The following is a 144,179-nucleotide window of genomic DNA, read 5'->3' on the forward strand; positions in this document are numbered from 1 at the left end:
GACTCACTACTCATGGAGATCTGAGGTTTACCATTTGGTTTCAGGGCGGATAGTAGGTCACCTAGTATTGATGGTAGCATGAGTAATTTATCAACTATTGGAGCACAGGTGCATTCTTGTGACGTTTGGGTTTTGAAGGCCGCTTCTTGACCACGCTTTATTAGACCATTCAGTTCTGCTTGCTTCTTATCTATCCCTGAGGTGAAATCTGGAAGGGTTTGAAGAACTGTAAGCTGAAGGTTCAGTTTGTGTGATTGATATTGAAGCACTGTTGCTGACTGTTGCATAGTACTTGGTATTGTTGCCCAGATTAAGTCTTCGTTTGTATGTCCTGCATTTCTTCTCCCAGACAATGCAGTGTTTAGCTGGGTTTTGGGATTATGGTTGTATGAGGCGACAAGTTCCTCCCGTTCTTGGTTGGCTAAAAAAGACATGTCGCCGTTTCGTGTATGGGAATCTTCATAGGGAAACGGTAGACAACGTCCCGGTGATGAATTCTCGGAGAATACGCTTAGGGCCGTCGAAGCCACTAAGTCTTCTAATTGTGTGATTGGCAGCTGTAGAGGGGTGCTATTTTTCGATTGTGATGTTTGGTCCCTTGCATTTTGATGATCTGCCCACAGCGCTTCTTCCGGGGAGGGGGCATGGTGGAACTTTGGGTCTAGCCCAATATCTGGTCCCTATTGCTGCTGCGACTTTAAGATGTCTGCAACAAGAGGACTCTCCACTTCCAGGGAGGAAACTTGATGGAGCTTGGAGTCTAGTCCAATATTTGATCCCCCTCGTAGGAGCGAATTTAAGATGCCTAGGACAAGGTGGCTCTCAGTTGCAGCCTTGGAAAGTTGCTGAGTCTGTGAAGAATTTTGAGCATTTTGTGAACTGACCAATGGATAATCTTGCAGCCCCTTGGCTCGCTTGCTGCCGTCATGCCATTTATGGGTGGCGTGATTGCCACTACCAAGTTCTACGCCTTTCCCTGACCCGTTGATATCTTCAACCTTTAGCATTACTTCAAGGTTTTGTTGAGTAGTAGTCGAATCTGCGCTGGTATTACCGCTCATATTGCTGCAGAGTTTTTCCTTTGAATGGATTAGAGGGTCAGTTAGTTTTGTTATGGGCTGCAAAGTTAGATTGGATCTCTCTGGCTGGAGTGGGGTTTGAAGCCCTTTTATAGTTCCGCTTTTGAAAATGTTGTTCCGGGGTCTTTCAGGATGGAAAATGTTGTGTATATTTTGGGCTGGAGGGTGCTCAGATTTCTGTTTTGAGATGACCCGGCAAGATTTATTAGCTCTTGGTTTTTCAAGCCCGGCTTTGAGAGAGCTACATTTCCAGTTGCTGTTACTATTAATGTATTTTTATCCACCAGATTTTGTGTTTCACTGTAATTTATGCCTTTTTAGGGGACTCTGTCCATGCTATTTGTGCCTTTGAGGGGAGCTCTCGGGGAAACAAGGGTTCTTGATGGCCAACGCTATGTCGCCCATGTTTTGTTAGGCGACTATCCGGGTCAGAGTCAGAAGACCCGTTGTCACTGCTCTCGCTATAATTTTTCCTTTTTATTGTTTTTGGATGCGGTCTCGATCTTACTGCGGTCTTTCTCACTCTGCCCGACCTCATGTTCCTTCCTGTTATCCTTTTTTGAGTTGAGTTTGTCTATGTTGCCTTGGAATTGGTTTATTTTTTGCCAACTGCAGGCTTACTTTTTGGGCTTGTTGTACTCTTGTCCTTTCTGTGGGAGTATAATCCTAGAGTACAGTCCTACGAGTCCTCCTTAAGTCCCACACTTTTCAATATATACATGAGCCCCCTCGCTGAGATCGTCCGTCCCTTTGGGATAAAGATAGTCACCTATGCGGACGATACTCAGCTAGTGGTGGCTCTCAGCCACTCTCACAACATCCCCAATAATCTGAGAGACTGCTTGGAGGCAGTGACCTCCTGGATGACATCCTCCTGTCTCAAGCTAAACAGAGACAAAACCGAGATAATGCTACTAGGCCACCGCCCCACTCTCAACATCGATCACCTCAGGCCCACTTGCATTGGACCCCCCCTGTGCCCAAAGACACCATCAAGAGCCTTGGCATCTGGTTGGACAAGTCCCTCAATTTAAACTACCAAGCAGCAAAGAGTGAGGAAAGACAAGCTTTGGCATAACAGTGGGCTCCAGGAAAACTGACGACTACTGCCCGTGTTGAAGAAAGCAGTTGCTGGTAAATGCTAGCAGAAGCTAGCAGAATCTGGCATATACTGATGAACGCAGTCAAGCTGAAAAGTAAAAAAATGCAAACTGCAAGTTGCAAATTGGAAAACTGAGAGCAGTGAGCAGTGGCAGTGGCTCTTTGAGCGGGGGTGTCAGGCAAACTGCAAGCTGCCCTTGGACCAAGCCGGGCTGCCTCCGTGGGGTCACCGAGCACACCTAATGAAGGACTAATTAGGCTGACTTGAGCAGTAGAGAGGGGGGGCCAAGGCTTGAACACGCTCGGTTGCCCTCGGTTTCACTTGGCCACCTGATGCTGGGTGCGGCTGGATGCGGCCCGGCTGGACGGCGTTTATTTAAAGCCCCTGTGAGGAAATCTGAAGCTAAAGTCGGTGGGGGAGCCGGGAGCCATGAGCTCGATCGCAGGAGTTTGACATCCTCCCTCTCACTTGCTGCAGCCGGCAGTCGAAACAAAAACGTGGTAACTGGACTCTCTCAACGCAGACTACAATATCATGTTGCAAGGGACATATGGGAAACATGTGTAGGTGCACATTGCACATATGTGAGCCTTTGCTAAAGGCACACAAGTTTAACATAAAACATGTATTCGATTGGACACAACCTATGAATGAAGTAGAAAGTTGCAATTCAGTTTGTGAAAAATTAATGTATAACAAAGTTGTCTAACACAGGTCTAGGCAGGCAGAATCCATACCAGATTTTTAGTATAGTCGCATAAAACAAATTTGCATGGAATTAATCTAAATGCAGCACAGTTAGAGTCAACGGTTAACCTGAACAATTGGAATAGAGCAGACCTTCCTGGCCCGAAGTTGGATAATCCAAACATATATATATATATAGCGAAATATCTGGCATCACAGGACTTGAACAATGCAGTGAGGCGTGAGGGGGCCAAGGAGAAGAGAGAAGAGGTTGTTCAACAATGAAACCGGGAAATTTTAAACTGCACCTATTTTGTTGTTTCAAGATCACCAGCACTCACTTGGGGCTTTAACAGTTGCCGCAAAAACACTAAGTATGGGCGTAAAATCCGTTTCGCGGGCGAATTTGCGGATTTTTGATGATTTCGCGATCCGCGAATCGCGCAAATTTACCCAAAAATCCGCAAATTCGCAAGCTACACATTATTTTGCTTGGTCGGTCTTGAAAAATACAATATCGCGCGCGCTGCGTTGACTTACCGTGATTCTTAGTCCGCCGAGTTCTTTTTCTCCCGGTTTTGCGTGTGCTGCGCCATTTTCGATCTTGCTGCGTGATCGCGCGAGAGTTTTCCGAACGCAATTACTTTATCGCGGCTTGCCATCTTGCACAGCAAGAGTTTGACAACGCGAGTACGTCATAAAGGCCCGTGATCACGCATTGCTGGAGTAAACAATGCCGAACACGTAGATTTGGCTGCACATTTTGGTGCAGGAGTACATTTTTTGGGGTGGGGTGGGAGGGAGGAAGTGCCCCAGAGTCTCCAACTTCCTGTTCCTGTCCAGCAGGCTCCTCCCAGTGCTTTGTCCATGTCCTGGTCACTTTTCATTTGGCTGTGGAGCTGGAAGGATTACTTTTTGTGACTGCTGCTAAATATTTGTATTTGAAGACTTTCTGGACTTTGGAGTTTGGATCACTTTTGGACTTGAGATTTTACAAGTAAGTTGGTGTTGTTTGTTTGGGGCATTGCAGTTGAGGCAACTACAGTTCTAAAACCTTTTTCACAACTTTAACAAAATATATATTGTGGTGGGTAGCCACAGTATCCAGTAGGCCCAGGGTTAGTCATGGTTGCATGATACAACTGTTTCTGTGATTTTTTTAACTTAATTCTCATTTATGTCATGGAATTTTAGCTAACTGTTATATGTTGTTTTTTTTTATTTTGGGGTGCCTGTAAAGCCTCACTAGTCAGTAGGCCCAGGTGTAGTGAGTGGTGCATGGGCCTAGTCTTTCTGTGGGCTGTCTTGAATTTAAACATCATTGAGGGCATGGATGGCATGGGATTGTGGTGATTTTTGAGTGTTTCTTTTACTTTTTGGGGTGTTGTTGGGGCCTGGCCATGTGGGTGGGGGCCATTCTGAGGTCTGGTACAGATAGGGCCTGGCCATGTGGTGGGGGTCAAGGGGCCATTTTGAAGCCAGGCAGTGTGCTCAGACCTGCACCCAGTTTGCCTTGCTTTCAACCATTATGCCCAGGGGTACTTAGGGGTGCATGGGCCTAGTCTTTCTGTGGGGTGCCTTGAATTTAAACATCATTGAGGGCCTGAATGGCATGGGATTGTGGTGATTTTTGAGTGTTTTTTGACTTTTTGGGGTCTTGTTGGGGCTTGGCCATGTGGGTGGGGGCCATTTTGAGGCCTGGTACAGGCAGGGCCTGGCCATGTGGAGGGGGTCAAGGGGCCATTTTGAAGCCAGGCAGTGTGTTCAGGCCTGCACCCAGTTTGCCTTGCTTTCAACCATTATGCCCAGGGGTACTCAGTGGTGCATGGGCCTTGTCTTTTTGTGGGGTGTCTTGAATTTAAACATCATTAAGGGCATGGATGGCATGGGATTGTGGTGATTTTTAAGTGTTTTTTGACTTTGTGGGGTGTTGGTGGGGCCTGGCCATGTGGGTGGGGGGCATTTTGAGGCCTCATACAGACAGGGCCTTGCCATGTGGTGGGGGTCAAGGGGCCATTTTAAAGCCAGGCAGTGTGCTCAGGCCTGCACCCAGTTTACCTTGCTTTCAACCATTATTCCCAGGAGTACTCAGTGGTGCATGGACCTAGTCTTTCTGTGGGGTGTCGTGAATTTAAACATCATTGAGGGCATGGATGGCATGGGATTGTGGTGATTTTTGAGTGTTTTTCGGCTTTATGGGGTGTATAACTGATGTTCCTCTGGCTTCCATTGCTTTTAGGTGCACAAGAGAACCACCAGTGCCAGGAAGAAGTCCTGCAGCGGTGTATGCAGCACAACGTCACGTGACGTCATGTGTGGCCACAGACAAGACAACTCTGCAACTCATGCAACTGCGGCCTGCTGTTCTGACATCTCAAGGAGATGGCCCCAAAGAAAGTTGGCCGTAGCGCCTCAGCGAAAAAAGTTGCCAGTGCAACTGCCAGTAAGAAGGAGCAGAAGAAGCAAGTGGCACCACCGACCAAGGAGACTGGTGTGCCCACCGACACCTTTTTTGGGAAAAAAAACTACGCCTGTAGCAACAGCGGTGTCTGCCGGGGACTAAGCTGGAAGCAGCATCTCCACTTCATGGGGCTCAGTACCACCACGCCAACTTAGGTCCAAGAACATGAGTGCTGCTGCGGCAGCCACTTTGGTTGTTCAATCACCATCGACCAGTGATTTTGGCTCATCACAAGAAAGTACCATCCAATCAACGCCGGGTGTAACTCAGCTGACGAGTGTTCAAGAACCACAGCCACAAACACAGGTGCAACTAGTACAAGCGCAAATACATGGGCAAGGGGTGGCGCACGTAGAGCCGCAAGGAGAGGCGCAAGTAGAGCTGCATGGAGAGGCGTAAGTAGAGCCGCAAGAAGGCGCAAGTAGAGCTGCAAGGAGAGGCGCAAGTAGAGCCGCAAGGAGAGGCGCAAGTAGAGCCACAAGGAGAGGCGCATGGACAGGTGCATGGAGATGTGTGACTAGAGGTTCATGGAGTGGCACAACTGCCTACAACGCTTGTTCCTCCAGAAGTAGGGGCACATCAGGAAATTGATATTCAAGAGGAGGTATCATCCGAGGAAGCCACTCCTACTGATGATGATTATCCATTGTCTTCCAGATCCCCAGCAAGAAAAAGGTCAAGGAGGTATACTACTACTACTACTATAAGTTCTTCTTCAAGCCCCCTTCCTTCTGATGACCTTGATCATGATTGGAACCCAGCCATGCAGTCTGAGAGTGAGTCACGCCATAAGCCGACAAAGGTAGCTAAGCCTAAAAGGAAGCCTCCCGCAAAGCTTCGACTTATGGGTGATGACGACGAACAAGAAGTGGTGTCTTCTGCTGCTGATGAACAGTCTGATGATGACCCAGTCATCACAGTCGTCACTCCAGCCCCAGCAGGCATGCAGCAGACAGACATTTTCACCCTATCCCGAATGGCTGCTGAGCGGGATATGGGCGGCGTGGCTCTGGTACCACCACCGTTAACTACAACACCAACACAACCTACAGCTTCCATCTTTTTTAGTCAGAAGGGCCGGTATGGACCTCCATCCAGCTCGACCTCAAGTAGTGGTGCTGTAAGTGAACATCAGAAACAAATTCAGCCACGCCCATCCTCCACTTCATCTGGCATTGAAAGTCAAAGTAGCAACTCCACCTTCAGCAGACATCACTAGTCCCCAGTTTGGGACTTCTTTACTGTTAGCGCAAAGGTGGAAAACATGGTCGTTTGTTCGATTTGTAAAGCATGCGTTAGTCGGAGTAAGCTTGGTTCCAACTATGGTACCGGAGGCCAGAGAGGGCATCTCAAAAAACACCACACTATCGAGTGGGAAGCACACATGAGAAAGATCGAGGAAGGCAAAAGAAAAACAAATCCAAATGTATCCATTGATATTGCATCTGATGATGACAAGAGGCTGATCGTGCAGGGGGGAAGTGAAAAAGCGACAGACATTTTTTCTGGTACACCAAGTACCCTTGGCAGCAGCACTGCAGTGGTATCGCCCACACCCCCTGCAACATTTATGAGGCACACTAAGAGTGTTGGAGAGACACCAATGCGAAAAACTACATCGCTGGGCCTAACTGGTTTGAAGACGTCATCATCATCACGTAAAATGATCCAGCCCACCATTCGCGGAATGTTGTGGTCGGAGGCGCCATTTGAACGCAACCACCCAACGGTACGTCTGTATAACGTAAAGCTGGCTAAAATGCTAGCGCTGGACCTTCTCCCTTTTTCTTTCGTGGAAGGGGTGGGGTTTCTAGAATTAGTGGCAACAGTCTGCCCTAAATGGAAGGTTTCTAGCCGGTCCTATTTTGCCAGAGTTGCGGTTCCAGCACTACATCAAGATGTGCTGGAGGTGATTGGGGCAGCTTTGCAGAAGAGTGCTGTTCACACTATCCACTTGACAGCAGACATGTAGACCAGTTGCCAAGCTCTTGATTACATGTGCATCACTGCACACTGGGTCTCTTTTGCAGGGTCTTTTGCAGGGGTTAGAGACCAGTCAAGTGCAGTTGTTGACCTGGACACAGTTTTTCAAGCTACTCGGAAACATGCAACATTAGCCATGTTTGCCATGGAGAAAACTCATACTGCAAAAAACATTTTGGAGGAGTTTAACAGTAAGGTCTCTGAATGGCTGCAACCAAGAAATCGCATAGTTGGTTATGTTTCCATGGATAATGGCAGTAATATAGTTAAGGCCATACAGGACGGTGAATATTTCAGAGTGCCGTGTTTGGTGCACTGTATAAACCTAGTTGTTCAAGATTTCTTGAAAAATGAAAACCCAGTCAAGAAGTTACTGACCACCTGCCGAAGAATCTGCACACATTTCAGCCATTCTTTCAAGGCCCGGAAGGAGCTGAGGAGCATTCAACATAAAAGTAAAGTGCCAGTCAAAGGACTCATCCAGGAGGTGGCAACACGTTGGAACTCAACCTTTTACATGCTTGAGCGTCTGAGCAATGCATGGTAATGAATGACTATATCTTTTCACTAGGTTCTGCTATGAAAGACATGAGGCTAAAGTTGGAGGAATGGCAGCCAGTTAAAAGCCTGACAGACATGCTTCGTCCTTTTGAGGTCTTCACGCGTGAAGTCAGCAGGGACGACTGTTCTTTGAGCAAAGCTATCTGGAGTTCTGGACTTTTTGGTTCCGTCCAGAGGTGTCAGGGTACAACACCCAAAGACCCCGGAGTTCCACCTGCCTTGGTGCACAAATGAACAGAAACACGGGTTTCTCCTTGGTGACGTCTTCAGTGACTCAGTTAAGTATTTAGTGATAGCTAGCTGGTTACTTTGTGAGGATTGTTAAAAATCCTTGATCGGTTCTTGGTTTGGTTTGGTTTTGTTAGATTATCATTGGTTGTTCTAGTTACGATAATCTATTTGGTTTAGTTTTGGGTATCGATACATCAGTTCGTTTTGGTAGGCCTAAGTTCTTGGTTCGAGTGCACATATTTGTTCCGTGTTTTGTTTGTTTTGTGTTTCGGACTGAAAATGGTAAGTCGGAAAATGTTGTCTTGTTTTAGTTGCAACAGTGACTCGCGATTGGAGGACTCTTGTCTGGTTCCTCCGATTGGGACTCCCCTATATGATTTATATTGTAAGTATGGCGTGGGTCCTATAACTTATAATGAGATATGGGTCCGCTATTGTAAGAAGGATGGTGTCCTTAGTTGGCCACTGCATGGTAGTTTTGAGCAAGAGATTCTCGACAATTTAGAAGCGAAATTGTTCAAGAAGAAAGCCCGGCCGGCAATGTTTGATTCCTTCCGTTATTGGCGGAAAGAATCCAAACAGAGAGAAATGAAAAGGTTGAAGAAAGAACAGAAAGAACAAGAAGGGTTAACTCTAGAGCAAGCGACTAAACAGTTGCAAGCTAACGAGTGTGAGAAGGTCATAGATGTAGCCATTAGAGAGCATAACCTAGCGATTGACAAGTGCTATCCTGCCTTGCCATCGAAAATGGCTAAGATATTGGAGGACTCCGAAAACGATCCCCTGCTGTCTTATCTGTTACGGTCACCTCCACCGTATGCACAAGGTGCTACGGCTCCGCTCGTCCCGAATGTTCAATTGCCGGTTGCTGGACAACCTGGTGCTCCTGCTCCTGTCCCTCAGAACCAAGTTCCTGTACTTCCTGTGGTGAATGTGAATGTTCCTACCGCTCCTCCTCTTCCTATACTGCCAACTCTTATACCTACCTCTGTACCTACTGCTCCGGAAGCTATTTTCCTCGATACTCCTACTGCTTCCTCATCTATTCCTACCTCCACTGCATTCTCTATGTCTGCGAGTGTACTAACTCCACTTTCTGTTCGTCGAAGAATCACTGATTCAGTTACTAATATGCTGTCTCCTATATATAAAACTCTGATTAAGACTCCTACTTCTGACTCTGTACAGAGACGGAGTCAGCTTCCTAGTACTGAGGAACGGGGAGTTTTAGACTCCACGGCTCTCAGATGGATTTCGAAGGGTAAAAGATATAGTACGAGAGATGTGTTAGACACATTTATGCAGTGGGGAGAACCAACGCAACGATACGTCTTTGATGAGATGTGCTCGTTGTTACGTGAAGAGATAGAAGAAGACGATGTCGAATCAGATTTGGAAGATTTAATTAGGATTCAAAAGGAGTTTGCTGCTGGAATGATAGTGGGTGAGAAAATAAAGCAAGCGATGGAACTCATTTTAAGTTTTAGGAATGATCCATCTCTTCGTTCTCCAAGAGATTTAGAGAAAGGTAAAATGAAGCTAAGTCGCCAATATCCTATGAGGGAAGTTCCTCCAATCTGGCGCGAAGCAGTGCCACGTGATGATAATGCTGGTATTGCAGGTGCTCCAGCGCAGTTCCAACGAGTGTGGATACACATTCCATGGAAGCGAGCAGAAGTGTTAGCAGTGAAGCAGGCCTTGCCAGATCCGCGTAAGAATCCAGCCGGATATTACAAGGAATTAACACAGACAGTTGAGGCTTGTATAATGAACTTAGCCGACATTGATATGTTATTTGGTAACGTAGTTCCGCAACCAGTGTGGGCTAAAATTCGTAGAGAGGATCATCAGGCTGCTTTAGGTGGTGATTGGGCAGCTATCACTGCAGCAGATGGTCAACAAATAGGTGGTGCGAAACCCGAACCTTTGATCGCTAATCTGCCAGGTAGAATAATTGATCTAATGAAGACTCTGATGCCGGCATTGCGTGTTAATTGGGACAAGTTGTCAGCATGTAGGCAAAAGAAAGACGAAAGTGTCTCGGACTTCTTCACGAGGTTCGAAGAGACTTTTGTGGATCATAGTGGCCAGGACATGAGTACAGAAGGAGGGCAAAGATTGTTTGTCGATAAATTTGTGCATAATTTGTTACCTGAATTATGCAATAAATTAAAAGACTCAGAAAGTGCGTGGGCTGTATCTACGACAGCGCAAATACTTGCGACTGCACAGTACTACGAAAATAGAGATAAAGAGGAAAAGGAAAAATCAGAAAAGAAAACGAAAGATTTAAAAACTAAAGTTCTTTTGCAGCAGGCGTATCCGCCTCGCGCGAACCAGACTAATACGCAGCAGAACTCATACCAAAGGGCAGATTATAGTACATCAAGACCTCAATATCAATGGAATCAATGCGCGTACTGCAAGAAAGAGGGTCACTATAAAAATGAATGTCCAATCTTAGCGCAAAATAATGCAGCAGCAGCTCAGAGAGGTCGTGGTGGTTTTGTGCAGAATTCTAGAGGACGAGGACGAGGTGCTATGCCTCCACAAACTAATGATCGTCCATCCAATCACTTTGATCAACGAAATGGACAATCTGTTCAGCAAAATAGATCTCAGCAATATCTTGTTGAAGATTATTGTGAAGTAGAAGAGGGTTTTCAACAAAATGGGTACTAGGACAGCCATGGACAGAGAGAGGGAGTAGTATCAGTTCCAGTGGATCAGAGTGGGCCTTATGTCGCAGTAGCAACATCAGGTGTAGTCGAACCGTTTCTGTTGGATACTGGTGCCGCAAAAAGTTCTATCATGCATGCGAAACTCCCTGGCGCACCTTTGTCTGGCTCAACAAATGTTTCCGTAGGTTTTTCAGGCGCCCCTGTGTACAATCCGATATCTGGTCCTTTGTCTATTTCTGTTGGACCATGCCAATTGAAAGCACCTCTGATTTTGACGACAGGTTGTAATGAAAATCTGCTTGGTTTAGATTTGTTAAAACGACTATATGCGACATTATACTGTTCTCCAGAAGGAGTACAGCTTACACTGGGTAAAAACATCACCTCTCCGATGTACTTGTCAATGGACGCACTCCCGTCGGAGCTCCGTTCACTCCCTGATTCTCTTTGGGCGACTGGTCCTAATGATGTAGGTCTCCTAGAAATTCCACCGTATGTAGTGACTTTGAAAGCAAATGTGAAATTTCCAAGAATTCCCCAGTATAAAATATCGAGTGAAGGTGAGCGTGCACTTTTATTGATTGTGCAAGACTTGATTAAGAAGGGTGTAGTTGAAGAAACTAGAGGAAATGTCTGTAACAGTCCTGTATTACCGATTCTGAAGCGAACTGACCCTACAAAACCTCCAGTTTATAGGTTTGTCATAGACCTTAGAGAAGTTAATAAGATTGTAATTCCGCAGTTTCCTGTAGTGCCAGACATTACTGCCTTGTTAACATTGATACCTGCTACAGCTACATGGTTCTCAGTTATAGACCTAAAGAATGCTTTCTTTAGCATTCCGATAGCCGAAGAAAGTAGGGATATTTTTGGCTTCTGTTTAGGAGGTCGCAGTTTCAGATTTAAACGCGCTCCACAAGGCTATTGTGAAAGTCCATCCATTTATAGCCAAGCTTTAAAAAGTCAGTTAGATTCTTTTGTCCTTCCTCCAGGTTCGGCTCTAGTGCAGTACGTAGACGATCTTCTAGTGGCTGCCGATGACAAGGAAACTTGCAAAGCAGCTACGATTTCGTTATTGCATCATTTGTCCAATTTGAATCATAAGGTGTCTCCTTCCAAGATGCAATACTGCTGCCAAGAAGTAACCTACCTAGGTCACCTCTTATCAAAGGAGGGAAGGAAGTTGACCCCAGAAAGAATAAAAGCAATTACGCAGATGAGTGTTCCACGCACACAGAGAGAAGTACGTGCCTTCCTAGGTATTACCTCTTACTGTAGGCAATGGATCCCAAATTTTTCTCTTTTAGCAAAACCGTTGGTAGCTTTGACTGGGAAAAATGTTCCAAGTCCGGTGCCATGGTCTGATGAATGCCAAGAGAGTTTTACTGAATTACGAAAAGCATTGTGTTCAGCTCCTGTATTAGGTACACCTGATTACAGCAAGCCATTCACGCTCTACGTTCACGAAAGAGAAGGTTGCGCGTTGAGTGTTCTGACACAGAAATTTGGTGATAAACAACGCCCTTGTGCATATTTTTCATCAACATTAGATCCGGTAGCCAGAGCGTTACCTAGTTGTTTGAGGGCTACAGCGGCAGCTGCAGCTTCCATTCGACAATCTGCTGGTTTGGTGATGAACAATATGCTAGTGGTCATGGTTCCTCATGCAGTGGATACACTCATGAACCGAACGAAGACTCAACACCTTACTAGTGCGAGATTATCCGGTTACGAGCTGACATTATTAGCGAGTCATATTCAGATCAAAAGATGCAATGTATTGAATCCAGCAACATTGTTGCCGACTGATCAAGAGTCGAGTGATTCTGAGCCACATGACTGTTATTTCAAAACGGAGGAAGAGACAAAAGGACGTATCGATTTAAAAGATACTCCCCTGTCCGACCCAGATGGTACGCTGTATGTGGACGGGTCATGTTTTAAATTGGAGAATGGTGATGTGACTGCTGCCTACGCGGTAACGACTTTGAAGACGATTGTGGAGACTGCAAGAGTGAGTCAGAATTCTGCCCAAGCTGCAGAATTAATAGCTCTAACGAGAGCGTGTGTTTTAGCTAAGGGAAAGAGAGTGAATGTGTTTACAGATAGTCAGTACGCATTTGGCGTGGCCCATAGTTTTGGCCGGTTGTGGAGAGAAAGAGGTTTCATTACGTCCCATGGGACTAAGATCCAACATGGTCAGCTAGTTAACGACTTGTTGGAATCTCTAACCTTGCCGACTGAAGTTGCGATTGTGAAGTGCAGTGCTCATAAAGCAATCATGGATGATGTTGGTCGTGGGAATGCCTTTGCTGATGAAACTGCTAAACAGACAGCTAGAGACACGATGAGTAGAATGTACGTTGCTACGTCTGCAAGATGGATTGCTGAGTCTGGAATGTGTGAGGACACTATGGAAAGTGTGAAAGAGATTCAGAAAGAAGCGACTGAGGAAGAGAAACGTGTATGGAGAGAAAGTACGGGCAAGTTGGACTCGAATGGATGTTGGATTGATTTGACAGAACAGCAGCGTTGGATGTTGCCTGATGCATATGTGCTTGCAGTAGTGACGATGGCGCATGGAGTGGCGCATATAAGTTCTAAAGGGATATGTAAGATGTTAGCTCCGGTTTGGAAGAATGAGGGAATCAGTAAGTGTGCAGAGAGAGTGGTGAAAAATTGTATGGTGTGCTTGATGCATAATCCTGGCAAGGGAACTCCAACTCCAGCTGGTCATTTCGCTCCTCCTTCCTGCCCCTTTGAAGTGATTCAGTTAGACTTCATTCACATGGAACGCTGCAACAATTTAAAATACGTCCTGGTGGTAGTTTGTGCTTTTTCCAGGTGGATAGAAGCATACCCACTAAAGGACAACACTGCCCTATCAACTGCCAAAATTCTTCTCAAGGAATTTTTTCCTAGGTTTGGAATGCCACGGATTGTATGGTCAGATAACGGAAGTGAGTTTATAGGGAAAGTTATGCAGAGTGTGTGTGCTGGTCTAGGAGTGAAACAAAAATTCCACAGTGCAAACCATCCCCAATCTGCTGGTTTAGTCGAGGGTTACAATGGCACTCTGAAGCTTAAGATAGCCAAAATACAAGCATCCACAGGTTTAGCCTGGCCAGACGCACTTCCTTTGGCCTTGTTATCAACGAGAGCAACAGTGCATTCTAGAATAGGGCTTTCTCCCTATGAGATTGTGTTTGGCCGCCCGGCAAATATCTGGGGTGTGCCAAGGCCTAAACAATTGTGCTCCATTGAATATCCTATGTTGATAGACTACCTTTACGACTTGACTGCTAAATTGAGTCTTATTCATCAACAGGTCTTCGATGCTTTGCCAAAACCTCCGGAGAGTCCAGGGCATCAGCTGAAACCCGGCGACCACGTGGTGGTCAGAAATTTTGCGAGGACAAAGAATCTTCAACCTCGCTACATCGGCCCCTTCCAGGTCCTACTGGCAACAAGGACAGCCGTACGTGTCGCTGGCCGTAAACATTGGATTCACGCCTCTCATGTAAAGCGTGTTCCTTTGCCGCTGCCTTACGACGACTGGGTGAAGAAGGGAATTGGTGCCTCCGAAGCTGAAACAACTCCGAAATTTGTCCCTTTCAGCGATGCCGATTTGATCACTGACACTTTGAAACCTGACTCTCCTCTTGAAAGGACTCCTTTGAACACTGAACATTTGTCTCCAGCATCACAAGAAACTTTGCTATCTGCGAACTTAAACTCTGCAACAGCTGCTAGTAATACACTATTTTCCGATCAGACAGTACCAGCGAAGAAGAGATACAACCTTAGAAGCCATAAAAAGGACTAATAAAGCAGGCAACTGCATATTGTGATTTTGATATATTTATATATATTGAACTTTTGCCTTCAGCCAGGAAGTTTGCTATTGTTTATTTTTTTAAAATTGCCTTGCCGTCTGGGTAGCCGTAGGGTCGTGGCTGTGTGCCTAGTTTGAATTTGCAGGGGTCTGACACAAGGTCGATCTTTCTGTTGGTTCCGGGAACTCCCAGGGCTGATAGAGGCATTTTCATCTACGTACACATCATCAGTGGTCGCGAGCGGATTGTAGAAGATGGAGCTTCCTGCGCTGCAACGAAAGAATGTGATTTACGTTCGCAGAAACAGACTTAATAGAATTCTTCACAGCAAATGTTTCTTGATGCAATGTGCCGTTACATTTTTGATTGTTTTAGCAACATTGGTGGGTGGAATCGTCTTTAGCATAAATTTGATTTTTGTGCCAGTTTCTACAGTACCTCCCCTTGACCCTGCTATTTCTACTGTTTCCTCTATACACTCTTTTCACTCGTTTCCGGAACATGAGCAAGCCAGACGCTCAGAATTCACCAACAACACTTTTGTACAGCTCTTGCACCAACACCAACTGGTAGTTAACACTACAGACTGCTGGGTATGTGGCTTGATACCTCACACTATGGATAAAGGTATTCCATATCTGGTTTTGCCTTACAGCTATAATGGATCATTTCAGGCCTTCCAAACCATCTTTGCTTATGCCCTAGAAACTTATCCTCCACGTCCCCCACGTTCCACTAAATACAACTCTGCTAACAAAGCTTTAGTCCAGGGAATTATTGACATGGTCAAGGACGTCAATAATACTCCATCATACCCTAGAGACGAATTGCGAGTATATTTAAGTTGGAACACTTCAGAGTATCGCCTTAGTTTAGGAGAAAGCAAGCGTAAAAGCTCAACTCCAATCTGGGTCGTACCTCACCGAGGTCAGGTCTGTTTGCAAGGTAATGGGAGAAATCCGAGAGCTCAGCTAGGGAGGAGTGAGTGCGTAGAGACTTATGTGTTTCCGGCTAACTCTTCCCCTGCCTTTCTTACTGCTAGGGGTACCTATTTCATTTGTCGAGACAGAGCTTATACATGGTTGCCTGCCGACTTCTCAGGATCATGTTATATTGCTCGATTATTGCCTCCGACATACACTGCTTCACCTGATTACCACAGAACAAGAGTAGCGAGAGGTGTCTTCAGCAAGGAAGATACCGCTGGTCAGGAAGCTGGAGACTTCTTCAAAGGCTTCCTTCCGTTCTGGGGACCTATGGCCAATAGTAGAAACATACGTCAGCTAACACGGGTAGTTGAATCTACTATTACTGAAACTGCTGGTGCCCTTAGCAATCTGACAGCTGAGCTTCAGGCGGATAGGCTCATGACGTTGCAGAACCGTATGGTTCTAGACGTTATACTTGCAGATCGAGGTGGGGTATGCAGAATGATCCAATCGAGCTGCTGTGTCTTTATTCCTAATAATGCTCCAACAGTCTACGAGGCGATCTCTAAGTTGCACAAGATTTCGGACTCCATACATGTAGACAAGGGAAACTGGTCCTTCATGGAGTGGTTTTGGACTCTGATCTCAGCGTGGGGATGGAAAGTTCTAATGGTCATTGGTGTCATCCTAGCATTCCTATTCTCATGTTGTCTGATTATCCAGTGTGGTCCTGCTCTGTGTAGTCTTTGTGCTACGACTTGTCTCAGAAAACCACCTGCGTTTGGAGAAAAGACACGAGAAAGGATGATGATACAACAACATGTCACTGATCTGATGAGCATAGAACTAGATTCTGACATAGACTGAGTAATTGCCTATGTAAGGGCAAAAGGAGGGTCTGAGGTTCCGTGAGGTTCCCACTTCTGAATCTATGGGTGAAGGGAGTCACTTTCCCTCACAGCTGTTAACGACACCAGCAGCAACCGTATCATCATCCTCACCTGCACCAGGCCCAGCCATAATATTGTCGGAAGCAGATTAGCTAACTCATCAAGAGTTTGCTTGTTCCAGTGCTGAAAAGGCCACAGATGGTACGTAAAGTGGAGCAACCGTGGGGAACCTTGAGTTGATGGTGAAGGCCTATCTGGATGAGCCAACAAAGGTCTTTGTTAATACAAACCCATTGCTGTATTGGTACAGGAAAATGGCTCTATGGCCACTGATCACCAACCTGGCTATAAATTATTTGTCTTTCCCACTCGCAAGCGTGTCTTCTGAACGTGTTTTCAGTGCTGCTGGTGCCATTGTAACTTCAAAAAGGACCCGCCACTCGGCCAAAAATATGGAGAGGTTAACACTGATCAAGATGAATCAGCACTTGATACCACCAGATTACAAAGTACGTGAATGCACGCAGGAAGAAGAGGACACCGACTTAGGTGACGGAAGTTCTTCTCTGTTACCTGACCTACTCCCGTCTCAATTCATGGAGTTTGAGGACGAGCTCTACTTCCCTGACACCGAGCCTTGAAAATGACTTCCTTTTTTTCGTCCTTATTCACTTTTATTCCTGTGTGTCTTTCTTTGTTTTGCAACTTTTACCACAACAAAAGTCTAATCACCTAATCACAACAAGTCCATCAGCAGCACTGTCTTCATCTTATATTCCTTATTGATTTGAAGGTGCCGCAGTCTGCATTCCTGAGGTTCAAAAGTTCACAACTCAATCATGCTCCTTTATACTCCTCCTCCAGACTCCCCTATCCATTTCCCTCAAGGCAGATGTATGGATTACGACGAGTCCCCTCAAGTGGAACTGAAATTACTGACTGACTACATGCTTGCTGATTGCTGACAGAGTTACTTCTGATATTGACAGGAGAGGCTGCCCTGTGGGCCCTCACTTTCCGAAGAAGATCGGGACAAAAAGTAGAACAGGTAATGAATAATTGAGAAGATGGCATGCAGTGGCCAGCAGTGGCTGTCTGGCTCTGATGAAACCAATTGTTTTTTGTGCATGAAATGATGATTCATATGTCTTGTCTTAGTTATTATTTAATCTTGCACACAGTAATTGTAACTCATGTCTTTTTTCTTTGCAGTCACTCACTGGGATGGATGGATCATCAGCGTCGGTTTACGGAAGAACTATGCATGGCACACATACAACACAGTAGTCATCACAGCACACTCACCTACAAGCCACGCACGTTCTTGACGCAGATTAGCCATCAGTTGTGGGACAATGCTGCTCCACAGGATGTGGGAGTCATGTGCGGACCCGGGAAATCTGGCACACACATGGGAGATGATGTTGTCAGCCAGGCACACCACTTGCACATTGATAGAATGGTAGTGCTTCCGATTGCGATAGACGAGTTCACGTGCCTGGGGTGGAACCAGACCAATATGTGTGCCATCAATGGAACCCACTACGTGTGGAATCTGGCCCAGGGCATAGAAGTCACCTTTCACTGCAGCCAGCTCCGCCGTACGAGGGAAATGGATGTAATCATCCTTGTAATGCATCATGGCTTGCAGCACATCCCACAGTACCATGCTGAACATGGATTTTGACATCCCCCGGCATGACCAACTGTGTACTGAAAAGTGCCAGTCACGAAGAAGTGAAGTGCCGCCATCACCTTTGCTGTGGGTGTAATTGCTCCTGGATATGGCCTGCATGGCTGCAGATGAGGTGCCAATTGGGCTACAAGGTCCTGCAATGTCGTTCGGGCAAGCTGGAATTTGCGGATGACCTCCTCTTCACCCATCTCCTCCAGCACAGTGTATGGTCGATGCACATTTGGAGCCCTCCTGTGTGGCAGCAGATGGGAGCAGATGTCAATAGACCAACACCGCACAGCTGTGACACACTATCACATCTTGACCAACACAATACAAATAATACATGTTGCAGACAATGATTGAATGTGTGACGTGACAGAAATATAAGGCGCTACACCCAACTAAACACACAATGTTCACCCACAAACAACATCCTGTGTGCAAACATGTCCAATGGTACGTGCACACATGTTGAAAGAACAGCCAACATCACATGACTGAGGGAACATGTGTGGACAATCATCCCCACAGACACACATGGACGTGCACACACAACACGAACATGGAACACACCCTCCTTGTCTTCATGCACCCATGACCCCACCTACAATGCTGTGCATCCTCACATGACAGGCATGGACATACAACAGGCGACACGCAGACGCATACACAGAATGCATGTATACTCCCATCATTGCTACTTGCACACACAAACCACACACTCACGGCTGCTTCAAAATGTGGGTACACAGCCTTAATGGACAGTGTAGATATGTACAATTAGAAACGTGTGCCCTCAAAACCAAGACGTCACCACATAGCCATGCACATATGACGCAACTTGGGCTCATATCAGTTCAGACATGGCTATATGCAAATCAGCCTGACCCTGTGCCTCATGGGAACAGTCCAGCCCGAACTGCCAAGCCATGTCTTCCCTGGACCGGAAACAAGCTTCCGAGGACCGGTTTCTGGCATTCCAGCCGTCTTCAGCCCGGCATATAGCCATGTCTGAACTGGGATGGCAGAGTGGGCTAAAGAACGGGGATGGATTAAACCCAGATCTTTTGACTGGTTGTGAGTGTTTGATTGATTCAGATGCTCCGTCCATCACCACCCCCTTTTGTACCGCTTTTGGCCGCCATAAGTGTGGCAGGGTATGCTCAGACGTGAGTCCCTTGCTCACTTTGCCACTGGATTCAAGCAAGCCATGCTGAAGACGGCTGGAATACCAGAAACCGGTCCTCGGAAGCTTGTTTTCGGTCCAGGGAAGACATGGCTTGGCAGTTCGGGCTGGACTGTTCCCCTGAGGCACAGGGTCAGACTGATTTGCATATAGCCATGTCTGAATTGGGGTGGCAGAGTGGGCTAAACAATGGTGATGGATTAAACCCAGATCTTTTGACTGGGTGTGAGTGTTTGATTGATTCAGATGCTCCGTCCATCACCACCCCCTTTTGTACCGCCAGTGTTTCTGGGTCTCTGGCTCATGTGTCAGTCACTAGAGCTGTGGCTGAGTCTCACACTCCTGTTTCTGGTGCTTGCAGTGTGTCTGGGTCTATGGCGCATGTGGCAGTCACTGGTACTGTGGCTGTATCTCCCAATCCTGTATCAGATCCTGCCACTGTTTCCGAAGCTACTAGGTCAATCCGTCCACCTGATTCTGTGTTGTGAGGTGCAGTTCCCATCACTCACATGTCATTGTACTAGGTGTCTGGAATGTCCATTGTGACCACCCTTGCATTACTTATGTCCATGGGACGGGGCGCATGACACATGTCCTTGTGCTGCCTCAGATGTACCTGTTCTGTACCATGGCCTGTTGCTGTTAGAATGTTGCATTGTGCCCTCTCATGTGCTGCCTCAGATGTACCTGTTCTTTGCCATGGCCTGTTGATGCTCTGTGCCCCTCTCATGTGCTGCACCAGATGGACCTGTTCTTTGCCATGGACTGTTGATGCACCTATCCCCTCTCATGTGCTGCCTCAGATGTACCTGCTCTGTTCTGTACCATGGCCTGTTGCTGTTAGGATGCTGCATTGTGCCCTCTCATGTGCTGCCTCAGATGCACCTGTTCTTTGCCATGGCCTGTTGATGCTCTGTGCCCCTCTCATGTGCTGCCTCAGAGGTACCTGTTCTTTGCCATGGACTGTTGATGCTCTGTGCCCCTCTCATGTGCTGCATCAGATGGACCTGTTCTTTGCCATGGACTGTTGATGCTCTGTGCTGCATCAGATGGACCTGTTCTTTGTCATGGTCTGTTGATGCACTAATCCCCTCTCATGTGCTGCCTCAGATGTACCTGTTCTTTTCCATGGCCTGTTGATGCTCTGTGCCCCTATCATGTGCTGCATCAGTTGGACCTGTTCTTTGCCATGGACTGTTGATGCACTTATCCCCTCTCATGTGCTGCCTCAGATGTACCTGCTCTGTTCTGTACCATGGCCTGTTGCTGTTAGGATGCTGCATTGTGCCTTCTCATGTGCTGCCTCAGATGTACCTGTTCTTTGCCATGGCCTGTTGATGCTGCATTGTGCCCTCTCATGTGCTGCATTAGATGTACCTGTTCTTTGCCATGGCCTGTTGATGCTCTGTGCCCCTCTCATGTGCTGCCTCCGATGTACCTGTTCTTTGCCATGGCCTGTTGATGCTCTGTGCCCCTCTCCTGTGCTGCATCAGATGGACCTGTTCTTTGCCATGGACTGTTGATGCACTTATCCCCTCATGTGCTGCCTCAGATGTACCTGTTCTTTGCCATGGACTGTTGATGCTCTGTGCCCCTCTCATGTGCTGCATTAGATGTACCTGTTCTTTGCCATGGACTGTTGATGCTCGTTGCCCCTCTCATGTGCTGCTTCAGATTTACCTGTTCTGTTCTATCCAGTGTCTATGCTCCTGGCTACTCTCGGAGTGAACCCCTATTATGTGCAATAAAGCTAGTTATTCCTGTGTACTGGTTTCACTGTGTCATTCCTGGTTGTCTCCTTGCATTGTTGATATATTGGTGCTATTGTAAATGCTGTGTCCCCAACATGCCCCTCCCCCTCCCCACGTCACAGCCCCGGCAGGTACTTTCCTTCCGACTGCGATTGGTGTGTTTGCGTGCCTGCGTCGTCGTCGGTCCATGACTTGCTGGTGGTGGAGCACGAAGAGGAGCGGAAATGCGTGCAGAGCTGGGTCCATGACGGCGATCTGCCTGTGGTGGGTATCTCTCTGCAATGATTTGCCTCTCCGCTGTGGTGAATCCGCCGTGTTCAGGCTGGTGGTTTTTCTGCTGCGATTTGCTGTGTCTTTTCCGCCATCGTGATTACGTGGACGGTCGGAAACGTCATTCCGTACGGCGGTGTCTCTGGATTGGTTACATCCGCCGCGGGGTTGGGTGTATTTACGCGGCGGTGCTTGTTCTTCTGCAGCGTACGGAAATTTGGCAGTGCTTTCCATCCTAATATGGCGGGCGGACTGGCCGCGGCTGGCGGACTGAAAAAAGGCATTTTCCGCCTACTCCATGCGGCGGTCGTCCTTACGTCCACCATCCTAATCGACCCCTTAGCTAGGAAGTATCCGCGCAATGTGCATTATTACATGGGGCGGTTGGAAGATGATCAACAAGATCATGTACATCAAGTGGGGATTACAAACATATATTTCACACTTTTTGGCACCGGGAGTTTAAGCGGTTTCCCCAAAATCACACAATGTTGGGCCAAACACTGAGACCAGGACCCGACCATTGGTCGACAGGTTTCAAAGTGAGCAGCTCTAGACACCAGGCCACATCTTGCAGTGGTACCCTTCGGCGCTTTGAGCCATATTTCCCACTGTCACAATTTAAACTGTATATTAAATAAATATTCAGGGAGGACGCAACACATTTATAGTCAAACTAAATATTGAGAACAAAATAATGTATTGTAATTTATATTTGTTTCTTCTTTTTTTTACTTGCAATCCTACTGTCATATCACAACAGTAAGAGTCCAATCCAAATCCAATTAATGACACCGACTTAATATTACATAGTAAAACCTTGAAGTTTTGACATTAGAAGTCAATTGAGATGTCTAGCAGTCAGTTGCCAAGTTTACCAGCCAACACTGTTTTCTGGGTCACCCCTTTCTTTAAGGCCCTTGGTCAGTGAGAGAGAGAGAGACTCATAAATCACTTGACAGAAGGTCATGTAGTAGCACCAAATATCTCACTTAATTAGAACTCGTGACAGTTTTTCACGGACATGGTTTCAACCTTGAATTCCTCTCTCATTCTCATATTTATCATAGTAGTGGAGCACTCAAATATTGATTAAATCTCTTCGGGAGGTTCAAGGTCATTCACAACCCCATCCAAAATACGATGGTAACAGCAGTAATAAAAGCAATTGGAAGCGGCCCTCAAAGTCAAATGGGCTTCCGATCCAAGATCTGTCGGACTAACGCGGTCCACACCCCTGTTCCATGTGCCATTTGTCAAGCTGTCAGTTCTAGAAAAAATAATTGATCGTTATCACTGAATCCTTGTCCATTACAATGTTGTTTCTTACGTTTCTTGCTATTTAGAACTGCCTTGCACGTGTGCAGGTCTGGCTTCTGTTGGGACTGATTGAATGTAAAACTGATTATGTGATGTGGGTGGTGGTGACTTTCCATTTTCTATAGCCAAGGCACGACTTTTTAATATAAAGACTTGGCTCACAAAATGTTTTCATTTGTGTAAGTTTTATTGGACATAATAACCTCAAGAATCAAGTTTTTTAGGCCCTTTTTGTGGTAAAAATGATTCTTTGTTCGTGGCTGTATCAGCTGGGTGTTTTTTATCTGTTAGTCATGGGGCTTGGTGAGAGGATACTCTGGGGAACTAGTCCTAGTTGTTGGCTCTCCTTAAAGCCTACTTTGGAAGGAGTGAGGAAGAGGGTTCCCATCAGGATGCTCAGGTTGGTCAGATTGTGCAAGGAATACATACTGTGATAATCTTTGACTATCCCCTAAAATTAAAGGTGTTAATCATCCAATGAAGAGACATAGCATTTTGGACTATAGCCATAAACAAAGTGGTGATATCATCTTGTTTCAAGGAACGAAAAGACCCAAAAGGAAGGCCCTCTCTATAGGCAAAGGTTGGATCGATGAAATCTTGGACTAGGAGACTATTGAAAGGAAAACACTGTAATTATTTCAACAGAAACCATGCCAGTCTGAAAGTAATAGAATCGTATTAGGACTCTAAAGGTAGATGGGTCATAGGGCATTTCAAAAGTGGAGGGGCGCACATATGAGTCATGGACGTTCATAGTCCACCAAAAATTTCCCCAGGTATTCACATGAACTAGAGGAACTGCTGCTATTGGTACCAGCAGATGCAAAGCTGGATGTGGGTGGTGATTTTAACCTAGTAAAGGGCTTAGTTGTGAATAATAGCTCAAAACTTAAATTGAGACCTCCCAAATCTTCAGATTCGCCTCAAAGTTAATATTATATTGGGCCATATCTTATACATAGAGATTCATGGATATAATCGAGGGAGATTATACCCTTTTCTCTTTCCCTCAACAAATGTACTTGAGAATTGTGATGCTTACAACACACTAGGTTGAACATTGTTAGAAATGGGATTTCTGGTTGGCTAGGGCTTGTGCCTAAGCCTGGCAGAAAGCACCACTCTAGTCAGGGCAAGAGAGATACACGCTGAAGATAACCCCTGCTCACCCCTTTGGTAGCTTGGCACGAGCAGTCAGGCTTATCCCAGAGGCAATGCGGAAAGCATTTGCACAACACACACACAGCAGCAACACACTAGGCACACCACAAAAGGAACTCCACACAAGGTTATATCAAAAATAGCCTTTGTATTATCACAAACACATTAGAAACATAATCACACATTTACACTGTGCCAACTGGCACTGGCAATATTCACAGGGGATTATATACAGGACCAGGCTAATCGGGCCACGGTCAGAACCATCAGAACAAGTGAGTAAATGTAAAACACAACCATTAACTACTGGTACCATAATGACCTAAGCATTATCACATTAGCATTGGACACCATCGTAAAATATCATAGCATGAGGCCTCACCAGCATAAACCCATTATGCATAAACATCCTAAACATAAACATAGTATGCCATAGGCATCACAAGCATAAATTACATTACGTCATCACATTAGGGCCATGCGCCCTACCACCATAGAAATGACCCCATGGCCAACTGGCCTATCGCTGGGGCTCAAATGCCCTCTGTCCCAAAATGTCAGGGCTGGCTGCAATGCAGCAGAATCCCAAAAGGGCGCAATTGTGCAGGCCTGAACATGGCAGCTGCCGCTAATTGCGGTGCAGCTGTGTGGGCAAAGATGTGGGTACTGGCACTCACTGTGCCCTCTGGGTCCCCACTGGGATTCTGTAAACAATTATGCACAATGTTGCAGATGTCCCCTCCGGTGCCATGCAGCTGGTATAAAGAAATCAGCCCTGACACCACTGTGCCCCTGGAGTCCATGCTGGGACTCTAAAATAATAGGGCCTAATTGTTGCAGCTGCCCGTGCTCTCGCAGGGCAGCTGTGGGAATGCACAAAGCAGGGCTGGCACTCACTGTGCCCTGTGAGCCCCCACTGGGGTTCTAAATTCCAACTCGCCCTAGGGTGCAGCTGCCTGCGTTCTTGCCGTGCTGCGGATGCAAAATTGAGCCCGGGCACCACTGTGCCTTTTTAAGTCCCACTCTGGGACTTCCAAACAAAAACTGCCCCCAAAGGATATCTGGCCGGCTCCAGGCACCGGAAATGTGCCTCGAAAAGGAGACAACCCTGCACAAACTAGAGCTCCACTCACCGGGCTCTGCAGGCTCCTCTGGTGCTGCTCGAGGAGACTCTACTCTTCACCCGGTCTGCTGCAAGGCTCTGCCTCATTCCTGTGGCCGGTCATGAAGAAGCCTGTGGGGCAGGGAGAGCCCACGAGACTACGGTCGGCTTCTTTCTGCACATCGCCACTGCAGAGTGGGCTCCCGTCTGGCTTCTGCTACACGCGGGGCTCCCACCAGCTCACGGGAGCCCCGCTTAGGCCTGCACCTATTTCCGGCCTTCGGCCATGCTGCAATTGGAGGCCTTGGCCGCCTCCTGCTATTGGCCCTGCCCAGAGTCAGGCAGCAGACGCCTGGCTTCCGGGTGGCTGCTCCTCTCAGCGATGGCTCCTTCACGGCAGCAGTTTGCGGGGCGGGCACCCGCTGTAATTAAAGAAAAACACTACATGCGGGTTGGGTGCCGGCCCTGATCGGCAAAATGCAGGGTGTACTCCCACTCACAAATCAGCCGGTTAGGGGGAACCCCACATGCCGGGATTCCCTTCAGCAGCGTGCTGCAGCACCCACATGCTCCTCTTCTCCTCGCAATTCAAATCCAGCACTCAGAATGTGCCATGGGCTCCCAGTCCTTGGAAGTCCTGAAGGTTTAAGGGGGCAAAGCTGAGCCCAGGGATGCCAGCACACATGGCCCTCCAGCAGGGGGCAAACCATTGTGGTGGTTCCTCCTGGGCTCCCAGTAGCAGCAAGCCCCCGCAAGTACAGGAACAACACAAACTTCATGGGGTCACAGCTCCTATATTTATACTACTATTCTCCTTTGTCTGCAGTCCAGGTCTTTGGGGGAACCAGATGCAACTGGTTCAGGGGGGAATTGGAGCACTTTGTTTACAAAGCTCCTCTTGCCCTTTGTTAGGTGGTGGCTCGTCATCAGACACACCATATGGGGGCAGAGCCAGCATTGTACAGGCTAGGCACAGACCTATTAAGGGACCAGGGACTACTCCTCCCACTACTCCAAATGCAGATGTCCCATTCAGCCTAGTGCTGACGCAACCTGCCCCTCCTGGAGTCACCCACACCTCACCAGCCCCTGTCACTCAACAGCCAGACATGCAATCCACATCAGGCAGGCAGGCACATAGCACACAGAAATGCCAACTTCTAAAAGGGGCATTTCTAAAATAGTCATAATAAATCTGTGCATACCATTGCTTGGCATGTATTATTACTGTGTCAAACATACCAAACTTGACCACGCTGCTCCTCTCATATAAGGAATTTCCACTGAAACACTTATCAGGGAATCCACAATGCATTACTGTGGGAGGGCAGCCCCACAGTAGTGAGAAACTAAAATGCTGTTTGTCACTACCAGGGCATGTCACACACTTAAGGTACATGTCCTATCTTTTACCTAAAATGCACCCTGCCAATAGGGCTAGCTAGGGCATACCCTAAGAGTGACTGACATGTAGTAAATTAGGGGTCACGGACATGGCACACACTTTAGGTGCCACATCACAGCGGCAGTAACACTGCGCGCACAGGCCCTGCAATGGCAGAGGCCGGGGATAGGTTTGAAAGGCTACTTTGGTGGGTGGCGCAATCAGTGCTGCAAGCCCACCAGTGGTGCAAAAGGGGGTGGTGATGGACGGAGAATCTGAATCAATCAAACACTCACACCCAGTCAAAAGATCTGGGTTTAATCCATCACCGTTCTTTAGCCCACTCTGCCACCCCAGTTCAGACATGGCTATATGCAAAACAGTCTGACCCTGGGCCTTATGGGAACAGTCCAGCCCGAACTGCCAAGCCATGTCTTCCCTGGACCGGAAACAAGCTTCCGAGGACCGGTTTCTGGCATTCCAGCCGTCCTCAGCCCGGCTTGCTTGAATCCAGTGGCAAAGTGAGCAAGGGACTCACGTCTGAGCATACCCTGCCACACTTATGGCGGCCAAAAGCGGTACAAAAGGGGGTGGTGATGGACGGAAAATCTGAATCAATCAAACATTCACACCCAGTCAAAAGATCTGGGTTTAATCCATCACCGTTCTTTAGCCCACTCTGCCACCCCAGTACAGACATGGCTATATGCAAATCAGTCTGACCCTGTGCCTTACGGGAACAGTCTAGCCGAACTGCCAAGCCATGTCTTCCCTGGACCGGAAACAAGCCAGCCCCCATCCACAATAAAGGCTGAGTCATGGAGATTATATACAAACTTTCTTCTGTGTCCATTACATGTGAAACAAATTGAATGGGACATTGTAAACTATTTTAAGGAGTCTAGAATATTAGAAATGCCCCAGGTCATGTTATATGAAGCTATAAAAGCCACTATATGAAGCACAACTATTTGCATTGCTACTGACTTCAAGCAGAAGAGGAAAACAGGTTGATTGAGATTAAACATTTAATCAAAAGGCTCGCAGAGGTGCACAGTACACAGGGGTGAACAGGAAAACAGTGGCACAATCACTTTTGTTTAAAAGGTAAACAATTGAAATTATTGAATTTTTTGAGAACAATGCGAGACGCAATAACATCAGAATGCTAAATGTTCCTGAAGGGTCAGAAGGGGGCGACATTAACTCCTTCCACGCTGATGACGAGCTGGGCTCGTCATGGCGTAGCCTCCTCGCACGCTGATGACGAGCCCAGCTCGTCACGTAACATGAGCTTTTAAAAATCTCAGCGTACGAGCGGAATTCCGCTAGTGCGCATGAGGTTGAAGCTTTTGTAATTACGCTTATTTTAGAGCAGAATAGTGATCTTGACCAAGCCTCAGTAGAGGAGGATATAAAGAGAGTCCATCGGGAGCCCTTTGTTGCTCGTACTGGCAGAAAGACAGCCAGAAGGATATTGGTAAATTTTAGATCATACACGTTGAAGAAAAGGATACTCTCAGGTGCATTGAAAGCGGGTTCATATTAAAAAAATGATTGATCATACCGGATAAGGTCGGATTTATCACGCACCACGCTTGATCGCCAATGGGAACTCAGTAAATATATTTCAGAACTAAGGGACCTAGGTGCAACAGCAACAATTTGATTTCCAGCATCTCTGAGAGTGATACTGAATAACAAAATCCATAATTTTCGAGACCCTAGTGAAGTAAGAGCTTTTATAGACAAATCTAAAGGATAGTCACATTAGAAAGAAAACTGTTTCAAGAAGCCCATCGAGATAGGGAAAAGCTCAAATAGAGGTGTAATATTATACCTCTAGAAGAATTGGAGGGTTCCCAGGGAGGGTGGGATGGGCCACAGATAGAAAGATAAAATGTGAAAAAAAATGCAGTATCATAATCACAAAGGGTGGGGGAGCATCTGGGAAAAAAAGTCCTGAATTGTTATAGCCTTAGTTTAGGTTTCTTAATCTACCAAGAAAGATGTAGTTTGTTTTACTCTACGGAATGGCAGCATAAACTAACTTAGTAGCCTGAAGATTATGACATGGAATGTCAATGGTTTGAGGGTCTTAGCTAGAAGACAAAAAGTTTTAGAATATCTGAAGCTTTGCGACTCAGATATTATTTTTATCCAGTAATCACATCTTGCGAAAGAGGAATGGCCAGAAATACTAAAATATTAGCCATGGTTAGATTATTGTATATACACTTCTCAATCGGCTACAAAAAAAGGGGTGGCAATACTGATTAAAAAATCCTGCCATCGTTTATTAGGGGAAACACAGGTGGACCCACTATGGAGGTGGGTAATAGTAAAGATAAAGGTGCAGGGTTTTTGGATAGCATTGTGGGCTATTATGGTCCTTATATAGACGACACAGCACCGTTAAAAACATTATTTGTGCACTTAGTAGAGGTGAATGTTCCCATTGTTTTTGGGGTGATTTTAATATTCCTTTGGACCCTACTCAAGATACCACATCTAAGAGGTCAGCAGAGGCAGTCCCAAAAATGAGGGCAGTAGTAAAGCAACTAATGCAAGACCTAGGCTTAATAGATATTTGGATTACAGAGGGTGTTAGAACTGGACAAGATGCAGGGAAATATACCTTTCATAACAAAAAACATGGCCATAGATCGAGAATAGATTGCTTTCTAGTCTCAGCCTCGATTAGTCAACAAATTAGCAAGGTATCGCATATACCTGAACACCTATCCGACCACCCCGTAGTTTCTCTATATCTTGAGATGAGAAATAACATAGAAGAAAGAAGATGGACTCTGAACATATCTTTACTGTTAGATTCTACAATAATAGGTAAATTGAAGCATTCAACAAGTGAATTCCTTTGTTTTAACCTTGGTTCTGCACCCCTAGATAAAGTTTGGGATGCGTTCAAAGCGTATCTTCGAGGCACAATAACAGGTATTAGTACATTCTATAAGAAAAAGGAAAGGATAGCACTTCAGGTATTAGAAGAGGCAATTAAACAGGCCCAAGGAAACCTAGAATACTCTCAAAACATAATCAACGAAGTAGAGCTAACAAAAACAAAGAGTAATTTAGCTGATTACCTGGAGATCAGAATAAGACAAAAATGGGAGGCTAGCAAATTTGTGAATCATGAGTATTGAGAAGGCTGCGGTAAATTGTTAGCGTTGAAAACAAGGGCATATCAAGCCAGGAATATAATAAAAGAAATGAAATGTCAAGAAACTGGATTAGGAGTAACCGAAGAGGGAGGGATTAAACAAGCATTCTCAACATATTTTCAAGACCTTTATACAGAGAATTTAAACCCGGATACAGAACAAATAGCAGCTTTTTTTCAGGACATAGATCTCCCTTGTCTTAGAGAAGAACTCAGGGAAGAGTTATCAGCACCTTTTACTATTGAGGAAATTCATAGAGATATTAAAAGCTTAAAGAAAGGGAAAGCTGCAGGTCCACGATGCCCTACCCAACAAATTATATTCTATTTTGAAAGAAGAACTAGCCTCCATTTTATTGGATTTGTTTAATTCCCTCTATATTTTAAAACAAGACCTGCCCCAGCATGGCAAGCAGCAACTATAATAGTGCTATTAAAACCCAATATGGATCCAAGGCTCAAATGCCCTCTGTCCCAAAATGTCAGGGCTGGCTGCAATGCAACAGAATCCCAAAAGGGCACAATTGTGCAGGCCTGAACATGGCAGCTGCCGCTAATTGCGGTGCAGCTGTGTGGGCAAAGATGTGGGTACTGGCCCTCACTGTGCCCTCTGGGTCCCCACTGGGATTCTCTAAACAATTATGCACAACGTTGCGGATGTCCCCTCCGGTGCCATGCAGCTGGTATAAAGAAATCAGCCCTGACACCACTGTGCCCCTGGAGTCCATGCTGGGACTCTAAAATAATAGGGCCTAATTGTTGCAGCTGCCCGTGCTCTCGCAGGGCAGCTGTGGGAATGCACAAAGCAGGGCTGGCACTCACTGTGCCCTGTGAGCCCCCACTGGGGTTCTAAATTCCAACTCGCCCTAGGGTGCAGCTGCCTGCGTTCTTGCCGTGCTGTGGATGCAAAATTGAGCCCGGGCACCACTGTGCCTTTTTAAGTCCCACTCTGGGACTTCCAAACAAAAACTGCCCCCAAAGGAAATCTGGCCGGCTCCAGGCACCGGAAATGTGCCTCGAAAAGGAGACAACCCTGCACAAACTAGAGCCCCACTCACCGGGCTCTGCAGGCTCCTCTGGTGCTGCTCGAGGAGACTCTACTCTTCACCCGGTCTGCTGCAAGGCTCTGCCTCGTTCCTGTGGCCGGTCATGAAGAAGCCTGTGGGGCAGGGAGAGCCCACGAGACTACGGTCGGCTTCTTTCTGCACATCGCCACTGCAGGGTGGGCTCCCGTCTGGCTTCTGCTACACGCGGGGCTCCCACCAGCTCACGGGAGCCCCGCTTAGGCCTGCACCTATTTCCGGCCTTCGGCCATGCTGCAATTGGAGGCCTTGGCCGCCTCCTGCTGTTGGCCCTGCCCCGAGTCAGGCAGCAGACGCCTGGCTTCCGGGTGGCTGCTCCTCTCAGCGATGGCTCTTTCACGGCAGCAGTTTGCGGGGCGGGCACCCGCTGTAATTAAAGAAAAACACTACATGCGGGTTGGGTGCCAGCCCTGATCGGCAAAATGCAGGGTGTACTCCCACTCACAAATCAGCCGGTTAGGGGGAACCCCACATGCTGAGATTCCCTTCAGCAGCGTGCTGCAGCACCCACATGCTCCTCTTCTCCTCGCAATTCAAATCCAGCACTCAGAATGTGCCATGGGCTCCCAGTCCTTAGAAGTCCTGAAGGTTTAAGGGGGCAAAGCTGAGCCCAGGGATGCCAGCACACAGGGCCCTCCAGCAGGGGGCAAACCATTGTGGTGGTTCCTCCTGGGATCCCAGTAGCAGCAAGCCCCCGCAAGTACAGGAACAACACAAACTTCATGGGGTCACAGCTCCTATATTTATACTACTATTCTCCTTTGTCTGCAGTCCAGGTCTTTGGGGGAACCAGATGCAACTGGTTCAGGGGGGAATTGGAGCACTTTGTTTACAAAGCTCCTCTTGCCCTTTGTTAGGTGGTGGCTCGTCATCAGACACACCACATGGGGGCAGAGCCAGCATTGTACAGGCTAGGCACAGACCTATTCAGGGACCAGGGACTACTCCTCCCACTACTCCAAATGCAGATGTCCCATTCAGCCTAGTGCTGACGCAACCCCCCCCTCCTGGAGTCACCCACACCTCACCAGCCCCTGTCACTCAACAGCCAGACATGCAATCCACATCAGGCAGGCAGGCACATAGCACACAGAAATGCCAACTTCTAAAAGGGGAATTTCTAAAATAGTCATAATAAATCTGTGCATACCATTGCTTACCATTTATTATTACTGTGTCAAACATACCAAACTTGATAAAGCTGCTCCTCTCATATCAGGAATTTCCACTGAAACACTTATCAGGGAATCCCCAATGCATTTCTGTGGGAGGGCAGCCCCACAGTAGTGAGAAACTAAAAGGCTGTTTGTCACTACCAGGGCATGTCACACACTTAAGGTACATGTCCTATCTTTTACCTAAAATGCACCCTGCCAATAGGGCTAGCTAGGGCATACCCTAAGAGTGACTGACATGTAGTAAAATGGGGGTCACAGACATGGCACACACTTTAGGTGCCACATCACAGCGGCAGTAACACTGCGCGCACAGGCCCTGCAATGGCAGAGGCCGGGGATAGGTTTGAAAGGCTACTTTGGTGGGTGGCACAATCAGTGCTGCAAGCCCACCAGTGGTGCAAAAGGGGGTGGTGATGGACGGAGAATCTGAATCAATCAAACACTCACACCCAGTCAAAAGATCTGGGTTTAATCCATCACCGTTCTTTAGCCCACTCTGCCACCCCAGTTCAGACATGGCTATATGCAAAACAGTCTGACCCTGGGCCTTATGGGAACAGTCCAGCCCGAACTGCCAAGCATGTCTTCCCTGGACCGGAAACAAGCTTCCGAGGACCGGTTTCTGGCATTCCAGCCGTCCTCAGCCTGGCTTGCTTGAATCCAGTGGCAAAGTGAGCAAGGGACTCACGTCTGAGCATACCCTGCCACACTTATGGCAGCCAAAAACGGTACAAAAGGGGGTGGTGATGGACGGAGAATCTGAATCAATCAAACACTCACACCCAGTCAAAAGATCTGGGTTTAATCCATCACCGTTCTTTAGCCCACTCTGCCACCCCAGTACAGACATGGCTATATGCAAATCAGTCTGACCCTGTGCCTTACGGGAACAGTCTAGCCGAACTGCCAAGCCATGTCTTCCCTGGACCGGAAACAAGCCAGCCCCCATCCACAATAAAGGCTGAGTCATGGAGATTATATACAAACTTTCTTCTGTGTCCATTACATGTGAAACAAATTGAATGGGACATTGTAAACTATTTTAAGGAGTGTAGAATATTAGAAATGCCCCAGGTCATGTTATATGAAGCTATAAAAGCCACTCTATGAAGCACAACTATTTGCATTGCTACTGACTTCAAGCAGAAGAGGAAAAACAGGTTGATTGAGATTAAACATTTAATCAAAAGGCTCGCAGAGGTGCACAGTACACAGGGGTGAACAGGAAAACAGTGGCACAATCACTTTTGTTTAAAAGGTAAACAATTGAAATTATTTAATTTTTTGAGAACAATGCGAGACGCAATAACATCAGAATGCTAAATGTTCCTGAAGGGTCAGAAGGGGGCGACATTAACTCCTTCCACGCTGATGACGAGCTGGGCTCATCATGGCGTAGCCTCCTCGCACGCTGATGACGAGCCCAGCTCGTCACGTATGTATGTATGTATGTATATGTATGTATGTATAAAATATTTTATTACGCGCTCTGCTACTACAGAGTATCCTGGCGCGATATGTGAACTTAAACAGGGCCAAACCAGAAGGAGAAAGAAAAAAGCAATTAGATACTGAGATTAAAAAGGTGGGTTTTTAACCCCTTCTTAAATTCTGTCAATGTGGCTGAAGCTCGCAAAGAGAGCGGCAGGGCATTCCACGACCGAGCTGCTTGGACAGAAATAGACTGACCACCCAATCTCACATATCTGACTTTAGGCGTAGTCATCAGAAGGAGATTAGCTGATCGGAGTGCACGGCTAGGAATATAGAAAGTAAACCTCTTGTGCAAGTATTGTGGTCCTTGTTGGTGCAAGGCACGAAAGGCCAGGACCAGTGATTTAAACACAATACGATGGGCCACAGGAAGCCAGTGGAGCTTTCGGAGATGGGCAGATGCGCTAGTTCTTCTCGGGAGGTGAAATAAAAGTCGAACCGCAGCATTCTGAATGATCTGCATTCGATTGATAAGGTATTTAGGGAGACCGCTGAAGAGGGCGTTGGCGTAATCTAGCCTTGATAAGATCAGAGCACGCAGAACCGTCTCTTTTGCTTCCCTATGAAGCAGTGGGAGGAACCTTTTTAGTGACTTAAGGGTCAGGAAACAGGTCGCCGTAAGTTTTTTTAGATGCACTTCAAACCTGAGATCCTGTCCAAACCAGACCCCCAAGTTTTTGGCCAGGCCTCTGAGAGAGCTGGGACAGGCAAAATCAGGCGGCCAAATAAGATCCTTAAAATTGGCCGGGAAGTTGCCATAAAACAACAGCTCTGTCTTGTCCTCGTTGTCCACGTAACATGCGCTTTTAAAAATCTCAGCGTACGAGCGGAATTCCGCTAGTGCGCATGAGGTTGAAGCTTTTGTAATTATGCTTATTTTAGACCAGAATAGTGATCTTGACCAAGCCTCAGTAGAGGAGGATATAAAGAGAGTCCATCGGGAGCCCTTTGTTGCTCGTACTGGCAGAAAGACAGCCAGAAGGATATTGGTAAATTTTAGATCATACACGTTGAAGAAAAGGATACTCTCAGGTGCATTGAAAGCGGGTTCATATTAAAAAAATGATTGATCATACCGGATAAGGTCGGATTTATCACGCACCGCGCTTGATCGCCAATGGGAACTCAGTAAATATATTTCAGAACTAAGGGACCTAGGTGCAACAGCAACAATGTGATTTCCAGCATCTCTGAGAGTGATACTGAATAACAAAATGCATAATTTTCGAGACCCTAGTGAAGTAAGAGCTTTTATAGATGAATCTAAAGGATAGTCACATTAGAAAGAAAACTGTTTCAAGAAGCCCATCGAGATAGGGAAAAGCTCAAATAGAGGTGTAATATTATACCTCTAGAAGAATTGGAGGGTTCCCAGGGAGGGTGGGATGGGCCACAGATAGAAAGATAAAATGTGAAAAAAAATGCAGTATCATAATCACAAAGGGTGGGGGAGCATCTGGGAAAAAAGTCCTGAATTGTTATAGCCTTAGTTTAGGTTTCTTAATCTACCAAGAAAGATGTAGTTTGTTTTACTCTACGGAATGGCAGCATAAACTAGACTTAGTAGCCTGAAGATTATGACATGGAATGTCAATGGTTTGAGGGTCTTAGCTAGAAGACAAAAAGTTCTAGAATATCTGAAGCTTTGCGACTCAGATATTATTTTTATCCAGTAATCACATCTTGCGAAAGAGAAATGGCCAGAAATACTAAAATATCAGCCATGGTTAGATTATTGTATATATACTTCTCAATCGGCTACAATAAAAGGGGTGGCAATACTGATTAAAAAATCCTGCCATCGTTTATTAGGGGAAACACAGGTGGACCCACTATGGAGGTGGGTAATAGTAAAGATAAAGGTGCAGGGTTTTTGGATAGCATTGTGGGCTATTATGGTCCTTATATAGACGACACAGCACCGTTAAAAACATTATTTTGCACTTAGTAGAGGTGAATGTTCCCATTGTTTTTGGGGTGATTTTAATATTCCTTTGGACCCTACTCAAGATACCACATCTAAGAGGTCAGCAGAGGCAGTCCCAAAAATGAGGGCAGCAGTAAAGCAACTAATGCAAGACCTAGGCTTAATAGATATTTGGATTACAAAGGGTGTTAGAACTGGACAAGATGCAGGGAAATATACCTTTCATAACAAAAAACATGGCCATAGATCGAGAATAGATTGCTTTCTAGTCTCAGCCTCGATTAGTCAACCAATTAGCAAGGTATCGCATATACCTGAACACCTATCCGACCACCCCGTAGTTTCTCTATATCTTGAGATGAGAAATAACATAGAAGAAAGAAGATGGACTCTGAACATATCTTTACTGTTAGATTCTACAATAATAGGTAAATTGAAGCATTCAACAAGTGAATTCCTTTGTTTTAACCTTGGTTCTGCACCCCTAGATAAAGTTTGGGATGCGTTCAAAGCGTATCTTAGAGGCACAATAACAGGTATTAGTACATTCTATAAGAAAAAGGAAAGGATAGAACTTCAGGTATTAGAAGAGGCAATTAAACAGGCCCAAGGAAACCTAGAATACTCTCAAAACATAATCAACGAAGTAGAGCTAACAAAAACAAAGAGTAATTTAGCTGATTACCTGGAGATCAGAATAAGACAAAAATGGGAGGCTAGCAAATTTGTGAATCATGAGTATTGAGAAGGCTGCGGTAAATTGTTAGCGTTGAAAACAAGGGCATATCAAGCCAGGAATATAATAAAAGAAATGAAATGTCAAGAAACTGGATTAGGAGTAACCGAAGAGGGAGGGATTAAACAAGCATTCTCAACATTTTTTCAAGACCTTTATACAGAGAATTTAAACCCGGATACAGAACAAATAGCAGCTTTTTTTCAGGACATAGATCTTCCTTGTCTTAGAGAAGAACTCAGGGAAGAGTTATCAGCACCTTTTACTATTGAGGAAATTCATAGAGATATTAAAAGCTTAAAGAAAGGGAAAGCTGCAGGTCCACGATGCCCTACCCAACAAATTATATTCTATTTTGAAAGAAGAACTAGCCTCCATTTTATTGGATTTGTTTAATTCCCTCTATATTTTAAAACAAGACCTGCCCCAGCATGGCAAGCAGCAACTATAATAGTGCTATTAAAACCCAATAAGGATCCAAGGCTCTGTGAGTCATATAGACCTATCTCCCTACTCAACTCAGACTATAAAATCTTTACACAATTAATTACAAGGAGATTGGAGAGGGTGGTCGGTCTCTTGAGTCACGGGGATCAGAAGGGTTTTATTAAGGGTAAGCACCTCCACAATTTAACTCGGGAATTAATCGGTACAATTGATTTGGCCACTGTAAATGTCAAACCCTTAACAATTATGACATGCGACGCAGCTAAAGCGTTTGATAGGGCTAATTGGGTGTTTTTACAGGAAATGATTCGGCATTTTAATCTAGGAAACAACTTTTTACAAGTTATGACATCTTTATACAATAATCCAGTTGCACGAGTTTTGGTAAATGGTACTCTGTAACCTCAGATTAAAATTGGTAGAGGCACCAGGCAAGGGTGCCCCCATCCCCATTACTTTTTGATATGTATATTGAGCCGCTAGCTATTAAGTTACGGGAATGCCAGGAAATTATTCCTTTTGCATGCAATGGCTGGGAGGAGAAAGGAGAATAAGTCTTTACGGGGCATCTTCAAGATTCTATAACAGCCATTTGGGACACTAAAAAGTTTTAGGGAGATATCGGGCTATACAGTGAATCAAGATAAAACAGAAACTATGCAATGGAACACACATTATAGTTGTGATCAGATCCGGCATAGCGTCAGATATTTGGGTATAGAGGTAGTACAGAAAATCGATCTAATAGCAAAAGTGAATTTTGACAAAGTAACATCAAAAGTTAGGACACAACTACAGAAATGGGATTCACTTCCTCTATCTTTCCTAGGAAAATCTAACCTGCTAAAGATGGCAATTCTCCGAAAGTATACTTTTTTATTTAATTCAATTCCTCTGGAGTTCAAGAAGGAATGGATAACTAAGGCTCAAGGTCTTTTTACTAGTTTTATATGGGCAAAAAAAAGACCTTGGATAGCTTGGCGAAAGCTCAGAGTAAGAAAGGAGAATGGAGGGATTGCGTCTCCAGACCTTTTACAGTACCAGAGGGCATTCCATTTAAAAATCTTCAGGCAACTACTGGGTGATACAACTGTTTTTTCACCACTATTTCAGGCTTTAACATCAGCCTTTAAGTCCCAAGCTACGTTTTTCTTGTTTAAATTCGGCGACTCAAAATACTACACGAAATTGAAATTAAAAGTTTTAGTGGCAGCTTGTAGGTGTTGGCACCAAATAAGAGTTCTACTATGTACTCCTCACTATAGCACATTGACTCCAATATGGAATTCATCGGGAACTCCAATATGCTTACAAGACTCTCTTGCAAATGTAATTCAAGAAAATGGAATAGAAAGGTGGGGAGAGCTGTTGGAAGATGCTAAACTCATCTCATGGCAAAAACATCAGGATATAACAACGGGAGATGTTTCTAAATTTAAATACTTCCAATTAGCAAGTTGAGCTAAATCTCTTAAAAAAGCTGGAAATGGAAGCAAATGCTTTGAACGGAAGGCAGCTACCCTCCCAGCGTGACTGAAGGAAATTGCTATATGGTATTGGCAGCTAATTCAATCTCATGAAGACTCTCAGCAGTGGCCCAAATCTATCTGGAGGGAAGAGCTGCCGAGGTACGATCGGAATACCTTATGGCAAATATCTCTATCTGTTTTATGGCAAAGTGTTAAACCTGCACCACTAAGAAAAAAACATTTATTTACTGTTCACAAAGCGTATTGGACCCCGAGAAGATTATCAAAAATTGGTTCCAAAAGAGTGAAGTGCCGAAAGTGTGGGGAAGTAGACGCGGATGAAGCACATATGTTCTGGCAATGCCCTGCTATACAATCGTTTTGGGATAAAGTAGGTGAGACGATCTCGAGTATTGTGGGGTCCGAAGTCAAGGTGAGTCTCCCACAGGTAATTTTCGGGGTAATTCCAGACGAAGATATAACAATTAATATTTTGAAAAATCATAACATTTTAATGTTTCTGTTAATTTTATTGGCACCTAGGGAACTGTGCATCAAGTGGATTTTGCCTTTCCCCCCGGTAGAGTGTGATTGGATTAACTCGATACATAGGGTTGCTAAATTAGACAGCTCAATACATGTAACAAAAAAACCAAGATTTTGGGATGACTATTGTAAATCTAGATAAGGGCAGAAGACTAATAACAACAACCAGAAGTATTGGTTTACTTAATGCGTTTCCGTTCTTCTTTTCTAGTTGGTAGCTATTTTGTCTTATGTTTGAATGCTTTGGAAGTAGGGCCTTCTGAGATAGGGTCCTCTCTTTTTTTTTTAATTGATATGATGGTTAATTTAGTCCTATGATTATGTACAGCCTCACAGGCCAGGAAAAGTCCAAAAGGTTTGGACTGATAATCCTGGTGCAGAGTATTCTTTGGGACCTGTTATAATGGAGAGGGAGAGTAGGAGGGGGAGAAGCAAATTATGAGGATTAAGGTTTGGGCCCGAAATGTCTTGAATATGCTCTCTGTAAAAGGAGTGATCGGTAGACCTCATTCTGGCGAATCTGAAGCTGATAGACTCTGGGCCTCTTCCTCTGTTTGCCTTTTCTCTGCTTCCTTATCTGAACTCTCAAATATACAGTGGCTGACTACAAATGAGGACAAAAAAAAACACACAAAAAAATTGAAATTAGAATATTGCAAAAGTTCTTGTAAAGATCTTTCTTTTCTTATAAACAAAGCTACCGTAACCGTTTGAGGTAGAGAAAATTGCCCAGGATTAGCAGAACTTAAGCATGAAGCTTGCTTTGTCCGTGGATCCTTTTTAGAACACACAGATCCCAGACACCAAAAACATTGCCTGGTACGTGTCTCAGTACCGCAGAACTTACGTGCCATTTTTAGTGACCCATGAAACATAAAAAGGTTCCAAGGCCATTGCAACACTCTGTAAGTTTTTGGGTGTTTTTGTAAATTTTGAACTCAATATGGCCTGGTGGTCAGGAAGTGCTCACTCAGTTCTAACGTAGGGCCTTTTCACAATTTTTCCAGAATGTAGGACCTGTGCAGTGTGTCCTGAAATGGGTGTAACAAGAGAAAAATGTCTCCTGTGGTCAGCCAATCAGATCACGATGGTCTGCGGTTTGTGAGAAAAGACTACCACATTGAATCAGATTAATAACTTACATTTTTGGTTCTGCAAAACCTCCATTATTAAACTTGCCAAGATATACATAAGAGTTAACCTTTAAATCCCACTCTGCCACCTTTAAAAAAAATGGTATTATAAAAAAAGTCTGTATAGATTTACACCATGCCACGTGTGGTCTAAATATGCCCATTGCTTTGGACTGTGGCGCAAACACAATTTCCTATGGGCTAAAATGGAAATAAACATATTTGTTATCCACCTCGGTAATGTTTTCCACCTGCACAGATCGGCATCAGTATATACAGCCTTAAACTCCACAACCACCAGACAATCTTCAGAACACTATCCAACGTTTCAAACACACAGTAACACATTACAGAACATATAACATCATTAATGACACCATATTCTAATACACCCCCCATGGTAGGCCCACAGAACCAACATCATATGCCAAGAAACTAATAATATGCCAATAAACCCACATTTCTATATTCCGCCACCCCGTCTTCATATGGCAAATCACCAACCGTCGTATAACCCACCATTTAACATCATCTAAGACTGCACACTTACCAATACATGTCCACTCAACCCCCATTATACACCCATTCACCAACAACCTCAGAACCTTCCAGGCATGTTCTTATGTCCTTCCTCACCATGTTATTTCTCCAACCATCACATTCTCTCACACTCACCATCATACACTCCCACTGCTACCATCATATGACAACACACCTATCATCATAGAATGAAACATACACCATCATACACACACACATCTACCATCATACAGCCACACATCCTGCATCATATGAAAATACATGGACCTTTGTATGTCCACTCTGCTCCCACATACCAATGCTCTATGGAGTCACTCCAAGAGCTTAGTCATGCCATAATACAAATGTCTACACAATTAGAAAGACAACCAGTGACTCTCAAGAACACATTCCATTTCATACTTCCTCAAGCAAAAACATCAGGGACATATCCGCCATCAAACACCCCAGAGACACAATTCTATTCAAATGTACCCATCTCCATACATTATAACACCCCAATCTCTCTCTCTCTCTCTCTCTCTCTCTCTCTCTCTCTCTCTCTCTCTCTCTCTCTCTCTCTCTCTCTCTCTCTCTCTTTCTCTCACACACACACACACATATATATATATTCACTGAAAAAACCATAGGTTATAGACCATATATAGTTAGGAATTCGCATTTACAAAACCTTATTTTCCTCACACAAAACCATTGAAATTCCATATATAGTTAGTTGCACTAACTATATATCGCGCACCCGCAATCCACTGCTGATGATGTCACATATTACATCATTCATGACATGGTCAGTGACATCACTGATGACATCACTGATGACATCTCAAATGACATCACTGATGACATCTCAAATGACATCACTGATGACATCACTGATGGCATCTCATTTGACATTACTGATCACATCACTGATGATATCATTCATGTGATAATATGATGAACCTCTTCAGACTCTAATATAACCTTAGATACAATCAGTGTAAACAGACACTCACAGACTGTCACTCATCCATGGAGTTACTCACACACCTAGTCAGTCATGCAAAGAATCAATCACACCTCCATTTCCTCAACTATACAGTTATACAAACTTTACTTATTCAAACATATACTAACACATATTTACTCTCTTATACAATCCCTGATACAAGTTCACAATGATCCATACAGCCACTCACACATTCACTGGCTCTTATGCACAATTATTTATATATGTCAACTCTCACATGTACTGTGTTTTACATATGTACTTACTTTGACATGTAGCACTGAGATATCCATTCACTCACCAATGCACTCATGCACACAGTCAACCGCCCATACAGCTGTTTCCACATGCACTTTTGAAACCATACATCTAGTGAATCAACTGCTCACACATCTATGCACAGAGTCATACACCTCCCAGCCACCCACACACACACTGAGTCTCCCATACAAATACTTGGGCAACCAATCAATAACCCATATAGTTACTCATATAGCTACTTATCAACACATGCAACAGTTTACAGAACAACAGACATAATGATGCACAAATTAAGACAGTTTAGTCACTAACCCATGCACTCAGTGAGACACATTTAATCACTCACTCATACAGTCAGTCATGCACCTACTAAATCCTTCATCCAGACACTTATACATCCACTCATTCTTCAATATGTAAGACATATTTTAACTTTACAGAAACATACAGTCACTGGATGTTGTCATCAGTGATGTCATCAGTGATGTCATTTGAGATGTCATCAGTGATGTCATCAGTGATGTCACTGACCATGTCATGAATGACGTAATATGTGACATCATCAGCAGTGGATTGCGGGTGCGCGATATATAGTTAGTGCAACTAACTATATATGGAATTTCAATGGTTTTGTGTGAGTAAAATAAGGTTTTGTAAATGCGAATTCCTAACTATATATGGTCTATAACCTATGGTTTTTTCAGTGAATTTTCAAGGTTTTGTAAATGCTAATTCCTAACTATATATGGTCTATAACCTATGGTTTTTTCAGTGAATTTTCAAGGTTTTGTAAATGCTAATTCCTAACTATATATGGTCTATAGCCTATGGTTTTTTCAGTGAATATATATATATACATACATATATAAACATATATCATCTGTATATCTATATAAATACAAACATAAATGCATGCATACATATACTTATATGCATACAGATGCATGTTATTTACATGAAAGTTGAAAAAACACTATTAAAAGCAAAGCTAAAAAGCCACCTCATTACAAACAGAATGGCTTTAACTTAAACGAGGGCGAGATCTATTGCATTTTCAATGCTTGTTTATTTTGGTTCCATCAAGAAGGCATTCAGATGTGTCACACATTTGCCATAAATTCTGAATGTTAGCACTCTAGTTGCACATTAGATAACTGTAGTAAAGCTACTGCTCACCAGGGACGTCTGCTGCTGGTATTCAAAGTGCATGTTTCAGTCTGGATGTCAGAATTTTTTTAATGAAATAGAAGAGGATTTGAGAAGTCACTCAAAATGATCCCTAATTTTTCTTTCTGAAGCACTAATCATACTTTCTATGGCAAAATTAACCCCCTCATGTTGTTCCTTTTTAAATTGAGTGTTTTCAGACTTACCACTTCATTCCAATCAAGATGGCTTCTGGTGTGCCATACTGTTGTCATAAGTAAGACTGTTAGCGCTCTAGTTGTTCTTTAGAACACTCTGGGACATTCTGTCATTGGGCTATACTTGGGGTACATCTGGATGATATTTGGGCTACATTTAGGCTCTTTTGTCTCTGGTGGCCATCTTGGGAGACTGTATGTCAGAATTTTTTAATGAAATTGAAGAGGGTTTGAGAAGTCACTCAAAATGTGCCCTAATTTTTCTTTCTGCAGCACTAATCATAATTCATATGGCAAAATATACCCCCTCATTTTGTTCCTTTTTAAATTAAATGTTTTAAGAGTTACCACTTTATTCCAAACAAGATGGCTTCAGGTGTGCCATACCTTTGTAATAAGTAGGACTGTTAGCGCTCTAGTTGTTCTTTAGAACACTCTGGGACATTCTGTCATTGGGCTATACTTGGGCTACATCTGGGTGATATTTGGGCTACATTTGGGCTCTTTTGTCTCTGGTGGCCATTTTGGGAGACTGCATGTCAGAATTTTTTAATGAAATAGAAGAGGATTTGAAAAGTCACTCAAAATGTGCCCTAATTTTTCTTTCTGCAGCACTAATAATACCTTCTATTGCATAATATACCCCCTCATTTTTTTCCTTTTTAAATTAAATGTTTTAAGAGTTACCACTTTATTCCCATCACGATGGCTCCAGATGTGCTATACCTTTGTAATAAGTAGGACTGTTAGCGCTCTAGTTGTTCTTTAGAACACTCTGGGACATTCTGTCATTGGGCTATACTTGGGCTACATCTGGGTGATATTTGGGCTACATTTGGGCTCTTTTGTCTCTGGTGGCCATTTTGGGAGACTGCATGTCAGAATGTTTTAATGAAATAGAAAAGGATTTGAGAAGTCACTCAAAATGTGCCCTAATTTTTCATTCTGCAGCACTAATCATACTTTCTATGGCGAAATATACCCCCTCATGTTGTTTCTTTTTAAATTAAATGTTTTAAGAGTTACCACTTTATTCCAATCAAGATGGCTTCAGGTGTGCCATACCTTTGTAATAAGTAGGACTGTTAGCGCTCTAGTTGTTCTTTAGAACACTCTGGGACATTCTGTCATTGGGCTATACTTGGGCTACATCTGGGTGATATTTGGGCTACATTTGGGCTCTTTTGTCTCTGGTGGCCATTTTGGGAGACTGCATGTCAGAATTTTTTAATGAAATAGAAGAGGATTTGAAAAGTCACTCAAAATGTGCCCTAATTTTTCTTTCTGCAGCACTAATAATACCTTCTATTGCATAATATACCCCCTCATTTTTTTCCTTTTTAAATTAAATGTTTTAAGAGTTACCACTTTATTCCCATCACGATGGCTCCAGATGTGCTATACCTTTGTAATAAGTAGGACTGTTAGCACTCTAGTTGTTCTTTAGAACACTCTGGGACATTCTGTCATTGGGCTATACTTGGGCTACATCTGGGTGATATTTGGGCTACATTTGGGCTCTTTTGTCTCTGGTGGCCATTTTGGGAGACTGCATGTCAGAATGTTTTAATGAAATAGAAAAGGATTTGAGAAGTCACTCAAAATGTGCCCTAATTTTTCATTCTGCAGCACTAATCATACTTTCTATGGCAAAATATACCCCCTCATGTTGTTTCTTTTTAAATTAAATGTTTTAAGAGTTACCACTTTATTCCAATCAAGATGGCTTCAGGTGTGCCATACCTTTGTAATAAGTAGGACTGTTAGCGCTCTAGTTGTTCTTTAGAACACTCTAGGAGGCTGCAGTAGAACACAAAGGAATCAACTGACAGTCTCTGTCCTTGTTGGATGTACATGTTTTACTGAGAATGTCAGACTTCATTTTCACATGACTGAGAAAGATAATGTGAATTTACAGAAAATATGCTTTCAGTTTAGCTTATAGATCCCATTCCAAACCACTGTGGGAAAATCATGAGATATTAGTTTTCTTTCAAACAATATTCATGATATCACAGCAGAAGGTTTTTTCACATGGTAAAATCACCTTAGAACCCACCACAATTCCTAAAACGAGTATGGTACCATCAACAAATGATTTATAATGTAACTAAAGTCCTAAAACCCTCTATTAACTACAATGCTTTTTAATGAGGTGCTATCATGTATATTGGTCCCAAGATGGCTGCCAACACTTCTTGGATGAAGTGCTGACAGCCAATCAGATCAGATGTGTGGTTAGGCTCCGCCCAGATATACATCTTTTTTTGAACCTAAATTACTCAAAATCCACTGGAGCACATATATTGAGACCTAGCAAAGGCACATCGGGCTAACAGTCCCTACAATTTTGCCAAGTTTTGTGCAAATCCATTCAGCCGTTCGAGCTAAAAGTGAGGCCAACCGCCCTATGGAAATTAACATGGGAAAAACGCGTTTTGGGACCCCCCTTTTTTCTCAGCCCCCCCTTGATGAAACCCCCCAAATTGTCAGGGGCTGCTCAGAAACAAAATGTTCCATTTTCCTGAAAATTTCAGCCAATTCCGTCCACAAACGCCAAAGTTATTAGACATAGAATTTTCAAAAATCCCATAGAGAAAAAATCCTAACTATATATACCTACTGGCGACCGCCAGTAGGTAATATATATATATATATATGTATATATATATATATATATATATATATATATATATTCCGCACATCTCTTCCAACCAGAAGAATTAAATACGCACCCACAAAGTTCCTTACGTTTTCCCACAATTTATTTTCTCATTGTTTCCAGTAATTCAGCACATAAAACCGACGCGTTTCGCTGTACACACACAGCTTGCTCACAGTTAATCCTCAGATATTTTTGAGCCCCTCCTATTTCTATGAGGGAACCGCCAAACTGTTTACTTCTTACCATGTCACTTCCTGTTTCAGAAAGCGGAAGTTACCTAGGAAATGTAGTTTTTTTACCAAATTTAAACCACTGTTTAAGTATCATCATTGAAAATGCATTTACGTTGATTCTTTCAACATTTTGGTTAGGGTCATTCATCTGATTGTTGTTCAAAACCAATTTATCATTATGGTCGTATGTCTCAAGTTATTATATCGTATGATAGCACATCCTATCAATACAACTGAATACATTGTTATTCAGAATACATTTATGCCCTCCAGTGGGCGTATATGTTTTATCTAACACAATGTGTGCCCTCTAGTGGGCTGAACGGTGGTAGACAATCCTATGGCTGAGACGTAGTGCATATTTGTGCCCATCTGTACTCCTTTTTCTTAATCTGAATGGCCTCAGTCCTCTTAATTATTATACATGCATAATCTGTAAATTCTCTTTTCCCGTTATTTAAATTGTATTCCTTATCATTACTGTATACTCTGTCTGATCTGATACCTCAAAAGAACAAACTGATACCAAAATTCACATCAAAGGTGTACATAAAGTTCCTCACTTTGATTAAGACCCATCGGGGTCAGTGTCCTGAAGTTTAATATTTGACGTGATTCTCTACATCTTAGAGTTTTTTCTCTGTCTCCCCCCCTATCATGTGGGAGGATTGTTTCTAAGGCATGAAACTTTAGCAGTGTCCAGTCTCCATTGTGTGAGGTCTCCATGTGCTTAGCCACAGCATTATTTCTGCCGTTATTCACAGTTGCTCTTACATGTTCCAGGATTCTTTTTTTTAATTCATTCTTGGTGCTTCCGATGTATTTCAATGCTCACGGACATTCTATCACGTATACTACATGGGTACTTAGGCAGGTTATCAATTCCTTTATTTTCCATGTCTTATTGTTCGGCATTGTTACTTCCTTTTTATTCACTGCTATTTGGCACACCTTACAGTGCTGACATTTTATGAACCCTTTTGTTTTCATCCACTGTATTCCTTTCTGTTTTTTGGTGTGATCTTTATGGTGACTTTGTACTAGTCTATCTTTGAGGTTTTTAGATCTTCTATAAGTTATCTGGGGATCTTTACCCATTATTTTGCTTGTTGTGGGATCTAGTTGTAATAGTTTCCAATTTTTTCTTATTATACTCACAATTTGTTTGGATTCCCTTGTATAGTCGAGGATTAATCTTACTTTTCAGTCATCTGATTTGTTTGCAGTTTCGGTGTTTCTCCGTTTGGATGTTAGGGCTTCTCTCCTTTCTTTTGCATTCGCCCTCTTCCAACCTCTTTCAATAACTTTCTTGTTGTACCCCTAAATAACGGGAAAAGAGAATTTACAGATTATGCATGTATAATAATTAAGAGGACTGAGATCATTCAGATTAAGAAAAAGGAGTACAGATGGGCACAAATATGCACTACGTCTCAGCCATAGGATGGTCTACCACCGTTTAGCCCACTAGAGGGCACACATTGTGTTAGATAAAACATATAAGCCCACTGGAGGGCATAAATGTATTCTGAATAACAATGTATTCAGTTGTATTGATAGGATGTGCTATCATACGATATAATAACTTGAGACATACGACATACGACCATAATGATAAATTGGTTTTGAACAACAATCAGATGAATGACCCTAACCAAAATGTTAAAAGAATCAATGTAAATGCATTTTCAATGATGATACTTAAACAGTGGTTTAAATTTGGTAAAAAAACTGCATTTCCCAGGTAACTTCCGCTTTCTGAAACAGGAAGTGACATGGTAAGAAGTAAACAGATTGGCGGTGCCCTCATAGAAATAGGAGGCGCTCAAAAATATCGGAGGATTAACCGTGAGCAAGCTGTGTGTGTACAGCGAAACGCGTCGGTTTTATGTGCTGAATTACTGGAAACAATGAGAAAATAAATCGTGGGAAAACGTAAGGAACTTTGTGAGTGCGTATTTAATTCTTCCGGTTGGAAGAGATGTGCGTAATAAATTAAGGCTGGGCTCGGCCGAGAAATATCGCACGGGAGAGAGAAGCGCCAGGGGTCTTGCTAAACTTGGAGCCAGATTGGATTATATATATATATATACATGTGACCAAGGCCTCTGTGTAGGCCGAAACGTTATGCTGCCGTGGTGTGCTGTTGAATAAAAGAAACTCACCTGCACTCTGGGTCTTCCTGTTCTTTCCTGTGTGGGGTCGGTAATTGGAGACTGTCGCAGTGAAAAGTACAGTGCGGATATATATATATATATATATATATTTTTTTTTTTTTCACTTAAGTAGTTCAGGTCTCCTTCCGAATTAGGCGCTACTAGCAAGTGCGTGGCTTCTTGCGGTGGAACAAAACCGCTCTATATTCAAACTGCGTTTCCCCCAGGGATCCCAGATCGCCCGGTGGTCACATATAGAAGATCAAAAACCTTAAAGACCAACTGATCCACAGTCATTTTATGAACCGGAAAAAAACATCATGGCTCAAAACAACTGGGTTCAATAAATGTTACAATTGCAAAGTTTGCGAGATAGCCAAACCCACCAAACAAATCAAGATGGCAAATGGTAAAATCTGGAGGATCAAAGAACTAATCACCTGCAAAAGCCAGTATACGGTTTATATGATTGAATGTCCTTGCCAATTACGTACATTGGAAGTACAATTTGTGAGCTGAAAAAGCGAATTCTAGAACACACAAGAGCTACCACAAATAAGGACAGAGCGAATGCGGTGGCCAAACACATGGAGACACATCATAACGGAAACTGGCGATTCCTAAAATTTCTGGGCTTGGAAACATTGGCCCCATCAGAAAGAGGTGGACATCGTGAAAAACTTCTACGTCAAAAAGAGTCACGCCACATTTTGAACTTTCGAACAATGACCCCTTACGGACTGAACCAGTCTGAAGAACTTTATGTGCATATCTGAAAAACAAAGAGAGCCTCTCCAAATGAACTTCATAATAACTCTTTCCTTCCGTAAATCCACGGCACAGTATGCAACTAAATGAGAATCTGGGATAATATAAAAACATATAGACTTATAAATACCTTTCCTAAAACTATTTGAACCCTCAGTAATGTCAGCCCACTAGAGGGCACCAAATATGTCTGATGAAATAAGACTTGAAAAATTACCCTGCTTTCTATAAAATGCTTTACGTTTTTCTAACAAACTTTGGAGGAAATACCTTATCTTAAGTTAAAAACTGTTAATAGTAGGGAGAGGGTACTGGAATGTAAGACACTAAGTTAGTGTGAAATGCATTTATGTTTCTATAAATCGGAATTGAAAACTACAACTCCCAGAATGCCATTGTGAAAATAAACAAATGGTTGAAATCATGTGACCGAGGTGGGAGGGACTCCCTTTTTAAAATACATCCAGCAAACGGTGTTTGTAACAACCGTGATCAAGTTAGTGGGGAGCTAACGAAACGCGTTGGTTTGCGCTGTGAATAATGCTGCAGAGGATCTGTAAATAAATCAACTTGCCTCATATGAATCGAGTGACTGGAGTGGCGGCTTCTGTTTGTTTTGAACCGGGCGATCTGGGATCCCTGGGGGAAACGCAGTTTGAATATATATATATATATATATATATATATATATATATATATATATATATATATATATATATATATATATATATATATATATATATATATATATGTATATATCCCACGTTAGATGCTGTCAGAGTCCCCTACAGAGGGTTAAGGGCAAGCAGGTGCTACTGGGCTAAGTCATGGAGGTTGTGGCCTGATGTTCCGGGTCTCACCCTAGTATGGGTCTAGAGAAACTGAGAAAAGTGCTACGCCTTAAGCACTTGACAATCAGTGGTAGAACAGGTTGAGCAGTCCAAGGATCCTCAGGAGAGGTAGGTGTAAGGGGTAAACAAGCACTCAAAAAACAGATAGTAAATGCAATAACTGATTGCCAAGCCAACAATGGCTTTTATGATAAAAGTAGTTTTTAATATAAAGACAAAAAGCATAAAAAACACACACAAAATAATATGCAGTCTCGTGAGGTCCGTGAGCTAGCATCGTCCTGGGATGCATCCCTGACTCCCTGATTTCCTTCTAGTGCTGTTGGTTATTCCCCATTAAAAATGGAGACCTCAAGGTTGCCTTATATTAATTTTGTTGTTTATTTGTTTAACTGCCCTGTCATCTAAATAAATAACTCCACTTCCTCCCCAATTTCCTGCCAAAGAGAGCATACTTATTGACAGTCAACATTCATTATTCTCCAGGAAAGCATCAGTTCCTAATATGTTTGTTTACTCACCCTTGTATTTACTGCCGCAATGGCCAGCTGGGGACAGATATCTAATTAACTGAATGGGGGCGCATAGTTGCACCCACCAAACTCACAACCGAAGTAGCCTAGTGCAGGCAGTAATCCAACTGTTCAGAATAAATCTGTATATTACATTGTAATCCAGTTTATGCACTCTGTTATCCAATATTTCAAACTTCTCCCACACGCGGAGTGGATTTGCCAATTTACAAGATTTCACATGTTAAGGATGGGCCATCCGAACCTCTTGCACAGAACACGAGTAGAGCAATTTCGTCAGACAGTGTAGTTTATTTAAAATACCCAATGCATTTCAGGCATCTGGTGCCCTTCATCAGGGGTTACTGGAATAACAAATGAAATAACTGCTGTTACCATTCAAAGTTTACAACATCATCAATCGAATACATTGATACTCAATAAAATTTCAAAACACCATGTCATTAGACAAACTTATCATGTTAGTTATGTAGCCAAAGTTAAGCGTAATAATAACGGGATTAACATTCAGTCCCCGTGTTTAGCTACCCCCACATCCTGCTATAACTTACTCCTTCTGAAATCACATTCCCACCCCACCTTGTTACTCTATGGCTTGCCCCGGCTTCATGAAGAATCAACACCTCTCAGACACCCGCGCCTATTGGTACTATTATTTCCTCCTTCTCTACCACATTTCCATACAGCACTATCAACATGTTTTTCTCACACATATACATATCTGCTTATGCGCCCATATCAATTGTATCACTCCCATCAAAACCGTCAACATTCGCACATATTACCCGACTCCCCTCCTCCCTCCAAAACTAGCTTGAGCCCAAAGTCAAGTCAAGTCAAGTCAAATAATTTGTATAGCGCACTACATACCCAGAGGGTTTCAAGGCGCTTAGGAAGGGGAGGAGGATTATTTGTCAAATATCCACGTTTTAAGCTGCTTTCTGAACGCTAGGTGGTTCTGGGTGAGGCGAAGGTAAGCGGGGAGTGAGTTCCATGTTTTAGCAGCCAGGTATGAAAAGGATCTGCCTCCCATGGTGGTCTTGTTGATGCGAGGTACAGTGGCGAGGGCTTGGCTGGAAGAACGTAGTTGGCGGGAGGGGGTGTAGAAGGACAGTCGAGAGTTGAGGCAATCTGGTCCGATGTCGTAGAGTGATTTGTGTGCGTGGGTAAGCAGTCGGAAAGTGATCCTCTTATTGACGGGAAGCCAGTGGAGGTCTTTAAGGTGACCAGAGATGTGTTCGTTACGTGGGATGTCTAATATGAGCCTGGCTGAGGCGTTTTGTATTCGTTGGAGTTTCTTCTGGAGTTTAGCGGTGGTACCTGCGTAGAGGGTGTTTCCGTAGTCCAGTCGGCTCGTGACCAGAGCGTGGGTGACTGTTTTCCTTGTTTCGGAGGGGATCCAGCGGAAAGTTTTTCTGAGCATGCGAAGAACGTTGAAGCAGGATGAGGATACGGCGCTGACTTGTCTGTTCATTGAGAGTGAAGAATCCAGGATGACGCCAAGGTTCCGTGCGTGGTCTGTCGGGATGGGTGCTTTTCCGAGGGCTTCCGGCCACCAGGAGTCGTCCCAGGCAGAAGGGGATGTACCTAGGATGAGGACTTCTGTTTTGTCAGAGTTCAATTTCAGACGGCTTTGTTTCATCCATTCGGCGACTTTTTTCATTCCTTCGTGTAGGTTAGTTTTGGCGGTGCAGGGGTCTTTGGTGAGAGAAAGGATCAGTTGAGTGTCATCCGCGTAAGAGATGATGTTGAGGTTGTGTTGGCGGGCGATGGCCGCGAGGGGGCTCATGTATACGTTGAAGAGGGTGGGACTGAGTGAGGATCCTTGAGGTACGCCGCAGATGACTTCAGAGGCCTCGGACTTGAATGGAGGAAGGCGGACTCTTTGGGTTCTTCCGGTGAGGAACGAGGTGATCCATTCAAGTGCTTTTCCTTGGATTCCGATGTTATTGAGGCGTTGTAGAAGGGTGCTGTGGCAGACTGTGTCGAATGCTGCGGAGAGGTCGAGGAGGATGAGGGCGACTGTGTCTCCATTGTCCAGTAGAGTTCGAATGTCGTCTGTTGCTGCGATGAGGGCGGTCTCGGTGCTGTGTTTTGCTCGGAAGCCAGATTGTGAGGGGTCGAGGGATTTGTTGGCTTTGAGGAAGGCGGCGAGTTGGTTGTTGACGGCTTTCTCGATGACTTTTGCCGGGAATGGAAGGAGAGAGATGGGGCGGTAGTTTTTGAGTTCGGTGGGGTCCGCTGTTGGTTTTTTCAGAAGGGCGGTGAGTTCAGCGTGTTTCCAGTCTTCTGGGAAGGTAGCGGAGTTGAAGGAGCAGTTGATGACGTCTCGGAGGTGCGGCGCTATGACGGAGTCTGCTTTGTTGAAGATGTGGTGAGGGCATGGGTCTGTGGGGGATCCAGAGTGGATGGAATTCATCAGGCGGATGGTGTCCTCAGTGGAGATTGAGTTCCAGGCGTTAACACACATAATCTCACTCGCAAATCATTCCATCCGACTCCTTAACACAATTACGTTGTATCTCTACAAACACATGTCTGCACTGCTATTAAATCACACTCATCACATCTTTAAACTGTCTCATGAAGAGAAAACGTCAATCCTTCTATTTTGTAGAAGACGGGTATCATACCTGCCACTGCCGTTACGGGACATCCAACTGGATTTCTTCACTAACCGATGTGTTTACCCTCCCCCTTCCTTCCCCTAATTTAAACACCTCTCCATCTCCCCCATTGGTCCAAGTAATTTGCATTTCCCGCCACTCAAGCTATAACCGGTGTATTCCTTGCATACAGACTACGTTTCCCATCATCCATGGCGATTGAAAAAAACTTTAAAACCGTCTCCTGGCATCTGATTTTTTACTTCAAACCCACATCATTTGTATAAACCTAATTCATTTGCAGTCCAACATATGTAAAAGTTCTTATACTCCACCTCTGTCTTTAGTGACGAACCACGATGTATCGCCCTCCGTGTGGGGTTGCTGTGTTCATTTTCTCTCTCTGTATTTCCTTTTATTTCTTTGTGGGTGCTATCCCATGTAGGGCATAAATTTCGACAAGAATTCACTAGAGTAGGGATGCACACCTTTTTTACTCACTTTTCAAGCTATTTGCATATGCGTTCTCTTTGAAGCGTGCTGTTTGGCTCGGCATCGTGCCCACACAGTGCCTGGGTAAATATACTTAACTGAATGGGGACGCATAGTTGCCCCCACCAAACTCACAACCGAAGTAGCCTAGTGCAGGCAGTAATCCAACTGTTCAGAATAAATCTGTATATTACATTGTAATCCAGTTTATGCACTCTGTTATCCAATTTTTCAAACTTCTTCTCCCACACGCGGAGTGGATTTGGCAATTTACAAGATTTCACATGTTAAGGCTGGGCCATCCGAACCTCTTGCACAGAACACGAGTAGAGCAATTTCGTCAGACAGTGTAGTTTATTTAAAATACCCAATGCATTTCGGGCATCTGGGGCCCTTCATCAGACATCTAATTGACAGGAAATGTTCAGTAATCAAGAGTACCTCGGACATATTTGTTTGGGTGGTGGTGGCCACTAACCTCTGTTTAAACTCAACTCCATCCCTTTGTGATAGCTTCCAACAGTCTTATACCTGGAACTTGGTCATTCAGCTGGTACTGCTGTTCCCCCATTGCCTTGAGTATGATCATCATTCTGTCACTGTCATTCAACAGTCCAGTGATTTCAATTAGATGGGCCTCAGGTTTGTGCACTAACTGGGTGCTTGTAGTTTTCTGTATTTTGGTATTTACTCCAAGAACACCCTAGCAATTCAAATTTGTATAAGAAAGCCTTGGATAAAAGATTAGAACTCGCTGTGTGAAGTAACACAATAGTAAGGACAGATAAAGATTTTGGAATCATCTGAGCAGAGGCTAAAGAATATCTGTGACTGGGGTGAATGTATTGCCATTGTGCAACATTCCGTTGATCACCTTGTGTGTTTTGCTGATCACCCTATGTAGGAAGGGTATGCCCAGACTTGGGTCCTGTGCTCACTACGCCACTGGAGTCAAGCTATCCTGGCTGAAGATTGCGGATAGCCAGAAACTGGTCCTAGGATGTTTGATTGGGTCCAGGAAAGACATGGCTTGGCAGTTCGGGCTGGACTGTTTCCATGAGGCACAGGGTCAAGGCTAATTTGCATATGGCTATGTCAGAACTGGGTTGGCTTGGTGAGCAAAATAACGATGGATTAAAGCCATATCTGTGACTGGGGGTGAATGTTTTGCCATTGTGCAACATTCCGTTCATCATCTTGTGTGTTTTGCTGATCACCCTATGTGGGAATGGTATGCCCAAATGTGGGTCCCGTGCTCACTACGCCACTGGAGTCAAGCTATCCTGGCTGAAGACGGCTGATAGCCAGAAACCGGTCCTAGGATGCTTGATTCCGGTCCAGGAAAGACATGGCTTGGCAGTTCGGGCTGGACTGTTCCCATGAGGCACAGGGTCAAGGCTGATTTGCATATGGCTATGTATGAACTGGGGTGGCTTGGTGAGCAAAATAATGATGGATTAAACGCAGATCTGTGACTGGGGGTGAATGTTTTGCCATTGTGCAACATTCTGTTCATCATCTTGTGTGTTTTTCTGATCACCCTATGTGGGAAGGGTTTGCCCAGACGTGGGTCCTGTGCTCACTACGCCACTGGAGTCAAGCTATCCTGGCTGGAGACAACTGATAGCCAGAAACCGGTCCTAGGATGCTTGATTCCGGTCCAGGAAAGACATGGCTTGGCAGTTCGGGCTGGACTGTTCCCATGAGGCACAGGGTCTAGGCTGATTTGCATATGGCTATGTATGAACTGGGGTGGCTTGTTGAGCAAAATAACGATGGATTAAAACCAGATCTGTGACTGGGGGTGAATGTTTTGCCATTGTGCAACATTCCGTTCATCATCTTGTGTGTTTTGCTAAAGACTATGAGCCCAGGATTCAGCATGAGGTCACTGCTCAAGGGCCCTTCATATGCACTTTAATTTCTGATAGTAATTCTTTTTTGATATGTTTCATTAAGGATTCACTCCTTAGACTGATTGTAAAGCAATCATGTATAGTTGGCTGAAGGGATTAAGTTCTTGTTGCAGAGTATCTCTCCTGACAGGTGCACCTTGCCATTAGAGCCTGCGGGGTCCTGCTCAGAAAGTTTAATACCCAGCGCCATTCTGTTCACTGGAGCTCTAATTACATCGGAGCCAATGCGCTGTCTTCCCAAACCCCCGTCTCTCCTTGGTTAGTCTCTGGAGTCAGCCATCTACCCTGATACTAAGGATTACCCTCAAAGGGAATCGGTGAAAGATCTTTGCTTCCTTTGTAGTCATGTAAATTCAAGTAAGTCGCTCCTGATGTGGCAGGTTCATATAAAACCCTCCCCCTTGGAAGATACTTTAAAGAATTTCTTGTAGACATTGAGAGACATTTCAAAAAAACAAATGGAACACAGAGATGGGTGGAGGGTTTCTTTAACATCCCTCAATCCCTGGGCAGTTTCCAATTCAGGGACTGTCACTGCAGCTATATTCAGAAGGTTATGGCAAATCAAAGGTTGGAAAATGTGCTCTTTAAGTAGGCTACAATTCTGCCACTACCTTGCTAAGTCCTATCAGTCATTGGTATCTCCAGATCTACAACTGCAATTTGTCCTTGGTAAAAAGATCTACTGGAGGTATGCAGGAGTTAGAGGGTGCCTGTTGTGTTTAACTGTAGTAACTTCTGATCATTGAAGATCCTTGAAGACAAGTGCGCTGACTACTGGAGACAAGCCTGGCTCCCCCTTCCCCTTCCTGTGCCTTCCTCCATCCTTCAAAGCCCTAGAGCCCTGTGTTGGCAGGCAGTAATTCAACCTCCCGCCCGAGCTCGTGAGATTGCGAGATTGTGTACTGTACTTTGGAGAGTGGAAACTCGGAGAGCGGTGCTCGGTGTTGCATAGGCAGCGCATTGGCATTGAAGCCATATCTCTCTGGCTGTGCTGGCCGTCCTGGCTGAGGAACTTGTAATATAAGAACAAAGATATGCAAAAAATTACGCTCTGGCAGATTGGTGTACACAAGAGCTTGCAAAAAATTTAGAGCTAATCATCTAAGGAACAACTCACTGCAAATAAACTTTTTGAAGAGTTTCAATACCATTCCTTCCTTCTTTCCTGAGAAATAATCAAGTCTAAAATCAGTAGGGATGCTGGAGTCTTTGCAAAAAGAACATGAAGATCATGTAGAGGCTACAGTAACTCTCGGAAAACCATTTCAGGTAGTACCCTGTGAACTGCAGTCTAAAATCGTTGGTTCACGGCCTACGGATCACCAACATTCGGTTTCTAGGGTGACTGACTCTTTGCTGGCAAATGTAACCATTCATTCCCTTGTAAGTGGAGTCTTCAAACCCGAAGAAGATTCTCAACTAGCCCCAAAAGCGGGAAAAGACATAATGGAAGATTTCACGCTACCTGACATTAATTTATATCAGTATCATAAGTTGCCTCTCGCTCATAATCTAAAATTGCCCAGGATTCTTATTCCTACGACTTCATTTTCTTCCAAGGATAAGGATCATCCAGTGAAACTGGAACTGTTTAGTCGTATTCCCAGCAGAACAAACTTATTAGAGTCACGGGGCTCATTAACTCCTGAACTATCCCCGAACTTTCTTCCTTTAATTAATAATCCAGAGTCAAAAATGTTGATGTCTGAATCGTTACTTTGCCAAGAAAGAGTGCTGGCTTCCATCCTAGCCCTAATGGAGAAATCAGTAAATACCTCTGACTCTATTTTGGAATCTGTTTTGGCCCTGACAAAGTTTATAGTCTCTGAACAAAAAATATTCCCAGGCAAAGCTTGCGTACTTCCGCTTAGTATATCTAATCCAGGGAAGGGATCTTTCACTCCCCTTTTTTTGAAGAAAGACTCCGACAAGCCATATTCTGCTCAAACAGACACTTCTCTACATGTTAAAGGACGGGACTCTGGCATCCGGGCTGGTAAGCCTTTCTTTAGTAGAAATAGTAAAACCAAAATGAAAGAGAATGGAGATATACTTGATAAGTTACACCACTCTACTCTAAAGCAGCTCTTCGACTCTGAGTCTTCAGCTACAGTGGTTGTACCTACATTCTGCCCGCAAACTAAGACGGAAAATACAAATTCAAATATAATTCAAAAGGTTTCCTTATCTTCCTAAAAACTGGTGTAAATTCCTCAAAGCAGCTTATAGAGGAAGGTCTCAAAGTCGGATGCTCTCCTATTAAGGAAAATGCATTCAAAAGCAAAACTAACAACGCCTGTAAGAAAAAGAAGGAAAAAAGGGAAAAATGCCGAAGGATAAATAAAAAGAGGAAAAAACGGTTACGCTTCAACCCTAATGTCATCCATAATATATCACCAAAGCTGGATTCAAATGTTCTGAAGAAAGAAGATGGACAAACAGCGTAGAATCGATCTGGTCCTTGTTCCTCCTCTCTGCACTCAAGTGTACCTATTAAATCTATCAAAATGCAGTGTCATTAGATATAAGTCTTCTTCTTCTTGTTCAGAGTATTCTGAACCCTAATGCTTCTCTATTTGCTTCCTCTCTAGGAAATAATGTCATGTATAATTCCAATGATAATATTTCTGAGGTATTTACCCTAAATAATAACTCCCCCCTGCACCCTTATAGCCTGGATTTTATGTTAATTTTTGACCATGAACTACATATGAATAGGACCTTTTTGTTGGGTTGCTTGGCTGAAAATTAGAGCCTGCAGCTGATCAAAAGTAATGACATCGCTCTGGTTGAGATTCAATATTGTAACAATCTTAGGGGTGCAAAGCTATCTCCCATCTGATAATGGCACACAACGATAAACTACGTTGTTGTGACATTTATGTTTTAATACCAGAAGTGGAGCTATCATTAAAAAGTGGCCCAAATAAGCTGCCTAACATTGATCTAGAAACCTCCGCAAGAGGCATACCTTTCTCGGTGAAAGAGAGTATTTTGCAGGTTTTCGTCAGTAAAGAAGGTATGAGGGTTTCGCGCCATACAGAAAAAAATTCTCAGCATGTTTCTTCCTGCAGAGGAGGAAGATAAGAAATGGAGTTGGGTTGCAGGCATTCTTAATGCAAATAGACCTTTAGGCCTAAAATGTGCAAACTCTTCCTAGCAAGGATATTAATGTGATATCTTGAAACCAGCCGGCTTAAGCACTAATAAAAACAAACTGTTATCCTTGAAAGAGCAGAATGCCGATATAATTTATCTACAAGAGACTTGGATCACAAAGAACTGGTCCATCGAAGATTATATTGTGCTAAGTCAAGCCTGCACTCCCTGTGAATAGAGGTCACACTAAAGGAGGTTTTGTTATTTTGTTAAGTACAAGCCTTAGTTGGTCATATAAAGAAATTTTCCATGCTTCTAACCTAGTTCAGGCGATTAAGTTGGATCATAAGGATGGTCAGGTTCACTTAGACTCCTTGTTGATCATAAATGCATACTTACCTCCTGACGCATCTTATTCCTATCTATTAAAAGATCTATTCCTTTTTATCCCCTCTACCCTGGAAATGGAAGATTGCAGGTCCTTATTATTAGTTGGACATTTGAACTCTAAAGTCTCATCTCATAAGATAAGGGTATTTTCTGACACCGAAAAAAAATGAAGCCCTAAATATTCCCATTGCCCAATTCCAGAATAATAGCAGGACAGAGAAAAGAGGAGTCTTATTACTCGAAGGTTTGAGAAGTTTAGATCTCAGAATTGCTAATTGGGGGCTGGAAAAAGATATTCCAGCAAACTACACTCATAAGGCTCCAACTGGGAGATCTATTATAGATTATTTAATTGTTTCTGCAGATTTGTTTTGTAAACTTACAAATATGGAAGTCCTGGAAAATGTTTTCAGTGACATATGCTGATTTGCTTTAAATTTGATTTTATTTGTACTAAGGTATGCCCTTAGAACTTTAAAGGTGACACAGTAGGTTTCAATGTAACAAATGGCAGAATTAATTGGAACACACAAGCGACCGCTAAATTAAAAGTGCACTTATTGACACTAATAAGAGAACAGCAGCGTTCAATAACGGTCAAGTGTAACTCTATCCAATCAGATTTACTTGAAGCCTTTTTCCATAATATAGGTCTTCTGGCTAAATCCTTTAAATTAACACATGCTCTTGTTAAACGGAGATCATATGTTAACCCATTGCTGACTATAAATAGGGAAATAAAGAAATTAGTGAGGGCCCAGTTCCTAAATTTTTCGTGCAAGCGTAGTAATTTCATAAACCTACTAAAGAGGAAAAGACAGAGGGAAAAATGCTCCCTAAGACAAAAAAAGGAACATGGTGCATGGATACAGCTAAAAGAGGCAGCCTCTGAAAATAATTCCAAAAGGTACTGGGAAATAATCGGCGACTGCTGAGGCACTAGAGTGAAATCTCACCTATACCCATAAAAGAAGAGGAATGGAAACTTCACTTTCTAGAACTGTATTCTGCGAATCTTAATTCCTTCACATTAGCTATTACAGCACCTGAACAGTCTAAAATCTGTGTATCCAATTATGTACATTCAGTCAATGAAGTGGCTGAAGCTTTTAAAGAAATGAGATCCTCAGGAGCAATGGGTCCCGATGAAATACCCATGACGGTAATTAAAAAGGAGCCACTTTTGTGGGCTACTTATCTAGCTCCACTATTTAATCTTTGTTACTCCCGCGGGAAGACACCACCATCTTGGTCTGGAAGTATTTTAATCCCCATGTACAAAAAGGGCTCTAGAACACACCCAGGTAATTATTGCCAAATAGCTTTACTGGATGCAGCAAGGAAAATATTTGCACGTAGTCTCCTCAATCTCTTAAGAAATGGGTGATGGAAAAGAAAGTCCTCCCCATAGAACAGGCACGTTTAGAATAAAATCTTTCTACTCTAAATAATATCTCTATGTTGAAATTAATTGAGGAGAAATACACAATTTCTCGTAACTCAAATGTATACATGACTTTCGTAGAGTTTTCAACAGCCTTTGATAAGGTACATTGACCTCTATTATGGAGAAAATTGCAAAAAATGGGTTTGCCCTCACCCCTGCTATCCCTAATTATTGCACTACATTTGCAAATCTGGTGCCAGATACTAATGGGCTGTAATCAGGGTTTGTCAGATGTAATTCCTACAGAAAATGGTTTGAAACAAGGCTGCTTGTTAGCACCGCTGCTATTTTCTCTATATATAGCAGACTTACCCAGCTGCTTGGCAACACGGATGGAAATGCACCAAAGATAAGTAGCCGGCCTTTTGCATATCTTCTATATGCAGATGACATATTAGTAATGGATGAATAGAAAGCTGGTATCACTACAAAAATATATAGTGGGCAACTTTTTGAAAATAAATGTCTCTAAAAGTAAAATCTTAATTATGAAAAGTAATAAAAGTAGAAAATCATGTAACTTTAAGTGGCAAATTAATCCTGAAAATCTGGAGGAGGTAGACTCATACCTGTATAGGGAAACTTTTAACAGGTAGTACGAAGAACAAACCTCATATTGAACATAGCAGTTGTAAAGCTACATCCCACCCCAATGGTTTGCATATTTTTTACAGAGCTATGGGCAGAAGAAATTTTTTAAGGCAAAAATTCCTCTAACCCTGCTTTACGCGATTGATGCAATTCTCGTTAAGGACTGGAGTTTTTTAGATTCGATTGAAGGTCAGTTTCTACGTAAAATATGTAATTTTAACACATTTGTTCCAACAGCAGCAATTAGACTGGAATTTGGCTTGATAAACTCCTATATCCAAAGTTTATCCATGTTTTTACGCTGGGGATATCAGCTAAAAAAAGCGGGCCAGATTCATTAAGCAGTCTTATGTGTCATAAAATCTTCAATGTTAAGGCAGGTAAATACTCCTTTCAACATGATTTTTCATTGGCATTAAGAACCTTTGGGATACAAGAAGAATCAGTGTTCACACTTCCACATTAGGATTTAAATCTCTCCTAAAATCCTTAAGTGGCAAAACCATCTTTGATAGAGATACTAAGTTGTGCAATTCTAAAGAAAGATTAAAACTAATAGTCAGGAGGACAGACTCTCTGAGAACAGCACAAAAATACTTTTTGGGGAATTTAGAACACAGAACTCGACGTTTGCTCATTTTATGTTGTGTGAATCTCTTACCTTTAAACGACTTAACAGTAAACTGGTCCCAGAATTTGAAAAATGGAAACATTTGTAATTTGTGTAAGCTGAGCATTCAAACACTGGACCACGTCTTGTTTGTCTGTCCAGTACTGGCTTCGAGTCGTCATCGTTGGCTTCGGGCGATGTTTTTACAAAATTGTGTTAAAAATGTAGCATCAGCCAGAGACTGATGCTACATCCAAAAAACGAAGCATTGTGTGTAAAACTTTTCAATTATTTTAAGGTGTTTATGTATATATTTTAAATCTTTTACATATTCTTTTAATTGGGTGGCTAGCCCCCTAGTTTGTCATCGTCTTATGAAGAATTAGTATTTTGTCCTTTCTCAAATTGTATTTTGCACATTGATTGGCTGCTTTCTACTGCTATTTTGCACAATAGGGATATGTTGCGTTTGTTTCCCACTATGTTCTTAACTTGAAAACTTAACTGAAGTGGGATTTGGATGTATTTCGCACAAGAACTGGCTGCTACTCAATTGCTGTTTGCACAGGTTTGGATATGCTTAGTTATTTCTTTTTCTTGCTGCTAATTCCAAATTGAACTTGTCAGCCGAAATTGAACTTCGGACTTCGTTTTGCATATGTACTGGTTGATACTTACTGCCCTTTGCACATTTTAGGAGATGCTCTGTTATTCCTTTGTTCTTGCTGCTAATTCTAAATTGATCTTTTAGCCAAAACTGAAATTTGGGCTTTTTTTTGTATACGAACTGGCAGCTACTTAACGTCCTTTGAACATTCTAGGATATGCTCTGTTATTTCAATCTTTATGCTGCTAATTCTAAATGCTATTTTCTGTCGAATTGGCTATGTGCTGCTGCCCATATTATACTATTGAAAAATCTTCTCTAAGCACTGAGGTTTTGCATATTATTGTTATTTAAAAGTACCTGTTATTGTCTAATACAGTCCTAAAAAAACATTAACCTCTACAGTAGAGGTCTCGGCCCCTGTTTCTGCCGGGAGCTAAATGGCTTTAGTGTTGAAAATCTTAAGTATTTTGCGGACCGGGATAACTGACAATATTGACTGTTCTTACTTAAAGGAATTTTAGCCTTGATCGCGCAGGTCCCTGATAATTTTATGATGGTTCGTGGAATGAGTTATGTTGTGTCTTATTATTTGTAATAATATGTATGTACTTTTATGTGGACCTCCTAGGAGTTCCAAATCTTTAAAAAAATATTGAATTGAATTGAATTGAATCTTTAAAGCTCCTTCACTTGCACTGAAATATGGTGTACCACAATGGTCCATTCTACCACCTCACTCATGCAACTCACATGTGGAACCCTAATTAACAATACCTCAAGGAAATTACAGTTCTATTCACTAATATGCTGATGACAACCAGATATACCTATGTGCTATCAAACATATTAACTCTGAAGTCTTTCCTCTGTAATGTAACAAACTTGAAGCAATTAGGTTCACTGAAACTGAATCCTCGAAAACCAAATTCCTTCGTTTATTCTTGACTGACATCACTCCTACTGTTCAGAACTGCTCTTCATACCTTATGGATCTACCCAACGTTGCATCCACATGCAAAGTTGGCATGCTACATGTTCAGCAACCTAAAACTATTCATCCTCCTATACATCTGCAGTACAAGCGCTAGTTCTTATTGTCAGAAATAAGAATCTAGCAGGCCTTTAAAAATCATTCAGCACAGCTTGAAATTCATACTGCCCACAGCAGCTTGGCTAGTTGCAGGAGAAAAGAAATCTGATCACAACTCATCCACCTTAAATATCTTCACTGGCAACATCTTGAAGAAAAAGTTGATTGCAATGTTCTATGCATCACTCATAAAGCAAGTCACACAGCTCTTCTTCCCTATCTGGACAATAAACACAAGTTAATGGGTGGTCCAAAGAAATTAGAGCAACAAATAGTTTATTTCTTGAAATTCCCAAAATCAAGAGAGCCAATACTACAAAACAGGCATTCTTATGTTCAGCTTCTAGACTGTAGAAATCTGTTCCGAACGAGATAAGGCTAAGGGCCTTATTAGTGCATGACAGACATGATACTCCGTAACAAACATTGAGGATGTCCCGTCCACCGTATTGCAAATCCAGTGAATAAGGTATCCATCATATTTTGACGGTATCCTATCTCCAACTCCAAAAAAGGCCCTAAAATCTAACCTTTCTTTCAGCAAAGGCTTAAAACCCATTTGTTCAGACTAAACATTGATATACTTTTCTGTGGCAACTCCCTTATTTTTTAGATCCCCTAATAGTTCACTGTGATGTGTAAAAGCTCTATGCTCCATGCTTTGTAATCTATACACTATGCTGTAATATCTATGTTAACATCTGCCAGTTTCCTCTGTAAATGCTCATAATTCATAGTTACTCATAAAGTACTCCACCTCCCTCTGGCTAGATCCGCACCATGATAAATATATAAATAAAATAAAATAATGGCCTGGTCAAAGTCATTACACTGCCTAGGCCATCCATCTTTTCAACTAACTAATATTGAGATGAGATTATGCTATCCTTAATGTCATTGATGGTGTCATATGTGTAATCCTTAGCATCATGTGTGATCTGATTGGTAGTGAATTCAACAGGAAGTTATGGTTGCATTACTGACCATAAGTAGGGACTTTCAATGGTTCTTCAACTAAAAATCACTTTTATACCTCACTGTGCTCACTCCATGGAATTAGGAGTTTTTAAACATACATTGTTGGCCTAAGAGCTAAGAAAAATGCATTATTCCTTTAATAGTTTGTTGAGTGATTTCTTTGTTGATTAAATATATCAAATTCCTACGACCCAACCCGATGTGCACAGCTGAAGGCCTGTGCAGCTATGGATCGTCTTCCATCCGTAATTAGCAAGAAATCTGCAGACAAACCCACTGCAACTAGCTGTCATATATGGTTGATGCAGTATTTCACCCTAATAACTGATACACTTACTGAAAAATCATTTTTAAGGACAAGTTAGAGATACCATGTTTAAAAAAGATCTCTGACATTTGCTTGAAAAAAATTGTTAAAGTGGAGAAATAGGTACAAAATGAGGAAGGATAACTCATCAAATTGGCCAACAAAGTTGTTCACAGAGGGGGTCAGGTGTCTGTGGTGGGTTGGGAGCAGAGCCTCTCAAAGGCCAGGCAGTGTGCCCAATCTTGACATCCACAGTCAAAGGCCATGCTCAACTGGGAAGCCTACAGAGAGGTGGAATCAAAGTCTGTCTCGCAGTGGTCGTGGTAAATTCCCTCCCATTCCAATCTCCTCTGTGCATGGCCACAGCAGTTACAATGATTTATAAAGGAGGTAATGCATTAAGCAATTAGAACTAAGAACAAACATGTTCAAGCTAATATTTTTTATGTTTCAAGTATGCTACCTTTGATAGAGGCTCATGGGACCAAATGGGGTCTCGGGGAGGTTGGATGCAGAACTTAGTTCAAGCCCTTCAGTCATGCACAGCAGTGGTGCCTAACCCCGGACTACATTGCTTAGACTGCCTGTGGAGGTTTGAAAGCAGAGCCTAATCCATGATAGGTTGTGTTGGATCGGGCTCACTCTAAGGGTCACCCCCAAATCTTTTACATTCACCCCTCTTGTTTTCTGAACCCGAATTTGTTGGATTTCGGACTCTGTGCATGTTACCACTGCTAATCAGTGCTAAAGAGCTTGAACTCTCTCCTTTAAACATGGCACAATTGGCTTACACCAAGTGGTATTACATGTACCCAGGGCCTATAACGTAAATGGTACTGGCACAAATTGTGTCATTCACTTAAGCAGGCATTTAAAACATGTCTCAGGCTTGCCATTGCAGCCTGCCCGTGCAGTTTGTTTTAAATTGCCATTTAAACCTGGCAAAATAAAGCTTTTGCCCGGCCTAATCCTCCCTATTGGTATATATAAGTCACCCTTATGGTAGGTGGCCCTAAGCAGCCTAAAATGCAAGGTGCATTGTATTTAAAATGTGGACATGTATTTTTAAATGTTACATGTCCTGGTAGTGAAAAACTCACAAATTAATTTTTCACAAATGTAAGGCCAATCTCTCCCATAAGTAAAATTGTGTTACTTTTTTACATTTAATATGAGATAACCTGTGCTTGAGAGCAGGTACAAATATTAAGTTTTGTGTCTGGAGAATTGTAATGTAAACCCCCTTTAATGGTAAGGTTGGATTTTAAGTCACAATCGTCAAAATGTCACTTTTAGAAAGTTGACAATTTCTTGCCCTAACCATTTGGTGCCTGCAACCTGCTCCCTGGGTCACATGACTAGGTTTAGTTGGCCGTTGACCAATAGAGGGACTGGGTGTTTTCAGGATGAGCCATCCAAGACAGGATGGGGGTGGAACTGTCACCTGTTACACTTGCTCTTCAAAGACACTGCCTCAGCTCACGCACAAAAAACATCACACTAGTCTGTTGTGACTGCAGACAGACTGGGACCAGGATAGGTAGGCAGGAAAGTCCAGATACCGCGCATGTGTGTGGGTGGGGGAAGACTTGAGAAGCTTACCCATTTCAAAGCCTGCACCAGATATAAAGATTGGACTCTCAGGGTCACTCTTCAGTATACTCCTGTACCTGTGGATACTACAGGAGGACTGCCCTGCTATCAGAGGACTGTCCTGCTGCTTGAAGCCTGCTGTCTGGGAAGGAAGACTGGACTTTCACCCTTCATCGCTGAATGAAGTGACTCCAAGGGTCAGCTGGCTGATCTCCAGTTCTGAGCTACAGGTACACAACAAGCTTCAGAGGCCCCACTGTACCTACCTAGCTCACCTGCTGTGCTGGACCTTCGGCCTGCAACTAGACCTGCCTAAGGCCTGCTGGCCTCTGCTGAAATGAATTTCTGATCCCCAAGAGGTGCCTCTGAAGTCCTGGACCCTTAGTTTAGCATCAGTGGAGCTCCTCCTAGAAGAAAATGAGATATCATAGAGTTTTGGGATCTTTGTGACCACGAAAGGACCTGTACGCATGCCAAGATCTTGTCACCCATGCTGACTGCCAAATGCAAAGCTCCAGTGAACCCTATTCTTTGCCTTACAGCGACCAGTGACGACCGGCAATGCAAGATCTGCATGTCACATTTCAGTATCGATAGCCTGCAGTGACTGCAAAGCGAAGCTCCAGCAACAAGCATCCGCTACATCCATCAGAATCATCGTGCTACAGACACAACCACTCACAAAGCTCTCCCTGCTCCTCGCTGACTCCATGTCTAGGAACTGGACTCTTCGTGCTGTATTTTAGAAGGTAACTTTTTCAGCAGGGCTAACAAGGTCACAGTATCTAGCCCGCATTCCATAGCAGAACTTGTGACTTTCAGGTAGATGCATCAAGCATTTTTGCGAGCGCAAACGGTGCGAATCGCAAAATGTGGCCGTTTGTGCCCGCAAAAATGGCATTTGAGAAGCATCAAGGGTTCATGCACTTGCAATTTAAGAATTTGCAAATAATTGCGAGTTCTCAAATTGCGATTGCATTTAAGGAATCGTAATGCAATGCATGAACCATTCCAAGATTGCAAATTTGCAATCTGGGGTCGCTATTTACTGCAAATCCAAACTACGTGGCAAATAGCAAAAACTTAGAAATATGCACTTTAGTGCATTTTTCTAAGTTGTATATTGTATATTACACACACACATGTCCTTGGGACATGTGTGTGCGCAACACCAGTGAACATTACCATTTATGGGGTGCAACAGGGTGTCCTTTGGACACCCTGGCACCCTTGAAATTGCGGCACATTTGCGATTCGCTAATTGCTAATCGCAAATAAGGAATGGCTTTCCCATTCATTCCTATAGGAATGAATGGGAAAGCCATTCCTTATTTGCGATTAGCAATTAGCGAATCGCAAATAAGGAATCAGTAGCAATTGCAATAACATTGCGATTCCTACATGCATCCCGTTTTGCGAGTGTTTAATAGCGAGTCCTTACAATTCGCTATTAAGGACTCGCAAAACATAACTTTGATGCATTTGGGGGTTTGTCCCTGTCCGGCATGACAAGATAACCACAGTTAGTACTGTGCACTTTTTGGCACCATACTTTCTTAAAATCCTTGAGTTTGCATAACTCTGGTTCTACTTTTTGGATTTTTGTTGTTTTGATGTCAAATAATTTCTTCTAAATTGGTGTTGAATTGTTTTTGTGTTGTGTTTTCACTGTATTAGTGTTTCAGTGCTGCATACATACCTTACCTTACTCATTGCCTTTATGTTAGGCCTGACTGCTTTTGTGCTAAGCAACTAGAGGATTAAACACTGGTTAATTTAGTTTCTTTTTTTGGTTCACCTTAACAGGGATTGTAGCTATTATTGAGGAGGGTTTCACCCAATTTGATCACCAAATCCTGATCCTCTTGATTCCAAAGTCATGCTGGATTCTGAAGAAATTCGTATGTTTAAGTCTAGGTGTATTCATCATCCAAATTCCACCAAATGGTTGCCAGCAGGGAAACATTGGGAAAAATATTTCAAGCAGATTGCGCCTGCCTTTAGATAAACAGACCAGAGCAAAACTTAAATCTAAATGCCCTAGACTATTGTTACCCCACAACATTACCACTACCCTAGTCATAGACCAGAACATGCTAAAAAGTTTCTCTAAATTTGGTAAAGATCACAGGAAAGGGGTTAAAAAGGCTTGGTCCATGTGCCAAGATAAATTACTGGATGTGGTTGGTCCACTTGCTCAAATCCTTCAGCTGCAGAAACAGCCAGACTGGATAACTCTCCAGCTGATGCCGAAGAGTTTTCCAAGTGGGTCCAAAGAGCTTTCTGCCAGATAGGAAATGCCAAACCTTCCATCATCCATGAATGATGCAAGGGCCTCCTCTTGAAGTTGGACCATAAACTGGCCAATCTTTCAGCGTCTGATCCTGGGGTCAAAGCTTATTCGGTGATTCCTTTATAAAGGAGTTGAGCAAATACATGACTATGTTATCTTCTATAGATAAGGCACTGCAATCCCCAAAGAAAGTATTTGAGCATCAGATTTTTGCCAAAGCCGGTTGAGGAAGGTGCTGTTTTGCCGGCTATTGCTACAGAAGTCAATATTCCATAGCCTTCAACTCCTTCAACTCTCAAGAGTTCAGATACCAGTTCTATCCCCAAAGGAACAGAGACACAAAATACTACAGGTAGGTCCTCCTTCAAAGCCTCTTTCAGTATGGGTCGACTAAGATTCTTTCTCCTCAAATGGCAGCCTATCACCGCAGCCCCCTGGGTTTTAGATGCCATTCAATGTCATACAATTGAACTTTCTTCCACTCCTTTTCAATTTCAGTTCCCAGCTCTTACACATTTTTATCTAGAAATGTCCATGCTCATAACATAGGCGATATCCTCACTGCTCCAGATAAGGACTATTCAAGAGACCATTGTGACAACTTGGAATTCTGTGGAGATAGTCAGATAAACTGGGCAGTTGGCTGTGGATGGCAGCTGTTAAGGGGTTTCTGCATTGTATGCCAAATAAATCTCTTTTTAATCTTTATATTAGTCCAACCTTTCTTAAAACTCTCTTCATACAAGGGGATTCTTGAGTTCTCTCTTATTGGTTCAGAAGGAGAACATTAGGATGAGACTAGTCATCAATCTCAAACAGTTAAATCAATGTGTAATCTATCGAAGATGGAAACTATTGTCCATCTAAGAGATTCTTTACTTCAAACCGACTGGATGGTCTGTCTAGATTTCAAGGATGCATATGTGACCATCCCTATTCATCCTTCTTCCAGAAAATATCTTCAATTCCAATGAGAGGCAATAATGAACCACTTCACCTCCCTCCCTTTCATGCTTTCTTCTGCACTTTGGTGTTTTACAAAGATTATGAAGCCTGTGGTAACTTTCCTCCAGTCTCAGGGGTTCGTGTGATAATACACCAAGATGATATTCTTCTAATGAGCCAGAGTCTCTCTCTACTCTTCTCACCCAGCTCCAAACCACTCACTCTCTGTTACAAGACCTGGGTTTTGTAATAAACTCTGAGAAATCAATTCTTACCCCTTCCTGTCAGGTGGAGTGCTTGGGATTGCTAGCCAATTTTGAGTCAGTAACACTGCATTAGCCTCCATTCAAGGTCAAAGCTATCAAGGCCGAATTTTGATGAATGAATATTTATTAGTCTTATAAAGCGCAAACTTTGCTCAAAGGAGTTAAGGCGCTGAGGATAGAGCCAGAGGTCGCAGGGCTCCTAACAGTTAGGTGGCAAAGAGCCAGGACCTCAGGCCTTGCGTAAAAGAGAGTGTGGTTATTGTCTGGAGATTGACAGCGGAAGAGTATTCCAGAGCTTAGAGGCAGCCACAGAAAAAGCTCTTCCCCCCACCTGGCTCTCCTGAACCTGGGAAGTACAAGCCAGTTTTTACTGGCAGATCGTAAATGTTTGGTAGGAACATATCATTGAAATACCCTTTTAATGCCTTCGGACCCTAAATTATAAAAGGCTTTGTGAACGAGGCAAAGGGCCTTGAATAAAATTCTCCGGACCTAGAGGAAGCCAGTGCAACTTGCGAATAGATGCCGAAGTTGCATGGAATTTTGGAAGATCCATCACTAGCCTGGCAGCTGAATCCTGTCAAGCTGCAGTTTGGGTCCCTTATTAATGTCCAGATATAGAGCATTAAAATAATCCAATCTGGAAAGGAGCAGGGCGACAACTGTCTGCTTTGAGAGGAAAAGGAAAGGCATGGAAAGAACTTCCTAAAGACCATAATGATGCCAAAACAAGTGGAAATCATTTTGTTGATCTGGGGGTCAAAAGAAATACAGCGGTCAACTATGAAACTAGTTTTTTTACTGTTAGAGCTGGACAGGGGCATGAACCGAGCATTTCAGACCACCAGGCATGGTACAATATAGACTGTTGGCTACCAAAGACCAAGACCTCTGTTTTGTCACTATTGAGTCTAAGGTAGTTATCTACCATGCAGGAGGCCACTGCATGCATGCAATTTCTAAAATTAGCTGTGGACGCCTCTTTGCTATTGGTGATTGACACAACAATGTGTTTGTCGTCCGCATAGGACAGAGTCTCCAGCCCAAAATATCTAATGACCTTGGCCAGAGGGGCATATATATGTTCAACAGAGTTGGGTTCAATGAGGAGCTCTGTGGGACTCTGCAAAAAGACCCCCTGTCCATCGCAAATCCCACTCCACTCACATCACATACAACGCCTCTACCCTCTCAGCCCTGAACCCCGGCCGACGACCAAACTGCTACAAAGCCGCACCTGACCTCACCCATGGACCTTTCACCTGCAACTCCTGCAAGTTTGCCTGCATTAGGACCCTCACCAAACCCACCAAAACCAAACAGATTCCTGACACCAACCAGCTGAAATGTATCCTTCTCAACACCCGCTCAGTCCACAGTCACGCCGTCCAACTTTGGGATCTACTCGACACTACAACACCGGACGTCGCCTTCCTCACAGAAACCTGGATGAACGCCTCTTCAACACCCGACATCGCCATAGCCATCCCTGACGGCTACAAGATTACCCGTAAGGACCGCACCAACCAGATAGGAGGAGGCATTGCCATCGTCCATAAGAACACCATTCGCATCTCGACCAGTTCAGATGACAACCTCGCAACCGCCGAACATCTCCACTTCCAGATCCACATCGACCCCAAAACCACACTCAGAGGAACCCTCATCTACAGCCACGTGGACCCCGCTCACAATTTTGCGAAGACATCACTGACTTCATCAGCCCACACGCCCTCCTCTCTGAGGACTACATTCTTCTTGGCGACCTCAATTTCTACCTGGAAAAGAACAACGACAACAACAGTAACACCCTTTTGGACACCCTCGCAAATCTTGGACTCAAACAACTTGTGAACACCCCCACCCATTGTGCCGGACACACGCTCGACCCAATCTTCACATCCAGCAAATACATCTCCTTCAACCACACCACAGCTCTCCACTGGACAGACCACAGCTGCGTGCACTTCAACTACAAAAGGACTTCGACCCACAACCACCCACAACAAATTCCCCGCAGAAACTGGAACAAAATCACCACTGACCAGCTCTTCACATCGCTTCACCAATACCCTCCTACCTATTCATCAGACCCAAACCAAGCAGCCACCAACCTTGCACAATGGATCACCCGCAGCGCCAACGAATTAGCACCACTGAAAAACAACCCTACCAAGTTAAACCTCAAGAAAGCCCCCTGGTTCAACGATGAACTTAAAAAATCCAAGAAGACTTGCCGCACCCTCGAGAAAGCCTGGAAAAGAAACCCATCCACCGAAAACTTTGCCACTTTTAAGGACGCCACCCGTAAACACCATCAACTAATACGCTCCACTAAGAAAACAGCATTCAAAGATCGACTCGACAACAACGCCCACAGCAGTAAGGAACTGATCAACATAGTCAAAGAATTCACCAACCCCTCTGCCGGCACCAATGACATCACTCCCTCCCAGTACCTCTGCGACTCCCTAGCCTCATTCTTCCACAACAAAATCGCCGACATACACAACAGCTTCACAAAACAGCCGAATGAACAGTCCACCTCACCCACCTCAAAACCTAATCCCCCTCCGAACAACCTGTGTACCTGGAAACCAGTCACCACTGAAGACACCATCCACCTGATGAACTCCATCCACTCAGGATCGCCAACCGACCCATGTCCCCACCACATCTTCAACAAAGCAGACTCCATCATCGCTCCCCACCTTCGCGACATCATCAACAGTTCCTTCAACTCCGCTACCTTCCCGGAAAGCTGGAAACACGCCGAACTCAGGGCCCTCTTGAAGAAACCCACAGCAGGCCCCACTGAACTTACAAACTACCTACCTATCTCGCTCCTCCCATTCCCTGCCAAAGTCATTGAAAAAGCTGTCAACAGTCAACTCGCCGCCTTTCTTGAATCCAACAAATCCCTTGACATATCACAATCAGGATTCCGAGCCAAACACAGCACCGAGACCGCCCTCATCGCAGCAACAGACGACATTCGTAAACTATTAGAGTATGGAGAAACAGTAGCCCTCATCCTACTTGACCTCTCCGCAGCTTTCGACACAGTCTGTCATAGCACCCTTATACACCGCCTCAGAAACATCGGAATTCAAGGTAAAGCAATGGATTGGATCATCTCATTCCTAGCCGGAAGAACCCAGAGAGTCCGCCCCCCCCCTTTTAGATCAGAAGCCACCGAAGTCATCTGCGGCGTACCACAAGGATCTTCACTCAGTCCCACACTCTTCAACATATACATGAGCCCCCTCGCATGCATCGTTCGCAAACACAACCTCAACATCATCTCTTACGCAGACGACACCCAGCTGATCCTCTCCCTCACCAAAAACCCAAACACCGCCAAAACCAATCTTCACGAAGGGATGAAAGAAGTGGCCGAATGGATGAGAAACAGTCGCCTCAAACTGAATTCGAACAAAACAGAAGTCCTCATATTAGGATCATCCCCCTCCGCTTGGGATGACTCATGGTGGCCACCGGCTCTAGGGAATGCCCCAAAACCTACTGACCATGCACGTAATCTGGGATTCATCCTAGACTCATCCCTATCGATGTCCAGACAAGTCAACGCAGTCTCCTCCTCTTGCTTCAACATCCTACATATGCTTAGAAAAACCTTCCGATGGATCCCCACCGAAACAAGAAAAACAGTCAACCACGCACTGGTCACGAGCAGACTAGATTATGGAAACACCCTCTATGCCGGAACTACCACCAAGTTACAGAAAAAGCTCCAACGTATCCAAAATGCCTCAGCCAGACTCATTCTAGACGTCCCCCACAGAGCTCACATCTCCAGTCATCTGAAAGACCTCCACTGGCTCTCCGTAAGCAAAAGAATAACGTTCCGTCTCCTCACCCACGCACACAAAGCACTCTACGATCTTGGACCCGAATGCCTCAACACACGCCTTTCCTTTTACACCCCCACCCGCAAACTCCGATCGTCCAACCAAGCTTTCGCCACAATACCACGCATCCACAGGTCCACCATGGGTGGATGATCCTTCTCCTACCTTGCGGACAAAATCTGGAACTCCCTCCCCACCCATCTCCGCCTTACTCAAAACCACCTCTCCTTCAGAAAACAACTCAAAACTTGGATATTTGATAAGTAACTCCCCACCTCCCCCAAGCACCTTGAGACCCTATGGGTGAGTAGTACGCTATATAAATGCCAAACTTGAACTTGAACTTGAAAGTAGAATTGACCCAGTTTTACTATTTGTGTCCTGTTAGTAAGAAGAGAGGAAAAAAGCTTCAGAGCGGAGCCTGTGACCCCAATTTCTTTAAGATGGGTAACTAATCTCAGGGGTGAGATGGTATCAAAGGCTGCAGTTAAGTCTAGAGAATTAGTAAAGAAGTGTGCCCAGCATCAACTTGAGTGCACATGTTGTTAATTGCAGAAGATAACGCAGTCTCAGTGCTGTGTCCACTCCAAAACCATGCTGTAAGCCATCAAGTAAATGGTGTTGATCCAGGTAGGAGCTGAGATTGAGGTGTTTCTCCAAGATTTTTGCAGGGACTTGCAACAGAGAGATAGGCCAATAATTGTTTTATTCAGAGGGATCTAAAGTTGCCTTTTTTAATAGTGGTTTAACCACCGCCGTTTTCCAAGGGAGGGGATACTGTCATGATGAAATGGCTACATTAAGTATGGAGGTAAGGTGAGGGACAATCATCTCCCTATATAACTTCATGATCTTCAGAGGGTAGGACTCCAGAGGGGATCCGGAGGTGATTTCCCATAGAAGGCAATCTGTGTGGGGGGGATACAGGTAAATTAGCTACATCCTGGTGGATTGTAGGGGAATTAAGAAGAGAGTGGCTAGTCATGAGGACTGTATTGGACATCTCAGAATTGAGGTTGTCCGAGGAGGAGTATATTTACTAGATCTTTGAATGAAAGAATTTGCCCATTCTGTCACAAAGATCCTGAGAGCTATCTGTATAGACCAAAGCCAGAGGCGAGGGAACTAAATTACACTGAAAAGTTCCCTAGAGTATATGAGAGATTTTGTCATTAAAGAATAGAAAGATGATTTTGCCTTTGATAGAAGTTTTATATTCCACTAATGTCTGTTTGTGAAGGTCTCTTCCAGTAGGGTTGAGATCTCGGTGATGAGTACAGGCCTCAGCAAGGCCTGCGAATGCGAAAGGGTTCGCCCTTCTGTACACAGAGTCCTCAGACTTACACAAGAAATTGGCACGGAAACTGGAAATACAAAAACATAGTTTAATAAACCTTTAAAGGTGGTACTACAGCCTACACAACACTCTACAGTATTGTACAAGGTAGCACAAAGAACTCGGACATGCGGTCCCCTTTTATACACAAAGAAAGGGCTCATAAGTGGGCGGTTACAGCTCAAAGCATGATTTACAACCATATATGGACATTTCTTGAACATGAGCGATACGTGGGTGGAGTTAACGTTTCTTGAGACCCGCCGAATGCACATTCCAATGTACGCTAATCAGAAACAGATGTGACTCCTACTGGGCATGCGCTAGAAACGCAAAGAACTATTTATAGCCTGTTGCTGGGCAAACTTCAGGGGTGACAGTCAGTGAGGTAGGACTTGCCTCGTGGCGAGCACATGGGAATGTGTAGCATACAAGATGGACGCCAGAAAACAAAATGGACGGGCGGGAAAACTAGAATGAAGACATGATAGCATGTCTTCAGCGAATGCTTAATACTATCGCTGTATTATTTACAGCAGACGACTCTTTCAGCATTTGCTGAAGACATTCGGTTTCCTTGACAATCTAAATACTCATTGTTTATATCGATGCTCATCATATCAGCTATCTCTCTAGTTATAGTTTTCTTATGGGTAGCTTCTGCGACAGATTGTTTATTAGGCATACAAAATGAAACGCATAGAGAACATATTATTGGACTACATTGGACACATACACAACACGTGAATAATATGACAACAATTATGCATAGTCCAGTGAGAACCTTCCAACCCCATGTAGAAATCAAGGTCCAAAACCACCCTGAAAAGGTCCAAGATCCATTTTCAACATGTATATCAGCTGCAATCTTATGTAATTTGTTAATGGCTTTATACACAGAAGGAGTATGATCGGGGATAAAGACACAGCAGCTACTTCCAATAAATCTACAAGCTCCACCTCTATCTGCTAACATCACATCAAGGACCATTTGGTTCTGTAATGCAACAATCCTAGTAATTTGTAGCTCTTCAGTAAGATTCCCAAGGGCTGCAGCAGTTTGATTGGTAACAGCTTCCACTACTCTCGTTAATCGTTGTATCTTTCTGCTGTTCAGAGCAGCTCCCACAAAGAAAAACAATCCTAAATTGAAATCTATATACTGTTGCAGACTAGTGTCTTTTGGATCAATATCATCTACAGATAAGGTTCATTTGAATCTATTTACAGTCACATTATTCAATAATTTCAAGTCTTTGTGATATGATGCAGGTGCCAGGAATACAGGTGGTAATAAAAACAATACATAACATACTCCAGACCATCTGGCTGGTAATCGATAATAGCCTTTGTTCCCGCATACAAAATAGGTGTTATGAGAGGCGAGGAAAGTACTGTTATTAAGGCCATCAATATTCAATACAACAATACAATCACTAACACCTACAGGAATATGGCCTACACTCTGTACACATAAATCTGCTTGGGCCACTGAGATCACAAACTTCTCTTTTCTTTTGGTGCGCTGGCATCATCCCACATATCCAACAGTCTGTAGCATTTATAGCAACGTGGGTATGATGCAACATATGGATGAAAGTGTTATTCAAATACGACTGTCGATGTTTCAACTCTTGATATAGAAGGGTATAGAAAAAGTGCTCATTTGGGACTGGAGTGGAAACAACATTTAGCTCACGGGCAGGAGCTTTATCCTCCACAAACCACATGACTGTAGCGATAACTGCTATGATGATAATGAATCCTACAGAACCAAAAATCTTCTTCTTATCCATTTAAGCAAATGTACACAGCATCTTCCTGAAACTAAAGTGTTGTCAGAACTCTTACCCCATAGGTAGCCGTTGTTTTCTTCACCAGCGGGCCAAGACGGGTGTCACTACACTAATGCATGGATGATCCCCCCCTTGCCTCATTGGCTCTCCGTTTCACTGACCTAGGGACCATTCTGACAACTTCTCACACAATTGCAGATTATTTTCTTGATCGTAGATTGTATCTTCTTGATGCAGGGATCGTCTGGTCCGGGAAAAACTCCTCAGATTCGTCAGGTACCACAGCACGGCCTCTTTCCATAGTCAGGATATCTCGATGGTCGGTCAATACCGCAGGCTCCACTAGGTCAGGTTGTACTTTTCGGCAATGAATGGAATGAATCCAGTTTTTCCGATTGGTCACCCGCACTGCCGTTCTTGTCGCGAGAAGGTCCTGTTCAGGACCGCACCATCTCGGCTCCAGACTACTCGACCTCTCGAAAGATTTCACCAGAACGAAATCGTCAGGTCGGAGGTGATGGCCTTCTCCTGTGGACCGGTCAGGGAGTGCTTCTCGAACCTGTTGATGAATGGAAACCAAGCTATCCGTTAATTGTGCCAAATAGTCATTCATTAAAACACAAGGTACATCATATACTGAGCTTGGTTTGGGCACCCCCCATATGTTCATGGGGCGCCCGAAGACAATCTCATAGGGTGTTAGGCCCGTCCGAGAATGCGGTACTGACCTGATAGACAATAATGCCAAAAGGCAAAGCATCTGGCCAAGTCAGAGAGGTAGAAGCCTGTATTTTCGCTATTTTTAACTTAAGCGTACTTTTCCACCAATCCTGCTGATTGAGGGTGGAACACTGCATGAAATTTTTGTACAATGCCTAGTCCCTTCAGGACATACTTAATAATGTCTGCCACAAAATGGGGCCCGTTATCACTCCACAACAATCTGCAAACACCGAAACGAGGAAAGAATTCCTTCAACAGCACCTTAGCAGTAGTCATTGCAGTATCGTCCTTCGTAGGGTATGCTTCAATCCATTTGCTGAATGCACAAACCACAACCAGGACATACTTCAGATTATTACAGCGTTCCAGCTGAATATAATCCATTTGCAATACTTCAAAAGGTGCAGTGGGTGTTGCAAATCCTCCTGCTGGAGTTCGTGTCCCTTTACCTGGATTGTATTTAAGGCAAATCATGCAGGTCTGTACTACTCTCTTAGCCGTGCTAGAAATTTCTGGATGCTCCCAAACTTGCGTAAGCAATTTCACAATTTCGAAAGCTCAAACATGTGCTAGCCCATGTGCCATCTGAACCATAGGTTGTATGAAGGCTGTGGGTAACTTCCACCTATCCATCTGCTTACTCTTCCAGCAGTCTTCATCATCCATTTCTCCATCTTTTGACCATTGCTCTCGTTCCTTATCAGTAGCAGTCTTTTGTATCTCTAGTACCTTCTCTCTAGCATCATGCCACCGCTCAGCTTGTGACTTCACAACATACATTAGAGTGGAGCCAGGCTGCATCGCAGTTTCACGTGCAACTCGATCTACAAAAGCGTTTCCTTGTCCCACTTTGTCTGTCACCTTCTTGTGCGCACTACATTTCACTATAGCTATCCTTTTTGGATAGGTCAGTGCAGTCAAGAGATTATGTACTAATTCTCCATACATTATCTGAGCTCCATGTGATGTCATAAAGCCCCTTTCCTTCCAGAGCAGGCCAAAATCATGCGCTACTCCGAAAGCATCGCGGCTGTCCGTATAGACATTCACACATAATCCTGCACTAAGCTCACATGCTCGTGTCAACGCTATCAGTTCTGCTGCTTGAGCTGATTTCTGCGGTAAACAAGCTGTCTCCACTATTGTGTGTAGCGTAGTAATTGCATATGCTGCGGAAGTAGTCCCGTCTGGTAACTTCAAGCAAGACCCATCCACCCACAGCTCTCCATCCACATTTGTAAAGGGCGTATCTTGCAAGTCAATACGACCCTTTGTCTGTTCCTCAGTCACAAAGACACAGTCATGTGTCTCTTGCGCCTCAGGTGAGTCGCTGGGAAAGGCAACAACGTGGCTGGTTTCAGTGTTGCACATCTCTTCAAAGTAATATGAGGAGCCAACAATGTTAGCTCGTATCCTGTTAGACGAGCACTAGTTAAATGCTGTGTCTTTGTCCGATTCAAAAGGGCATCAACAGCATGGGGGGCCAACACTAACAACTTATGAGATAACACAATTCCTTCACTCTGGCGTATTGACACAGCTGTTGCTGCAACTGAGCGGAGACAACCAGGCAACGCTCAAGCAACAGGGTCAAGCATTGCCGAGAAGTATGCACAAGGGCGCTGCTTATCGCCGTGCATCTGTACTAACACTGATAACGCGCATCCATCTCTCTCATGCACATACAATGTAAAGGGCTTCGTGTAATCAGGGGTGCCTAACACTGGTGCTGAACAAAGGGCCTGACGTAATTGTTGAAAAGCATTCTCACATTCCAGGGAAGGGGAACTGGAGTATCTTTTGTCAAAAGGGCTAACAGTGGTTTAACCCTAATATCCACTGTCTACAAAAAGAGGTGAGACCCAGAAAAGCTCGAACATCTTTCTGCGTGGAGGGTGCTGGTGTGTCTAAAATGGCTTGAATACGATCTGGTGTAAGTGCACGCCTCTCCTTAGACAAAAGGTGACCTAAGTAGGTTACCTTTGGTCTGCAATATTGCAGTTTCTTTTTCAATACTGTGTGGTCGTGTCATTGACATATTGTATAAGCGCCACACCTTCAGGCAGTATGAAAGAATCCAACTGCCGTTTCAATGCCTGACTATAAATGCTAGGGCTCTCAGTATAGCCTTGGGGAACTCTACAAAATCTGTACCATCTATTATTCAACGTGAATCCAAAAAGATATCGGCTGTCAGGATGAATAGGGATCGAAAAGAAAGTGTTCTTCTAGTCTATAACTGAGAACGTTGTTGCAGTTGGCGGGACCAGAGTAAGAAGTGTCGTAATATCAGAAACCACTGGATATTGAGGTATCACTATCTTGTTGACCTCCCTCAAATCAATAATAAATCGATAAATCCTAGTGTCAGTGTCTTTCTTCAGAATCGGTAGTATAGGACTGTTACACACATTGTATGGAACTTCTTCAACCACCCTACTTTAATCAGCTCCTGCACTATCTGTATGAGCGCCTCCTCTCCCTCCTGTGAGATTCGATACTGAGGCAGGCGCTGTAACACGGCTCCCTCCTTTACACTAATGTACACCGGAGGAATGGTCATCTGTCCCACATCAGTATCTGAAGTGGCCCACAAAGTATGAGGTAAAGAGGCCAGTGCAGCATCTTCCTTAATCATACACACCCTCTCCATTATCGGATAGTTGTCATTCAAGATAACACGTACTCCCTCAGGGGAGCATCGTATCGTAGCCCAAAAATGCTTGAGCATATCCAGGCCCACAATGTTATCAGGCGTGTTCGGGGAAAGAAAACATGGGCATGGTGCAGCAAACTGATCTACAGAAAGTGCAAGGGGTTGTGATAGTGGGCTAACAGAAGGCGTTCCATCGAACCCTATTGACGTAATTGTTAAGCCAGACAGGGGAGTCCTCAGAACCAATTTTTAGACAAAGCGCTACGAGTAGCTCCTGTATCAACCAGAAACCGATCAGTAGAACCCAAAACATGTGCTGTAACATAAGGACCCCTCTGATCTACTGGCACTTCAACTGATTCCTTACCCCATCCTACGCAATCCTATGCATACTGTGAATCGTGCTGTTCAGGAGGTACATAATCAGACATTTGGTATTGATTTCGTCAATCAAAAACATTGGACCCATCTCGCGGTCGCATATTAGACTCAAACCTAGCTCGATCATTCGTGTTGCCCCTCGGGCCTGAAGAACCTCCTCTACCCCTCATGGATCCCTGCCCATGCTCTTGCCGCTGTGCGCGCAACAATGGACACTCATTCGCCCAGTGGCCTTTCTGCCTGCAATATGCACATTGATCCCGGGCCAAATCAGTACGGCCCGATAAAGAACCGGGGAAATTCCGACCGCCCCTTTCATTACCTTTACGAGGCGGCCCGTACACTTGCGCTAACATAACCTTCGTTTTTAAATCTTTAGATTTCTTTTCCTCACTACCCTTCGCTTCTAATTCCTGACGCTCATAAAACTGAGCCATTGTCAGGAGGGATGCTGGCATCAAAGTCGTCCAGGAGCTTTCACTCGCTTTTAATCGAGCTGCTACTCCCGGTAATACGTTCGAAACATATTTATCAACAAAAAGATGTCGACCCGTGTCGTCCGTAAGTGACTGGCCGCTAAAATCATGGAAAGTTTCCTCAAATCGTGTAAAGAAATCTGAAACTGATTCATCTACTTTCTGTTTACATGACGCTAGCATTTTTAGGGGGGATAAGCGTTTTTAATTTAGTCAGAATAGCAGCGGGCAGATCTAAAATCGACTGGGCGGTTTCTGTACAGGTTTCCTCTCCCTATCCTCATCCCCAAGATCCGCCCATTTAACTTTAAATGTCTGAAGGTCATCTACCTTTCGTATAGATCTCCACATATCTGGGGGTAATATAAGCCCGAAAAACAAGTCAATATCGGCCAGAGTCATTGTACAAGAATTCAGAGCCCCCTCAACTTCCTCATAAAGGCTGCGGGATTCTTTCGTGGATCAGGTAATGCCGCCTTTAATGCCATAACATCTGCTCTATTCCAAGGAGTATAAACCCAGTTATAGATGAAATACCCTTGAGCATCAGGAGACCCTCTATCCGAACTAGTACCCGCTCCTTTAGGAGGAACGTACAAAGGCGCTGCCTCCCGCATCGGTTTAACATGCACTGCATCGAACGTATCTGAATAAAAGATGGATGACTGCTTCCTGCTGCCACTCGGATTCGGTTGCTCCTCGCCAGCTTTCCTTTTCTGCACTTCATCCCGTAGCCGAAACATCTCATCCCGCAACGCAATAGCCGTCGAATCGCATCAGGCACCTGAGAAGGAAAAAAAAGACCTTTACGCAATTCTTTAGAATCGGCATCATCTGGCTCAAGAACATCGGAATATTTCCGAAAAGCTGTTACTACTTCCTTAGAAACAAATTCAGTAAAGTATAGTTTCTCCCTATCCTCCCATGCTTCAAGCTCTTCCAATAAATCTGTCAGGGAGACAGCATCTTTGTTAACCCGGTAAGCAATCTTACGGAGATCAGCCATACGCTCGGTCGACAACATAGACCGCGTATCCAATTTCTGTCCGGGCAGTCTAGAATCTTGATCTCCTCCTCCTGGAGCAGACGGGCCGGCGTACGGAGGTGGAGATCGATCTAATAACGAAAAATCATAGTCAGATTTATTAAGGACAGGATAAAGAGGCTGTCAAACAGGATACTGGCCAGATATTTGCAACCGGCGTTCTTTCTCCTGCTTTTCTTCTAATTCCTTTGCTTCGTTCTTTTTCGCCTCATGTGCTTTCTCACGCTCACTCTTTCGCTGCTCTTTTTCAATCAGCGCTTGCTCACGCTTCTCACACTCTCGCACCTCTTTCACCCACATACGTATACACTCAAACATATCTTGTCTCACTCGCCGCTTACACATACACTGCTCCACATACTCAATTTTCCGCAAATCAAATGATCCATACATAGGCCATTGTAATTCAGGATCCTTTTGGTATATTTCCGCCATAACGTGCTGTACATTATGGGGGAAAGACCAAATTTCACATACATATCCCTATTCGGCGTCCCTTCCGGGGGAGCCGGCTGTGATTCTTCTAGTATCAACCGGTCATTTCCAAAACAGCAGCACCACTTACGAAGTGCTCTAAAAACAGGCATGTCGAAAAAAATTGTGCAAACTATGCAATATTATAATTAAAATGGCACTTAAAACATTGCGCCGCTCAAACCAAACGATATGACTAGTCACCTCAAACAAACAAACAAATTAGTCGGGGCAAGCGTATCCTAAAACTGCCTTGCCAATCAAGACTACCAAAAGCTTGCAGCAAGTACCGTACAACGATTCTTACCAATCAAGAGCGCCCAGATTCCAACTGCCAAGTTCCGAATTCGCCCAAACGGCCACTATGCGGCAAACCGACAGAAGAGGTCTCAGTCGATGACCGGCGCCACCCAGATGGTCAGATCGGAAGGGAAGGAAGAATACCTCGGGATGCCAGGTCTAAAGGCGCCGCTGGCAGTGATCACGTCCTCGGCAAGGTTCCAATCCTTCGTCACGACCAGTCCTTCGAGCATCCGAGTCGTGGATGAGCCCCACGTGACAGGCGCCAATTGATGAGTACAGGCCTCAGCAAGGCCTGCGAATGCGAAAGGGTTCGCCCTTCTGTACACAGAGTCCTCAGACTTACACAAGAAATTGGCACGGAAACTGGAAATCCAAAAACATAGTTTAATAAACCTTTAAAGGTGGTACTACAACCTACACAACACTCTACAGTATTGTACAAGGTAGCACAAAGAACTCGGACATGCGGTCCCCTTTTATACACAAAGAAAGGGCTCATAAATGGGCGGTTACAGCTCAAAGCTTGATTTACAACCATATATGGAAATTTCTTGAACATGATCGATACATAGGTGGAGTTAACGTTTCTTGAGACCCGCCGAATGCACATTCCAATCTACGCTAATCAGAAACAGATCTGACTCCTACTGGGCATGCGCTAGGAACGCAAAGAACTATTTATAGCCTGTTGCTGGGCAAACTTCAGGGGTGACAGTCAGTGAGGTAGGACTTGCCTCGTGGCGAGCACATGGCAATGCGTAGCATACAAGATGGACGCCAGAAAACAAAATGGAGTCTGGCCGTATTTCAAGTACGGGCGGGAAAACTAGAATGAAGACATGATAGCATGTCTTCAGCGAATGCTTAATACTATCGCTGTTTTATTTACAACATCGGTGCCAGATCCTTTCTTGATGATGGCAGGATTGTCTGAGCTTCCTCAGCCTCTCTGAGAACCATGGGGCAGTGGTCTTTTTTTCTGTCTACATAGTGCTCCCTGAGGGGATCTAGCGAATCAATATCTGTTAGTAGCCAGTTGGAGATCTCTATAGAGGCCAGATTGACATCAGAGTGATTAATTCAGGGGAGATTACTAAGCATGTTGAGGAGAACTTCCTTATTGATAAGGCCGAAATTGCTGTTTTCCTCCTTTCTGTTCCTCATATTCAGGACTTTATGTGATAGAGGCATCTGGAGAGAAAAAGGAACAGCATAATGATCCGACCAGGAGAGTTAAGAAGGCTCCATTACCAAGAGACAGAAATCATTTGAATAGAATAGATACCATCCAAAAGGTGTCCTGCCTCATGAGTAGTGTTTTTTACAAATTGAGGGAAACCACGGCATGTCATAGCTTTTAAAAAAGTTTGTGATTCTTTACATAAGGCCTTATCCAAATGAAAAGTAAAAGCATCCAGGAGTGCCAAGTTAAGTTTCACCACATAGGGTTCTATGTGATTAGTATAATCCTGACTAAAGAATGATCTTGGCCCTGGGGGACGGTAGTTCACGATTCCAGGAAAGCTTTCAGTAGAAAGTATATTTAGTGAAATATATAACGCTTGATAGGGATCGAAGTTGTTAGTGGCTCAGGGTATGCAAGAGTAGGAATCCTTGAATAGAATGCCTAATCCCCAACCCTATCAAAGCTTGATAATGCATATCCCAAAGGCATTGCATCAACCAGGTCAGGTCCGGAACAGTCCATGGCTGAAGTCTCAGTGATGAAGACCCAGTCAGGCGTATGAAGAGAGACAAAGTCACAGAATTCCACTTTTCTATTTTTAATAAGGAATCTGACATTGATGGGATACCCAAAAAAGTATTTCTCCAGGGGAGTAGAGAGGAGAGAAGGATCCTCTGTGGGAATATTACAAGTGTTAACCAGAGGGAACTGAAAGTTTCAGGTGAGGCAAACATGCAGCTGACTAGCTGCATCAGCTTCCAGGTTTATGAGGTGGCACTGGAGATCTCCATGACTCTGTAGCCCACTAAGCTGATCATGATTGTAGGTGGGGACTTTCTAAGATCTCTTACAGAAGGACCAGGGTTCCTGGCGCAAGGCACGGTCTTGGCATAGGCAGGCGCGGACAGGAGCAGACGGGGTTGATGGCGGCATGCCCGGTGAGCGCGTCTGCTGCACGTTCAAGCTAGCATGATCGTAAATTGGCTGGGCCGGAAGAAAAATAGAGCATAAACCCACCATGGAGCAAGCAAGCCCACAGGAAGTGGGGAGGAGAGAGAGGTATTGACACCCACTTCCATCCACAACAATCGGTAAAATGCTACGGAGGACCAAGGAAGTGAGGTAAGCCCTAATGCTACCAAACAGTCTGTAAGCAATTTAAAACAATTAAAAAGATTAAAAATAGTGCCAAGCAAGCGTTCAGCAGGCGGTTATGACAGCGTTAAATACCTGACAACCTGAGGCCATCTAACCGCTGCATGTCCGACACACCATGATCTTAAATAGGCTGGGCTGGAGGAAAACTAGAGCGTAAACCCACCACGGAGCGAGCAAGCCCACAGGAAGAGGGGAGGAGAGAGAGGAAATTATGCCCACTTCCCTCCGCAACAATTGACAAAGTGCTGTGGCGACCAAGGAAGTGAGGTAAGCCCAAATGTTGCCAAACAGTCTGTAAGCAAGTTAAAACAATTAAAAAGATAAAAAATAGTGCAAAGCAAGCGTTCAGCAGGAGGTTATGTCAATGTTGACTGTGCAGCATTTGGGATTAAAAGTAACATTATAAGCAATCTATTTCTACAAGCATTAGCGGTTTACATCGATTTTCTAATTGACATATGATATACACAATTTAGGGAGGGCGGGGCACACGAGTGAACTGCTTGAACAAGGAATAATAAACAATCAGTATTTTTAGAAATTCACTGAGATATCATCAAGATAGATACACTGTGTTATGGAAGTTGTAGTTGCAATAAGAGCGAGGCGGATTAGCCATGTCAATGTAATTGGGTAGTAGAGAGGGGAGGAGTTCCTGCAATTACCATTTAAAAACGAGGTTGTTGGAAACATGATTACCGTCGTATTGCGAAAATGGTTGACAGCAATGATTTAAGACAAAAGGTATGGAGGGATGGTTATGGTATTACAGAAAGAGGTGGTTACATAGAAATGTTAAAAATATGGCTAAAAACACACGGAGAGGTGTTACTGAAATGTGATAATATGTTGTTTGTTTGAACGATACCGTAAGATTTAGTGAAACTCCAGGGGGAGTCTTGTTTAAGTGAGATCGTAGTGCATGATTAAATGCATAGCGGGAAAATGTTAATTAGTAAGTTGGGGTGACATAAGAATGACAAATTATTAAAACGCACAGTTGAGCAGATTATACAATCTAATAGTAATATTTTTTAAACTTTTCTAGCGACACCTGAAGAAGGGCTATAAAATAGCCCCGAAATGAATTGGGACAAGATGAATCACTAAGGATATGTTAAAAGTATGGGGCATGCGACAGAAAGAAGCTTCAGGCACATCTGCCATGTAGAAGCTAACTATACTTGTTGTCTAACATGTAACAAGATGAATATGAAGACTTATCGAATCACTTGAAATAAATGAAGGAAGTTTTGGATCAATTTGCTGCATTTTGTGGTACGCTTTGGATGGTCGCAGTGCGTCCAAATTTGAAGTGCACACACGCTTCAAACTTCCTAATGTTACATACCTGATAGCCTAAGGGGAAACCCTGGTGAGTGAGGGGACTCAAGAAAGACATTTTTCTTTCTTTCAGGCTCTTTTTTGGCCAGGAGCCAAAGTTTCAAAGCTAGATCTAAGAACCCGACACTTTGGGTTTATGTCTTGGTAAAACTAATTCCAATCACCATTCTTCATCCTTCTATATATCTCAGGACATGAGCCAGAAAAATTGGTCTTTTCTCCTCCTCAATCCAGACCATTTTTCCAGGACCCCTTTAATATCGGGCTCTCCAACGACTCAAAATACGTTATCTACGACAGGTTCTTTCTTATTCCGATCAAGTACAACTAGATTCCAAATCCCATATGGAGCTTCAATGGTGGATAGACCATTTAGAGGCCTGGAATGGTAGGGTGATCTTTGCTTCATCCCCAGATCTGCTATACGAGTCTGATGCAAGTCTGATAGGTTGGGACACCCAGTGTGGACATATTTAAACTAGAGGCGCATGGTCATTGACAGAGAAAAAATTGCACATAAATTGTTTAGAGCTTCTGGCAGGCTTCTTTTGCAATAAAGAGTTTCCCGAATAACAAGGCAAAATGTTCTGTACTCCTTTGTATGGACAATTTCACTGCAGTACGATATACAAATCATCCGGGTGGCACTTGGTCCAAGCCATTGGCAGACTAGAACAAAGCTTTTGGGAGCTTTGCCTTCAGCGCAATATCTCCGTCCAAGTAGAATGGCGACCAGGTTCCCTTTAACTGTTGCAGACTGGCATTCCCGTTTCCTTCATGATTCCAGCGAGTACCATTTACATCCCTCAATCTTTCAGTCCATTCACCACATATGGGGTCCTTTTCACACAGATATGTTTGCATCCAGACTCAATACACACCTTCCTCTATTCTAGAGTTGGAGATTGGACCTGTTAGCACTAGTAACTGATGTCTTTCTCCAAGTTTGGTCTCAGAACATCAATTACGCCTTTCCTCCTTTCATTATGATCAGCAGAGTTCTAGCCCAGGTCAGATGGCAAGGACATACTAGTCATAGTGCCCCCCTTTTGGCAATATCAGGTTCAGTGTCTGACCCTCCTTAAGTTGTCCATGGATTACTCCATCCCGCTTACAGTCTTTCTGGAAATTCTACTAGATCCCTATGGGGCCAGGCACTCTCTTATCCTCAACAGCAATCTGTTACTCTTCGCCTGGAAGGTAATGGGTCTTTCCAACGTTATGCAGAGATTTTGGCTGAAGCTGCAGCGTAGATCAATAAGTTCTGGCTCGAGGCACCACAAACGTTTTTAGGTCAGCCTGGGCTGCATGGCCAGTCTGGAGTATGGGAAAATCTATCGATCCCTTTTCAGCGGATATCACATATGCAGTTAATTCTTTGGCCTCCGTCGCTAGACGGGGGAAAAACATTTCGACAGTCAACTTGTATAGATCCGCAATTTATGCTACTCATCCGCGAATTAATTAAAAAAACCTGTTGGAGAACGGTAAACAGACAAAATATCGACTACAAAATGTCGAATGGACATAATATCGAGTACAAAATATAGGCTGGACAGAATATCGAATGGACAGAATATAGACATCAAAAATATTGTTTTGAAGGTAAGTAATGTAATATCGAAATGTAAAATATAGATATTCAAAATATCCAAGTACATAATATAGGTTAATAAAAATATCGAAGATTTAATAATATCGAATTTTTTATAGTGTATTTTATGTATTAAAAGTGTTTATTTATGTTATAATGTAATTTAATTAATGAATTTAATGTTATTTAAATTTTGCGTAATTTAATTCTGTAGCGGGTTGTGGGTTTATAGGGGAATAGGGTGCGAAGTAATTTAATTATAATTAATTAAATATGTAAATTGATTTATTGGTATTTGTTTATAATTAATTGTTAATACATTTTAATTTTGTAATTAATTACATTTTAATTGCAATTAATTGTATTTAATTGATTGATTGATAATTATGTTAATTTAATTATTTTAATTTTTGTAGCAGGTTGTGGGTTAATAGGGGAATAGGGTGGGAAGTAATTTAATTATAATTAATTAAATATGTAAATGTATTTATTGGTATTTGTTTATAATTATTTGTTAATTAATTTTTATTTTGTAATTAATTACATTTTAATTGCCAATGAATTTTATTTAATTGATTCATTGACAATTATGTTAATTTAATTATTTTAATTTTTGTAGCTGGTTGTGGAATTATAGGGGAGTAGGGTGGGAAGTAATTTAATTATAAATAATTAAATTTGTAACTTTATGTATTGGTATTTGTTTATAATTAATTGTTAATTCATTTTTATTTTGTAATTAATTCCATTTCAATTGACAATTAATTTTATTTAATTGATTAATTGATAATTATGTTAATTTAAATAATTTATTTTATGTAGTGGGTTGTGGGTTTATAGGGGAATAGGGTGGGAAGTAATGTATTTATAACTAATTACATATGTTAATTTTTGGGGGTATTTATTAGATTTTAATTGTTAAGTAAGTTTTTAATTACAAATTATTTATTTGTTACTTTGTAATTAATTAGTATTACTAGATAACTAATTGTAATGATCAAATTAATTTAGTATTTTGAATTAATTAATTTTTATATTATATTAAATTGGTAATTACTTTTAATTAATCTTTTTATAGATATTAACATATATATATTTTTAAACAATATATGAAGTATCTACTTTCCCTACTGTTGCACTCTTTGGAGTGGGAATAGTAATTTTTACCTCTACGCTATCCAATGCTTTCCCTAATGTTGCACTCTTTGGAGTGTGAATAGTAATTTTTACCCCTACGCTATCCAACGCTTTCCCTACTGTTGCACTCTCTGGAGTGGAATAGTCATTTTTCCCCTACGCTATCCAACCCTTTCCCTACTGTTGCACCCTTTGGAGTGGGAATAGTAATTTTTACCCCTACGCTATCCAACGCTTTCCCTACTGTTGCACCCTCTGGCGTGGGAATAGTAATTTTTACCCCTACGCTATCCAACCCTTTCCCGACTGTTGCACTATCTGGAGTGGGAATAGTAATTTTAACCCCTGTGCTATCCAACGCTTTCCCTACTGTTGCACTCTTTGGAATGGGAATAGTCATTTTTACCCCTACGCTATCCAACGCTTTCCCTACTGTTGGAATCTCTGGAGTGTGAATAGTAATTTTTACCCTACGCTATCCAACGCTTTCCCTACTGTTGCACTCTCTGGAGTGGGAATAGTAATTTTTACCCCTACGCTATCCAACCCTTTCCCGACTGTTGCACTCTCTGGAGTGGGAATAGTAATTTTAACCCCTGTGCTATCCAACGCTTTCCCTACTGTTGCACTCTTTGGAATGGGAATAGTCATTTTTACCCCTACGCTATCCAACGCTTTCCCTACTGTTGCACTCTCTGGAGTGGGAATAGTAATTTTTACCCCTACGCTATCCAACCCTTTCCCTACTGTTGCACTCTCTGGAGTGGGAATAGTAATTTTTACCCCTACGCTATCCAACGCTTTCTTTACTGTTGCACTCTCTGGAGTGGGAATAGTTATTTTTACCTCTACTCTATCCAACGCTTTCCCTACTGTTGTATTCTCTGGGGTGGGAATAGAAAGATTTACCCCTACGCTATCCAACCCTTTCCCTACTGTTGCACTCTTTGGAGTGGGAATAGTAATTTTTAACCCTACGCTATCCATCGCTTTCCCTACTATTGCACTCTCTGGAGTGGTAATAGTAATTTTTACCCCTACATTATCCAAATCTTTCCCCACTGTTGCACTCTCTGGAGTGGGAATAGTAATTTTTACCCCTACGCTATCCAACGCTTTCCCTACTGTTGCGCTCTCTGGAGTGGGAATAGTAATTTTTACCTCTACGCTATCCAACACCTTATCTACTGTTGCACTCTCTGGAGTGGGAATAGTAATTTTACACTTCCGCTATCCTACGGTAATAATATTGGATATTTTTTAATTATTTTATGTTACTATATATATATGTTTTAACAAATATGATTGTACATTTTTTTATAACTTTAATTAATTGTTTAATTATTATAAGGTAATATACGTATTTTTAAGTATATTTTAGTAAATAATTTTTAATATTTATTTAATTTAACATTGTTTTTAATAAAGTTGATATTTTTACAAACTATATTTTAGTAAACGATATTTTTTACTCGATATTTTTGTACTTACATGTTTGTAGATGCAAAGTCGATATTCTGTCTGTCGATATTTTGTCGCCGATATTTTTGGTAGTCGATATTGTGTCCCTCGATATTATGTCAGTGATCCTTGGAGAACATCCAATGGTGTGTTGACTGTTAAAGGGAGTAACGTTTTGTAATCCCCTCTTCCTAAATACAGTCAGTTATGGGACGGTAATTTGGTTTTACAGCTATTGCAGAGATGGCCAGATAGTATTTGCTTGTCACTCAAAATGCTGTCTGCTAATTTGACTATGTTATTATGTCTCATTACTATCAAGTGTATTTCCGATGTCCAAGATTTAGACATTTCTTCTTATCAATGCACAAATACTGGTTTGACTTCTGTGTTTTATACTTTCTTTCCTGATCACCCTCAGATGCTGTCTGGGCAACTGTTTTTAGATTATATGAACAACAAACCAACCATCTCAAAACGTCCTCTGACACTCAACAACTCATTTTCTTTAAGAAAGCTCATAAACCAGTTTCCTCCCCAACCTTATCTCTTTGGGTCAATGGGTTATGTCTTTAGCCGGGATCAATACCGCTATCTTTGGAGCTCATTCCACCAGAGGAGTTATGGCATCCAAAAACTTTTGATTGGGTTCCCTTCTAGAGCGTTGGATAGCATAGGGGTAAAAATTCTGAGATCGACCTTTTATTATCTAATGTTACACATTTATAAGCATGGGAATGGAAGCCCCCAACAACATGTCTTAGGCTTGCAGTCTTCCTTTTCTGGGCTCACAGACTTGGAAACGTACAGTAAACTAGGGATCGGAAGAAAGACTAGTATTCTTCCACTGTAATATATACTTGTGTTGGAGAAACAAGATCTTATCTTAGTGCATTGATTTCCAGAAGAGTCACTGCAACCTCTCTGGCCAGTTTGAGAACAACGTGGCTTCAATTAGTAGAGAAGATGCGATGGCTTCACAGCAGGGAACATCTGCAGGCCCAATCCAGACTGCAGTTCCACCATCAGAAACAGCAATATTATCTGCAGATGTCCTCAAAATTGAATACTCAGTAATGGAGTGGAGGGAAATAGCACCAAGAAATGCTGGATATGGGACTATTTTCCCACCTTCCATTTGAAAAAAATAAATGATCACAAAGGAGCTTGACACTTTGCAAATCAGATAGTTGCCAATGACAAGCCAGAAACTATTCTGTTAGTACAGTAACTATATCCCAGCATTTGAGAGCCAGACATGACATCATCCATGGCGGGAGAGAAGCCCAGAAGGAAAGACAGGTAGCCACATACAAGCCATCATTGCGTCTGATCTAGAGGAGGGAGAAGGATGTGAGGGAGATCAGCGGATGCAGAGGGCGGCACTCTATTGTACCGAGTACAGAACAGATAATTGGTACAGAGAACAGGACACTCAGATTCAACATAAGCTGTGCCAAGAATACATTGAGTTTCATATTTATTTTCTTCCAGCTTCCTTTGTTTGAACCCACCTTTGGTTTCAAGTTAAATTGGCGCTTTTTATGTTTTGATTGAACAATAAAAGTTTTTTTTTAAACTAATAAGTTTAAAAAACACAAAAAAATTAAAACAAACATGAAAAAGTCTACTACATCCAAATTTGATTGAAAAAAATAAATGATCACAAAGGAGCTTGACACTTTGCAAATCAGATCGTTGCCAATGGAAAGGCAGAAACGATTCTGTTAGTACAACAACTATGTCCCAGCATTTGAGAGCAGACATGACATCATCCACGGCGGGAGAGAAGCCCAGAAGGAAAAACAGGTAGCAACATATAAGCCATCATTGCGTCTGATCCAGAGGAGGGAGAAGGATGTGAGGGAGATCAGCGGATGCAGAGGGCCATACTCTATTGTACCGAGTACAGAACAGATAATTGGTACAGAGAACAGGACACTCAGATTTAGCATAAGCTGTGCCAAGAATACATTCGATTCAGAAAAGGGGGTGGTGATGAACAGAGTGTCTGAATTAGGCAGACCACTCTTACCCAGTCCAAAGATCAGGGCTTGATCCATCACCGTTATTTATCTCACTGCACCATCCCAGCTCAGAACCTGGCTATATGCAAATCAGTCTGTCCCTGGCCCAGTGCATCATGGGAACAGGGCAGACTAAACTACCAAGCCAATTCTTTACCAGAAAGGAGACAAGCTACCGGGGACCGGTTTCTGGCATTTCAGCCGTCTTCGGCCCGGCTTGCTTGAATCCTGATGGTGCAGTGACAAAGGGACTCATGTCTGAGTATACCCTGCCACACCTATAGTGGCCAAAAATGATTCAGAAAAGGGGGTGGTGATGAACAGAGTGTCTGAATTAAGCAGACCACTCTTACCCAGTCCAAAGATCAGGGCTTGATCCATCACCGTTATTTATCTCACTGCACCATCCCAGCTCAGAACCTGGCTATATGCAAATCAGTCTGTCCCTGGCCCAGTGCATCATGGGAACAGGGCAGACTAAACTACCAAGCCAATTCTTTACCAGAAAGGAGACAAGCTACCGGGGACCGGTTTCTGGCATTTCAGCCGTCTTCGGCCCGGCTTGCTTGAATCCTGATGGTGCAGTGAGAAAGGGACTCATGTCTGAGTATACCCTGCCACACCTATAGTGGCCAAAAATGATTCAGAAAAGGGGGTGGTGATGAACAGAGTGTCTGAATTAAGCAGACCACTCTTACCCAGTCCAAACATCAGGGCTTGATCCATCACCGTTATTTATCTCACTGCACCATCCCAGCTCAGAACCTGGCAGCTTGTTTCCATCCCAGTATAAGAATTGGCTTGGTAGTTTGGTTTGCCCTGTTCCCATCATGCACTGGGACAGGAACAGACTAATTTGCATGTAGCCAGGTTCTGAGCTGGGATGGTGCAGTGAGCTAAAAAACGGTGATGGATCAAGCCCTGATCATTGCACCATCAGGATTCATGCAAGCCGGGCCGAAGACGGCTGAAATGCCAGAAACCGGTCCCCGGAAGCTTGTTTCCTTCCCAGTATAAGAATTGGCTTGGTAGTTTGGTTTGCCCTGTTCCCATCATGCACTGGGACAGGAACAGACTAATTTGCATGTAGCCAGGTTCTGAGCTGGGATGGTGCAGTGAGCTAAAAAACGGTGATGGATCAAGCCCTGATCTTTGGACTGGGTAAGAGTGGTCTGCTTAATTCAGACACTCTGTTCATCACCACCCCCTTTTATGAATCATTTTGTCCACCATAAGCGTGGAAGGGTATACTCAGATGTGAGTCCCTTGCTCATTGCACCATCAGGATTCAAGCAAGCCGGGCCGAAGACGGCTGAAATGTCAGAAACCGGTCCCCGGAAGCTTGTTTCCTTCCCAGTATAAGAATTGGCTTGGTAGTTTGGTTTGCCCTGTTCCCATCATGCACTGGGGCAGGAACAGACTAATTTGCATGTAGCCAGGTTCTGAGCAGGGATGGTGCAGTGAGCTAAAAAACGGTGATGGATCAAGCCCTGATCTTTGGACTGGGTAAGAGTGGTCTGCTTAATTCAGACACTCTGTTCATCACCACCCCCTTTTATGAATCAAGAATACATTCGGCCTCATTTATGAGGCTGTGCATCACTTTTACGCCGCCGGTGCGTCACTTTTTGTGACGCACCAGTGCCGTAAAAAATGTGCCTCGTTGCGCCATATTTACAAAGTGACGCATCTAGGTAGATGCGTCACTTTGTAAACCCCTATGCCACATCATACCTGTGCCAGGTATAATGTATGCAAGGGGGCGTATTGACGTAAGGAAGGGTCGTAGAAGTGACGCAGTGAAATCTATGAAATTTCAGGACGCCGTTGTGTCAAAAGGACTTTTAGGACGCCGTTGTGTCAAAATCTTGCGCCTGCCTCACAGCAGGCGTAAGACTGACGCAGGCCCTTTCACATGGGGCTTGCCCCATGTGAAAGCACGCATTGCTGGAGTTGCGTCACTTTTGTGACACACTCCAGCAATGCGTCACTTTTGCGCTTACAGATACGTCAGAAATACTGAGTGCCAGAGGGAGACTGCAGAGCAAGTGCGGTTGGGCTTTAGCGACATGGCAACCAAACTTGACGCCATCCTTGGGTGTGTAGCCCCGCTCCATGGTCTCCAACAAGCCCTGACTGACATCGCTGGAGTAATGACGTGGAGAGAAGAACACCTGTTAGCCCAGAGTGGCTCCAGCGATACCAGCCGTGAACTGGCACACATTGGGAGGCTCATGGAGGACAGGGTGCGGATGGAGGCAGAAAGGATGGCAGCCACCACTGCATATCAGCGGAATGTAGCTGGGATCTACCATCCCCTGCAGATCCTCATCATGGCATTGCTGCCACAAGGCATGGCGATGTTGAATGCTGCTGCCCCCACACCATCCACTTCTCTTCCCCCTGGTGTATCTATGCCTCCCTGTGAGGCAGGCCTTACCACTCCGGCACCTGATGTTACAGTGCCACACAATGCGTCTGACAATCCACCTCTGGCACCTGAGGTGTCATTGGCACACAGTGTGGCCGACAATCCACCTCCTGTACCTGAGATGTTATAGGCACACAGTGCGGCCGACAATCCACCTCCGGCACCTGAGGTGTCATTGGCACACAGTGCCGCAGCCGGTACAGCAACACCCCCAGGTGGGCACACATCCATGGACGAGGACGTGAATGGGATTGTGATCAGAAGGGCTCGGTAGCATTCATTTTCGCCACCTGGCCTGTTCCTGGTTGGTCACGCACATGGCCTCATGGAATATGACTTGTTACAACACGAGTCATTACATTGTGTGCCATTACAACGCTGTTGTTACAACTACCGCGTTGTTACCATGCAAAGCCATTACTACGCAAGTCATTACATCGTCTTGCAGTACATGGCGTGCTGACATAAGAAATGTATAATTTACTTTTCCAACTCCCGCCTACGTAACAGTAAGAAAGGTGTTGGAATAGTGAAGTATACTATTCCTAATGTTAGTGCGCCATCTACTGCAAGTCGATGTAATGACTTGCATAGTAATGGCTTTGCGTGGTAACAACGCAGTCGTTGTAAGGACCACTTTGTAATGGCATCGGGATGTGATGACCGCAATGTAAAGGGCGACTCCCGACCTCATGACCTTCCGCTGACCCCCGATTCACTCAGATGCACTCACCTTTCACAGCGACATGGGCCTCCACATCTTGTTTGATGACCAATGACACAGCAACCAGGCTGCGGACTGCACCACTCCCCTTCCGCAGTACTTGTCTTCCACTGATGGACTCTGGCTGGCCCTCCACGGGCCAAATAGTGTGGTGTTTTCGGCAGTGCCCTGTACCACTCCAGATGCGGAAACGCACTGGATGTGCAATAAACATCCAGTGACGCACTGCTGTGTCTTGTCTTTCATCATTCATGTATGTATGTGTGGATGAAATAGGGACAGTGATTTCTCTTGCGTCAATGTTGCTGATCCTTTTGGTTGCCAGTCAGAGGGTGCTACCTAGCGATGTGTGCACGGGTCCCGTGGACACCACAATAGGGAGACATGCACCAGCCACTTTCTTGTCCGGACATGGACTGAACCAGGCCCAGTGTCCACAAGTCATTTTTGCCAGCTCTGCTCTGTTCCGGCATACGGCAGGCCAGACCACTCAGCTCACGCTCCGGGGGGCCCTCATTGCTACCCGTTGTAGGCATACTCACTGGTGTTGTGCAGGTCACTGGTCCAGGTGTCAGCGTTGTCACAGCCACTCCCTGAGTGCAGGTTTGCACGCACACCACACCCACCCGGCACAGGCTTCACAAGCCATGTGACCCCGCAAATATAAGGGCCCAACCATGTCACATACCCCTCTGCCAGTGGTGACTGGTTGACGGACTCAACGGTGACTGGGTTGGACTGGGGCTAGATGGGGTTTGTGGCACATGCTGCATTGCGGCCGGCACTGGCACCCCGCCACGGAACAGTGGCTTAGGGTGCACTGTGTCATTGGAACCTTGAGCTGCTGAGCGGGTGTGCAGCCTGTGATGATGCCCCATCCCGGCAGTCTGAACTGCTCAGGATTAGGGTGCCTTGCTGGACCACAGTGTAGGCTGCACCAGCATGCTGTGCGGTCCTACCGCCATGTGGCCTCGCTTCCGGTATCTCAGAGTTAGTGGCACCCATTGGGCTGACCAGCTGTGCAGGCTGTGATGTTGCCGGGTGCCCTGGTATGTCCCATCCCATTGCGAAATCAAGACCCAGCAGAAAACGTGAGACCTGGTGGCCTGCGCTGTATGGCTGTGTGGAGGGTGCCATGTCCGCGGGCCCAGGCTTGTCGCTTGCAGCGGCACTTGATGGACCTGCAGCCTACACGCCGGTGGCGGAAGATGAGCAGTGAGGGCCATGTGTGCATGGGCCAGCATGCTCCGATGGGCGGCGGGAGGTAAAGGGATGCCTCTGCCTGGGTGTTCATGGGTGGGCGGGCGATGTTATCTTGTGCAAGTGTTTTCTCTATTTTTTTACTGTACGTTTTCACTAATAAGTTTGGTAACAGAATGTACAGCACAAATCACCTTTGGAAGAGAGAGTGTAATGTCTTTCACTTCACTTTGATAATTTACAGTACTGTTCGGTTCATTCTTCTTAGATCACACGCCAGAACCATCGGAGAAGCATTTAATGTCTACATATTATAAATATATTGAGTTAGTGCGTTAAACTCTAGGTGACAACTGTTGTTTGTATATTTTCTTATTTTTTAGTATTCACTGGTAAAAAAAATCCTGAAGAAGACATTTGCCGAAACGCGTTGGTGGTATTCCTCAAATCACTACCAGTGTTTTATATATATGACTGTAATTGTATTGCAAATTGTGTTCTGGCAACACAGATTGTGACAAGTGCAATATACTGTATAACTATTTATCTTTTACAAGTTTGTGGCACATCAACTCAAACTCATTCCAGGTGACATCATAATGGATGTCAAAATATGGTTCTAACCAGTGTCATATATGTTGTAATGTGTATTTGTTTATGTTTTGAAGTAAATCATGTATAAATTGAATTTATTTATATATATATTTTTTCTATCTACAAAAAATACTAAAAGATCAATAAAATCAAAAATATTTTTCTAATTTAGGTGTGATAGTGTGTATTATATGATTGTATATCTAGAGTTGACACGCTACATTATTATTAATCAGCACTGAGCCCGTTGCTACAGTCTTTTCTAAGCACTGTGCCAGCCATGTCTCTGGACTCTGTTTCAGATGACTGCTCTGTCTCAGATGTGTGACCTGGTGTACTGCTATACATAGCGGCAAGTGGTTAATGACACATCGGTGGCAGCAGGTGAGCAGTGTGGCCTGGGTGCGCAGGGTCGGCTCTGTCTCTCTCCCTCATCCTCTTCTCTCTCTTTCTCTCTCCCCCTCTTTTCTCTCTCTTTCTCCCTCTCCTCTTCTCTCTCTCTCTCTCTCTCTCCTTCGCTCTCTCTCTGTACTTTGATGTGCGCAGGACACACCTTCTCATCATGTTTTTTTGTCTTGCAGGCAGTGACCTACGGATTGTGTCGAGGGGAGCCGCCATGTGTCTTTATTTGATTTCTGTGTCAATTTCAATAAAGTTTCATTGTTTGCTTCGAAAAAAGTGAATGTGTGATGCTCATTTCTGTGACAACACATGCATATCACCAGTTGTGATTGTGCGACATCAGGCAGAATATTTCATACATGTTTCGGTGTAGCTGATGTGGCATGTCTTTGTTCGGGGGGTGCCATGGAGGGGTGGTCCTGGGGGTGGTGTTGGTGGGTGTTGTGGCCCTCTTGGGTGTCCATGCTGCATGTTCAGTTGCTCTATGGCATCTGTTTGTCTTCCGGTGTGGATGTGGGCTGTGCTCCCTTTTGTGTTGCAGGCTGCGGTCCGACTTTACACCAGGTCAGAGAGGGTGTAAATTTCCTGCTGCTAACGCGCCTTATTGCGTGTTTTGTGTTCTTATCACCGATCTGGCTGGTCGTTGTGAATGTTGAGGTATGGTGTTTTCATGGGTTTTGTCACGGGAACGCCTACTCTGCATCTGCATTAGCGATAGTTGCGGGGGTCCTCTGTGGCGATTTTTTTACAGCTGCTATGGTGGGAAAACTGGTGCTGTGGGCTGTTATCACCAGCTTGTGAAGGGTGAGGTAAATTTATCATGACTTCGGCTGCGATAAAGTGCCGTTAATTCGGCTATAGCACCTTGTTAATATGCCCCATATTTGCTACTGTAGGGTTATCACAAAACCTCAGTGGCAATTAATCTGGGGCTGACTCAGTGTTCCTCTCTATATATACCGTGGCCGTATTAGAATTGTGACTGCCACTTTAGCTGAGATATATATGGAGGGGATTTACTCTAAGCTCCTTTTTAAGTATTATTTTTTATTAACGAAATATTTTTATTTATCACATTAGTCTAGAAAACAACTAGACCTAACATGGTAGAAAATTCTGTTCTTAATTGAACCTACATTCTTGATGCTATTTTCTACTGCAGTGTAGCAATTCAATTATTTTATTACTCTTGTCACCACAAAACACTGTCCTAGAAATTGTTTCATTGACATATTTGTCTAAAACAACGCCGATAATTTGGAATGCGGACCAGTCCGAAAACTGACTTTATTCTCTACCGTTTTAAGATTACCATGTGCAATGATTTATTCCTCTAGTACACCTGAGACGACTGAACTGGATAAGTAATATATAAATACAGCTATTTCTGCCAGCAGTCTAGAAAGGTTTTTTTTTAACAAAACTATTGTGCACCCTAGAAAATTCAGGATTTGACTTACTTATTTATATTGTAGTAGTAGTAAGTATTTATTGTCTGATTAATACAAATAATCACAAAAGGAGTTTTACAATGCACATAAAAAAACTAATTACGAACTTAAAAACATAAAATAACTCCGTTAAACATGGGAGTTCATTTATCCTAACAAAAGAATCAAAAACAGGGTCTATAAAAATGCCCAGTGCTTGAAACAGGGAACACAACTATTCATAAATTCCCAATTCAGAGACACTTATCCACGTTGAAAATGATTGCCAATGACAGGAGACTGTATAGACGTTAAAGTTCTGTGTGCCTATTTGGTCAATGTAACACCACAAAATCGGTTTTTACAATATTTCAAAGTGAAACGTGCTTAGGGACAAGGGGCCCGATTCCCAGAATGAACTTAAGACTCAATCCTAAACTTACTACTATTTTGGTAACACAGAATGCACTTACTACTTTTGGCATTCACAGAATGCACTTACTACTTTTGGTATTCACAGAAGTTAGGATTTTGTCTTAAGTCTGTCTTAAGTTTGTTTTAGGACAAACTTAAGACAAAATCCTAACTTCTGTGAATACCAAAAGTAGTATTTTCATTCTGTGAATGCCAAAAGTAGTAAGTGCATTCTGTGAATACTAAAATAGTAGTAAATTTAGGATTGAGTCTTAAGTTCATTCTGTGAATCAGGCCCAGATTGTCTAGTTAATCTTGGTTCAATAACAGCACCTCAAGTTGGAATTTCACAGTAAATACAAAAGAGCTTATCGGTTAAACCTAACACTACAGCTTTAGACATGTGAATACTTTAGTAATGATGAAAAAAAGTGCCAAGTGGGTTGGGACGATATAGAACTGTGAGTATCCGATTACATAGTTTATTCAGGCTGTAGCCAAGAAACTGCCAAGTGCACATACTTATAAGTGGAAAAGTAGCTTAAGTCACATAGTAAGACAACAATTACTCAATGCTATAAAAACAGGGGAAACAACAGTATTTAAACTGCTGATGCAAGCATTCTTTCCGCAATGGTCAAAAACTTTATAAACTGCAAGTTAGTGAGATTGGTGCACCAGATAAACATAAACTAAGAGCCTGACAAGCATATCTCACCCCTACATTAATTGATCACCGTCTAGGCGTTCTTCCTTGCCGTTAAAGCCTCTTTACCTGCAAGAAATCAGTTAGTTTTAAGCAAAACCTGTTTACAACTGAGCTTGTTAATTTCCAGGGACCCCAGCTGCAGATCAAAGTTTTGAGAACATGTTAAAATGTAGGATATCCAAGCCCCAGCATGATGTGAGTAATTTATTTCATACCAACAGCTATTTGGTAAAGAGCGAGGGGGCATATTATCAAGACAGGCGATAAAATTATCGCTGTTTTAAAACGGCGATAATGGGCTTGATAATATGCTCTATGGAATTCCAATTGAAGCCCATGTTAGATGTCCTTCACATTTAACATGGGCTTCAATTGGAATTCCATAGAGCATATTATCAAGCCCATTATCACCGTTTTAGTGGCAGTTTTCTGCAGCTAAAACAGCGATAATTGTATTGCATGTCTTGATAATATGCCTTCAGGTTCGGATACGGGCAGTGAAAGTATACATTTCAAAAATAACCTTTGTGCCACCAAGGATTGTCTTCGAAGACAAAACTTCAAGTGGATTTCTGCATGGCCGACTGATTTACGAATTCAAAAGACAGACTTGCAAGCCTTGATTTTCAATAGATCTAATAATTTAGTCTCTTTTCCCTTGGTGATTGGTGAACGTGATTGGTGAACCGTATGCAATAGTCGGTATTAAATTGGCACTCTTGACTTTAAGAGTTGCGTAATTACTTAAAAGCATATATTAGAGATTATGTTTTTGCTCTTATAACATTAAACTGACTTTTAAATGAAAATGTATTATCAAATAAAATGCCCAGGCATTTTAGGTTGTCACACATCAGTTGCCCCTCATCTCGCTTTGCAGAGTCGTGTTTTAGAATTTACTTATTTTTCTGCACATTAACTTCCAAACAATTGGCTATAATGTATTCATCAATAGCATTAGTGAATCGATAAGAGACTATCAGGATTTGGCTGAGGAAAATCCTATCATCTGCGTAATGGAGATATTTAAAATGATCATTTCCAAGTTTGGGAGAGAGGACTGTAAAAGATGAGACATACAAAGTTTAAAAAGGCATGGAGCCAATGCACAGTCTTGTTTGAGGCCATTGTAAGTTTTAATTCTGTGAGTACGACTGGATCCATCACCTAACTTAACCTGAACCCAGGTGTTTGTGTACAAGAGTATGATAGCATCCAGAAGCTTTTGTGGAATACTTCACCGAGCAAGTTTCTGCCATAGTAAGGATCTTGGGACAGAATCGAATGCAGCTTTTAAGTCAATAAACAAATATATATATTTTTTTTTTTAAACTGCATACTCAGTCAGCAGGGTAAGGGTTAAAAGGTAGTGATTGTAAATTGACCTTTAATAATTCCGATTGATTAATTGGGATTATTCCCTGTGATGTTGCCCATTCCAAATTGGTCAATTAGTCAATTATCGGGAGGCAAAGACAATTGCCTCTATATCAGTAGAGCAAATAACCGATAATTTGAGGGATTGTCTGCTGGGCCACATTTATGAATTGGCTGAGCTATGCTTCCTTGCCAGGACTAAGGAATAATCTTCATTGCCAGGTACTCATTATACAAAGGGGTCAGGACTTCAGCCCACATATCAGGATCGGCTCAAAACATGGCATTGGGCAGTCCATTAGGGCCATGGGCCCCATTCAATCTAATCCAGTGCAGAAAATTTGCTATTTAATTCCTACTCAAAGATTCCAGACATAGTGCCTGTACTGGGCTACACCCTAATAATATTGATGATTTGATGCAATACCCGTAATGCTGACTCTTATCTGGACTAGTTAATTGGCGAAACCAGGGTAAATAAAAGTTGGTAATACACTTCACCCTCCATGATATTGACACCATAGGCCCTATTACCACCATTTGCCAGCTCATTTGTGACCTTCCCCCTGTAATGATTTGGCATTGTTGGTCTTGGTAGCATTTAGTAGCATAAGCCAAAGGCCCTGTTGATATTGTCATTTTGCCTTCCAGAATTCCTGTCTATAGGTCCTTCTCAGTGTCATCAGCTTTCCGTTAAGAAAACAATAGGTTGGCCGATATTGGTAGATGAAAACTGCCCTTGATGCCTTTTTAAGAGTCTTCTTCATGTTAAGTAGCTTCTGTAAATACCAGCTATTGATTTACATATTCTAAGGGTGGGCCTTGGCTGACTTTCTTGTGGTGAATTTCACCACTAATGATGTAGAGATGATATTCCACATGGATATCATCGTTCCCCTACTCAGAATACTCTGGGCACTTTGACTGATTAAAAGGTGAGCAAACTCCACTTCATTTTTAAACTGTAAGTTGAGGTGACTGAATGTTAAAGCAACTTGGCTTTATGGTTTCAACTTATTGCCAAATCCAATGTTAATAACTGGGGATTGTGGTCGCTTTCTACTCTTGGAATCACCTGATAATCATGGATATTTGAATCCAAGTCAGCTGATATAAAAGTATAGTGGATAATTGAACAATGGTTTGAATTTTTAAATGTTGGGATTTCCCTTGAGTTACACAAGGACGGTTCATTAAGCATGATTAAGCCAAGCTGCTGCATGTTATCACCACACAGCTTAGCAGAGCTCTTGCTTAACCAATCTGAATGATTTAAAAGAGACTAAGGGCACAATTCACACGAGTGAAGTTAGACAAACGTCTAACTTTACGACTCTTGGTTTTCACAAAGGGCATTTACCACTTGTAAATGCCCTTTTTGAATACTGAAAGTTTTAAAGTTAGACTTTCGGTATTCACTGGCATTTACAAGTAGTAAATGCCTTTTGTGAATACCGAAAGTTGTAAAGTTTGATTTTTGTGTAACTTTACCTTTATGAATCGGGACATAAGTGTATATTGAAGTCGCCAGAAATTATTAGGCCAGTCACCAGATAACGGACTGCTAAAGATTTTACAATGTCCCACAAGGTAAACTGAGACATTTAGGTTTTTTCCTTGTACTGAAATAGATAATCAATGTTATTATTAGATGAGAAACAAATTGTAAGAGAATCCCTTGCAAACACAACAGTTGCAAGTCAATTACTTCTACCTTGGCATTTAGCTCTATTGCCATATAGAATAAAAGGCCACCCTTGGTGCAACCTTGTTTAATTGAGAGTTTAAATTCCTTATAGCCAAACAATGGAGTATCCTGCTCTCTCCATGTCTCCTACAGCATCAACATTTCAAAAGATTGTAAAAAGGAGATTGATTCAGGGTCGGCCAACAATCGAGCAAGGCCATGAACGTTCCAAGATCAAATCCTCAGTTGCCTATTTTTAGCGTTACTATTTCGCAACCTTCAGTGCCCACCACCAGGTGATGTATTCGAAAGGGTTGCGGGTAGCCACGCCAAGTCTTCTGATGACATTTTATTTTTGGTCAGTAATTCACAGGTACTAACTCCTGATAGAAATAGAAATGTAATAGAAAGGCTTGTGATATTAGCTGATTTACTTAGGGGCCAAAGCGCACACTCAATATATTGGGTTGATTTTCCTTGTCACCTTTTCTTGAATTAAATGAGGCAGTTTCAGATTTTGGAATTGCTACTTCCAACATAGAGGAGAATTTTATAGGGGTGTATTTCGTAATCTCACCCTGCGAAGTAAGAGCTATACTCAAGAATTGTATGTACTATTTCATTGGTAGACCAAGTTGTAATAGGAGACTCCCTTGCAGGATTTGGTAGAACGTACTTAAATTGGACCGATAAAGACCAACAAACTAAATAAAAGATAACTCATTAATGGAAGATATTAGTTTTAAAAGACATCCCCAATTCTGAATGTCATGCATACCGCTGGATTTATATTGAGAATGATATATTATTTTCAAATCGTTGAGAGAATATTTTTTCTACATATACCGAAATGAGAACACTTTAAAGGGTTCAGTGGCCCGAGAGTGGGCTGCCTACTGACAGACTGTTCCGATTACCCTTAGGGGAAAATTTCCTCTGGTTGCATGCAGCATTGATTCTATTGTCCAACATGGGCCCAGAAATGGACTGATTAAGACTGACATATGGGACAGAAACTGTTCCACTATTTGCAAATATTTTAGGTTGACAAACCTCAGTGCTCCTTGGTATTTCTATACTCATTTCTTGGGGGACCCAGAAACTTAAGACTGGGCTGAGAACTCATCTCTGTTGTTTGATTCTGGACAGGGTTGATCTCCCCCATTCCGATTGAAGTTGTATCCTGCAGTTGTGTAAGTTGCTTGATCTGACCACTCGGTCTAATTATAGGTAAACATTCCATGGGCAACATCGCTGGTTTCGTCAATATTTCTGGAACCTTCTTAATTTTGCTCTGGGCATTCCTTAGCCTCTTTATAGCCCTTTTTGTTCGGGGTGACTGACCAGTAGATCCCTCATTGGTGGTCCATATTAATTGAGGCTTGACTTCCTTCGCTGTCAAGATCTTCTATTGAGACAAGACATTTGTCTCTTCATGACCCCAAGGCTCGTTCTAATTTGTTAGTATCTCCTGTTATTTTCTATTAATCTTGGACAGCAACAAGAGGAGTGGCCTGGTAGTGGTCATTTTGAACATGTGGAAGAGCATTAGATTGAATTTATTGAGTCTTCGGACTTCCATTAACATTCCCTGCACTTAAGATGAGTGACCTGGTAGTGGTCATTTTGAACATGTGGAAGAGCATTAGATTTAATTTTTTGAGCACTTAAGCCTAACAGTGGTGTGACTATTAGCTCGGCCTTTGATTGGACGGCAGCTTCTTTTCTTCATCAACAACAGATCCTACTATTGTTGGATGTTCAGAAACATTATCCAAAATATGCGAGCATGTACAATTTATTAGTTGGTTGTTTTCATCCGATTGAGCTCTTATGACCAAATTAGTTAAGTTGTGTAATTTGTGATCCATCTCAGTAATGTACAGGGCTAGGACATTTAATAGCTCCACCTGAATATCCAATTTATTAGAATGAAAAGTTAATTTTTTTTATTGTGTTTATTGATTATCAAAGAGAAAATACAGCAAGACATACCACATTGTTTAATACCCACAGCCAGTACCCGAATACAGATATTGCATACCATAGTTGGTGTAGTGGTAAGGGGAGGGTAATTATTGGTCTGGAGAATTGAGTACAGTCACCCTGCAAGCGCCTCAGGTTAATATACCTATAGCAGTTGTATTTCCTCGTTTGTGGCAGAGCCATCTAATGGATGAGCCAAGAGGTAGCTTTTCAAAGGATCCCAAATATCTTTAGGTCGCAATGTCAGGGGGAGCAGTTTCGCAAAGTTATTCATCTGTTCTTGACAATACATTAAGGCAGTAAGCCAATCCTTAAATTTCGGCGCTCTCCCTCTGCCCCACCGGCACGCAACACAGTGTTCAGCCATTAATAAAGCTGTTGCAAGGTAGGCGCGGTATGGCTTGTCTATTAGTTCAGTGTAACGCAATAAAGCCACTAGAGACCTAACTCCAATAGTCATGTGTACTAGGACAGCCCCATGTTAAATGGAGTAAGTCGCCCCCCTCCATGCTGCATCCATTTCATCTAACGGAGTCTTTCAGCTTATATTTGTACATTTTCACCGGGGTACAGTATAAGCGGTGTAAACATTTGAAGTGCGTGATACGTTGTCTGCTACTTGCTGACATTTGCTCTGTTTATAGATAACACTATGTCCACTGCTTATCTGAGAGTGTAGCAATGTGTCCCAGTGTGCACGAGCGTGGCATGGGGTTGTTTCCTGCTGCGTGTGTATTTTGTGATAGAGTGTGGAAACAGTATGCCCTGGAGAGGTAGCTTGAAGTATCAGGTGTAGAGGGGCTAATGTAGGGGGCTCCAATGGGAAGGCTGGGGTGTTGTGTCATACTCCTTGACAGAGCCGTACATAAAGAAATACGTCTAGTGGGGATGTTGGAGCCTCATGGAATATTTGTTCTAGAGAACAGTATGTCCCATTAACACCTTCGACGCTCATGACGAGCTCAGCTCGTCATGAGGTACAACCCCTTACACTCATGATGAGCTGAGCTCGTCATGAAACAATGGTATTCATGAAATATCAGCACAGGAGGAAAATAACACTAGCATCGATGGTGTTAAGGTATAGGTCTCCCCAAGTTGTGATTTTAGTCCGGTCCATGACCTTACGAAACCCTGTCTCCTGGAGTATTTGCATTCGGGGATGATAAAGTAGTGGGAGTAGTGGAGAGTAGAGCATGGGGGCTTTTAACAGGGTCATGATGCACCCCCAGGCATCAACCGTACATGTGATCGATGTGGATTCCTTGTCTCGAGGCTGAGGAGCAGTACATATCATGCTTGCTAGGGGGACAAGGAATGAAAAGTTAATGTTGTTGATATAGCATCCAATGTCCCCAGCAAATTTTGCCATTCCAGCATCAACAGCTGTATTTTGAAGTTTGACTGATCTTGCATCCACAAATATGCCTATCATATTTATACAAAAAGGAGAGAACTACAGAGTTAAATGAATGGTCCATTTGGACATCTGTCATAGGGCCTTGACTTGACTTCATGAAATTAATCTTTAGAGGTGTTATTCTTGGTTGTAGATCGGAATAATTACACCTCTCCACTAGAATAGGACTAAAAGGATCTTAACCTATCTTTTTTTTTATAAATCTGTTTATTGACATTTTCTTTATTACATTACAAATACATTATTCAGCAGCAAAACGTAGTAGCATATTCAATGGGACGTCAGCATCATACACGAATAACAGTGATGAACAATCAAATAACTGCATCATATATTTTTACATCATTGTGGGCCCCTTCCTGTCTTGCAACCCATACACCCACCAAAGGAGATCATTGTGATTCAGAGAGGGATGACATAATGGGTGGGCCATGGTTTCCATATTTTCCAAAACTTTTTGGGACAGCCCGTGCTTTATAAGTCATCTGTTCCCCCAACATGTACATATCCATACCTTTTTTTCCATTCAATCAGAGGTGGGTTCGCCACTGCCCCTCATGTCTTAGCCAGGTCGTGTTTTTTGCCACCACTAATCCTAGTTGAAGAAGGGTTAACTCTTGTTTGTGGAGGACAATTTTGGTGGAAATTCCCAGCAGAACAAACTGGGGACTAAGCGGAATCGTCTCTCCCAGGACAGATCTCAGCTCTTCCAACCAGGTTGCCCAATACAGTTGAATCTTGGAACAGTCTCACACCTTGTGATAGAATGTACCTACAGTCGCACTACAGCACAAGCAATCAGGTGTTTCCGCCCTCCCTATGCTGTGCAGTCGTGCTCTGTCATAGTATGCTCTATGCAGATACTTGAAGTGAATCAGTCGGAGCCTGGACTTAATGGCCACCTCTCAAGGATGCATCAACGCCATTTCCCAATCTAAGTGGCCGATTACGATGGCCGGCGGACAAAGTCCGCCTGCCATCGTGGTGCAAAAGGGACCGCCCGCCATAGGTGCGGCAGTCCCGCAAAACAAATTAGGATTCGCCAGAGCCTCCACACTGGAGTCAAGCTAGCCGGGCTGATGAGAGGTGTTACCTCGAAACCGGTCCAGTCCTCGGATGCTTGATTCCGGTCTGGGAAAGATATGGCTGTTGTAGTTCGGACTGGACTGTTCCCATGGGGCACAGGGTCAGAGCTGATTTGCATAAAGCCATTATCTGACCCAGGGTGGTGTGGAGTGCAAAAAACGATGGATTTAGGCCCAGATCCTTGTACTGGGGTGAATGTAAGACATTGATCTACATTCTGTCCATCAAATTGTTTTTTGTAATTTTCTCCCTGAGTGTACTGGGGTAGCTCAGACGTGGATCCCAGAGCCTCCACACCACTGGAGTCAAGCTAGCCGGGCTGATGAGAGGTGTTACCTCGAAACCGGTCTGGTCCTTGGATGCTTGATTCCGGTCTGGGAAAGATATGGCTGTTGTAGTTCAGGCTGGACTGGTCCCATGGGGCACAGGGTCAGAGCTGATTTGCATAAAGCCATTATCTGACCCAGGGTGGTGTGGAGTGCAAAAAACGATGGATTTAGGCCCAGATCCTTGTACTGGGGTGAATGTAAGACATTGATCTACATTCTGTCCATCAAATTGTTTTTTGTAAGTTACAACAATCTGTGTCGCTGTCAGGAGCTGTGCAGCACCCCTCCCCCCATATATGTAATGCGTGTGTGGGCGCTTGGTAAACTGTGTACGTTTAAGTACGTATGTGGGGTAAACTCTCTCTAGGTGCTGCCATTCGTTCACAACAACTAGGTGGGCTGCCCAATAATATGCCCGAAGATCAGGCAGGGAGATACCGCTGTTATACTGATTACGTTGTAACGTCGCCAGTGCTATCCTCGGCAGTCTCCCATCCCGGAGAAATGTCCGTAACATGTCATCAGTTTTATTGAACACCTCAACCGGTATTAGCTGATAGGTGTTTTGCAGTACATAAAGAAATTTGGGGAGCACTATCATTTTGTATAGTGCTGCCCTGCCTAGCAACGTCAGTGGTAGAGTTTTCCATCTCTCCACGTCCGCTTAAAATTCCCTGAGCACCCTGTTGAGATTGTGATCCAGCGTCATTGTCGCATTCATTGTGACGTAGATCCCTAGATATTTTATACCCTCCCGTGCCAACTGGAGTTGGATTGGGCCCACAGCATTGCTGCCGCTCTTGTCTGATGGATATAAGTAGGATTTCCCCAGTTAATTTTGTCCCCGCGTGTACACCACATGTTTCACAACTGTCAATGATTTTTTTAGGGAGTGTTGTTTCCGGGTTTGTGACATACATTAATATGTCATCAGCATATAGGGATATGCGTTCGTCGATCTCATCATTCTCTCCACTCCTGAATCCCTTTATGTCTGGGTGCAATCGGATCACACAGGCAAGTGATTCCAGCACTGGAGCAAAAAGCAGAGGGGATAACGGGCAACCCTGTTGAGTGCCTCCACCTATTGGGAATTCCTGTGACACTACCCATTTGACTATAACCCTAGCCACGGATCTCTCATAGAATACAGGGATCCAACGCCTGAATACCGGACCGAACCCGAACTCTTCCAAAACAGACATGAGAAAGGGCCAGTGGACAGTGTCAAATGCCTTTTCGGCATCAAGGGAGAGGATGAGGTGTGGATCTTCTCTTTTGTTAACCGCTTCCAACCAGTTATGCAGTCTCCTCAAGTTGAGCATTGTCGACCTTTTGGGGTGTAAAGCCGGACTGGTCTCTATGAATGAGACCAGTAATTACTACGGCAAGCCTGTTTGCTAATTTTCTGGCCAGTATCTTGGTCTCTATGTTTATGAGGGAGATAGGGCGATACGAGCTACACACCTGTGGTGGTCTTTCCTTTTTGGGGATAACTACGATTGTGGCTGTCCGCAAGTCTCGGGGGAGGCTTCCCGTCTTATGCGCCGCCAAGTATAAGTGGAGGAGGTGTGGGCCAAAAAGCGTTGCATGTTGCTTAACAAATTCTGGAGGTAGCCCATTAGGTCCTGGGTCCTTTCTAGTTTTCAGTTGGCCAATGGTTAGGATCTGAACCTGTCTTGAGCTTCAATGACTGATTTATGGACTCTCCTGAACCCAGGTCTCAGTGGTAAATGTTATTATCTATTGACTTTGAAGATGTTATCATCAGTGTTTGCTTCCTAGGCACATTTTGATTTTCCAGCCTATTATAGATACATATAGCAGGGCTATTATTGTTGTCACTAAGACTGGGATCCAATGTTTTTTATTTCTGTAGACTCTTACTTGACTTGGGTGACTTTGATAGATTTCGATTTAGTTGTTCATTGTCCAGACATGAGGCTGAATTGACACACTTATTTAATTTCTTGGAGAACTTTGGGGCATATTACCAACAACTAGCGATAATTTTTGTCTCTAACTTGTTTAGAGACAAAAATTATCGCCGCACATCGGCGATTTTTATCGCAGATAAACCTTGCTATTAACAAGGTTTATCGCAAATGCGATAAAAAACGGCCGAAATGCATGAATATCGCTGAAAAGTCAGCGATATTCATGCATTATCGAGCAAATGCTCTTAGCCATGTTATCCACCTCCCATTGGATAACATGGCTAAGAACTGCTCAGGGCAGGTGTTAGCTTTTGGAGATATTCGCGCTTAGCGCAAATATCTCCAAAAGTTGGTAATAGGAGATAGCGATGTTAGGGACTGTTTTCAGTCACTAACATCTTGGCACGCCCACTTTGCATGTCATTAGTGATAAATATCACTGACATGCAAAGCAAGGCCCAAGATGGTCGCTATCTCCTATTAGCTGTCACTAACTGGTGTTAGCGACAGCTTGGTAATAGGGAGATAATTTTATCTCCGCTTTCTTGGCTTTTAAAGCCAAGAAAGCGGAGATAAACCCCCTTGATAATATGCCCCTTTGATGGCTTAGAAAATACTTTGGTTTGATTAAGTATCATTCAGACACATGACAGATATGTCACAATCCTTTTATTTAATTACTAGATTTGGGAAACTTATGTAGCCTTTGATTTAATTGAATATCGCCAGACATATGATGGAATTATCACAGTCACTTAAACAGTGATGTTGTTTTAATCTGATTTGTGCTGCACCTTTCGCCTTCGATAAGCCGCTTTGTTTGACAGGTATCTTTGTTAGGCCGAAGGTGCATTAGTGGGAAATGAGAATTAGACACAATACTCCAAATCCACATGAATTTGAGCCTCAACTGTCATTAGATGTGACTACCCCCTTAGTTGGAGCAGCCATTGTAATACATGTTTCAGTTGATTTTGTTAGTCACTCACTCGGGTCAGAACTCTGGAGTAGCATATCATTGCATGCTGCTACTGCTGATGGCCATAGGACTGCTGGGGCTGATATAGGTAATGACAGATCATCTTCAAATTGAGCTTTATCCACCCGTTTGCAATAATCCATGATATGAGACTGTGAGTCCTGGATCAGGATGTTTTTGTCACTTTTAATTGGCTGGAAATAACACTCTTATTGTGTTATGTAGGAGCCGAAATACCGGTCGGTAACGGCCGATTTAGGCCGTTACCAACCGGTATTTAGTAATTGGCATGTAGGGGCCCTATTTTACCGATTCGGTAAATTTACTGAATCAGTAAATTTACCGAATTGGTAAAATACCGAATCGGTATTTTTACCGATTCGGTAACTTCCTGATGTAGGTGGGACTCTTCTGAGTACCAATGGCCTTACAGATTCGGTATTTTACCACCCAATCCAATTGGGTGGTAAAATACCGAATCCAGGTGTGCATGCACATGTGTGCATGCACACCTATGCCATGTGACAGACAGACATGCCCTTAGGGCATGTCTGTCTGCCACATGGCACACATGCCAGTATTTGGGGTGCTAGAGGGTGTCAAAGTGACACCCCCTGCACCCTTGCTGGAATCGGTATTTACCGAATCGGTAAATACCGATTCGGTAATGCCCATTGATTCCTATGGGCTTCAATGCCCATAGGAATCAATGGGCATTACCAAATCAGTATTTACCGATTCGGTAAATACCGATTTTTACAGAATCGGTAATTCAATTACCGATTTTCCCTACATCTCCCCCCTTCTATTTTACCGATTCATAAATACCGAATCGGTAAAATTCGGTATTTATGAATCGGTAAAATATACTTACCTACATCTGGCCCTTAATGTTGTTTTTTTCTTTGCCACTGCGGGGAGCCCTAATCCCGAAGGACACAAACGGAGGAACTTCTGGGGACTGAGCCGGCATCTCGCCGCACCCGCTGCGCGGGTGCCGCATCGTATCTGGAGTCATCTGTGGAGGTGCAGTTGCTGTTGCTCTGGCCGCTGTGCTGTGGGATAAGGAGGGGTGCTGAGCGGGCCGCTTAGAACGCTGCAGGGACTCAATCATCCAGGAGTCTCTGCGTTACCTTAATCACCTGGTCTGCGTTCTCAGCTCAGCCCCGCCCACTGGTCAGCGCAAGGCCTATTTTTTTGATCCAGGCCCCCACGAAGCCCGGGCAAAGGGCGGGCCCTCTGTGGCCCTCAGGGGCCTGAGGAGACTGGGCTGGGCCATACCCTTTCCACCACTCATCAAGTCCCTATCGGACTATAAAAACAAAGGTAGTGTGATACCTGGCGCCAACCCCGTAGATATATTCCTACATTCTATGTTTTGTTGTTGCTGTTACGGTCGTGCAGTCTCAGACTCCTGCTGGCTACGTCCTGTAGCATAAGACTAACGACCAAATAATGCAGTAACAATCCCGCTGTTGGAGGCATTGCGGAATTGTGGAACTGGTGACTGCTCTACGGACGCGGCTGTGGGGGACTGTGAGGACAAGCATCCTTTGCTGCTGACACCAGTTGGTCCTCCTCCCCCAATCAGCCCCACTTACTTGCCCTATTTTTATCAGTCCCCACTCACACACTGCGGGACGTGGGGCCGCAGGAGGCCAGGCCGGGCCCATTCCGTTTCGTTTCCCTTGCCACAAACCGTGCCTTGTGTTTTGTATTTTTAAATTTGGCTTATTCTATCTTTTCAAGTGCAAGGCACTATGGTTCTTTGTTTAGGGAAGGGAAGGAAGGTAACCCTTTCGAATGCTGGTGGTGTAGTAACAGGGACCATGGACCAATTTCTTAAGCGGGCTACGGACATCTTGGAAATGAAAATAGCCCTGTCAGAAAAAAGATTGTCTTTAGATCTTGTGACAGGAAAACGTTCATCCCTGGGTCATATTGGGGTAGTTGTTTCACCCGATCTAGGATTACGAGATCTAACAGCTGCCCAACGTCCTATGTCAAATTCTATGTTGTTAGAGTTAGATACTGTAGAGGCTACCCTAAATTCCACTCGAATTAGTACAGCTTTTAGTGGTACTCCTGAGTCATCGTCTTTGCAAGGTATCTCCATAACCTCTCCCTTACCGCCTACCCCACCCCTACCACTTAGTCCCCCAGTAAAAATACTTAGTCCGGTCCTAAGGGGGAAAAGTAAACCTAGCCCGAAAAAGATAATCAACAATAATAATAGTAAGAGGGGGTGGTGCCCAGAAGGGGAGTCTGGCCAAAATTCCTAAATTAGCTCATCCAATCAGGAGCCCTCAGCCCTCTAGTTTACAGATCGGGCTCACTGGTGATATCCACCCTTCTGAGCACAGTACACACGATGAGCTACTGGGGAAAATAGAATGTTTAATGAAATCTCTAATATTGCCCCTCATTGAAGAAAAAAAAATGATTAACAGCAAATTGGACCAGCTAGAAAAGCTGGTAAAGGATAATGCCAACACACTGGGCAAGCTAGTCTCTGCCAGGGAGCCTGCCAAGGCACATGTTACTGCTAGAGGTTCATCAAATGGAGGGATGAGGAAATATAGTGTCCGTTTCTTTCCCCTAAGTAATTATCGAAGTTTATCAAAAATGAAAAAGGACACTTGTTACACCTTACAACCTTAGGTTTAAGGAAGAAGAGTACCCTCAAAAAACTCAATGCAATTTGGAGTGCGGTATATATGTTTCATCCGCCCCGCATTGTAGTTATGGCAGTTATCATAGGGATTTCTTCTGTGCGTGAACTGCCAGCCTCGACCAGAGGCACCTCTGGGTTATTTGGTGCAGTGTCCAGAGATATGAGGGTTTCCCCACTTACACAGTGCAAAAAAGGAAGAAAAAGAAAAAGGAAAAGTGATGTGCATAAATTGATTTAAAAAGGGAAAGTAACCCCAAGGATTTATTGAGGGGTGTGTTTCCACTTAGTTTTAAAAAAGGCGTGGTACTTAATGTAGACCGAGTTACTAGGTCTATAAGTATTAAGGTTGTTGAAAATTCGTCGACATGTTTCAGCTCCTTGGGCCCTAGGGGTCTGTGGAGCTTTCGTCAGGACTTACAGAGAACATAGAAAGTATACTCACACTATTTGTGCAGTATCGGTTTTGTATTTTCAAGGTCTAGACAGTTTGTCCAATTTCTGTATTAGTCAAGCATCTTACGACATCGGGGGAGTTCACTTAATAAGCCCAGAGCCGCGTGTGGAGAGTGTCCTAACTGGTGCTGACTCTGCCCCCGGATCATGTTACTGCTAGTCTGCCACATGGACATTGCGGTGCCGAACGGGTAATTATCAAGAAGCCTGTAAGTAAAACTATAGACACCCCTAATGTTGACCTGCAGGACTGTCAGGGAGGTATCATACCTGCCGCTACTAACAAGCCCGTAAGTAAACCGTCTACCGGGCCACGAGCGGCAGCCCAGGCTACTCATAAGGAGCCTGATGTCCCTTCCAAAGAAAGGGGGGAATCAGCTTATAGTAAGAGGGGGAGAATATTAACACCAGAGCTACCCCCAGAAGCGAGCCCTTTAGTGGTTATCCTAGCTAGCGTTCCAACATTGAGGGAGCATGCGCAGGAATCTTTTGCCTCGCTAAAAAATAAAGTGATTAATTGGCTCAATCTGAATAGACCGTTGCCTCCCCAAATTACTAGTGAGATCGTAATGGTAAGGAGAACACCCTGGATAGGTAGAACGGAAAAAAGGATAAAAGGTGACTGCATCGTGATTACCTTTAGAGACCCTAGTACTGTTCTCACATTTGTTGTTGGCCTAGTCAAAGGTTGGATGGAGTTATCAAGACTCTCCCTTTCACCTTTTTTTACCCGCCACCCTATGTAGGGTCAACCATGGAGAGGTGTCATCAATGGACAAGGGTTGAAAGGATGGGAGCGAACAGGGGGGCCTGGAGCAGACCGGATCCTATATACATTCCGGACGTGTTCCCTAGCTACAATTGTTTTAACTGTCTTGAGGCGGTAGATTGACAGCGCTCATTGCTAGAGATAGGGTTTCTCCAGGACCAGGAAGGGGAGGTAGGAGCCAATTCAGAACAGTTAGAGCCATTAAGTCAAGAAGAGCTTAACTTTATGGAGGTTTGTGACCCAAAAGGTAGTGTAGTCTCAGGTATGCAGGAGGGTGTGGATAAGGGTGAGATATGTGGTCAATCAAGTCCTCCTGTGACAGGGAAAGGTAGTGTGAACCCTAACCCAGTACACTTCGGGGCTAGGGATGCTGTACCCATGAAAACTAATACCATCCCTGAATTGGAACAAGCTAAAGGTCGGAGGGGGATTCAAATTTGCCTGTTGGAATATCGCAGGCTGGAACAGCAAAGTAGGGTCCTTGGGATGGAGAGATATTATGGATAGATATGACATCCTTTGCCTCTAGAAGATATGGTGTGTGGAAGACATAAGCTATGAGGGATTTGTCTCATTTAACCTACCAGCCCAAGGCTCGACCATGGGCAGAGCCAGATGCGGTCTCCTGATTCTGCTTTCTATCAACCTCCCAGTGCAAGTTATTTTACACGAGAAGGTTGGATGTCACTCCCAACTGTTATGGCTGCATCATAAAAATGGCTGTAACGTTTTGCTGATTAATTATTATAATGACCTGCCGGACTCATTACGCTCGACTGCAGTTAATGAATTGGAGAAGGCCATGGACAAGATCTGCAGGGCTAATTTTGTTAATTTTGTATTTATCTGAGGAGGGGATTTTAATGCTAAAATGTGTTTGTTATCATTAAGCAAGGTTTGTGGCTTTAATGATGATAGTGGAGATGTTTGTCTGCATATTACTCATAGTTTGTATGGAGAGTCTTTGAACTCAGTCCTAGCAAAATTTGATCTAGTTGCTCTACAAGCCGCAAAGGATCATGAGGGCAATATTGTTCCTACATTTATCGGGAGGAATGCCGCTACAGTTATTGACCATGTGGTGATCTCAGATAATATCAGCGGGTTTTGTGATACCCTAGTCGTATTAGATTTTGCGATGAGTGACCATAAGTGTGTCACACTGGTATTAACTGGCTGGGGCAATAAAGTACTAGGAGTTAAAACCGTTGTTACTGATATTGTCCCAAGCAGACCAAATGGCCATAGGATTTAATGGAGGGGAGATAACTCTGAAAACCTATTGGCTAAAATAGTGGCGGCTTGTTTACCTAACCTGCAATGTGCTTGGATGTGAACACAGATTCGAGGGACATTTTGACAAACTTCAGTAAGATCAATGCCCTAATTGGTAATATTATGACCATCACTAAAACTAGTAATAAGAAACCGAGGGCTGGATGGTTTGACACCGCTTGTTCAGAGTCACTACGGAAGCTAAAGAAGGCCCTAGCTAGCAGGCCTAGAGATAAGGTGATTATTAAAAATCTCAGGGTTGCTTATAAAGGGCAGTTAAAGCGCAGGAAACCCGAACTGCAGGAGGAAGCATGGGATAAGCTGACCAAGGCTGTCGAACTTTTTGACACTAAACTTTTCTGGGACACTGTTAACTGCCCATTCCTTAAGAGCGATAACACGCCCCTCCTCACTGCCCAGGTCAGTGAGGAATGCTGGGTCTCACACTTTACGAGCATTTTCGACCCGGAAGGGGTGGGCAATTCAGTGACCATGGTGGCCAATCAATGGCCAACTATCCCACTATTCATTACTGTTCTAGAGGTAGAGCTTGCCATTAGACGTAGTAAGGGTGGGAAAGCCCCAGGCCCTGATGGGGTGCCCATTGACCTGTATAAGGCCGACATTAAATTATGGGCCCCGTCCTGACCAAGGTTTTTAATTCGGCAGTTGTGGAAAGCACCCCATATACTTGGGGTGAATCCATAATTATTCCAATATATAAAAAGGGCAATAGGTCAGATGCGAAGAACTACCGACCTATCTCTCTTTTAGACTCATCACTTAAAACAATGAGTCGAGTACTGCTGGCCAGGTTAGAGGAATGGGCAGAAGCTGGTGGTATACTTGCGCGGTGCCAATTTGGGTTTCGTAAAGGTATGGGAACCATAGAACAGTGTATAAATGTAGACCTCCTAATAGGAAAGTATACGCGCGCCAAGCAGGGGTCGTTGTTTCTCTGCTTCGCGGATCTTAGTAGCGCGTTTGACCTTGTAGACCATGCTTTGCTATGGTCAACCTTATTGGAGTAAGGTGCCCCTGCCGGGATTATTTATTTCTTAGCTAGATTATACTCTAAATTATCAGCCCGCATAAGATATGGTCAAGGGGGAGAATGCACAGATAGCATCAGAGTTAACCTGGGCATAAGACAAGGGTGCGTTCTTGCGCCACTTCTTTTCTCCCTCTTTATCAACGCAATCGATACTGAACTTAAGCAGGTCAATTCTGATGCCCCACAAGTAGATGGCTTGGCGATTCCAGTTCTGCTTTATGCCGAAGATTCGGTGCTTTTATCTAGAACCCCTTGTGGTTTGCAGAGGTTAATGGACAAGTTTGCGGGATTCATCAAGGGTAGGAAGTTAAAAATTAATAATACTAAAACTTTTATTATACAGTGTGGGAAGAAAATGAGGAAGCTGAAGTCTTTTTACATAGAGGATAAAAAAAATAGAAATAGTAAAAAAAATTCTGCTACTTAGGAATAACGTTTAGCAGTAATGGTATGTGGTTTCAAGAGATAACTAATGTTAAAGCCAAAATGTCTAAAAGTGCCCATGGAATTTTTAAATTTGCGACCAAGCTTGGGGACCGTCGTATCCATGACATGCTGCACATTTACTGTTGCAGATGCATTTCAATCGCATTATATGTATCCGGTGTATGGGGTTATAGTCGCCATGTGGATCTACAAGTGGAAGAGAATTGTTTTATCAAAAAATTGTTATGCCTACCTAAATCAGCCTCAACTGAGATAACACACCAAGAATTGGGGTTGGAGTATCTGTCCGATTTAATTACCCTAAGGCCCCAGATGGTGTGGAGAGCAATCTGGTTGAAGGAAGAAACTGGCTTCACCAGTCGTATTGTCAGTGATTGCCTTCGCCTAGATAAATGCTCACAGATCCCATGGATTCATTATGTTGTGGAAACAGCCAAAGATGTATTTAATCTAGATGTTCAGGCCGATCCTGCCAGATTATCCGATATCCCCAAGAAAGAACTAAAGTGTCGCTATTTGAGTAAAAAAGCACAATCACGGAGAAATGTAAATATGTTGCTAATTACACCACAATTGTATTATTCTAATGAGGTTATACCTGGCTTTCAAAATTATTTGAGGTTTGTTACTAGACCATCCCACCGGTTTGTCCTCACCAGGTTACGAATAGGAATCGTTCACCATTTGATGGCGTTTCCCCGTATGAAAAATCACCCTTCCTTACTCTGCCCTTGTGATAAGGTTACAAAACAGAGCACAGTACATTTTTTATTTATTTGTGATCTTCATTGCACTTTCGGATTGCTTATTTGAAGCCTTTATTTAAAAAAGAGGCTGTAACAACGATAAAATTAGCTATGAGCCTATTGTTCTCCCTGGAGGATCCCGATATCTGTTTTTTACAGCTATATTTATCTTGAATTCAATGTTTGCTAGGAAAAGCATGGTCTTTTAAAATTTTAAGCTGTTTTTTAATTATTAGGAGCTGCATCATGTTTATATTTTTTAATAATGTCTTTTAACTGGTATTTGTTGTAATATTGGAAATAGAGTGTATTAGGATGGATGTATATTGTATATATTATGCGTATGCTTTTATGATTGTTCTTTGAAATAATCGAATAGAGCTTTTGAAACGAAAACACTCTTAACCTGGATCCATTATTAGTGTTACAACTAACTAAACTTGTGGGTCTTGAAAACCCCCTCTTTAGTAATTGCTATAACCCCCTAGTCTTTTATAGCAGTCTTCTGTCTTTTTTGTCACAATAGAGGCCCCTGTGGGCATACAGACCAAATGATTTTTAGCAAAGAATAGAAAACAGTTAGTATGGATTCAACTATGGTTTCCAGGAACAAAAATGTTTGCAGTACTAGACCAAATATTGAACGAGTTGAGCAAAGAAAGTGTTTGAGGGGCTTGCAAACCGTGCCTGACCCTAACCAGGCTGTCTCCTCTACCCCTCAGATGTTCTCTAGTGCAACAGACTCTGACAGCCTCTAACGCTACGGCCAAACCATCACATTGAAACAGTCAGGAATAACAGAAAAATTGTCACTGGCCCCACGGGCCTTTCAACAAGGACACACTCGGGCACTATAGCATAGTATAGCAGCAACAAATATTGCTATTAGGCCAGGGGCACCTCCTCAGACTCTATGGAACTCAAACACATAAGAGGAGGCACGAGCACACTGGCAGACCCCAGCACATCCTACACCTTGATACTTGAACAGAGGAATTGCTCCAATAGGGTGCAGTTTATCTCTCTGTATCATATCCTGTGTTAACCAAGTTAATACTTTGCTGACATGTTTCAGGGATGGCTAGTGACTCTTACTTGGACTTGCTCTGGCGTGTTTCATTTTTAGCAGTCAAAGACGAAGTACATATTTGACCATTTAATTTGTGTCATTTATTTAGTAGCATTCACACCGGAGACGACCTGGTAAGATATGTTAGATGGTTACAGCCATTCCATGCTCTAAAATTTAAGGGCATGTCTTGTGCTAGCATCCTATATTACACTACAGTCTACATTTAGGGATCATATTGGAATCCTTCATGGCGTCCTCTGGACCCATTCTAGGCTTCATTGTGAACTCTAGATTACATTTAGCACAATCCCAATTATGTCTAACAACACCCTCTGAATGTTGGAGTTTCGCGTACATGCTAAATAATTAAAGTTCCAAATGAACACTCTGAATGTGATCCACAGTTTGATGAAACTAACAAAAAGTTCCAATTGGAGTATGTAGCTATATCTTTGTATTTATACAAATAAACTAGATAAATCACGATCCACAGCCTTAATCGTGGAAAACTTTCCTTACAGTATTAGAATTTGGTGCAGGACATACCTACGGTAAAGTGAGTGGAATGTAAGCACTGGTTTTTCTTTTTTGTATTTTATACATTTTAATAGTGGATTTATAATACAAAGATTGTATTTGCAACTCAAACTGACCGCTCCCAACTCTCCTCCCCTCAGTGAACGCAGCACATTCACACTTTTTGCCTAGGATTTCCAAAACCCTGTATGGACGTGTCCAGGAGAACTGTAAATATCGAACAATATGTCATCATTGACAGAAAGTTTTGAATGAAAATCGCATGTCTAGTGTTTTTCATCCGGGGGCTCTCTCTGAGTGGAAAACTGGGGAAAAACATTCTTGGTACATAAAGGCTGCTCCTTGAGTGATTTTACCCAAAAACACGTGCTACCGGTCAAATAGACAATCTGCAGGAGATAATTGCATGCATAATGGTCCGACTTTTTTGGAAAAGGTGATGGACAGAGTTTCTGAATGATGCAGAATACTCCTACCCAGTCAAGAGATCAGGGCTTGATCCATCACCATTTTTTAGCTCACTGCACCATCCCAGCTTCAGAACCTGGCTATATGCAAATTAGTCTGTTCCTGTCCCAGTGCATGATGGGAACAGGGCAAACCAAACTACCAAGCCAATTCTTTAACTGGGAAGGAGACAAGCTACCGGGGACCGGTTTCTGGCATTTCAGCCTCGTCGGCCCGGCTTGCTTGAATCCTGATGGTGCAATGAGCTAGGGACTCACGTCTGAGTATACCCTCCCACACATAGTGTGGATAAAATCAATTTTGGAAAAGGTGATGGACAGAGTTTCTGAATGATGCAGAATACTCCTACCCAGTCAAGAGATCAGGGCTTGATCCATCACCATTTTTTAGCTCACTGCAACATCCCAGCTTCAGAACCTGGCTATATGCAAATTAGTCTGTTCCTGTCCCAGTGCATGATGGGAACAGGGCAAACCAAACTACCAAGCCAATTCTTTAACTGGGAAGGAGACAAGCTACCGGGGACCGGTTTCTGGCATTTCAGCCTCGTCGGCCCGGCTTGCTTGAATCCTGATGGTGCAATGAGCTAGGGACTCACGTCTGAGTATACCCTCCCACACATAGTGTGGATAAAATCAATTTTGGAAAAGGTGATGGACAGAGTTTCTGAATGATGCAGAATACTCCTACCCAGTCAAGAGATCAGGGCTTGATCCATCACCATTTTTTAGCTCACTGCACCATCCCAGCTTCAGAACCTGGCTATATGCAAATTAGTCTGTTCCTGTCCCAGTGCATGATGGGAACAGGGCAAACCAAACTACCAAGCCAATTCTTTAACTGGGAAGGAGACAAGCTACCGGGGACCGGTTTCTGGCATTTCAGCCTCGTCGGCCCGGCTTGCTTGAATCCTGATGGTGCAATGAGCTAGGGACTCACGTCTGAGTATACCCTCCCACACATAGTGTGGATAAAATCAATTTTGGAAAAGGTGATGGACAGAGTTTCTGAATGATGCAGAATACTCCTACCCAGTCAAGAGATCAGGGCTTGATCCATCACCATTTTTTAGCTCAGGAACAGACTAATTTGCATATAGCCAGGTTCTGAAGCTGGGATGGTGCAGTGAGCTAAAAAACAGTGATGGATCAAGCCCTGATCTCTTGACTGGGTAGGAGTATTCTGCATCATTCAGAAACTCTGTCCATCACCTTTTCCAAAATTGATTTTATCCACACTATGTGTGGGAGGGTATACTCAGACGTGAGTCCCTAGCTCATTGCACCATCAGGATTCAAGCAAGCCGGGCCGACGAGGCTGAAATGCCAGAAACCGGTCCCCGGTAGCTTGTTTCCTTCCCAGTAGAAGAATTGGCTTGGTAGTTTGGTTTGCCCTGTTCCCATCATGCACTGGGACAGGAACAGACTAATTTGCATATAGCCAGGTTCTGAAGCTGGGATGGTGCAGTGAGCTAAAAAACAGTGATGGATCAAGCCCTGATCTCTTGACTGGGTAGGAGTATTCTGCATCATTCAGAAACTCTGTCCATCACCTTTTCCAAAATTGATTTTATCCACACTATGTGTGGGAGGGTATACTCAGACGTGAGTCCCTAGCTCATTGCACCATCAGGATTCAAGCAAGCCGGGCCGACGAGGCTGAAATGCCAGAAACCGGTCCCCGGTAGCTTGTTTCCTTCCCAGTAGAAGAATTGGCTTGGTAGTTTGGTTTGCCCTGTTCCCATCATGCACTGGGACAGGAACAGACTAATTTGCATATAGCCAGGTTCTGAAGCTGGGATGGTGCAGTGAGCTAAAAAACAGTGATGGATCAAGCCCTGATCTCTTGACTGGGTAGGAGTATTCTGCATCATTCAGAAACTCTGTCCATCACCTTTTCCAAAATTGATTTTATCCACACTATGTGTGGGAGGGTATACTCAGACGTGAGTCCCTAGCTCATTGCACCATCAGGATTCAAGCAAGCCGGGCCGACGAGGCTGAAATGCCAGAAACCGGTCCCCGGTAGCTTGTTTCCTTCCCAGTAGAAGAATTGGCTTGGTAGTTTGGTTTGCCCTGTTCCCATCATGCACTGGGACAGGAACAGACTAATTTGCATATAGCCAGGTTCTGAAGCTGGGATGGTGCAGTGAGCTAAAAAACAGTGATGGATCAAGCCCTGATCTCTTGACTGGGTAGGAGTATTCTGCATCATTCAGAAACTCTGTCCATCACCTTTTCCAAAATTAATGGTCCGACTTTGACACTCTAAAAAATGGAAGAAAATAGAGAAACGGAAACCTTCAGAACCTTGGGGCAGATTTAAAAGCCCCTTGCACTGCTGGTGCATCAATTTTTGTGACGCACTGGCAGCGCATTTATCTGCCCCATATTTACAAGGACAGGAAAATCCACCCTGAGTGACTTTCCTGTCCTTGTAAATATGGGCCCTTTTCACGCAGCACTTTGGGTGAAAGGGCCTTTCCATAGGTGTTGCTGTGGGTGTTCCCACGCAACACCCATGGAACCTGACACATTTCTAGATTAACAAGAAATTGTAAATCTGGAAATGCATCTGAATGCTACGACAAGGGAGGCGACACGAGGAGAAATGTATTAATCTCTCCTCATTTCTTTTCCTCTTTATATTCATGCTGCATTCTGCAGCACACATAGAATGGTGTCCCTTCCTTCACATAAATAATCTTTAAAATAAATGACGTTTTACAAGTTCTATGTGTGCTAATGCAGCATACATAGAATTTGAAAAACACAATTTCAGATGCGGCACAGTCAAATGGCTTACACATGCACTGAGTCACTTTCATTGTAAATCTGACCCTTAAAATTAAAAAAGCCACCGAACAAATTAAATACTTTTAGCCATGGATACGAAGCTTTGGCGCTGTTTATTATATATTTATTCTAATTCAAATATTTAAAAAACTGGTGAAATGTGAGCCCTGAATCAATGACGTACAATCGAAGCTTCCCATAACCTTGACGCATTGAGTGTGGCAGTAATTTTCTGTTCGCTTGCAGCGATAAGTAGCTTACTCATTTACTTGAAAGAGCTGTCTTGCAGCCAATTAATTTAATAGTCTTTAACAGAGATTAGTTTAAAAGAATATTTTTCTTCCAAGGAGATTCTGCTGCATTTGAAAATTATAATTTACTTGACAGGCTCAGCAAGAGACTGACCTCACACAAAGGTGCAAACGAGAAAGAAGAGTTATGGCTGTGATGAGGTAAACACCTTTCTTCCATACCATATCATTTAGTGACCTCTAGTAAAGTTTAGAATACAAGTGATGCTATCTGAAGTCTTGTGCTGTGACGTTTACAATGCCTATCAAAACATTATCCAAAAGGTATTCCATTCTAAAGTTGTGATTGTTGTGATGCACTAAAGACTTAGGGGCTTATTAACAACAGAATGGAGAAGCGTGGCATTAAGTAAATATTGCTAACGCCACGCGTCTCCATTCTGAAAATGCAAGGATGTGGTGTATTGACAAGAATGCAACGCACCCCTGCATCTCCCCAAGCACTGGCGCTGAATTCAGCTGCCTAGCACCAACGCAGGCACCCTTGCACAATACTGCAAGGGTGTCTGCGTTGGGGGAAATGATTGATTATGTGCAGGAAGGACTCCCTTACTGCACATAAACAATCATAGGCAATTGGTGTTTCTATATGTGCTGCACAAGGCAGCACATATGGAAATAGCAAAAGAGAAGAGAAATTAAGCATTTCTCCTCGTTTCGCCTGTTTAAGACCAGGTTTTCAGTGATCTTAGTTTTGGCACTGCCTCCTATTTACGCTACCCTCGTAAATAGGGGCAGTGTCAAAATCAATAGGTGTTTAGTAGTTAGAATTTGCACAGAAAATAAGTTTTGCATTGCTCTGTAATCACCCTCTTCTTTTGCGATGCCAGGGATGATCAAAGCCTACCCAGCTAATTGCTCAGTTTATTAACGTTCATTGGATTGACATCAGAATTGCAGAGTCTTCCCAGCCCTGGAGCTCACAAATGAAATCCGCCACATGGAGCTCCAGTAAAATACTACTTTATTCCTAAGCATACACTCACCCACTGCACATTATCTCATACTCAACATTAACCACCCTAGCACCTCCCCGCATATCACATGTTTTCTCTCCAGAGTCCACCCAGAACCACAAGGGTCCTAGAGTGCATCACATCAATATGCGACATCTCCCCCTTTGTTAACTAAAAAGTGGTAGCTATCGCTGAAATCACATTTCCTCAATTAGTTGATGGGGTGGTCGCAGTTGTCTGCCAGTTCAGGTGACCTGAGACGATCAAGGTCTACACTGATTGGGCAACAGCAACATAGACACAGGTGCTTGAACCAGACCAGCTGGAGGTGTTGCCTCATGCATGGTTTCAGGACTCAAGACGTGTCGCAGTAGGTGTTCAAAATGTGATGTGTCCCAAGTGATAGATTGTCCATGATGATCTGCTGTCATCATATGGTCCTTGCACACTACAACTTGTAATGGATCAGTGGCAAAAGGAGTGTCCATTTTCCGTCTTCATTTCTGCTTAACCAGTACCCAGTCTTCTTTGTCAAATGCTGTCTCCTCGCCATGGCGACGCCGATCTGCATATGTTTTCATTTTCCTATTCCAGCTCGCGTCAGGTTCTCGATCTCTGTCAGTATTTAATGATCTATCCAGGGCCCATTGAGGCATTTTTGTTTGATGGCTCTCCCAAATAGCAAGGTGGCTGGACTCTCATCAGTTGTGGAGAGAGGAGTTGATCAATAGGCTTCTGCTGTCTTGGATGATGAACTGTGATGACGTAGCAGCACTCATAATCTGCTGGTTTGGTCCTTCCCTGGTTTGTACTCAATCTCATAGTCATACTAGAGCAGTCTCAACCCTCACCTCTTAATGCAAGGGAGCAGCTCATCCTTCAGCTTTTCCAATATTGTAAGCACTGCCTGGTGATCTGTGATGATAGTGAACTGTTTTTCATAGAGGAATACGTGAAAATGTTTGCAGGCCCACACCACAGTCAGATACTCCTTCTCCAACTGGCTTAGGCCACAATGTGTTACTGACTATTCCAATTGTCATTGTGTTGAGCTAGGATTGGCCCTAACAATTCTGGGCTCACATCAACCGGTTTTTCTGTATGTAATATGGGGTCAAAGTAGGATATTTCAGCTACATTCTCAATTGCATGTTTAGTGTTTTTGAAACTCTGGTTGCATTACTGAAACCACTGAAATGGTACAATTTACTTTGTCAAGCATCTCAATGGGGCCCGCTCAATAGCAAAGTAGTGAATGTATCTTGAGCATTATCTGACCATGCCTAGAAATTATAGCAGTGTGGTAACATTTTGGGGGAGTGGGGAGTAGATGACAGTGTTTGCACTTTGTCTGGATCTGGAATCATTCCCCCATCAGAGAATGTGCCCAAAAAACTTGAGTTTGGTTTTGTAAAACTCGCACTTTGCAGCGTTCAGAATGAGGCCTGCATCAACAAGTAACTCGCACACTTGGTTAAGGGATTTATTATATCCTAAAATATCTCTATAGCCAAGATCCTCCAAAGCTCAGTCTTTCATATTTGGAAATTCAACATGAGTCAAAAAGGTAGTAGTGGGCTTGCAGTTCTCCACCAGCTCGAGTTGATGGCATCCTTTATTAGTCAAGATGGGAAAACATTTTGGCTCCCTTTTAATTGCATGATCATGTCTGGGGTGTGTTGACCAGGGTGTCTGTCTCTCTCAATGGTTTTGTTTGCCTGGTGCAAGTCAACGCAAAGGCGTCGCTACTGCCCTTTTCAGAACATCACAGCTAGGCTCATCCTTAACCTCCCCAAAAGAACCAGCACTGCCCCACACCTCAGAACCCTCTACTGGCTTCCTGTCCATGAAAGATACCAATTCAAGCTCCTGACTAGCGCCTACAAAGCCCTCCACAAAATCGGACTCCCCTACGTCATCCACCGCCTGATGTCCTACTAACCCACCTGAGAGATTCGCTCCTCCTCCATTGCCCTGACACACATCCCCCATATCTATTGGAGCTGCAGCAGAGGTCATTCCTTTTTCAACCTCACTGCCAAGCCCTGGAACATCCTTGCCCTGCACTTAAGAACCTCCCCTTCATTCGCTGTCTTCAGGAAGGGGCTCAAGACATGGCTCTTCAACTTAGTCATTCAGAACCTCGGAGCCTGGATACTCCCCGGGGTGATAAGCCATGCTTTACAAGTACCTCCTGATTGATTGAGTTATTTTTGGTACTACTACTATGGGAGGAACCCATGGTGTGGGGCCTGTAGAATGTTCAAAGATGTCATGCTTTAAAAGCACTTCCAACTCTTTCTCTACTTCTTCTTGTAAATGGAAAGCAGCTCTATAGTGTTGCTGAGCCACAGAGTGAATGTCTTCATTGATGTGAAGTCGTATTTTTATTTTCTTGAGTATTCCCAGGTCATGGAACAACAATGGGAATCAGCTCATAATCTCAAACTGAGCACAGAGGATGTACTTGAGGGAATTCAACTCCATCTCAGCAGCAGTGACAAAACTGAGCAAACAGGCACTCAACGAAGTCCCTTGTAGAACATGAATGGTGGCTCGCACTGATGTCTTTGTCTGTCATTGCTCTGTTTCACGTACCTGGTTGTTGCTGCCATTATCTTTCTGATTCATTTGAGAAATTGCTCTGTTTTTGGGACATAGTGCAGCATTTCCATCTACCGATTACCTAGTAGTTTTGGTGGGCGCTTTGAATCTGCTAATCTGTTAGGTCTTCACTTTCTTCCTTGCCTTGTATGGGCTGAAGCAGGGCTTTGACTCCACATGTACCAGTGGCAGACTGCTTTGCATTAATTTGAGATACACGTGGCCCACAAAATCAGTTTTCCATACCATTGCAAAATCTCAGGGAGAGCAGCCTTGTTTTCTTCAGGGCACGTATCCCCTAGGTAGGAGTTTATCACACTGTGCAGCCAAACTGTGGAATCAGATGCCAATCGCTATGAGACTACAGTCCAACAGGCAGGATTTTAGGAAATTGCTAAAATCCTTGCTGTTCCCCCCTATCTAAGGGGTCCATTATGATGTCAGCAGATTGCCACCACCCGCATGGCGGTGGCGATCCACCCTACATCATCCCCCGCCCACCTCCCATTTCCCCCGCCATAATATGATGGCGGGGGGACCGCGGTGGACGGGAAGACCGCCTGCTGCTTTTCCGCCCAGTTAACTAGTCGACCAGGCAGAAAAGGGTTGCACATGGTGGCGATGTCTGCCAGACACCCCCATCCAAATTATGATGGCAGCGGGAAGCAGCCTTCACGGAAAGGCATTCGGTTCCCTCAGTTGGGGCCCGTTTTGGGCCCGCAGGATGTTGGGGGTCGGGGTGACCACATGGGGGGTACCTATGATACCCCCCCTGCATTTACATGGATGATGTGGCAGGCACCGTGTGGTGCCTGCCATGTTGTGCATGCAAATGCACATATGCCTTTTTTGTATTGCAGCGGGTGCTGCTCACGGCACCGCCTGCTGCAATGCAAACGATGCGGGATGTGTCCGCCAGTGTGGCAGGCGTATCCTAATTGCCCATGTTGGACCGCTGCACCCTTAGTGGGTGGTTCGATTTCCCGGGGTGATGTCTACACGCCATCATAATAGACCCCTTAGTCACCGGATTCAAGGGTGCAGTTCCCTCTTCACACCTCTCAGCGCCAAGACGCCTCAACAATTGAGCAGTCGATAAACATATACTCATCGCCAGATGTAGCGTCTTCCCCAGTTTTCCCTTTCCACAATCACCCTCCTGTGGAGAACACTTGAGGGAGCTACAGGAGGTGGTTTATTTAACAGACCATGGAATGTATTGTGTATTCATGCCTGCTTTCTGCACTCCTTGACACTTATTTCAGGAGAGGAAACGTATGCTTGTGCATCATTTCTGCATTATTCATCATCAGGAATCACATTTCACGCCCACGCAATTTCAATGGGTGTTATCTCATTTGCAGAGTTAAATGGACCCCTGCACATAAGTGGCATTAGTTGCCTGCTTGCATGCTTCTTATCACTGACATGGTACCATGGGCAAAGCTTATCTTCTGTGGTTCCCTAACTGTGGAAGTTAGTGCGCCCCCTATCACAACTCTTTTGGAGAGAGGAAAATTGGTGTTGTTTTCTCAGTGCAACTGAAAACACTATTCGCACTTTGTAAAGTTTGGCTCAATTATCTACTTTTACCCTTCTTTAAAATATTGCACCACTTGTGCCATTATGCAGTTAGCACCTGGGGAAAATTATGGTATGGTGCTATGCCCTACCTAAGGCTATAAATGTGTTATGAGTAAGGAAACCTTTAATAACTATAATGACTCTCCCATTCCTGGAATATATGATGTTACAAACTTTCCAAGAAGTAACCTTCCGCAGATAGATACTGCACACAATACTCTTCTTAAATGTTGATGTAGGTTTCCCAATTATTCTGAACCATGGCTACAGTTTTGACAACACACTGTCCTATTTACTATGTAAATGTACACATGTAGGTCCAAATTTACTCTCCAAGTGCCAGACTGGGGATGCGGGAGCGTCCTCAGCTGACACCCTCTTGGAAAATCTGTGATTTTAGCATACAGACTACTGGTATATGCCTTATGCTGGAACTGTACTTAAAAAGAATCAGCACATGTATAGAGCCCAGTTCCAGTTTTTTTGTGATATAAGGATATTTTGATTATTTATTTAATATTGGAATATCTGTTTATGATCACTGTTATTTCACAATACAAGATGGCTGAACATTTGTTATTACCTCATATCTTATTCTGCACTATCTAAGAGAGTTTCATCGTACAGTCCAGTTGCATTGCAATTGTTTCATTCTGTTGCAAGCTAGCTGGACTCCGGGTATCGTCCTCCATTCTTCTGTTCCTGCATTCCCCTAAGTTCCAGTCTTTGCGCGGCCTGAAGATGTTTTCTGGTCTCCAGTTTTTTCCCTTCTTGCTGTATTATTTTCTGGAGCATTGCTGGACAGCGTGTTTCCATTCTGGCTTCTGATACTGCCTCTGATGATAAGCAGCCGTTTAGTGTTTCTCCGGATAAAGAAGCTGATCCGAGCAGCACCTACAAGACTAGACCTTGACAGATTGTTATACAACAAAACTCAGTCAATGGATCAAACTCCGACAATAACCCAATTACAAGATTAATTAACATCTGTTAATAATCGAATGCTACAAGTCCAGATCCTGACTTCTGAAAATACTTTGCTTCATCAATCCCTGGCCATTTCACTACAAGATTATTTGGATATACCCCAGGCACGTAGGCAGAGTTGAGATTTGAAGGCAATCTGAGAAAGCTGAAGTCCTTCTTGGATACCTATCTGGTGCACCTTATTTTCAAGCCTCACATTTATGCATCTGATAGGTCAAAGGTAGGATTCATTATTAGTGACTACATCAGAAACACACATGCCTGGGTCATGCCTTTGGTTTCAGATGCCAGTCCTCTTCTGGATAATTTTACAGCTTTTCTTGCTGAATTCAAAAGAATGTATGACTTGCCAGACCATGCATTTTCCGCTTAAGATGAAATCTTAGCGGTACAAAAGTGGGTGGTGATGGACGGAGCATCTGAATCAATCAAACACTCACAATCTTAGAGCACTGCCAAGAGTCAATGGACCTTCAAACCTATATTTCAAGATTCAAGAGTTTAGCAAGAGAGTTTCATTGGATGGATTCTACCTCCCCTATCCGTTTTTCAAAGGGTCTCAGAGAGTATCTCAATGATGAACTTGCCAGAGTCTCCAAACCAACCACTCTTCAGGACCAAAACCACCTGATGATTCAGATCGACAGTCGTACTTAAGAGAGATCATTGGAGTGTATTGAAAAATCTAAGACAGACCAATTTCAAACCATCTTTCACTCACAGCTCTTATTGATATTGGAGCATAGAAAGTTTATATGGACGTTCAGTGGGCCTCACTTCACCATGTTCTATCTAATAAAAGGGACGTACAGGTGGATGTTGAAGCCACTGATGGAACTCTTGTGGCTTCTGGTTTATTAGTTGAAGAAACTTAACCATTACCTATGAGGATAACTGCGCACAATGAGGATGCTGTTATTGATTTCATGTCTTGTCCTCATTATCCTATTATTTTGGGTATCAATTTGGTAGCCAAAAACAATGGTCAGCAAAGACATAGTTGGGATCTGAGTATTGCATATCCCATTGCACCGCTAATGTATTCTTTTCTGAATGCCTATAAGATCCACTTGTTGAAAATAATCACTCTGTAGCTCAGATCACAGAAATTCCTGATACCTACCAATAATTTCTTGGTGTCTTTCAAGCATCTTTTACAAAAGAGTGGCCTCCTCATCAACCTTTTGCTTGTGCCATTGATATCCTTCTAGATGCCATTGTGCCCTACGGACAAATCCTTTTCTCCTCCTGAAAAACAAGCCTTTTGGGATTACCTAGATGATAATATGGTTAATGGTTTAATGGTTTAATTACTTGCTCCAAGTATCCTACTTGGACTTTTCTGTTTTTCGGACCTCAGAAAGGAACCTATGAAATTCATCCCTGTATTGATTACAAGTGTTTGAACAGGACAACTATTACAGATAGTTATCCTTTACATCTTATTTCAGGCATTCTAGCTGATGTTAAAGGATCAAAGGTTTTCACAAAACTTGGCCTAAGAAGAGTTTATCATCTTATTTCGCATGAGACTGCATTTCAGACTCCATTTGGGCATTTTGAATATTGAGTAATATCTTTTCATTTATGTAACACCCCAACTGGATTTCAATGATTTATGATTTCCATCTGCTCTGACCTGATTCTTCAGTTCATGGTAGTTTACTTGGATGATATTAAAAAAAAATTCCAATGAACCTATTCATGTTAAACAGGTATTACCACATTTTAGGGCAAACAATTTGTTACCCACGCATGAGAAATGTTGTTCAAAAGAGTGTCAGTTAATTATTTGGTCTCAAGGAATCACCATGGATTCTACAAAGGTGCAAGTAATCATTGACAGGCCATTACTCCTTCTCTAAAAGAGAAACAGGGCTTTCTTGGTCTGGAAAATTACAATAGTAAATTCATTATGAAATTCTTTCCGGTCATCTGACTCATAACAGATCAGTTAAGAACAAAACCATTCACTGCAACAAAGATGCAACCTCAACTTTTGAAAAACGGAAGTCTAAATTCATCAGAGTCCCAATTCGGAAACAACCTGATGCCTCAAAACCTCTCATCATAGAAACTGACACCTCTTATCTAGCCTTGACAGTAATGTTTGTTCAGCAAGTTCAAGATAGAGAAGAACATCCTATCGCTATTTCGACTCTATGGACTGCCGTAAAAATTATTTCTGATAATGGTCCTCAATATGTTTCTAAGTTTTGGAAACCTGTGCACCATTAATTAGGCATTCAAAGGACTTTGAAATCCAGTTTTAATTCACAGGGTAATGGTGAAACTGAAAGACTAAATAAAACTCTTGAAGTGTTTCCTAGTTGTTATATATCTGCTATTCAAGACAACTGGAAAATCGCTCTTACCTGCAGCCATATTCAATCAATTCTTCCACTGGGTATTATCCTTTTTTTGCCTTGACTGTATTTCAGCCTCCAACTTGTCCTGCCCCATTGATACTTCAGATCCTACACCTGCAGTGCAAGATTATTTGTAAAAGATAAAGAAAGTTCAAAAGACACTACTTCACAACTTTCAAAGTGCTAAAGACAAACAAAGGCCCCAATAAATGAACATAGAAAACCAGCTCTTGCCTATATGGTGGGCGATACAGTATCGCTGTCATCCATGCTCTATCTGTTGCTCAAGACATTACATGCCATTGAAAGTTCTAAATTTATAAACTAGTTACTGTAGGTTCGAGACTTGCTCCTAAAAGAAGAATTCACCAATCCTTTTGTGTATTCCAGATTAAATCTTACCTTTGTCCAATTGGCTCACATGTTAAGAAAAAACCTGATCCTATTGTAGTTGTCAGCCTAAATACAAAGTTCAAGAAATGTGTGACTCCTGATATTTTAGAGGAGAACTTCAGTATTGTATTGATTGGAAGGGTAATAACCCTTCGAAACCAGCAGACCAGGTTTCCTGCTGAGGAAGGTGATCTGAGCATCACCTAGAAGACCAGCACTTGACACCTAGACAAACTCAATGGAATACAAAGCATTGTCATGTTATGTGCACTGTGGTACACATGCAATGCACGCATGAGCTTTAAAAAAAAAAAAAAAAAAAGACACATTTCCCTTTGTTAGCGCCTGCTTCAAGGAGGCATTCTTTTTTATGCAATGCCCGGTCTGGCTATGTTATTAGGTCAGCTTTGTGTCAAAACCTATTGCTATTTGGCTCATCCATCCCAGTTACATTTTATTGATATAAAGCAGTGCAAATGCATTTTTACCTTATTAAGTCTGAGCTTTGAGGTATTATGTTGATGGGAGGGAAATGGAGAATATGGCTTTTGTATGATGTTTATGCATAGATACCGTTTTCATTTGGTTTTTTGTTGAATTTCGAACAAAGCTTGACTGCTCATATTGGAGGAGGACCAGGGTTGATTTCCATAATGCTTATCTATGTATACTGAGCACAAATATAATGGGTTGTAATTACCAGTGCCTGACATTAATTCAATCATTCGTCCCAATATTTATTTTGTTTTTCAAATACCTTCTGACATACACATAGCAACATTTCCTTTCCTCAAGCGCTTTGTTCCATCAATGCAATAATGCCTCACAGCAATCCTTAGGATGACTTAAATAAGGAGTGACTTTATATTCCTGCATGCTCATCCCCTATGGTCTGAAACTATAAATATCATTAGCACAACTTGAGATAATATTGCGTGGCAAAAAGTGAGGAAATATTGTGTGGCAAAACTTGAGGATACATTGTGTGGCTCAAACTGCACTTTACATGGTAATGGATTTGGTATTTTTCTGTCCATTGAGTTACCAGTTAACTTATGTAGAAATATGAGAATGTAGAAATGTTAGTAGTTGTCAGTGGCAGCTGGTGAATCCTGAAAGTGGTGAGGCGTAAAACTTGCCACAGGTTCACCTCATTGTTTTCAAAATATGCCTTCAGTGCCCTCACACACAATTGTACCCATACGAATCACTGACAAAATATCGAAGGTCAGAATATCGACCTACAAAAATATCGAAGCAAGAATATCAACATCCTATTTACATTATGGTAAGTACAAAAATATCGGAAAAAAATATTGACGTCAAAAAAATTGTTGTTAAAAATATAATTTTTTATTTAAGTGAAAAAGAATGTAAAATAATGTAAATAATACATGTAATTAAAATAAACATAGTTAAAAGTATTTTAAAATGTTGAAAATTATAATTAATATATCTATATTGTAAAAATAAATTAAAAATAAACATATAATATATAATATATATACTTATGTACTAAAACATTTTAATAAATATTTTAATAACTTATAATAAAAAAATATGTTATGTTATGTTAAAATTTTATGAAGCGCAACAGCTGCCCCGGATAAGAGGCGTCCTGGCGCTAAGCAGCAAGAAAGTAGCACGCACAGAAATACAGGAGCCTACAAGGGAGGAAAAATAAATGTTTTAATGGCTTTCCTAAAGTGAAGATAATATGTAAGCCCTCGAAAGTGGGCCAGCAAGGAGTTCCATAGAATGGCGGCTCTATTACGAAAAGACCGACCGTGGGCGCAGATTCTTCTCACCCGGGGGTTCACTAACAGACATTGTCCCATGGATCGAAGTGATTGTGTGGGAATATAAAGTAAAAGAAGATCAGTCAGAATTTGTAGGGATGCCAGTTTCAACATTTTATAGGCTATACACAGTGCCTTAAACTCAATTCCCCACAGGCAGCCAGTGGAGGCGATGGATGGCGCTAGTCACTGCGCAAGTTCTACGCAGGCCCAAAGGAGATCTTGCGGCTGCGTTCTGGACTCTCTGTAGCCTCTGTATTTCAGATTTATTAGCTCCCAGATAAAACGAGCAAGCATAATCGAGCCCAGACAAGATCAAGGTCTGAATAATGATCTGCCTGGTCGTGGCATCGTAGAAGGTCAGGAAAGGTTTGAGCCCACGCAACAAACCGTAACATGTACCCGCCACCTTTTTAGTCTGAATCTGAAAATTGAGTAAGGTGTCCATCAAGACCCCCAGGCTCTTCACTACTGGCTTGGGGACGGGAGCCATACCTAAACTCTTGGGCCACCACCGCTTGCTCCAACAATCATGGTTCCCTCCCACCAACAGCACTTCTGACTTGTTGGTATTCAGTTGGAGACAATTGGCGGTCATCCACTCGGCTACCGCAGAGAGGTCACCCTGAAATTTCCAGGCGTCCTGCTCGGGGTCACTCGAGAGAGCCACCCACAACTGAGTATCATCGGCATAAGAGACCATGGTCAGCCCTCGGCTCCAGGCTACACCCGCCAGAGGTTGGACATAAAGATTAAACAGCAGAGGGCTCAATGAAGCCTTGTGGGACCCCTTGGCCTATAGGAAAAGTACCAGAAGCAAAAGGGGGGCAACCACCTGAAACGTCCTGTCAGCGAGGAAGGAGAACAGCCACTTAAGTGCTGAGCCAGTGACTCCAGCCTCTGACAGACGATTCAGCGAAATGGCATAAGAGACCGTGTTAAACGCGGCACTGAGATCCAAAAGGATCAGTGCCGACGTCTCCCCCGTGACAGATGTTCTGTCTCGGCCAGAAGCGCTGACTCGGTGCTGTGGCCGGGGCGAAACCCGTTTTGAGGGGGGTTGAGCTTATGATTTACAGTAAGATATTCTGTGACAAGGCAATTGATGTAGGCCTCTGTGATCTTCGTAGTCCAAGGTAACAGGGAAATGGGCCAAAAACGTTCAGGTTTTTTGAGGTCTAAGGGGCCCGTTAGGATGGCGGACGTATTGCCCCCTCTGGGTTGGCGGTAGCCACTACCGGACCGGCGGGGACAATCCATCCAGCCATCCTCACTGAAATGACCCCCCCCCCCACATTAGGATGGCTGGGGGGTCCACAGCGGATGGAAAGACCGTCCGCCGCTTTTCCGCTGGTCGCCTTTGCGACCGGCGGAAAAAGTGCATACTTATGGTGGCGGTGTCAGCGAGACACCGCCAACCATATTACAAAGCTTGCGGTCCTATTTCTTTCCACGGCGGCATTGCCTCCGTGGAAAGGCATACGGTCTTTGATTTGGGGGCCCGGTGCAGGCCCCTAGAGTGAAGGGGGTGTGGAGGGTGCACATGGGGGGTACCTATGGTACCCCTCTGTATTTGTATGCACAATGCGGCAGGCACCGCGTGGTGCCTGCCGCTTTGTGAATGCAAATGCAAAATATGCATTTTTAACATTGCTGCGGGTGCTGCTTAAAGCACCGCCCGCCGCAATGTTAAAAACGCATGATGCGCCCGCCAGTGTGGCGGGCGCATCATAATGTGCACGGCGGGACCCCCGAACATATCGTGGGCAGTCCCGTTCACCGCAAGGATGGCGGGCGGACAAAGTCCGCCAAGAAAGGAAGGTTTCTTGAGCAGTGGCATTACCCTTGCCTGCTTCCAAGCCCTGGGCGCGACCTCTGCGCTGAAGGACCCATTAATCACTAGTTCCAGAGGATGTATGATGGTAAGTAGGATTTTTTAGAATTGGTCAGTCTTTAAAGGATCAGAAGGAGAGCCCGACTTCACCTTAGAACAAAGTGTCAGTAAAACTTCCTGAGTGATGGGGGAAAAACCTCAAGGATACCATCAGTGGGGTCGCAGTATGTCTCAGGGGGGCCTATAAGAACCGTAGGAAAGCTTTTATAAATGTCCAGCAGGATAGCGTAGCGGTTAAATTAACATACGTATTAATTAAATAATTTGTGTATTAAAAATTAAATAACTAAAAAATTTAGAATAAATACTGATACAATTAAATTAATATTTACTTTATTAACATTAAATTGCTTCCCACCCTATTCCCCCATAAACATACAACCCAATACACATAAAAAACACAAATAATTTGTCAAATATTCAATTAATAGAAATTAATTACCAATTAATAATAAATTAACAATACACTAATTAACAAAAAATAAATAAAATAATAATAATAAATTAAGTATAGCTCATATCATTATAAATGAATCAATTAATACAAATTAATTACCAGTTAATAATTATCAATAAATTATAAATAACAATAAATAAAAATATTAATTATAATTACATTACTTCCAACCCTATTCCCCTATAAACCCACTACCCGCTACACATGAAAATTAACATAATTAATGTAGTTATCAATGAATTAATTAATAAAAATGAATTACCAAATAATTATTAATTAACAATAAATTAATTAACAACAATAAATACATAAAATAATACATTAATTATAATTAATATAAAGATAAATGAATCAATTAATGAAGATGAATTACCAATTAATAATTAATTACCAATACATGAATAATCAATAGCAATAAATAAAGAATATTAATCAATTAATTATAATTAAATTACTTCCCACCCTATTCCCCTATAAACACACAACCCGCTCCGATGCTAAAACACAAAATTTACTTTAAAAAAATACTACTTTCTAAACATTTAGGGGCCTATTAGGATGACGGGCGGACAAACTCCGCCCGTCATCCTAGCGGGGGTCCCGCGGGGGGTATTAGGATGTGCCCGCCATAGTGGTGGGCACATCCTGCATTTGCACCATCCGCCACAATGCTAAAAATGCATTTCAGCATTTGCATAAACAAAGCGACAATCACCACGCAGTGCCTGCCGCTTTGTTTATGCAAATGAAGGGGGGTACCACAGATACCCCCCCATGTGCAACCCCCACCCCTCCTTCACTCTGGGGGCCCGCTAATATGACTGGCGGGGTCTAATAGACACCGCCACCATATTAAACATTTTACGCCCCCGCCGAAAGGCGACCGGGGCGGAAAAGCGGCGGACGGTCTTTCCGTCCGCTGCGGCCCCCCCCCGCCATTCTAATATAGAGGGGGGGAATTCTGGAGAGGATGTCGGGCGGATTGCCCCCGCCAGGCCGGCGGTGGCTACCGCCATCCTGGCGGGGGCAATCCGCCCGACATCATAATGGGCCCCTTAATACATATATTTAAAAATAATAAAAACACATTACAAAAAATGTTAAACATACTAAAATACATAACACTAATAAATATTAACATTATTTTCAACAATATTTTTGCTAACGATATTACTTACTTCGATATTACTAACTTCAATATTACTTACTTCGATATAAAAAAAACGATATTACTTACCTTACGGTCGATATTCTGGTCAACAATATTCATGACATCGATATTCTTTTCCTACAATATTAAAAACTCGATATTAGTGTAGGTCGGTTTACATTTTTTTTTTATTTTGACTGCTAACCACTGACAACTACTGGTGTGCAGGGACATTCATTTGAACTCCTGCAGAAGAGGTGTTCTGCTTTAATGGTGCAGCAGGTGCAGTTACACCAGGACCTCAAGTCTCTGGTGCAACTGCACCTGCTTCACTATTGACAGAGGGAAACCTTACTAACTCCCTCTCTAACCCCATCCTCACCCACTGATTCGGAATCTCTCACACTGCTTCATTATTCTCTCTATTCAATTCTATTCTTGGCACAGATCTATAGTGTGTGGCTACCCAATGAGGCCTCCTAGACCTCTGGGTCTGGTCGGGCTCAACACTAAAAATATTAGATGAACAGAAACGTCTTGAGCTGTTTTGGGAAACTCATTTCATCCTTGTTCTTCCTAAGCACTTGTGGCATGATGTCCTATGGTTCAGAAATCAGATACAAGACTGAGCGCATCCACACCTGGCCTTGTTAATCTTGGGTACAGTGAGTAATCCTTGAATTGAACACTGTAGTGGTCTGCTAGGGCAATGGGGACATATAAGATGTTGCAAACGTTGTGGCCCCTTCCTGTTCATCGTCCCATGTGTTATACATAGTGCCTGAAACTGTATCCTCCTGGTAGCCAATGTAATACTGCTAGAGAAGTAGAGAGAATTATTTTTCAGGAAGCCCAGAAGAGTCTGTGCCACGGCATTTTGGATCATATGAAGATTTTTATCGCTGATTGTGGGCTTTCCAGATATAGTAAATTCCCATACTCTAGGCATGACAGAATCAAATCTTGTAGTGCTACTCTTTGTGTAGAATATGGTAACAAGGCCAGCGCTTTTCTAAGGGTTCTCATCATACTGAAGAAACTGGCAGCTTGTTGTCTGGCCTGGGATAATAGTAAGGTTATTATCTATTAAAACACCCAGACTTTTTACTTCTGATTTAAGGGATGGATGTTCCCCAAAGGATTTAGGCCAACAAGTTTCCTTCCAAATGGGAGGGTTGTTGTGACTAGTACCTTGGTTTTGTCATCATTGAGTTTTAGACTTCGGGCAGACATCTAGTCAAAGACTTGCCTTAAGCATTAATTGAGTTGACAAGATATAGCTGCTGTACCAGGCGTAAGTGAGATGACAATCTGTGAGTCATCTGCGTATGACACCATTGAGATCCATGGGAGATATATAATCTCTGGGAGCGGGCAGATGTAAAGATTAATGAGAGTAGGGTTTAAGGATAAGCCTTGTGGTATGCCCTATTTTCAAGAGTGAGAGGCATAAAAGAAAGGCCCGACACACCTGGAAGCGTCTATTAACCAAGAAAAAAACCAACCATTTTATGGCTAATTTGGCAATTCCGGCCTCTTCCATTCTCTGAATTAAAATTGGATGGGAGGCTGTGCCAAAGGCTGCACTTAAATCTAGCTGTATAAGTGCCAACCATTTTTTCAGTTTTTCGGTGACCACAAGTAGTGCTGTTTCTGTGCTGCTGCCTGGCAGGAAGCCTGTTTGGGTGGGATGTAAAATGTCATTTGACTCCAGGAAAGAAGAAATATGTTTGTAACACAAATTTCTACAATACTTTACTAACTCCTGGGAGTAAGGAGATTGGTCTATGAATTCTTCCAATGGATGGACCAAGGAGTGTTTCTTCAGTAAAGGCCTAACAATCACGTGTTTTCCAAGCATCTGGGACACAACTGCTCATCAGTACTCGGAAGATTGCATTTTGACAGAATGTCAAGAGAAGCAGGATCACGCGGAGAGTCGTATTTGAAAGTTTTTATAAGGTTGTTGATGTCTTCCATAGACATCGGCGGGAATGAGGATAATTTTGCATTTGCCATGCCAGCAGGCACGTGCAATCTCTCGCCCTAGGTCCACTTATTCTGACTCAGCCTCATTCGCTTATTGATTCCCACTCTTCCATTTTTATTGATACTCTCCAATACACTAAACAAACTCACACTCTCACTCAATCTCATCCTCTGTCAGTCTCTCAAAAATACATTCTCACACACAGAGAGAAGAGGAGTACAGCACAACACCAAAACAAAATCATACTGCGTCACATCAAACACTGTAGGATCCATTTCCCCAATTTTTTCAACCCCTCCTTCCGGGGTTAGGAAAATCCTGAATCAACTCAGCTAAGTCGTCAGTCACCACTCCACACTCAAATGGAATGTATTAGCACCTAATCGTCAAAGAAACAAATATCTAAACCAACAGCTGCCACCGTACAGCCTGCACAACAGAGTAGAAACAAATTAAATGTCCATAAATTACATGGTTCTTCCCTCCAGCACTACTTTGAATTTCAGTGGGAGACCAAAAGTGCCCACAAGTCCCTAGGCCTATAGTTTCCTCTTCACTCAATGTCTAGGCCATAGTGGATCACCAGGGAGTGTTTATCAATTTGCTGGCCAAATATCCAGGGAGTGCACATGATACCTTCATCTTCTGCCATAGTATAATAAATGAGCAGTTTCAGAATGGGAGATGTGCGATAACCTCCTCATTGGTATGGAAAGAAGCAATATACATTATACTAGCTAAAAAGGTGTAATGTGTGACATAATAGCCATCTCTGTGTTTGTCTATGGAGGTTGAATCATGTGTACATAGTGGGAACGACGTACTCCAATATGTGAACAATGCTGTTGCATTGTGTCATTCTCTCACTAATCATGCAATGTTAGTGGCAAAATAACAACTGTGAGAAGTATTCTGTCATCTCATGCTGTGTGAAAGGACAGAACCAAATAATCTGCACTGGTCAACTAATCAATACACAAATCCTGTGGTGCACAAGTAAAGTCAATATCAATACAAAGAGTACATATTAGCTAAGTCTGAGATGAGTCTATGTTCATTGTGGTAGCTAGTCTTAGTATTAGATAAAGTTCCACTCAAATAATGGTTTATGAAAAGATCTTGTGTTCTAAAGTAAATATGTCAAACATGCCAATAAACTAACATGTTGTCTAAAGTATCTGGAGCAATACTGGAAGAAGTAGTTACAAACAGCATTTGTTTCATGCAATGGAAGTGTAGGCCCAATTCACATGTAAATATCAAGTCCTAGTACATATGTAATTCCAACAGTACAAAGTACACATGTCTCAGCCATTCTTACACTCTAGATTCAAACATACACATAGTTATCGACGCACAAATACCAGTTTTGTGACACAAGTTGGCAACATTATCTGCATCTGAGTCAATCACTGTTGCAAACACACAGTCAATAAATATGCAGTGAAATATGTCATACACCAGTAACAAACATAGGATAAAATGCAACTAGGCTAAGGTCTCACAGTGTACTCAGGATCTCAATCCCGAAATTCTCCGGCCACATCAATTATGTCATAATCAAGGCATCTAAGTATTGAATCACCTGCAAGTAAAACTCTCATACATACATGTGAAATCTTAAAGTGTTGTTTCCAGGTCTGTCAAAGAAAGTTACTTGTATCTACAACAGTCCTATATGCCATATCAATGTTTTAATCTAAGATCTCCATGACGCCTTGACCTCCAAAAAAGCATTAGCTGTTGGTTGGCCACAAAATATATAAAGACATATGTCATATGTTAGAAATTCACTACATGTACTAAGCAAATAAATCAGCTAAATTAAGTGAACATGCTGGCACTGTCACAACATACCTAGGGGTGAACACATGACAGAGAAACTGATCATACATTTGTCACTTTGCACATATAGTGATGGTAAATAACATAGGGGCCGATTACTATGGTGGTAAGTCTGCCACCGCTGGGCCGGCGGTGAGGACCACCGGCCCGGCGGTGGCGGACTTACCACCATCACCCTTAGAATTCCCAACGCCAAATTAGGATGGAGGTGGTAAAGGGAAAGGTACCTCGGCGGACGGAAAGACCGTCCGCCGTGGTCCCGCAAGGCAGGCCTTTTCTGCCCGCCTTGCGGGACCAGGTTCAATGGGTCTATGGAGCCGGTGCCGTGCAGGCACCGCCGTGGGCATTATGATGCCTGTCTTTTTAGGCGGAGTTCCCGCCGCAAAAAGACAGGCGGAAAATGCCTTCGAGGGCCCGTTGCGGGCCACCAGGGGGGTGAGGCGGTGGGGGTGCTACCTATGGTACCCCCCTACATTTGCATGTACAAGGTGGCAGGCACCGCACTGTGCCTGCCACGTTGTACATGCAAATGTAAAACATGTATTTTTACATTGTGGTGGTGCTGCCTCCCGCCACAATGTAAAAATACAGGATGCGCCCACCAGTGTGGCGGGCGCATCCTAATTCGTTTTGCTGAACCGCCGCACCTATGGCGGGCGGTCCTTTTTCCAGCAGCGATCCGCCATCGTAATCGGCCCCTTAGAGAGGGAAAGAAAGTTCAAAATACCTATCATAGTAATCTACTCCCTAAACATGAAAGTCATTATGTAGAAATATCCTAAGGATGAGGACATGGTCAACCTTTTGAATTTCACATAGACCTTGAAGGTACATGTGTAACCTAATGGCCAACAGTACCAAACACATATAGATCCAAACTGTAATAAATGTGTCTGAGTTTGTCAGCAAACTTAACACACATGGACAGTTATGTCTCTGTACCAATATGAGTAATAATTTACTGTTGTATTTTTGAACTTTCAGGTGAACAAGAATATGGGTTGCAGTCATGACCCTATTCACTCATACCCAAATGGAGGTAGAAAAATGGTATAACACGGCACACAGCAAGATAAGGAATGTTGTGAGGAGGAGTTTGGAGTACAAAAGTACAGGTTCAGATATCGTATATGTCAGGAGGAAGACTGTTTTATTCACCCCCTATAGACTGCAACATATTCCTCATCCTTGCCATATTGCACAATATCTGTGTACAAACAAAACTCCAATGGGATTTTGAGACACTACATACGGAGGAAATTGAAGAGGATCAAGACAGTGAAGGAGACATTCAGCACACATTGGCCGTTCGGCAAAGACGGGACCAGATTGTGGCTAATTTCTTTAGCAAATCTGTACCATAAGAGGGTAAAATAGACAGAAATTACGTCCAATGACCAATATATAAGTGCATTTAAGAACTCATTCAATGTGCTGTCTCTACATGAAAGTCAATATAAAAATCAAGTCACTCACATCTTCTGAACTAATTGCAGGCCTCAACATGTAACAATCATGTTGTCTGAACTGATGATCAACATTGGGCCATAATTTTAAAAATAATTCTATCAATCCAGCAAGTCAATGTGACGAAGCATACTGCAAGAAAGGGACAGGGCAGTATTGCCACAAATCTATATATTAATGGCCAATTCCTGCCCTCACACAATTAAGAAGTGCAGTTTAGCACAGTTTGTCATCGTATTGTGTTCTGCAGCAACACAGTGTTTTAGATGATACTCTGTGATTGATGGACCACAAATATCCCAAATGTCAGTACTTGAGCCAAACCCCTCATTGCAGTTTGTCTCACCAGTGGACTTGCGTGCATAATCCCAGCACTTTGCAGAAGTAAATATTGTGGCCGATACCATCACAGATCATGAGTGACAGTTGTCATGGACAAAGGCGTAGTCCCAGGTTTCGATGTTGAAATGCCATTTGTAAAGAAGGCTTAGCTTTATAAATCCACTAAACACTACACATTTGACACCTTTCCTGGGGCAGATAGATGTCAATATCATATCTTACCACAGTTGACAAAATACACATTTACCACTCTTTGCACAGCAATGCAAGCAGACTCCAAGACATATAACAGAACACAATAACCTGGTAAAGTGGCCATGTTTTGGTTACCCAAGCAAAATAAGACATGGAAGATGTTTGCCAAACATCACAACACCTAAGCAATACTGAGATGATAAATGTGTGATGCGCCCATGTCAGTCGTCAACCACAAACATATGTGTACATACACAGTCTCTCTGAATATGATGCAATGGAGATGTGGGGTATGAAATTAACCCTGCATGTTAAGAGTACTGTACCCTTGCCCTGAAGGGAGTAGCCAGAAAATTAAAACACCCTCCGCTTTGAACCAAAGCTCTTATGGCACCACAGAAACAAAGCAAGTCATCACAACCCTCCCCAGAAGAGCATGCACGCTTGTCTCTTCAATCCAGGCATCTATTCATTCATTCTTCCATTCACTTGCTGATATTCACACTTTTACCATTAACCCCTCCCCTGCTGATGACGGAACCAGTCCGTCATCAGCTACAGTTGAGCTGTGCTGATGACGGAGCGGTTCTGTCACCAGCATGCGGCCGACCCGCCCCTTTAGCGCTGCGGCGGAATAGCCGCCGCAGCGAAAGGGTTAAATTCTGTTATTGATTAATTTTTCCATCTTTTATCTTTTAATCTTTCACTGTTCTGTCCATCTACCCAACCATATCCACCCCTAATCTGTCCGTCTTTACATCCATTCATCCATCCTTTCGCTCATCCCTT

The sequence above is a fragment of the Lissotriton vulgaris genome, chromosome 2_1 (genome assembly GCF_964263255.1).
Source record: "Lissotriton vulgaris chromosome 2_1, aLisVul1.2, whole genome shotgun sequence".
NCBI lineage: Eukaryota > Metazoa > Chordata > Amphibia > Caudata > Salamandridae > Lissotriton > Lissotriton vulgaris.